The sequence below is a fragment of the Mercenaria mercenaria genome, chromosome 11 (genome assembly GCF_021730395.1).
Source record: "Mercenaria mercenaria strain notata chromosome 11, MADL_Memer_1, whole genome shotgun sequence".
Classification (NCBI taxonomy): domain Eukaryota; kingdom Metazoa; phylum Mollusca; class Bivalvia; order Venerida; family Veneridae; genus Mercenaria; species Mercenaria mercenaria.
This window is the reverse complement of record NC_069371.1, coordinates 58,175,486-58,319,664: the sequence shown is the minus strand read 5'-3', so window position 1 is coordinate 58,319,664 and position 144,179 is coordinate 58,175,486. Positions and strand designations below refer to the sequence as shown.

Genomic DNA, 144,179 nt, shown 5'->3' with positions numbered 1-144,179 from the left:
TCTCATGACCTATATAAAATACAAACGTAAGATTAACTTAACATATTAGACTATGAAAGCAGAGACATATATGTACTTCTTTGATTATCATATTGTTATTATCTCTCTAGTACCTTTTCATCATATTACAATTTGCTTTAAGAGACCACCAAATGGTCTCTAAACACATCTTGTCTCTTAAAACAACATTACTTTTTCTCTTAAACAAAACGAAGGGAATGAACAAGTTAATATCTTAATAGAAGCTAATCAAATATGTGTGTGTTGTCAGGTTTAACGTCTTTTTCAACCATTTATCAGTCATATAGTAGACGGTGTCTACTTGTAGCAGTGACCACAATGCCCAACTTCACAGTGCTGCCACACTGGAGACACGTGTCATGATACCCCACCCAGTCACATCATACTAACACCGTGCTGGCCAGTCCTAGCACTATCCTCTTAATTCTTAGCGCCAAGCGAGGAAGCTACTATTAGTACCATTTTGAACGTCTTTGGTATGACGCGGCCGGGGATCAACCAGCGACCTTCCAAACTCGAAGCGGGTGCTCTACCCCTAGGCTACCGGGGCGGTGCTAATCGAATATGTACGACTCAAGAATTAAGACATTGGGTAAATACAAATTAAAATACAATAAATAAAATTACAGTTGGACAAACGATTACCTGTTCTTCTTTCCGAAATGAAATATATCACTTAAGTCTGTACATTTAATAGCAAATATCATTGAAATATAGTTATATGACAAAAATGGGCATCAAAGAATTGTATTAAAAAATCAGTTTGTACTTTTTGATGCTGTGTAAAATAAATATATACGAACATAGTTGTACATAATTACATACAAGACAACAGAATTTTTCGGGTATTCTTCTGTTAACGTTATATGTACATTATAAATTAAGAGATTCGCAATCCACTTTAAAATACTGTAAACCTCGCTAATGCTTTCGGATATGAATTTTATTACATTATCGTTTCATTGTACAAATTGTAAATTGTAAAGTCGATAATTCCGATCGAATGGACAAAATGATGGAAATAACTGAACCACTGAAAAAGGATAAGAAACTAGACATTTATTTGAAATTAGATTACAATTTTACTAATTAAAGTTTTGCAAGTTTTCCTGTTGATAAATTTCCACTTTTTCGCATGTTAATTATCTACTGGTATTTTTCATCATGTACATTGATTTTCGAAACTTACTTACTTTCTTACTTATCTTTTTATCTACTATCGTCAAATACTTAAAAAATAATAAGTTTCCAAACGTGGTTTATCGTAGAATAACCCGAGTTTTGAGTTCTTATGCGTAAAAATATCTCACGAAGGCCGTAGGCCTGAGTGATATATTGTTTCGCATAAGAACGAAAAACTCGGGTTATTCTACGATAAATCACACTTGGGAACTTATTATTTCGATTCTAACACGACATACTAGTTAGTCTAGTATCGACAGTGTAAGAAAAAATGGTAACTACTTTTTACGACCGTGCTATGCGCCTGGATCAGATGACGTCATTGCACGCGAGTGGTTTATTGCAGAAGAACCCGAGATAGATTTTGCTCTACATTTATGTAGGTTATTTGCTGGTCGTGTTAGAATCTAAAATATCTAACTAGGTGGACGGATAGCACACTGGCTTTCCAATTCTGAGGTCGGGGGTTCGATCCCCAGCAGCTACTCGGGAATTTTCAGAAACGCTTTTCAGTGTTTCAGTGTTTCCCACCCAGTGTACTGGTCAGGAACCCAGGCAATCCTTGCGTGTATCAGTGCTATACACTGGGCACGTTAAAGAACCAGGCTGTCTATTCGTAACGAGCTAGGCTAAGTTAGCCGGACAAGCCTGTATCTGATTTCTGATATCTCTGTCGTGGGGGCTTTGTCTCACTCTGTCCCTCTGGTCAGATCGCGCTGTGTCTGGTCAGATCGTCTGTACTAGTAGAGGATGAATTATGCGCTTTTTGTGGCTGCATTTGAACTATGTAAAGCACTTATGAACGTGAATTTGATCATGAAAAGGGCGCTATATAAATCTGGTATAATAATAATAATAACTGTTTTGTCCGAACTAATTCTTGATTATTCGTTTTGTTCTTAAACCCCATGGTCGTATTTTCCTAAAACAGCTTGAATAAATAAAAGCTCCGTTCTGATCTGATCTGTTTTATTCTGTTCTGTTCTGTTCTGGAAGCAAGAAGATGTTCAGTTAGAATAATTATTTTTACATCAAATTGAAGAGGAGAAATTGATGTATAGGTGTAATGTCATATGTGCTAAAATATTCACAAATGTAAAGAAATATTTGAAATTAACCATTGAAAATAATTTTCCTATATAATCTATTGCTCAAAGTTTATTCAATCGGGAAACCAGTATTGATTATCGGGTTACTTTCAAGGGAAACAACCTACTATGATATGCCAGCTGAAATATAATAAAAGCTGGGGATGACAAAATCGCGAAAACACGGTGCGAAAAATATCGCGTTTTCGCGCTATCAATATCGTGTTTTCGAAGGCGAAAACAAGAAAACACGATGCGAAAACGCGATATTTTTCGCATCGTCTTTTCGCTATCACATCGAGTTTTTGCGTCAATGCATCGTGTTTTCGCGATTTCGTCCACGATGGCTCTAACGGAACACCGTAAACATTGTGCTCAACTACTCTCCATTCAAATGAAACAAGGTAAACATCGTCACCATCAAGTAGATATGCTCGGCTGGAGTACAGGCTGGAGTCTCGTGTCTGATATCTGTTCTATCAAGCATTTTAAGGGGACATGTGGCATACAAAGAGGATTCTTGCTTCATGATGTTGCTATATACGACTCTTGAAAGAAAAAGAATTAGGTCATCATCCCGTCCATTCTACAGATAGAGGAGCAACTTGGACAGTAAAAATGTGCCCACAGCTGATGTTCTCAAATATAATCAGATTTGTTTCTATTTAGTTGTTTCATGACTTTGGAGTATACAAATTAAATATTTTAGTTAACTATCGACTTTCGTTATTTCATTGATTTTGCAAAGATAGCTGTAAATCAGCGACAGATACGCTACACTGCGAATTTTCATTAAAAAATATTTCAATATAACACATAAGAATATCTGTGGCCGTTATTTACCTGTTCAGACTAACTTCTTTTTATAGGTTCCAGAACATGCATTACGCTCCCGAGTATTTGAAAGGAATAGATGTTGTAACGTATATCTGTTGCCCACTGAATTGCCGACACAAATGGTACGCGGTCAATATATAAATGACTGACACATATTGAAAAAGGCTATGTTTTGTTCAAGACGTATATCATTAACTAATCATTTGAGCATAACAGTTTAGTAATTGTCCCGATATTTAAATTTCAGTGTCATTCAGTTTAATTTAATCCTAGATCGCCGACATAGATTTTTGATCACATGTGCATGTGTTAAACGTCTGACTTCGAAAATTATTATCTCTAGTGGACATTTCAGTGCGATTTTAGACAGTATAAAACATGCCTCCTTCCGATGATTTTGAAAGCAAAATAGCGATACTACCAAAAAGTATAAAAAGTTGAACTGTGCCGACTTGTTTAAATTGGAGTTGCTCCTCTATCTGTACAATGGACGATGCAGTATCTACCAATATTGCATACTTTATACCATTTGTGTCAAACAAATTGCATGATATACCCACAATCAAGAAAGCATTAAGAAAGGTCCAAATGCTGCACTGTCTCTTGATATTTTACACACTTTCGAAAAATTTAATTTTATATGAGGAAAATCCATTTGGGAAATATTCAGCAGCAACTATGAAGTCTTCCAGTGGGATATATCTTGCGGCCTACTGCTGACTGACTTTGACCAGGGACACAAATAGTTAGATGTTTACTTTATATTATTCCTGCTCTGACATAGATTTCTATAACTTTGAAAATTTTAAAGCAATGAATAGTTTTAGCTTTGATATGAATTTCATTCTAGAGATTGATATACTTATATGTATATTATTAGAAGACATTGTGATTCTAGAGAGCCATATATTGTAGTCATGATATATTAATTATTAGAAGATATGTTGGGGCAATTGCAACTGGCTGAGGCAATTGCAACTGGCAATTTTCAATTTTCAAAATGGGTTGAGCTATGAAAATAAATAATATCATATGACTGATTATTCGATTTTATTGTTAATTTGGAAAGTGAATTACAAAAGATTGCTTAAAATGTGTGTCAATTTTCAAATACAGTGAAGTAGTAATTTTAAATACATTGTACCTAGAAAACTGATAATAGCGTTCGAGACTACTTCTAGCCCTTTGATTACGTGGCCAGGACTTGGCAAATTTTCATTGGCCAAATCGTTGTATTCGTGCGCGATAGTTAAAGAAATCGGAGGCTGCTAATATCGGACAAAACTTTTAAAATACAAAATTATCGCCACAATGTAAAGAAAAAAGTACTTAGTTAAAATTTGTACGCATAGTATTAAATACTGGTTAAAAACTTAGAACTATGTTTTAACAGTAAGCACATCCGGCTACTGTGTTGTAAGGTAACGTAAAGTACGATTGCCGGCTACGATGGACGTCTTTAAAAGATTTCGCGTTATTTTTCTTGCTTTTATGATTTTGACAGCTGTCTTATCTTTTGCAGAAGATGCAGAACAAGCTGAAGAGGATGAAAGTAAGTTTTTTTGAAGTTTGTAGATCGCTTTAAATTGTTAAAAACGGATTTTACAAGACGGTGGTTACTTACAAACATGCCAGATGAATTTGTCCTACTGTTAATATACAGTTTATACTAATTTATTTTAGCTCGATTGTGATGAAAGCTTAAACAGTATTGGTGTCATATAAGAAGTCATGGTCGTGACTAGTTCTGGCTACCATAACTTAACAATCTTTATTCTCTGATGGTCACGTCCTTTAAGCACTGGCACCAGAGCACCAAGCTGTGCTTTAAATTATGCCAAAATAAGTTTTCAACAAAAATAATCCAAAAACAAACTCAAAAATGCAGATTTATTGATATGCCCCATTCATACTTTGTCTATATTTACACATAGACAACGTATGAATGGGGCATATCAATCGAATCAGACAAAGTATGAATGGGGCTTATCAATAAATCTGCGTTTTTGAGTTTGTTTTGGGATTATTTTTGTTTAAAACTTATTTTGGCATAATTTAAAGCACAGCTTGGTGTAGTTCAATAACATTAAACTTGCACAGGGCGCCTTTTAATATTTGGACGTTCAACATGTCCCTGTGTCAAGTTTAATCGAATGTCAGCCATTTGCATAGCACAGATTATGACTTTATTTTATTGAAGTGTAATGTAGGAAAACTCTCAAACACGTGAAACATTGGTTTACCGTAACTAAAACTGCACCACCAATCACTTCCCCGGCGCATTTCACAGAAACTTCTAGCGTAATTTATTGAAATATCACGAACAATACAACACCGAATAAATATATAGAATCAATTATACATGCTTAGACGAAAACAAATACGTTTAGCCTACGACACTTGTAAAAATCTGCGGCCATTATTTAACGCATGGGTACCGCCGAACGCATGTGGACTAGCCTTTTAAACTGCTTTGATAGGACTTTACAACTAATTTAAGTAACTTTTAATAAAATTACAACCAATAAATGCTGATTACACCCATCGACTATAAACATATGCATACTACATAGACAATACGTTAGTAACGGGCCGCATTTTTTTTCAAATCCGACCGTGAGAATATTTTTTCGTCTAAAATTAATCTTTATAATAAAGAAGATTTGACAGTTCGTGTTGTGTTGTGAAAGTAAATGGATGTAAATTTCATTTTCAAAGTGCGGACTGATCTTCAATAACTTCAGTAAGACAGTATGCTCAATGGATGTGTAAATTAGGTTTCTTTGTCCGTTGTTGGTATTTAGCTATCGCTTTCAAGTCACTTCTACCGTGAACTTTTAAAACCTTCCGCAAGAACTTTTGCGGAAAGCTCTACTGGGAAATTCATACTTTCGATAAAACGTCGGACTATATGAAATGTCAAAATCGTAAAATATTGAAGTCCGACGTTTATTTATAGAACTAAGCTTGGTGCTCTGGTGCCAGTGCCTTTAAGTTAAGGTTAGAGCACAGGAGTCTGAAATTCTATCAATAAGACCATAGAAGTCTATCTTTACAAAAAATACCCCCTATATATATAAAATAAACACCAGGAATGAAACGTCAAAAACCCAGGGTCTCCTGAAAATACGCACGGAACACAGGGTGATCGCAATTTAGCGAGCGTAGTTAAGAAATAACACTAAAATACACCTACCACACTCGACAGCATTCAAATCTATACACTTTACAAGAGTAATCAGACATTTTCTGAGGTTTTCTGAGATTTTCAGCTGTCGCCGAAGCCATTCGCTGACGTCACAACAACAACAACAATTACAGCGCCAGGATAAAATTAGAAAGTAGCAATTCCCATACTGTCTTACCTTCAAATTACATAACAGACATTTTCATATTGCTCTATTCATATAAAAAAGTCATTGTACACCAAGTATCAAATTTTACTACTGAAATTTAGATATTCCGCTGCATCGTAAAATGGATTATTCCAAGAGTAACCTCCCTTTACGGGTTTTCCCAATCAAATTTTGTAAATAATCTTTTTATTGCAAAAGGAATCTAGGGGATATTATAGACAGATGTAAACATATAAATATTCTAATACTTATTTACTCGATGTACAAATTTTAAAGGATAAAATAAGTATTTTATCTTTATCTCGGCGCTGTAATTGTTGTTGTTGTTGTGACGTCAGCGAATGGCTTCGGCGACAGCTGAAAATCTCAGAAAACCTCAGAAAATGTCTGATTACTCTTGTAAAGTGTATCAGATTTGAATGCTGTCGAGTGTGGTAGGTGTATTTTAGTATTATTTCTTAAATACGCTCGCTAAATTGCGATCACCCTGTGTTCCGTGCGTATTTTCAGGGGACCCTGGGTTTTTGACGTTTCATTCCTGGTGTTTATTATATATATAGGGGGTATTTTTTGTAAAGATAGACTTCTATGATCTTATTGATAGAATTTCAGACTCCTGTGGTTAGAGCTTATGTTATAATGTTGCTTTCTTGCCGACTTTAAGTAAAACTTATCTTATCTTTAGTTCTGGCTTCCAAAACTCTAAATGCCGCTTTATATTTTGTTTTTTCATAGTTGCGGCTTTAGAGTTTTGGACCAGGCCTACTATGAAACCATACCAAAATAAAAAGTTGTCCAACTTTTCATCGCAAACGTAGTCAACTGAAATTAGGGATTTTTCTAGACCTCTAAAAAGGGCAGGGTGCTGCTAAAAGGGGGCAGGGTGGCCCGGTGCATTTTGCGCATTGCGTACCTTTGTCTACGAAAATCATAATCTACGAATGGAGGATGAATCACAGTACACAGTTATTGGTTTTATCGCTTGCGCATATTGGCGTGTAATAGTAAACGTTAATCGTGTACAGTACATAAATAGGTTTAAATCTCCAGAAAATTCGTAATTTTGGATATCATTTGATAATTTTTACACAAATCAATGAGGAGATGAATCCCTTTTTGATGCATGTAAGTTTTATTTGAATTTATGGCCAATTCGTGAAATAATCAGCATTTTAACCTATAGCATGTAAAGCATCGGCAGCGTTGAAAATTTCATCGGAAATTGCTTCAATTATTTTGGTCTTTCGAGTGTTTGACGCGCTAGCAAGACATTTCGACCCCAAGACATTTCAACCGCATGAGACAATTCTACCCCAAGACATTTCAACCCCATGAGACAATTCTACCCCAAGACATTTCAACTCTAACTTCTAAGAATGCCATCATTACTATAATTAAGCTGATTAAAAAGGGTAATTTAAATGAATAAAACAATTAAAAGAAGTTGATTTATTTAAAGAGCCCTACTAACATTAATCGCATTATGGTAATTACTGTTAATGATGATGGGATTTATTTCACGATGTTTGGAAATTATGAAAACAAAATTATATTGTTCTTTCATCTTTTTAAGGGTGATTCAGGCATGTTTGCAACTCTTTAATCTATAATATTTGAGCAATTTCAAAATGTAATAACGCTTAATTACCATGTAAAATGTGAAAATAAGGTTATTTTTGTGAAAACAGATTTTTACCTCACCTGTCACAAAGTGACAAGGTGAGCTTTTGTGATCGCGCGGTGTCCGTCGTCCGTCGTCCGTCTGTGGGTCCGTGCGTCCGTAAACTTTTGCTTGTGACCACTCTAGAGGTCACATTTTTCATGGGATCTTTATGAAAGTTGGTCAGAATGTTCATCTTGATGATATCTAGGTCAAGTTCGAAACTGGGTCACGTGCCATCAAAAACTAGGTCAGTAGGTCTAAAAATAGAAAAACCTTGTGACCTCTCTAGAGGCCATATATTTCACAAGATCTTCATGAAAATTGGTCAGAATGTTCACCTTGATGATATCTAGGTCAAGTTCGAAACTGGGTCACGTGGGGTCAAAAACTAGGTCAGTAGGTCTAAAAATAGAAAAACCCTGTGACCTCTCTAGAGGCCATATTTTTCATGAGATCTTCATGAATATTGGTCAGAATGTTTATCTTGATGATATCTAGGTCAAGTTCGAAACTGGGTCACGTAGGGTCAAAAACTAGGTCATTAGGTCTAAAAATAGAAAAACCTTGTGACCTCTCTAGAGGCCATATTTCTCAATGCATCTTCATGAAAATTAGTCAGAATGTTCATCTTGATGATATCTAGGTCAAGTTCGAAACTGGGTCACGTGGGGTTAAAAACTAGGTCAGTAGATCTAAAAATAGAAAAACCTTGTGACCTCTCTAGAGGCCATATTTTTCATGAGATCTTCATGAATATTGGTCAGAATGTTCATCTTGATGATATCTAGGTCAGATTCGAAACTGGGTCACGTAGGGTAAAAAACTAGGTCATTAGGTCTAAAAATAGAAAAACCTTGTGACCTCTCTAGAGGCCATATTTCTCAATGCATCTTCATGAAAATTGGTCAGAATGTTCATCTTGATGATATCTAGGTCAAGTTCGAAACTGGGTCACGTGGGGTTAAAAACTAGGTCAGTAGATCTAAAAATAGAAAAACCTTGTGACCTCTCTAGAGGCCATATTTTTCATGAGATCTTCATGAATATTGGTCAGAATGTTCACCTTGATGATATCTAGGTCAAGTTCGAAAACTGGGTCATGTGGGGTCAAAAACTAGGTCAGTAGATCTAAAAATAGAAAACCTTGTGACCTCTCTAGTGGCCATATTTCTCAATGGATCTTCATGAAAATTGGTCAGAATGTTCACCTTGATGATATCTAGGTCAAGTTCGAAACTGGGTCATGTGCGGTCAAAAACTAGGTCAGTAGGTCTAAAAATAGGAAAACCTTGTGACCTCTCTAGAGGCGATATTTTTCAATGGATCTTCATGAAAATTGGCCCAGAATGTTTACCTTGAAGATACTAGGTCAAGTTTGAAACTGGGTCACGTGGGGTTAAAAACTAGGTCAGTAGATCTAAAAATAGAAAAACCTTGTGACCTCTAGAGGCCATATTTTTCATGAGATCTTCATGAATATTAGTCAGAATGTTCATCTTGATGATATCTAAGTCAGATTCGAAACTGGGTCACGTGGGGTCAAAAACTAGGTCAGTAGGTCTAAAAATAGAAAAAACCTTGTGACCTCTCTAGAGGCCATATTTCTCAATGGATCTTCATGAAAATTGGTGAGAATGTTCAGCTTGATGATATCTAGGTCAGGTTCGTAACTGGGTCATGTGCGGTCAAAAACTAGGTCAGTAGGTCGAAAAATAGAAAAACCTTGTGACCTCTCTAGAGGCCATATTTTTCACGAGATCTTCATGAAAATTGGTGAGAATGTTCACCTTGATGATATCTAGGTCAAGTTTAAAAGTGGGTCAGGTGCCTTCAAAAACTAGGTCATTAGGTCAAATAATAGAAAAACCTTGTGACCTCTCTAGTGGCCATATTTTTCAATGGATCTTCATGAAAATTGGTCAGAATTTTTTATCTTGATGATATCTAGGTCACATGTGCTCAAAAACTAGGTCACTATGTCAAATAATAGAAATAACGATGTCATACTCAGTTGAACACTAGGTCATGTGGAGATAGGTGAGCGATTCAGGACCATCATGGTCCTCTTGTTTAAGAAAAGGAGCCATATTTGTCTAAATTTCTTTATTTTCTAAAATTCTATTTTTACTTTCTTAAAGACTATATTAGTACATGATGCATTCATATGAAAAATGAGTGATTTTTATCTCACAATAACAAAATAATCATCATTTATAAATTATTCTTTTATTATTAGTAAATACTGAGATATACATTGTTAAAACAGTATGAAATTCTTATGGTTTTAAGTAATACTAGTCTTGTGTTTTAAGTCGGTACTTTAACCATTTCATTCTAATATAACAGGATTTTCTACCGGATTAATGGTACAGTTTCCTGTTTAGCTTTTCAAATCACTCTGCGTCCGTGGTCCGTCGTCTTTCCGTCCGTCCTTCCGTCCGTTAACAATTTCTCGTTATCGCATCTCCTCAGAAACTACTGGGGGGATTTTGACCAAACTTTGTCAGAATGATGTATTTATACCCTAGTTGTGTCCGCCTGAAAATCAGACTGGTTCAACAATTTTGAGTGAGTTATGGCCCTTTATTATTTTTGAAATTACGTAGATTTATATAGGGAAAAACTTTGAAAATCTTCTTGTTCAAAACCACAGGGCCTAGGGCTTTGATATTTGGTATGAAGCATAATCTAGCATGTCTAGTGGTCCTCTACCTAGATTGTTCAAATTATTTCCCTGGGGTCAAATATGGCACCACCCTGAGGGTCACACGGTTTACATAGACTTATATAGGGAAAAACTTTGAAAATCTTCTTGTCCAAACTAGAAAGCCTAGGGCTTTGATATTTGTAAGTTAGCATCATCTAGTGGTTTTCTACCGAGTTTGTTCAAATTATCCCCCTAGGGTCAAATATGGGCCCCGCCCCAGGGGTCACATTGTTTATATAGACTTATATAGGGGAAAACTTTGAAAAACCTCTTGTCCAAAACCAAAGGGCCTGGGCTTTGAGTTTTGTTTTGACATCATCTAGTGGTCCTCCACTAAGATTATTGAAATTATCCCCCTAGGGTCAAATATAGCCCCGCCCTGGGGGTCACATGGTTTACATAGACTTGTATAGGGAAAAACTTTGAAAATCTTCTAGTTCAAACCACAAAGCCTAGGGCTTTGATATTTGTAATGTAGCATCATCAAGTGGTTCCCTACCAAGTTTGTTAAAATTATTCCCCTAGGGTCAAATATGGCCCCGCCCGGGGGTCACATTGTTCATATAGACTTATTTAGGGAAAAACTTCTTTTTGTCGATAACCTACAACATTCAAATTTGGACCACATGTATAGTTTTGAAAAGCAAGATGAACCCTTTATATGAGTTGACCTTGATCTTGACCTAGTGACCTACTTCCACATTTCTGTAGCTACAGCCTTCAAATTTGGACTGCATGCATAGGTTTGTGTCCCGAAACAAACTTTGACCTTGACATTGATCTAGTGACCTACTTTCACATTTTTGAAGGTACAGGCTTCAAATTTGGACCACGTGCGTAGATTTGTGTTCTGAAATGAAATTTGACCTTGATTTTGACCTAGTGACCTACTTTCACATTTCTGTAGCTACAGCCTTCAAATTTGGACTGCATGCATAGGTTTGTGTCCCGAAACAAACTTTGACCTTGACATTGACCTAGTGACCTACTTTCACATTTTTGAAGGTACAGGCTTCAAATTTGGACCACATGCATAGTTTTGTGTTCCGAAATGAAATTTGACCTTGATTTTGACGTAGTGACCTCCTTTCACATTTTTCAAGCTACAGCCTTCAAATTTGGACTGCATGCATAGTTTTTTGTACCGAAATGAACTTTGATCTTGAGATTGACCTAGTGACCTACTTTCACATTTCTGAAGCTACAGGCTTCAAATTTTGACCACATGCATATTTTTGTGTTCTGAATTGAAATTTGACATTGATTTTTACCTAGTACCTACTTTCACATTTCTCAAGCTACAGCCTCCAAATTTGAAGCACATGCATAGTTTTGTGTAACAAAATGAACTTTTACTTTGAAATTGATCTAGTGACCTACTTTAACATTTTTCAAGCTACAGCTTTCAAATTTGAAACACATGCATGGACCACATGCACAGTGTTCTGTACCGAAATGAAATTTGACCCTGATTTTGACCTTGAGCTAGTCTTGAAATTTGGAACATTCAAAAATGGCTCAATGGTGGGCGCCAAGATCACTCTGTGATCTCTTGTTTTTATTAGCCTTGAATTTCAATTATGCTGCCGTCTTGACCTTGCCCTTCACCTATTTGTTCTCTGTTGTCTGTTTGTATGTGTAAATGTATATGTTGTTAGACCCAGTCATGGACCCCTTTGGAAATAAGTCATTTTTACTTTCCAAGCAAAATGTCTAGTCACTACTTACAGCCTACAGAATTAGTTTAGATTTAAAATAAAAATTAACTAAAATTAGACTGGTATGGTAAAAGGTACATTTTATAGTCTTAACTTTTTGGTGATATTTATTTATTTTAGACTAGAGGTTCTGTGATATTTCTGTGATATGTGCTATGTATTTTTTTTTTTTTTATCTGTGTCTGTAATGATGTATGATGGATTTTTTGCTGAATAAATCTATCTATCTATCTATAAAGAAAATAATGGGATTTATGTATCAGCCGGGTTTATTACGTAAATAATTTATGAACAGATCGTTCTGATTATCAATCTTAAAATAACCTTCATATAACATATTTTCATACTTGGTGTTTATTTATTTTTTCAAATCATCTTAAAGCCTATTTTAGTACACAGCTATGTTAAAAAAAAAAATAATGATTTTTGAATCATGTGCCAATTTCACTGATTTTATTTACGAAAATAACTTTAATAAAGTCACATCTTTAATACCTCTTTATTTATTTTTTTTTCATTTATTTATTTATTTTTTTATTAGCTCACCTGTCACATAGTGACAAGGTGAGCTTTTGTGATCACCCGTCGTCCGTCGTCAGTCTGTGTGTCCGTCCATCCGTGCGTCCGCCAACAATTTCTTGTCTGCACGATAGTGTTTTCATTTATGATTTTATTTTAACCAAACTTGCACACAACTTGTATCACCATAAGATCTTGGTCCCTTTCTTGAACTGGCCAGATCCAAATATGGGTTCCAGAGTTATGGCCCCTGAAAGGGCCAAAATTAGTTATTTTGACCTTGTCTGCACAAAAGCAGCTTCATTTATGATTTTATTTTAACCAAACTTGCACAAAACTTATATCACCATAAGATCTTGGTCCCTTTCTTAAACTGGCCAGATCCAAATATGGGTTCCAGAGTTATGGCCCCTGAAAGGGCCAAAATTAGTTATTTTGACCTTGTCTGCACAATAGCAGCTTTATTTATGATTTGATTTTTACCAAACTTGCACACAACTTGTATCACCATAAGATCTTGGTTCCTTACTTGAACTGGCCAGATTCCTTAATGGGTTCCAGAGTTATGGCCCCTGAAAGGGCCAGAATTAGCTATTTTGAACTTGTCTGCACAATAGCAGCTTCATTTATGATTTTATTTTAACCAAATTTGCACACAACTTGTATCTCCATAAGAGCTTGGTTCCTTTCTTGAACTGGCCAGATTCCTTTATCGGTTCCTGAGTTATGGCCCCTGAAAGGGCCAAAATTAGCTATTTTGACCTTGTCTGCACAATAGCAGCTTCATTTATGATTTGATTTTAACCAAACTTGCACACAACTTGTATCACCACAAGATCTTGGTTCCATTCTTGAACTGGCCAGATTCCATTATGGGTTCCAGAGTTATGGCCCCTGATAGGGCCAGAATTAGCTATTTTGACCTTGTCTGCACAATAGCAGCTTTATTTATGATTTGAATTTAATCAAACTTGCACGAAACTTGTGTCACCATAAGATCTTGGTTCCTTTTTTGAACCGGCCAGATCCCATAATGGGTTCAAGAGTAATGGCCCCTGAAAGAGCCAAAATTAGCTATTTTGACCTTGTCTGCACAATAGCAGCTTCATTTATGATTTGATTTTAACCAGACTTGCACACAACTTATATCACCATAAGGTCTCGATTCCTTTTATACGCCCGAAGGGATGTATTATGTTATCGCCTCGGTGTCCATCTGTCTCTGTCTGTTGGTTAGCAATTTCCCTTCCGCTCTGTAACTCTTGAAGCCCTTGAAGGATTTCAAAGAAACCTGACACAAATGTTCACCTTATTGAAACGACATGCAGAGAGCATGTTTCAGATCCTTTTTATCCTTAAGTGCAATGATAACAGGTGAGCGATATAGGGCCATTTTGGCCCTCTTTTCTTTTTTTGGTGAACGATATATGCATCTCATTTTGATGGGATTCAACCAAATATAAAATTATAATGTCATTCATAGAAGTTTAAGATGTCACCATCTTCATTATATTGATATTTTTAAAATCATAATCATAAAAACGTGATACATAATTATGCAGAGAGATGCAGGTTACGCAGCCTTGTTTACATGTATTATTGTTGTAAATACCTCATATTGCATGTTTTGTACATGTTTGAGAGAATAAAAGAGATGTTCTGTTCTGTTCTGTTCTGCATTTCAATTAATGGGAATAAGAATTACTTCTTTTGGGGTAATTTTAGTAAACTACATAGAAAAATAATTTATATCATATAAAAATAACAATTCATGTTTCTTTGAAATAATATTGTTTCTCTCAATAGATCCCTTTAAATGCTACTACAGACAACATATCACTTTTGATTGGATTATCACACCTTGATTAATTGTTTGTTGATATACAGCACATGTATAATTATTTGCAGTGCGCATTGCAATTAACAATCAATTAAGCGGTTGTGGTAACATCGGATATTTATAAACATTTGTCAACATTACATTTAATTTAGGCGAAAATGTAAAGAAAACAATAGGAAATTAAACAACATATTGCTTATTTTCGCATTTATTGTTGTTTTTGTAAGCGATTTTGATGCACACATCTAAAGTATTTGCTTTACAGAATATGATTTTCGTTTTTTTCAAACTGCTCTTTTCTTTTCTATGAACGACATTCCTTCCAGTTGTAAAATATCAAACACGAAATCCCCGTTAAGTACTGCGAAATATAAGAATGTGAGTAATGTTCTGGGGGAAAAAGTTATTATCATATTTCATATCTTAAGGAAAATGTGGCTGCCATATTACTTTTTTCTATATTAAATATTTAAGCAAGTACACGTGATTTAAAGTATGGTTTTAACAAGCGATTTCTGTAGAGTGTATTTTACTTTTTTCTATATTAGAAATTTTTAGCAAATACAAGTGATTTAAAGTATGACTTTAAAAGTATGATTTTAACAGCTTCAAGCAATTTATATAGATCTACATATTCATATTTTTAAAATATGCTAAATGGAAGAAATATAAAATGAAAACATACAACTATTTCTGAGGGGTCGAATTGTCCAAGAAAATTAAATTTTGGGGTTGAAATGTCTTGGGGTCGAAACGTCCAAGATTCTTTGACGCAAGTGGGGATATTGCCCATATGAAAAAATTATCTCAATATTTCTTAGGATCGCGTCAAATTAGTTGGACTAAATTATGGTGTAACCCCATTTGGTTACCTATAACCAGTGTCGAACCGCAACATCCCAACACTGACTCTCGAGAGAAATGAATGACCTTAACCACTAGACCACCGCACCACTCCTACTGATGATAGACATTATGAGGTCAGATACTTGAACAGGTCTGAGAGACATTCTTTCGATCTTTACATTGTATCTCATTCAGCAGACATCATGTCTTTTGATTTAAAGACTTTAATTAGCTTAAAAATAAATAAATGAAATAGGTAATAACTAAAGCTCTTGTATACATAATATTGTCTAGTTTCTTGAATCATTGGGACACCAGAATCAGTGTATTTGGTTTAACTTTGCACCTAGCTTGAACAGGGAGTTGTATAAAACCATCAATGTTTTGCATTGGTGTAAACTTATTAACAGTAACTCGCTCAAACTTTGCAGAATATGTCTAAAACAAGAAAGTGGCAATGGTTAAAATGAACCATATGCAAATTTTAATTAATTTCATGTTACTTTTTAGGAAGTGACTAGGGGTCCAGACAATCCGCATTTAGACATGGAGTCCAGTGTAGCAATGACCACAGTAAAAATAACTCCTGCAAACACTTGCATGGTTCGACTCTAACTCTTTCCTAGTGGCCCAAAAGACAACCAACTTAGTTTATTGTCGTGTCAAATCTAATAACAAAATATGTGCCCTTTTCAGGGGTTTCATTAATATTTTTTAAGCAGAAGCTTCCGAGTTGGCGTCCCATGACAGATTATTTGATATATCCACGCCAAGGTATTAGGCCAAGGTGACTGATTCGAGTAGGACTCCATGGAGGTAGTACTGGGTGGGAATAGGATGTTTCCTCTGATTCGAGTAGGATTCCACGGAGGTAGTACTGGGTGGGAATAGGATGTTTCCTCTGATTCGAGTAGGACTCCACGGAGGTAGTATTGGGTGGGAATAGGATGTTTCCTCTGATTCGAGTAGGACTCCACGGAGGTAGTACTAGGTGGGAATAGGATGTTTCCTCTGATTCGAGTAGGACTCCACGGAGGTAGTACTGGATGGGAATAGGATGTTTCCTCTGATTCGAGTAGGACTCCACAGAGGTAGTACTGGGTGGGAATAGGATGTTTCCTCTGATTCGAGTAGGACTCCACAGAGGTAGTACTGGGTGGGAATAGGATGTTTCCTCTAACTCCATAATTGTGCATTTTCAGTGTTGCAGCGTTTTTTCAGGTTGGTCATGGGAGGGGAAACACAATATTTTATTTTAGGCCTTAGGGACTAGGAATACACTTATTCTGGTATCTACATTTTAAAAAAAAAATTATTTTACAGTTGGTGGCAACCATGTTACTTACTTAATATCAATTTTCAGATGACACGAAAGCTGGGGAAGATAATGAGGTACGAGAGGAGGAGGGTGTGTTATATTTGACTGATGACAACTTTGACAAAGTAACAGAGAAATATGATGCTATTCTTGTGGAGTTCTATGCACCATGGTATGACAAGGGTTTGGAAAATTATATATAAAAATAGTTTGTTATTCAACTTTCAGCTTACCAGACTCATGCAGTGAGGGTCTTTGTTAATTCACTTAATGGATAAAGGTTAGTTAATACTGTTTCCAGCTCCCAAATACTTTCTGTACCCCTGTCTCTATGGGATGAGTTATGGGATCATCTGCAGCAGGCAAGTGGCATCCATAAAAATTGACCACTTGCAAACTTGAGTGGTTCTTATCCAGTTTTCACTAAACAAGGTCAGAATATTTTATTATGGGGAAAAATTATTATAAAAAATTGAAATTAATATGTGGTTGTTTAGGCACCATATGATAAAGTTTAAATTGATAAAATGTATACATGTGCAATTCACCCTATGAACATTTGATCTTTGTGACATTATCATGACTATAAATCGTCCCCTTAATGCCAAAAGGTACCATGAGCATATGAATAAAGAAGGCACTTGGTACCTTTTTGCATTAAGGGGGCGAAATGATAATTTCATTTAGACAGAAATATTGTATAAAAACTATGCGTAATTATGATTCCAGCACTTATGCTCTGTACATTTATTGCCTGGTCAACATTTTTTGCCATTGTGTGAATAGGGCTCGACTTAGTTTCACTGGGCATAATGTGCCATGAATAATAACCTGGTCAGTCTTGAAACAATTGAAAATGGCTTTGTACAAAAATTGTCCCAGTTTCATATTACAGGAATAGCAAACAGTTTAACTAGTTTTGAAATTTGATTTGTTCTCAACAAGCACATACATGATGCTACTAAGGCTTAGATTATTTTCAAACCACTGAACTATAAAGAGTGTGAAAGGAGGGACTGTTGAAATGACCTTCAAAGACTGTTTGAACATTAACAAATACCGTATTTGTAGTATTGATGCACTAATTTGTATTGTTGGTACCCTTCATAAATGACAACATGCCAGAATGACAAACTAGTGTGCCAGTGCAACAAATACCTTACTTGTTGTATCAGCGCACCGTTTTGTTGTTCTCAATTGTGTTGGCGCCCTTCAGACGGTCCAGTACACCAGAACGGCAAATAAACATGTTAATATGACATATAAAATATCAGACATTTTGGTGCACTACTATGACTTCTGGCATAGTGGCGCCTTTTAAATGCACCAACACACCAAAACAACAAATTAGCTGGCAGATACCACAAATGAGGTATTTGTAGTATTCATACACTAGTTTGTCATTCTTGCTTGTTGCATCTCTTCAAACATGCCAGCATGCCAGAATGAAATGGCAGAAATCAGCCACTGTATATAACTCTTAATTTGGCAGTTATGCCCCTTTTAGGAATTGGAAATTATATCTCCAAAAGTAATGTAGCTGAAACTTCGCACAGATGCTTTGTGCAGTTAAACAAGATTAAAGCATCAAGACCCATAACTCTTACATGAATTTGGACAATACAGTTCAACTTACATTAAGAGACCACCTAAGGGAAAGGCAAAATTGGTATCTTAACACAAATGATCTCTTATACAACATATTTTGTTCTTAAGCAACACAAAAAAGGAACTGAAAAATGGTCTTTGAATGTAAGTGGTCTCTTAATAGATGTGGTCTGTTGAGCAATTCTAAGACAGAAAATTTATTTTATTGACAAGCCTTCAAATAGTAGTTTCCTCACAATGAGTCACAGTGGAACTCTGATGGGTATATTCTGATTTTTAGCTCATCTGATTTTTTGAAAAAAAATGATGAGTTATTGTCATCACTTGAGCGGTTGTCGGCGTCGGCGTCGGCGTCGGCGTCTGCGTCGGCGTTGCCTGGTTAAGTTTTATGTTTAGGTCAGCTTTTCTCCTAAACTATCAAAGCTATTGCTTTGAAACTTGGAATACTTGTTCACCATCATAAGCTGACCCTGTATAGCAAGAAACATAACTCCATCTTGCTTTTTGCAAGATTTATGGCCCCTTTTGTACTTAGAAAATATCAGATTTCTTGGTTAAGTTTTATGTTTAGGTCAACTTTTCTCCTAAACTATCAAAGCTATTGCTTTGAAACTTGGAATACTTGTTCACCATCATAAGCAGACCCTGTACATCAAGAAACATAACTCCATCTTGCTTTTTGCAAGATTTATTGCCCCTTTTGGGCTTAGAAAATCAGTTTTCTTGGTTAAGTTTTATGTTTAGGTCAGCTTTTATCCTAAACTATCAAAGCTATTGCTTTAAAACTTGCAACACTTGTTCACCATCATAAGTTGACCCTGTATAGCAAGAAACATAACTCTGTCCTGCTTTTTGCAAGATTTATGGCCCCTTTTGGACTTAGAAAATATCAGATTTCTTGGTTAAGTTTTATGTTTAGGTCAACTTTTCTCTTAAACTATCAAAGCTATTGCTTTGAAACTTGCAACACTTGTTCACCATCATAAGCTGACCCTGTACAGCAAGCAACATAACTCCATCCTGCTTTTTGCAATAATTATTGCCCCTTTTGGGCTTAGAAAATCATTTTCTTGGTTGAGTATTATGTTTAAGTCAACTTTTCTCATAAACTATCAAAGCTATTGCTTTAAAACTTGCAACAGTTTTTCACCATCATAAGTGGACACTGTACATCAAGAAACATAACTCTATCCTGCTTTTTGCAAGAATGATGGCCCTTTTTAGACTTAGAAAATCATGGGTAGGACAATATTTCTATTACACAAAAAAAATCAGATGAGCGTCAGCACCCGCAAGGCGGTGCTCTTGTTGTTAAATTCATTTTGTGTTGAAAATCAATAATTAGTCTTAGAGACTCGTGATATATTAAATACTGAGTTTTCCCACTCTCATTGTAAATTGTGTTTCTTTTGTGGTTGGCTGTCCTTAGGACATAAGTGTATCTTCTTTTCTTCTAGGTGTGGTCATTGTAAAAGCCTGGCACCTGAATATTCAAAGGCTGCCTATAAACTGAAAGAGTCAGAGGTACCTGTTCCTCTTGGTAAGGTTGATGCCACTGTTAACTCGGACTTAGCTGCAAGGTATTACAGTATATAAGAATATTTAATTAAAATGGTACCATGTTTTGATATTGTTTTTTGCCCTGTCCTTCTGTCCGTCCGTCACACTTCATTTCCATTCAATAATCGGAGAACCATTTGACCTAGAACCTTCAAATTTCATAGGGTGGCAGGGCTTATGGAGTTGACGACCCTTGGGGGTCACTCCATCATATGTCAATGTCACAGGGGCCTGAACAAAGAAAACACTTTCCAATCAATAACTTTAGAACCAATTGACCCAGAATGTTGAAACTTTATGGGATGATTGGACATGCAGAGTAGATGACCCCTACTGATTTTGGGGTCACTCGATCAAAGGTCAAGCTCACAGGGGACTGAACATGGAAAACCATTTCCGATTCTTAACTTTAGAACCACTAGGCCCAGAATGTTGAAACTTAGTGGGATGATTGGACAGGCCAAGTAGATGATCCCTATTGCAGCCAACCATCAATGTCTCTTTGACTTTTGCTCTTGTCCTGTATTGACTTCTTGCCTATACGACTATGCATTGGGGGAGACATGCACTTTTCTACAAAAGCATCTTCTAGTTTCTTTTGAATGGCGAAAAAAAAGGAATAATATTCAATGTTCCCAGAAATGATAATGTTATGAATTTAAGTTTTTAACTATTGATTTTCTTTACCTATCACTGTTTTTTTTCCAGGGCAATTTGGTAACTAAAGCCTGCTTTGACCTTTAGTGGGCAAACTTCTTTAGATGACAGTAGATGACCACAATTTTTTCGGGGGTGGGGGTAGTCACAAGTCAGGGTCATAGTGAATCTTGGGACTGCTTTTGGGATAGGCCATCAGTGGGGGCCATATGTGTTTTACAAACAGCCATAATTTGATTGAGATTTAATTTCTTACATTGATGCAATTAAACATTGGTGAAAAAAGTCTTCCCAGAATATTTATTATACAAATAATTTTACAATAAGAGTATCCTATTTCCAGAAGAATTTTGTCAACGTGTACATGTGTGAAGTGTGTTGTAAGCATGTATATGTGTTGAATCTGTAATTTATTTTCTTAACTGCTACACAGCAATCCTGAATGAAAAATTCTAGGTAAAAGAGGTCTTTCATATTTCTTTTCACTATCATGTTGTAGATTTGGTGTGTCTGGATATCCTACTTTAAAATTTAAGAAAGATGGAACTTGGATAGAGTATGATGGTCCCAGAGATGCTGAAGGTATGTTTTATTTGTTGATGCAGGTTTCCTTTTGTTCACCATTTAGTGTCCCGTCAGTATCTTGGTCTCATATTTCATAGGATGATCACCTGTTGCCAGTAGACAAGTCCTGCTGTTTTTAAATATCAATATATCATAGGTCACTGTGAGATAATACTATGTGTTTGATAAATGTTCTGTTTTTATGTATTCTTGTTGTATTACTTTTGAATTCTTTAATAATAAATGCCAGCAGACTTCTTTATGAAATCTGTCAGAAGTAACAGAATACTAAGTAAACTTTGTTATTTACTTGTTTTACACAGTGTCTTGAGAGCTTAAATAGCTTGCATTTTGTACAGGAATTGTGACCTGGGTGAGTGAGAAGGCTGATCCTAACTACAAACCACCACCAGAGACTGTTGTGACAGTAACCAAAGATAATTTTGACGAATTTATCAATAGTGCAGAACTTGTACTTCTTGAATTTTATGCACCATGGTAAGTTTACAAATAAATTGAGAAAATGTAATGGGGGTTAGATGGAACTTACCTGATTTGTTTTATACACACTGCTGTGAGACTTAGAAATCCTGTATGTATTTGCAAATGAAAATGTCTACAAGAATTTATAGTACAATGCACACCTGATATATTGTGGTCAAAGGGAGCCAGAGGATCTTGAGATGCTTTACATAAACCCCACCCACAATTTCACAATGGGAATATATATTTTACTTCACAGTATGTAAAAAAACATTAATAAAACTTACTTATTTTTGTAGCAATTTAACAAAGAGAGATCAACATGTTCGAATAAGATATAATAGTTCTATGGATTAATCTGCTGTTGCGTATAGAGCCAAGAAATTTTACACAGGAATATTAGCAATTTACTGTCAGTTAGGAGTATTAGGAGTATTAGATAATTGTCACCTGCTTAAAAAAAGTAATTTTCACAATTGCTGACTAGCGAGATACAAATATATGTATTACTCTGTAACTTATTAAGGTTGAGAATACAGAGATAAAGTGATACCTGGCAGAATTTGTTTTCTGTTCAGATTTAGGGGTTATTGTCCCCAAATCGCAAATGATACACATTTTAAAAGGCACTACTGAGCGATGATGAAACCTAGAAATTGTGTATAATGCGGACAGATGTAAATAACTTTGTTCTCAGATTTAAGGGGAAAAAAGGAAGCAGAGCGCCATTAAGTTATATTAAAAAAAATGTGTAACATCCATTCAAGATTTATCAAGTGAGCAGTGTACTTGTAATTACAGTTGTAGAATTTTCCTTCTGAATCTTAACATAAAATAATTTTGTCACCCAAACTTCTCAGTTGAATAGTAGGTTCTTGCCAAAAATAATAGAAGACAGTTACCTAATGTGAGAGCAAAGTATAGAGTTTAGTTACCCTGAAAATAAATCCATTTGTAAAATATTGTTAAAATTACATTATCAAGATAAATGCTCTTCAAATTATATATATATGTTTCCTCAAAAGGTGTGGCCATTGCAAAAGACTTGCACCGGAATATGAAAAGGCAGCTCAACGTTTGATACTTCATGAACCCCCAATACCCCTGGGAAAGGTTGATGCTACCGTGGAAAAAGAGCTGGTGCAGCAGTTTGGAGTGACTGGATACCCGACTTTAAAAATGTTCCGAAATGGCAAACCATCTGACTACACAGGGGGCAGAGATGCTTTTGGTGAGCATAGATACTTAATCTTTTTAATCAAATAATGCTATACCATGGAATAAAACATTCAGGTGGTTTAAAGAAATATTGATTCAGTGTACAGTCAAATTTGTGCTGTAGACCATCTGGATCAAAATATCAGTTGGTTCATTACCTATAAAAATTTATTTTAACTTACAGATGAAGGTACCTTCTAACTTACAATGATTATCAGTTTTATGGAGCAAGCATTGCTTAACAAATCTGAAGCAAAAATTCAGTGATGCAAAATAGAAAAATTGAAGTCTGTCATCCAGCATCAAAATTTTGCTTAAACATGGTCACCAAACAGCTTATAACAGCCTTGCATGTACCTCTCTAAAGTGTTCAAATGATACTGTCTGAGCCCATTTTGGGACTGCAAGAGCTAAAAATAGAAAAAGCTTTAGACAACTTCTAACTTACCATTTAGTGGATCACCAAACTCTGTCTGTAGCATCCTTGTATGGAACCACTCTCAAGTTTGTTCAAATGGTACAGCTTGACCCTGTTTTAGGGCCCGAGCTAAAAATAAACAGTTTCTTTTCATAAACCACCTTGTGGGTATTCACCACACTTGGTCTATGGCATCCTTCTATGGCATTCTCTGAATTTTGTTCTAATGATTTGGCTTTACCCCTTTTAGGGCTTGCCAGAGCTAAAAATAGAACAAACCCTTGAACAACTTCTTTGCAAGAACCTTTTGATGGAATTTCACCAAACTTGGTCTGTAGCCACCAAGTTTGGACCTTTCTCTATGTTTTTTAAATGTTTCCATTTGGCCTCACTTTGGGGCCCTCGGAGCTAAAAATAAGTAAGTTATTCTTATAAACCAATTGATGGAACTTCATCCAGTTTGGTCAGTAGCAGTCTAATACGGACCCCTGTCAGATGTGACTACTGGTATGCACCTTTTAGAAAAAGCCTTTAATAAATGAATTCTTCTCATGAGCCTCTACATGGATTTTCACAAAACGTTGTTCGTAGCACCCTTGTATGGAGTTCTCTTGAGTTTGTTCAGATGCTTTTCTAGGCCTCTTTTTAAGGACTATCTAACTAAAAATAGAAAAACCTATAAATGACATTCTTATGAACTGCTTGATGGTTCATTACAAAACTTGGCATGTGGCATCCTTGCATGGACTTCTCTCAAATTTTGTAAATGTTGTTCAGCTTGACCTCTTAGGAATGGCCAGAGCTAAAACAGAAAATCCTTTTAAAAACTTCCGCTTGATGTTCACCAAACTTGGTCAGAAGCAAAGTCAAAAGGTCAAGTCCTCAGTTGAGCAACTTGGATGATTTACGGAATTTTTTATTTGATCCAAAGTCATAGTTGGCTATTTCCATTGGGCTACATATTCTCCTTGTGAAATTTAGACATTCCACAGCAGATATGAAAAGCTGTGAGAGTCATATGAGCTACAGTAGCAGGCCAGTATTAAATATTAATGGTAATGGCATGGAAGTTGCAGATTGTGTTAATAGATCCTTTATCTTACTCTGAAAATCAGTTTGATATTTTATGAATATATCAAGGTAGAATTATTGTACTTCATGTTTTCAGGTATTGTTGATCACATGCACAAATATTCCGGTGAGGCATCCAAGCTTCTACCTGAACTGAGAGATGTGAAGAATTTGATAAGCAAGGAATCAGCAACCATTATTGGGTTCTTTGACAACCTTGAAGATGAGAAATTAAGAGCATATATGAATGTTGGTAAGGAAACAGATGCAATTTATGTATTGCTGTAAAGTTCAGTCATAAACTAGATGATTAAAATGTTTATTTGCAGATAAACAACACTATCTTCCTCTATGCTCTGACACAAAAACTGCATGGGTGAAAGTTTTGCGTTTCATTCTGAAGTTCCAGTTTTTGAATGCTGCATGAGGTCATTTTTGAAGAACGTGTATATTCTTTGTAGGTGGGGGGTGATAGTGATGTCATATTTATTCTTCACATGGAATTTTACAATGCTACATGCCTTAAAAAAGAAGTTTTAAATTGTTTATTTAGAAAAAAAGAAGCATAAAACGTTTTTAAATGTCGAATTAGGAAAAGATGATGCAAACAAATGGGAGATGGGAATGGGTATATAAGAAGTAATTTCCTTTGGAAATGAATGTGGCAAATGGTTGAAGAAATCATAAATTAGAGAAAAACTATCATTGATAAGCGTCAAATCCTTTGAGAAAAGGCAAATAAAACAGCACTCTGTGACAAAAAAAAATGATGTCCCCAAAGACCTATCAGGGATCTGCCCTGTACCCACCAGGGACCATAGCAGTTTGCAGGATCACTAGCTGAAGTTCAGGGCTTTTCCATTTTTAGCTCAACTATTTCGAAGAAACGGTAGAGCTGTTGGACTCGCCTGTGCATCAGCATCTGCTGTGTGTCCTGATTTGGTTAAGTTTTAAAAAAAAAAAAAAAAAAAAAAAAACAACTCATTTTCATAATAAGCACACTGCTAACATCTGTCAGTCAGATTTCATGACAGGCTCCAGATAGAAGACTGCTTATTCATGAGGTAGTAGCCTCAAAGAGTTTTTATCATTTAGATTAATTATTGCTTTTATCTCCGTTTCATTGTTCTTATTGAATTTACTACATATTATTTACAGCCAACGACAGAAGAGAGGACCTCACATTTGGTCACACCCTGTTGCCAGAGGCCCGAGATATCTACAAGGTGAACCCTGGCAGTGTCGTCGTCTTCAAACCTGAAAAATTTTATACTAAATTTGAACAGAAATATAGCATACTGAAAGTGGTAAGTTACTTTCCTAATACAAATGTACAGCATGCTACAGAAGTTTGTTCACAAGTATGAAGTTACAAAACTTTCGAAAAACATGAATTATTGTATTAGTAATTTTTATTTCAAAATAATGTCACATTTATTTTCTATTTGTGACTCTTCCAATATTGATCACTCTGAGAAGAAGTTATGAATTTAAATTACAGATTTGTTAAATAATAGTGTAAATGTCTTTGACTGAATGCATTGAAAACATTTATCGAAGATGTTAATTCATGTTACTTTCTGTGTAAATACATGAATGTAACAAAAGTTTAATTTTGTAATGGCAAACAATGTTCATATTTTAATAGTTGTGTCATATCAAGCTTCATTGTAGTGACTAAGAATAAGTCTTACTTTATTTGATCTTCTGTGTATAGATTATTGATTATTTATTGACCTTCTATTGAAATTTTGCAAGATGGAGTGGAGCAAAGTGAAAGTAATAACTTAATTCATTAGGAGATCAATAAATGATCTAAAACCTATTAATACAGTTACAAATAAAACTGTAGTTAACCATTAGCATTGTCCATATTTGCCTACTAAATGAATGGTTTTAACAGGTACTGTGTAATCTGACAGTAATATATGTATCAGCATATCAAATTGTCTGTTTGTGGAACAGATGTTTATACTAGTTAAACTATTATTAACATTAAGGGCATATTAGAATCAAAATGATATACAGCATTAGTGTTTCCCCACACCTGGAATATTTTCTGGTCTGGTCCTGATTTAAGGCTTTTGACTGCCAGAATTTTCCTGTATAACTACATGCGTCTTCAGGCTTCTAAATATGTAACTGAATTGCCTGTTATTATGACTTTTAATTAAAATCACATGTGAGTCATTTTCAAAATTGTCTAAAACTTATTCACATACAGTTTACTATTCTGTACAAATGAAATCCACAAGAGTCCTTTTAAGAGGCTGACATATAGAGAGTTTAGCTGCTTTGAAAAAGTAGGAAAAACACTATGTTGTATAGAGGCCACACTTACTTCATTTCAGTTTCTTAATTCTGAAGATTTAAAACTTTTAGCCTCTATATTTGAATTAATTTACATCCCAGAAGCTCACTTGGGCTATGACGTATTACCTCTTGGTAGTTTTTTTTTTAAATTAAATTAATGGAAACTTGCTTTTGCTACATACTGTTTCTTAAATTACCTTTTCATAGAAATGTTTCACAATAAATGCAAGAAAATGTTTCATTTCATGACCTTATCACTAAAATAGGCTGACAAGTCTGAGGAAGAAATTGCTGCATTTGTCAAAGAAAACGAGTTGCCACTGGTCGGAGAATACACTCAGTCTACCTCCAAGTTTTATGATGAGTACCAGAAAGATATCCTGTGTGTTGCATTTTACACAGTAGACTGGAGTTTTGACCATAGAGACGGTAGGTGTTGCATTCTTTATGGCCATGAAGGGAGGCATAGTGATCATACCATCCATTTGTTTGTCTCTCTGTCCGAAACACTGTGTCATGGTTTTAGATTTTAAAGTATTTGAGGGATTTTGAACTTTTCACAATGTTATGAGGTCTGGCTTGTGTAAGGTCAGTGCCATCAAGGTGACAGGCTAAAATCCTAAACACAAACACACAAAATGTGCACTCCAGTTTAAGGCACTCATCTCATACCATTTACTTAAACATTTAAAGGAAGGCTTATGGGAGGTTGTTGTTCTACCCAAATGTCAGCTTTTGCCTAATGGGGCAACAGATGAGCTTTCAGAGTTAATTTGTTATTACCCCATCATTTTGGTTCGAATTTGTTATTGGCTAAACTGGATTAGTTACTGTGGAGTCATTAATATTCTTGGGGGACTAATTTTCGTGGTTGAGTTAATCCCAACAAAAAAGTAAAATTCTGTTCATTTTATATTCAAAAATTGAAATCCCCACAAAATTGCCGTTTTGGCCAAAACCACAAAATTTCATGCCCACGAAATTAAATGATTTTACAGTATTCTAAAACTTGTTGCCCAATGATTTTTACTTCGATTGGGTATCCATGCACTTCAGTAGTGGAATCTTATTAATATTTTATGCTTTCATCACGAATGAAATTGTAGGACAATGAAATGAACAAAAGAAAGGATACTCAGTCACTATGTGTATTCAGCTGAACTGTTTACATGTGTTGTACATGGTTTTTTAGCAGCTACGGATACATATGTCTTGCCCATTCACTTAAAAGTTTTAACTGACATAGTCGCCAGAGTGCTAAAACTCTTGTCAGCATTCTTATTTACTGCAAATAATACATCAAACAAGTCGACATAATGTCTTTCAAAATACTTTTCACATCCTGTTCCCCAACTGAAACTGACTTACTTCTATGAAAGAAGTTTATAGTAATAACCGTTTCTTGATTTAAATGTTTGAGAAATTTTATTATACCCTGTTGTGTCACCTTATAGAGCATACAGATATATTATTTTAGCTCATTATTGATACAGGTCAATAAATTTTGGTATTTTCGGACTACATGATGGGAGGGTCACCTTGGGTCTCCCTCCACCGTCAAAGGCTGGAAAGTCACCGTATGACCTAGAATTGTGTGGGTGTGTTGTTAAACACAACAAAAACAAACATGTAAACAGATTGACGTTTTTTATAAGTTATGGCCCTTCTTTTATTCCTAACAACACAAAATTACAATAAATAATACAGAATTCTGTCTAGCTGGGCATAATTAGATGTCCCCAAGAGATCCAAAGACATGGTCAGCCGTTATGAAAGAAAATCTTATGCCTGCACTATTATTAAATATTTCATTTTATTGGGTATGAAGTTGTCTGCTAGGCACGCTGATTAATGATATCATTGAAGATAAAATCACTATGCATCTGGAAATTTGTCTTGCAAGGTTCTTGCACTAATAGAATATGTTGTTGGAAAATTTATGCCCATCAACTGGAGGCAGACAGTCATTGCACTGTATATTAACTAGTTTGATAGTTGGTTCAACTGGCTGCCTGAGACACTTTATGTCTCTGCTGTTACTGTAACAATTCAAGGTATTCCAGTGAAACTTCACACAAATGTTCAGCATGATCCTTTGAGGGGCTTCCATGGCCAAGTGGTTAAGTTCAAGGACTTAGAATCATTTGCCCTTCACTGATGTGAGTTCTAAACTTTGCTTTGATGTAGAATTCTTTCTGTGAGAAAGTCATAGAGCTGGCTTATGGGCAGTCAGTGGTCCATCTGTGTCTGAAACAATGCCTGGAGGGGGTCTGTCCTCTACCATTAAGGCTGGAAATGTCACTGACCTAAACAATAAAAGCATGATTTTTAGATGAGGATGTAGGGTTGTACTTGCAAGGTCATGGCTGCCTTGCCCCAAATGTAAACATAATTCTAACCCAACAGCAAGGGCGCTCCACTTTGGGGGTATTTGTGAAATATTTTTTTCAAAAACAGTAACATCTCTCATTTAAGAAACATATTAGATTTGTGTTGATTTAGATTGTTAACCTAAGCATAGATAGCCTTCGGTTTATTAAACTTGGATGTTTTGTATATTCAGCCACCCAGTTGTGGAGAAAGAAGGTAGCAAATATTGCCAAGGACTATAAGGACATAAAGTTTGCTATAGCTAATGAAGAGGATTACATTAATACAATGATGAAGGAGGTTGGTCTGGAGGATTCTCCTGAGGAATTTAACTTGGGATGTGTGAAGAACGGTAAAAAATACAGGTATTTACAATCTGTTAGATATGTTGTAGACACAGGTACATGTAGTTATAGGAGAATTGTTAGAAGCATTAAAGGGAGTCATGTATTGGTTTTATAGTATTTATCCGTCTGTATCATAGGGGTCACAATAGCTGGATGGTTAAGGTTGCTGGCCTGGAATCACTTGATCCAAACTTAACTATTCAAAGAATAAATTGATAATGACTTGGCAATGCTAGTTTAAGGTAGTATGTCAGTTTATAGGTAATTTCTTGACATTAACGTCTATAATTTTGAATTTTCCTGTACTATTTGTTGATGGAAATGTTGAATTTGCTTTGGAAAGAGAAAGCAGAAATGTGTTTGGATATACCATATATAGACTGATGAGTTATCTGGTGAATTATTGGATAAAGCTCTGAATTCATTATTGGGATAAAATTTATAATTATTAGAAAAAATAATTTTGTTACAAATCTTAAGTATTTTTTACAGTGGTTCTTTGAAATCTGGTTTTCTAAAGTAGTAGTTGAAAATCAGTTTATCTAATGTAATCCTGGGTCATAGCAAGTCTTATTTACAGGTCAAAACGTCGTGTAAACCTGAATTCAGATATAGAGATCTTGAATAGAAATTCTTTATTTTAGTTGTATTTAACGTTATTTTTACCATAAAATACCATATTTGGTATAATTAATGACCATATAAGGTAAGATTAAGAACATCACAGCATACATAAATGTGCAGTTTTGTTAAGTTGATGCTATTCAAATGGATGTATCTCTGTTAATCATAGGCCAGCATCATTATGTTCTCACCATTAGTAATACCTCACCAAATTCTGTCTAAATGGGTAAGTTTCAAAATACTGTTAAACCCCCTTTGATCTATCATAATATCTATATATACATATATATGCAAATATACATTACTGACATTTTTGATGGTGCTACTTCAGGATGGAACCCATGGATGAATTTGATGAAGATGAAATTCGAGAATTCCTGAACAAGCTGAAGAAAGGTAATACTATGCTTTCAGGTGTTTGCTTCACAGAGTAAATCTGATTCTACTGTATTTTGTAGAGATGTTTCAAAGTCCCAGAAAGTCAAAATTTGAAACACATAGAAAGCAAAACTGAATGGAAAAGGTTTTCAGACTTTCCATGTAACTAATCTAATTTTAATTAGATGTAACCTATATGATTAGCGTCTCAGTATTATATATTTACTAGTTAATGCCGGAATGATGACTGTCGTGTAACTACTGAAAATTTCATCACAATATCCGATCATTAAAGGTGGTCAATCACATTTAAACAACATTTAATGACATTTTTTACTTTTTGTATATTCTGGTAGAGAAATATTTAAGGAACAAAAAGACCGATTACATAGAGTTAGATTCCTATTTGAAATGTATGTTTTATTATTTTTATAAAATTTTGTAATTACTCCCCTTTAATATGAAAGTATATAAAAAGCTGGGTATTTCTTTTTATTTCGATACAATGTCTAGTTTTACATTTGCATTTGATAGACATATCAACTGTTGAACAATCTGAACCAAAATGCAAGTTTAAAAGCTGTGTGTAGCTTCTGAAATTATTTATTTCCAATCTATCTTGGTTGCGCAACCAAGATAGGCAAAGGGAGGTAATAATAATTTTTCAAACTTGCGTTTCTAATGAATTCCATCTAAATACATAATTTTTAATGCAAATATTTTACAAATATATTACAATATGTCTAATATTTATACATTTCCTTAGGCAAAGTATGTTTATCAAATTTATATTTATGATAAGATAACTCTATCTTGGTTGGGGAACCAGGATAGGAAAATGAAATTTTAAAAATACATCCAGTGAAAATCTAATTTGTATTAAGTGTTAAGTGAACATAAATGAGTGTAAATGATCAGATGCTAAAGTTTCGAACAAATCCGTTACATGGCCAAAATATGATTATCCACCTTTAAGGGGACAAAAAAGTCACCGCTAACTCCAAACCTTTACAAAACACTGAATCAGTATTGCACTTGATCAAGTATTTTTGAACAAACAAAACAAAGTCTGTGATACATATATTATAAAAGATGAGGAAAAACCCTGAAGAAACTTCAGACTGTATATTGGTCATTTTATCTGTAACAGTCTTGATGATATGAATGTTATCTTTGTAGGTAAACTGACACCACAGATCAAGTCTCAGTCAGTTCCAAAGAAGAACACTGGACCAGTCAAAGTTGTCGTTGGTAAGACATTCGACCAGATTGTTCTCGATAAAAAGAAAGACGTTTTGATTGAGTTTTATGCCCCATGGTGCGGACATTGTAAAAGTCTAGAGCCAATTTATAAAGAGCTTGGAAAAACATTGAAGAAGGAGAAAAATCTTGTGATAGCAAAATTAGATGCTACTGCAAATGACGTTCCTGAAATTTTTAAAGTGGAAGGATTTCCAACAATTTATTTTGCACCAGCAAACAATAAGAAAAATCCTTTGAAGTTTGATGGTGACAGGACTGTAGAAGGATTTACCAAATACTTGAAAGAAAAAGCAGCCGTGTCATTTGGCAAGAATCTCAAAGAGGAGTTATAACATAACGCTTACCATTTAGACATCTGTTACCTTGTTTATATAATCATCCTTAAATAACCAAATATCCACTGGAGTTAGTTGTTATTATTGTTAGGTGCTGCTTTAGTTGAGTTTGTTTGGAGAATTTTAGAATCAATCATGACCCATACAACCTCTCTACTTGACTGCAAGTGTGAGTATGAAAGGATGCTGAATTGAAAATATCAGCATTTTAATGGTTGTTTGTGTGTGTAAAAGCATTTAGTTTCAAAAATGTCATCTCTTCATTGGCAGTCATCAGCATTTTGTGATTTAAATATTCAGACATTATTCAGTACATTGTCTTGTATTACAAGTGATTTGGCAAATAGGTTGATGTGTCCTTTTTCATCGCATGTATTTTGTGTACATTGTAATTTACACATTGGTATTAAATGTTGTATTTGACATTCTAAGAGAAAGAAATTATTTTTATATTTTCATGTTGTTATAAGAAATTTTAATTATACCTGTGATTTATTGACTATCATGACTTCACTTTGACATCACATTGATGCATTAAAGTCAGATTGTGCCTTCATTTGTAACTTTGTTTGTGGCCATTATTCCCTTTTCTTTAAGTTGGTCTGGTAAAAGGACTAATTCCTAATGGCAAAATCATGTTTTTTTCCCAGTTGGAAATTACCCAGTTGAACTATGTAATTTCCAATTTAGAGCTAAACAGTTACGGGGCCAAAAATTGTCTTACCTTTTTATTAAACGCCCATTTTAGAAAAACTGGAAGGTATTATGTGATGGTACGTGTGCCTGTCTTTCCAATTTTGTGTTTAGAGCATAACTAAATAACTATTCCAGTCAGACTTGACATTTAAGTAGGTGGTGATAAAACACTATGCAGAGCACATTAACCAAGCCAGTAGGTCAAATGTAAAGACCTCAACACACACTCGAAAAAAATGTTGGTTTAAATTCCTGCTTTTCTGATCTAAAACTTTGGGCATTATATATTTCACTGCTTTATGCAGCTTGTGCACTCTTTGGAAAAATTAATTAGCGTAATGTAAATGAGGTTTGCTGTTTTCCTTTTCTTCATTTTTGACATTTCTAGCTCAAATTTCAGTGTAGTCATATTCTCCATTTTTCAGCCAGTGCATTATATTTTTCCAAGTTCTCTTAACTGCACTCACTCAAAGTTTGATTGAAAAAAAGCCCAGTTTTCACTTAGTCTAGAATTTTATACTAAAATTGTATTTAGTGCATGGTTACTGGTACATGACCTGCAGGGACATGCTCCTCAGATCTTGGATCTTGTTGATCTAAAAAAATGTTGTTTTTATGTGCATCTGAATACATGCACCTGTGAATGGCGTGGATATTGTTTGTAAGAGTGTTTGAAATAAGCCTTATAATTGTTATAATATGTATTCAGTTAAACTTACGAAGGTTAACTGGAGTTTACTGTATCTTAATTTTCTACTTAAATTTACACATATTTGTCGAGACGGAAGGGTATGTAATGAAGTTTGATCAGTGGTGATGGAGGAAGTTAACAGAGCAAGTACAGTAACTTGTTGTTACACCTGTGCAATGGAGTTAGGAATAATGTTGCAAAGACTTTGTTGTGCAGATTACTTCCAGTTCTACATTTAATGGGATTCCAGTGAACCATAGAGTACATGTTTGCAGATCAGTCCAAGTAATGCTTTAACAGTTAAGGGACCATGCTTCTCTGAATAATTAGTGTTGTGGGGGTGTTATAGCTCCAATTATTTTTGGCACTGTTGTACAGCAACAGTGTTTTTCTGTAAAAATGTACATTGCAGTGTCAAGCCAGCAACATTTAAACTTGAATTGTTCTACTTAAAGCTTCGGACAAGATAATTTACCAAGAAACCAGTCTAGTTTTAAAGGGAACATCGACCTTTATAAATGTATCATTGCTCCTTAGAGATGTTATTATCAGAATATGAGCCGTGCCATGGGAAAACCAACATAGTGGGTGTGCGACCAGCATGGATCCAGACCAGCCTGCGCATCCGCGCAGTCTGGTCAGGATCCATGCTGTTCGCTAACAGTTTCTCCAATTCCAATAGGCTTTAAAAGCGAACTGCATGGAGCCAGACCAGACTGCGCGGATGCGCAGGCTGGTCTGGATCCATGCTGGTCGCACACCCACTATGTTGGTTTTCCCATGGCACGGCTCATATGTATAAAGTGCTCTGCAGAGAGGTCATGAATAGAGGTTATACTGTATTAGTTTGTGCCATAAAGCCTGGTTGTACAGATTTGCTTGTGTGCAAATTTTATGGAGGTTTCCTATAAATCTGGACCAATACACATGTTTTGTTTCTATATTTGGATACTGTAACTTTGGTAATATTGACAATGGTTTTATTTCTGCTGATTTTAAATAATACCACTCACAACATTTGTTAATGTTAATCTGATTGTGTCCTAAAGTAAAAAAAAATATTTCGCAAATTCTTAATCTGGGAAAAAGGCTGCTAGCCATGAAATCACTAAATAAAGCTGGCACGAAAATTACTGAGACACTTTGTTCAAGTCCTGTTTAACAGCTGAATGTTTTATGAAATGTATGTTTTGTATTTGTTTATTAATAAGCAGTTTTCTGGTCTTTTTACTGTATGTATTTACATGATCCATGATAATGGTCAAAATAAAATATAAAATGTTTGGACTTGTTTTAATCATTTCTGTACGTACTGAACAGTTTACTAACTGTTTCTACGGCAACTCAAAAAGGAACTTAAGATGACAATTGTGAAGATTGAAAATTGTGAGTTGTGCATAGTTTCTTGCTTTGAGGTTTGTGATGGAGAACTACATTTACTTAAGTTTTATTATCTTATAGCAAGAGAGGTAATAACATATTCAATTAATCTGGTAATTTTTTTAATAGACTGAAGCATTTATATTAATCTTATGTAGTGAGCTCACCTGAGCACATAGTGCTCATATTCAGTTATTGTGATACCTTGTGCCTGTCTTCTGTTGAGGGTCGTCTTTGTCAACAATTTTAATGTAAACATCCTGGAGATCAGTTTTGATCAAAATGATCTTTGGTTAGAATGTAACCCTCAATAAAATCTCAAATTCAAAACTAGGTCTTCTTGTAAAAACTTTATCACTAGGTCAGGTAATAGGAAAGTTTTAAAACCAGAGGCTGTATTTTCTACCTGATCATAAAAGGTTATAAGAATTGTCTCTGTAAAATTTAGATGGAGTTTAAGGACGCATGCTGCAGTTTTGGGTTAAAAAAAATCCCAGTAATAGAATCTGTTTAAACTTTGGATATGAACACAGTGTCATGTTAAAAACAGAATTATGAAAGAAATTGAAGTTCACCATGCTTGTTCAGGAGTTATCTGCCCTTGAATATGCAAAATTTGAAGAAAATTCCAGTTTTAAGGGCAGATAACTCCTAAACAATCTCGGTGACCTATGATTGATTTTGCATTTTTCTGTGTCTAACATGAAACTGTGTTTATATACAGTTTGAACAAATTCTTTTATTGGGAAATTTATGCCCCATGTCTTATACAAGAAACTGCAGCAAGTGTCTTTAAAATAGGTTTTAACTTACTGGAGGTCAAAATCTAGGTAACTAGGTCCAATCAGAGAAATCTTGTTAACACTAAGTGATCGAATTTTCTACCAGACTTTCAGAATCACAGGTCAAGATTGAAACTGGGTCATCTTAATATGTCATAAACTAGGTCAAATCATAGAAAAACACTAAGGCCATGTTACCTAGGTCAGATGTAAAACTGTGTTATCTGAGGTAAGAAATAGGTCAAATCATAGAAAAACTCAAGTCTGTAGACAACATTTTCTATCTAGTACATTAGACTCCCTCTATGGACTAAAGAAAAAGTTCAGTTTATAGGTATTTTTGAATTAGTGGAGTTTTTATTTGTTGGAAGTCCTGTTTGAAAGAAATACACAGAAAATAAAACAATGTATATTGCCATTGCATTTTAGTCTTCAGTAAATAAATGTAGTTTTATTTCGATTCTTGACTGTGTTTGTGTAACAATTTATCATATAAACACATTATAAACATATTTTGAATGTTTTAACCATGATAATAAGACATAAATAATCTGTTGACCTGACATCACAAATGTTTGCGTTTGCATTCTAGACACATTTGATTATTTCTATAGTAACATACCTGTGAACAGAAAACAAAAATTTTTTGTATGCACATTCTGGAAAAAAACGGACCGTTTATAGAATTGTGTTGTCCGTCAGACAGTCAACATTTTCCATTCACAAAGTATAATGGCTATAGCTTTCCACCTTTACAAGAAACCCCCTAGTGTTTTTGGGGTCAATTCGGTCAAAGGTCACGGTCATGGACTATCGGAAGTATCGTCAACTTTGTAAATTTCATAACAGGCTAGTGAAAGTCGGTGGATGAAGTTGGTAAGACATAAAACAATACAATAACTGTTAACATAAGCGATTAGTAACTTGCGACTATGGATAAAAAACATAAACAAATATAACAAATGCATTATGTAAAAGAGCTGTTACAGGAAATAAAATCATTTTCTTCAGTACATAATTACTGGTAGAGTCACTCTGCCTAATTCGATACTGAATCACTGTGACAATTATATAGGTCATATGGCGACTTCCCAGCTTTAATGGTGGGGGAAGACCCCAGGTGGCCTTACGTGCATTATTTCATCACAAGCGGGCACCTGGGTAGAACCACCGACCTTCCGTAAGCCAGATGGATGGCTTCCTTGCATGAAGAATTCAACGCACGAGTGAGGCTCGAACCCACATCGATGATGGGCAAGTAACCACTCAAACACGGAGGCCCCTCAATATATAATTAATTAAGTCAACTCGAAGCTTAATATGAAATTATCAGCAGACGGCTAGACACTTAATTAATTTGAAATAATGCACAATGTATAGATTTTTAAGCAGAATGCAAGAAGACGGTGTCGTTCTAATCGGTCAGATCGCTTCTATAATACGTAGTTATTTTATTATTTTTCTGCTGCGACACAACACTGAAAATGATAATAATTAGGTGCATGGTTGTGTGGGTGGTGGTGGTGGTGGTGGTGGTGTGTGTGTGTGTTAGTGTGGTGGTGGTGGTGGGGGGGGGGGGGGGGGGGCACTAACGTACGCTTAGCAAAATGTACTTATATAGCTTATAAGTTGAACTTTTATATCAGAATATTAAGAATAAAAAAGGAAGTAAGAAGTTATATAGACGTGTTTATTGCGTGGTAATTAATACATTCTGCGTTTCTTGACATTTTTGCTTAGGCTGTATTAATGTGCAGGCCAGTAGCGCTAACTAAAGTTTTATTTCTTTATTTTAGGTATATTTATCAAGTGTTTTTTTAATCATAACATTAAAATAATAATAATAATAATAATCACAATCATCATCATAATCATAATCATAACACGAGTAGCCTTAATCCCTCATTCGGCATATGAGCTATTTCAAAGGCTCATCCATCCCTAAGATACAACGTCTGAAATTTACTGTCAAATATTAGACTTACGTGCATGCCCAAAATGTTTCTATTAATTACACGACCAACTAGTCGGCGCGAATTGGAAATAGGAAGAAAAACTTTCCAGGAAATGTGTGCAGTTTTCTGAAAATATTTCAGAAATTATAATATTTTCGACATATATTATTTGTTTCCTGGAAGTATGTTCGTTAGTGCTTGAAACTACCACGAGATACTTGGTAGCTATCACGATAATATTCTAAACTGTCCAGAAAAGTTGTGCATTTTTCTGAAAACATTATCGCACTCAATATCCCTTTTATTTCCAGGAAACTAGGCAATTGATATAAACTTTTCAGAAAAGTACGAAATATCAAGACAATTTCTGAAAGTATGGTGGCATATTTCTGCCACGAGATAGCTAGGTAGCTATCACGATAATTTGTAAACTTTCCACGAAATGTGTGCATTTTTCTGAAAACATTTCACCACTAAATGATATTTTCTAGAGATTTTTATTAATTTCATGAAAATGTTTTAACGCAAAATTTCGCGTTTATGCTTGGAACTGCCCCGAGATCTTTGGTAACTATCACGATAATTTTTTAAACTTTCCAGTAAAGTTGTGCATTTTTCAGAAAACATTATCGCAATAAATTATTTTTTCTCGATATGCCTTTTATTTCAAAGAAACTTTAGGCTGTAAGTTCGAAATATCAAGATATGTCTAAAAGTATCGAGAAATATAATCTATCTAATAAATGGCAGTTGTGAGCACGTACACAAAAAGTTTCGAGAAAAGAATACCAGAATGTAAATTATCGCAATAATATTTCCAGGAAACCTTCCACTCTTGAGGTAATCTTTTCAAAAAACTTTGCTTTTTTGAAGTATCGCGATAGCTACCAAGCTATATCTCGTGGCACCATGGATGGATGGGATGTTAGTCAAAACGTCCCCTTGTCAAAACACCCCCATCTTGGTCAAAACGTCCCCCTTTTCTGGTCAAAACACCCCCCTTCCAAAAATTACCAGATCAAAACACCCCCCCCCCCCCTAAAAATTATATATGTTAATACATATTATTAAGTTAATTTGGTAAAAATTATTACATTATAAAGTTCATTATATTGTTCTACATGCGTAGATTTTTATTAGAATATTGTAAACCATTAGTTTTAGAATGTTTAGAATGTTATATGTTGTGAAATTATGTGATGTTTATATACATGTGTAAAAGTGATGTTTCTTTTTTTTATTAATAAAATTAAATGAAATTATAATTTTATGTTATAAATGAAGTTGTTACAACAGCGGGAGGACAAATGGATAATGGATCAAAAAAGATGTATGTAAACAGGTATCAAAAAGTATAATTGCACAACAATTAAATAAGGTGAAAAAAAAGTTATAACTATTAAAATGAATGAAGGTGTCCAGTCTATTAATCCTAATCTGCAAACAATCGTTTGCAGTGACTGATGTTTTAAAAACTTTGACTTTGATTGAAAAACTTGTCTTTAATCTAAAATTTTGCATCAAATAAAGTAATTAGATAAACTGAAATTTGCAAGCATTTGGAATAACTGTAAAATCATCCTTTAATCTTTACTGCTTTAACATCAGTCGCAACATTCACATTCCGAATAAAGAATGCTATTCATTTATATTAATTGAATGTATATAGACAATCAAGCAATCTTAGTATCCTAGTGTATGTATAAGTTGTCTGATCATTTTTAATTTTTCAACGGTAATATGTTTAAAAAATCAGTCTCGAATCATAATATTTTTATTATAAGTGAAAATAATACATAGAAAAAAGAACCTTTTGACGCTTTGTGTCGCTTATTGTCGCTTTTTAGTGAGACCGTGTGTCTCTGTGAATAGTGTGTTGGATTGTTATTTGTTTAGATATCAGTGCTTTTATAAGATAATGTAATTATGGAGTATCCTTGCATTAAGTGTAGGAACGAAGTCAGACCGCGTCAACATGCCACTGCCTGCGACTCGTGTGGCAACTGGCAACACAGAACCTGTGACGGGTCTATGACAAAACATCGACCCGACAATTGATCGATGCGACAAAAGATCGACATGTTGCAAAGTGTCGTGTCGGCGTTTTGCTACATTTATGGTCAAAAATAATTTTGATCATACGATTATTACACGATCATGATTTTGATCATACGATTATCATTCATAAGCAGGTAAGTTATATTCCTGTTATTATTATTGATTTCTTGAATTACTAGACTTCAGTAAATATCTTTTGTGGAATACTTAATTATCATATTCCAAATTGTCTAACTACTTTTTTGGCAAATATGTAATTTTCTGCCAAAATCTGATTAACTACCTTTTACCATTTAATAGTATCTTTATTTTATAAAATGTTGAAAATCTGATCAGAAAGAAATAAACAATTTACAGATCATAATCACATTATGAAAAGCAAACAAATACAAATATACAAGTAATCAATGCATTGTTAAGTTAATCCAATCAGAGGAGATAATGAACAGATTACAATAGGTGTTAATTCAATCAAGAGATTCTGTATATTAAATGGATTCATAATTTTAACATGTCCAAAACATTGTGGAATTATACTTATTTTACTTGGGTATTGATTACATTTTACTCGGACTTTATCATAGACTCCCTGTGTAAAATCTCAAACTTTAAACTAAAATTAAGGTATTACATCAATATAATATTTCAATGAAACTTCAAAGTTTTGTTGTTTGTAGTGTCATCTGGGGCATGTGCACTGAAATTTTTTTATTTGATTTCTAAAATAGTTTGATATTTATTTTTAAAGCCACTATATCTTCATTGTAAATATACTTAGTTATACCCAAGTGGAAACTGGCAGGTACTCGAAAATGCAGCTCTCTGATTGGTCAATTATAACCCCTAATGTACTGTGATGTCATTATAAAGTTATGAATTAGTTAAAACAAATGAGAAATAAATGATAAATATTTATTTGCAAGTACCAGAATTAAAAAGAAATAATGATATAATGAAGAAATATTGGCCGTTCCATGAGGAAACCTGTATTAGTGAGAAAAAATCAAAATTAAGATAAAAAAAATACAACATTGAATTTCTTTTATCTTTCAAATCTTAAAATTTGAAGTAATATTTATCTGCGCTATTTCAAGAGTTAGCCTACAATGCTAGTAAGTCACCGAAGACATTTTGTGACATGAAGTTAAGAACAAATTATACGTATCAAGATTTTTTTTCAGAAAGTTATTTATAGTTTGTGTAAAAAGGTATTAACATTCTTTTCAGTCATATCATTTACTTACTATAATTTTTTCAGTTACTTATGCACAATTTGTCATTTCTATCTCCTATAAATGTTTCTTATGTCTTTTACAGGTACCGCGCAGGGGTAGGCATATGTCTGAGAGTTCCTTGCTAAAAAAAAGACGAACACCATTTACAAACCAAGGCTCACCACAAAAGTTCAGGATGAGGAATAATTTTGATAAAAACATTAACTAGTATAAAAGTGAATTTGACTTCTTGATATTGTGTAGCTGGAACACTGTGAATTAATATTGTAATATGATATTGTGAATTTGACTTCTTGGTGTAGAACAGTGAATGAAATAGTGTGATATGTTATTTTTACTTAGTAAATATGCAGTTGTGACTGTTCTGATGTTTTATTAATGTTTTTTGTAAATAAAGTTATAATTCTTATCAGCAGGATTTCTGTTCATTCTACAAATATTTCTAGAAAAGATTTTCCCTTCACAAATGTTCACGTACACCTTATTACTGGTGATTAATGGGTTTATATTAAGCCCACAGCTCAATTAATGCACAACCATTTATAGTTGATAGGTGTTGATTGCATTATTTTAGGTGCTAATAAATCAATTTTGTGTATTTTTCATACATAATCCCTAAGTTTCATAATAAAATATATATGTATTAATTAAAAAGAATTAAGAATAATACAAAAAATATTGGTGGTGGTGGGGGTGGGGGGGGGGGGGGGGGGGGGGGGGGGGGGGGGGGGGGGGGGGGGGGGGGTGACTAGGGGACGTAGGGGACATTTTGACTTGATACCGATGGATGAATATGAAAGAAAACCTAATCCAGCTAATAAATAGCAGTTGTGGGCACAATGTATCGGGATAATAATGTAAATTATCCAATAATATTTCAAGGAAACCTAACTTCGCCTATATAGCTCACCATACATGACTAATGTATATTTTGATAGCTCCAAATTTTTATTTAAAAATAGCAACCAATGCTTTTTTTAGTGTTATTTTTAGAATTTATCTGGACTATTTATATGCAATATAAGATAATTGCATTTTAAAACCTAAGAACAGTTTATGGGAATATATATGGACTAAGATCTATTAAAATAAATGTAGAAATATTTCTTTTTCTCTCTAAAATGGATAAAATATTATAATCTCTTCCATAAAATACTTCGTTCACAAATAATTCTACATAAATTTAGGACCCGGAAGTTCAAGGCCGTAGTAATGGCCGCTCCCATGATTTTTATTGCGAATGTTTTGTTTACTTAGTAATTTCACGCTTCTTTGACTAAAATAATTGCTTATTCATGGATATTGTGAAATTTACACAGTCGTCTCTCTGAAAACTGTCTCTGATGATAAAAAACAATGTCTAGAGCACCGAACGACAATAATTTGACAACGTACAAACTGGTGGTTGTTGGAGATGGAGGTGTGGGGAAAAGTGCGCTTACAATACAATTCTTTCAGAAGATGTTTGTGGTAGATTATGATCCAACGATTGAGGATTCATACATACAACATACTGAAATAGACGGAGAATGGTGTATACTTGATGGTAATCTAAAATTCATGTACAGATAACTCGCCAATAGCGGGTCACTATCAACACTTTTAGCATGTGGTGAAGAATGTTTAGACTTTCATGATATCTAAACTTACTAACACTTAAAACTATTGCTCACATTCATTTAAATGTTTGATTTATTTGAATCTATCTTTTATGTCTGAAGTTATAATGAAATATTTAAACCTGTCCGATTCACCAATAGGGGGTCGCTTTTGCCAATAGAGGGTCACCTAGTTTATCATATTTTCTATCCATTTAAAACAGTCTTTTTTCTGACAAAACATGACTGTGGTATTGGAAATAAACATTTCAAGGCAGAATATAATGAGAATCAATATGTTTACATTTCAAACTGGAGATACTAGGTAAAAGGAATATAGTGCTAGTTTTCACAGTTGTATTCTAAGCATAATTAGCACCAACTATATCTAAAACAAAAAAAAGTATTGATGCACAGAACCTTATTCATTTATCTAAATTTGCCAGTTCAAACCATTATTACATCAAATCAACCATTGATTTGTATTTTTAAGCAGAATAAACAATCTTTTGATTATCCCTGATATGGGTGACCCTTTATTGACTAAATGGCCGCCTCTGCTTGATGGCACTTTTTTTCATCGAAGTCAATCTAAAATTCATAATCATATTATTCCTATGAAAGTGTGTGTTTCACTCTTGAAAATGGTACCAAATTTGTGTGGTTTTATCTAAGAAACTGTGAGGTATGCTCCAAAATATTCTACTTTGAAGAATTCAAGAGTGCTAAAATCCAAGTCAGGAAACTGGTTGCAAGAGTTATCTATTCATAGAACTCAAACTCATTAGATTAGATCCATCTTCTTTTGTGTAATAATTGGTAAGTGATAAGTTTATATTACTGGATACTTAAACATTGTATACTCTAATATGTATTAGAGAGATTCACATTTTATTTTCAAGTGACCCGCTATTGGCAGTGATTCTCTACTGGCGAGTTGACTGTAGTGTTTCTTTTTGCGGTTTTTGTTGGAACGGTCTATCCTACCGGTAACAGGATGCCTAGCCTGCGTTCTAGCTGTCTAGTTACTGGACGGCTAGCAAATCCCCAGAGAATTTTCTAGCTATCCGGTAAACAATTTCTTAATGAATAAGTAATGATTGAATATAAATTTACCTGTTATTAATACTTATAAATCTGTAAACAAAATTTGTGTGAAGAGATATACAAAAGTATATTTTTAATCATCTTGAATACACTACTGCATTTTCAGCCGATAAAACAAAAGGGACGGAGACAGTGACAGTCAGAAGTTATCACGCTGTCCCGAGATGTTCTATTATTTGGACTTAGTAGGTGGTCTAGTGGTTACAGGCTTGACCTTCAATCCAGAGGTCTGTGGTTTCGAATCCCGGTCCAGGCATTGGAAATTTCTGAGATGTTCTTGAGTGTCGCCCATGTGTGTATTGGTGCTATACACCAAGCACGTTAAAGAACCAGACTGTCTATTTGCAAAGACCTAGGTTAAGTTAGCTGGACAGGCCGGCCTGTATCTGAATTTGTTCTCTCTTTCCGTTCTAAGGGCTTTATCTCATTCTGTCCCTCTTGTCAGATCGCTCCGAGTCTGTACTAGTAGAGGATGAATTTCACACCCTGTGTGGCTGCGATTGCTATATGTGAAGTGCCTTTGAATGTGTTTATCATGAAAAGGGCGCTATATAGATTTGGTATAATAGTAATAATAATAATAATAATAATTAGTTGCTTAACAAAGAATGCAGTACACTTATTTCCCAAGTCAACGTCGCCTAGACATCTAAATCTAACGTCTCAGGGGTTCCACTAGACCTGAAAACCCAAGAGTCCCAGGACCCTTGGCCCAAATTTTGAAGGGTCCTTTTCCAAAATACAGGAGTCCTGTCCCAACATGTCCATATAATTGACTATATTTTTTTATTTAGTAATACGTAGATCTTTACCTAAGAAAACAATAAACTCAGGATCATGTTACAACATAATAAAAATGTCAGTTTCAGGTCATTTAGTCTATTAGATAGATGGTCTATCAGACCTTGTGGGTATGACATTGTATAGATGTTGGATTTAGGTCATCCAGATAAATCCAGTTATTGTAACAACTTATTAGCTATTTTAAAAGTGATTAACAGTGTCTTTTGGTATCATGCTGCACACATTTATAAGCATTTAAACCTTTTTTGAACAATCCAATTAGTCATCAAATTTAATATTAATATATATTATAATGTCATTACTTCTATTTAAACATTTCATGAGTTTTTACAGTGTTTTTTTTTGTCTTTCGCTTTCGTTTTTCAATGTCTTTCGGTATTTATATACACCGTAATAACAGGACAACATAAAAATTATAACTAACAAAACGGTCAGATTAACATATAATTCTATAGTTTTAAAATTTATATAGATAGAAAGAAATATGAAGAACAAAGTGATCCTTAAGTTAATAACCAGAAAATGGAGGCTGCTGCATGCACTTGTTATTGGAACTTTCATGTTTTGTTATCATTTTTGGAGTTATGGCCCATTTTTGCACTTCGAAAATTACAAGTACATCGGAACATTGTTGACTCAACTCCTATAGACTTGGTATTCATAATCAACAGAAAGTGGGCATGTGTATATTTCTGAGACTTTCATTTCCATTTATTATTTTTGTAGGTATGACCCTTTTGTGGACTTTGTGATATTACAACGACATCAGATTAAGAACATTTTGTACTCAAGCCCTCTATTTAGTTATTTATGAGACTTGGTATACATCATCAAAATAAAATGGACATGCACATGTTTTTTGGGTCTTTTATGACCGAGAATTCTTAAAACAGAACAAGAACAGAAGATAACTTTTATTTTAATATGACTAGCAATGCTTAAATCATCACAATGATATTAAAAATATGTTGATGTCACATCGACGAGATATTTAGCACCATGTATGCATCTAGAAAGAGCGCTTTCATATTTGAACTAAATAGCATGTTTAAAACAAAATGTCACATTGCACAACTCTCTTAAATTGATTTACACACATACTGAGTTGGTTATAAATTCACTTTGCATAATAATTTGCCATCATTTTCGCCCAAATTGAACTCTTCCACAAGACGTGTTACCATTTCTGGTCCTGGTGTGTCAAAGGAATGCGACGACCTACCATTTGGCGCCATGCATGCATGAAGAAACAGTTCTATCATAGTTGATCTAAATTTTTCAATAAAAGACATATTAGAATTGAAAGAATTTATAGCAAATCTGTGTTTTAATACTATTTATACACTTGGGCGTTTATACGTTGTTCAAAATAATTTCACTGAGGCTGTGCCCTCGTGAAACTATTAAGCCTAACATATAACCACCCATCATGTATAAATAACGTTAAAACACGGTTTAACTATAAATTATTTCTTAATTATTAAACACAGATTACAAACAATAGTACCATGATTGTGAACAAAATACAGATAGTATGTTTGCTGTTCAATTATTTTCTCCTCCTTTGGCTGTGGAATCTGCTGCAGAAAGTCTGGTACCTGAGAAGTAATGAGTAAGGTTACACTTATAGCATGCATATTTTATAAAAGATCTTAAAAATGTTCACCATAGAATAATTCCCATAATTCATTTCTTTTCTTTTTTTTGCATGTCTTCCTAAAATGATTCAATAATTCTTCATTTCAGTTCTCGATACAGCTGGTCAGGAAGAGTTCAGTGCTATGCGTGAGCAGTACATGCGTAAGGGAGATGGTTTTATGCTTGTATACTCTGTGACTGATCCAGCAAGCTTTGAAAACATGTCAAGCTTCCATACACAAATTCTAAGAGTTAAAGACAAGTAAGATATATGCCTTTATAATTTCCGTAACATCTCTGAAAGGCAAATAAAATACCTGTACCAGCTTCTGAACAAAGGCAGCTATTTCCCCTGGCTCAATGTCATTGGCTCCCTATTCCATTGGGCTGTTAAGATTTGTGTGTATGCAAGTTTGATAATGAGCCAAATCGCCCCAGGCACTTCAGAATTATGGCCCTTGAATTACCGAAAAATGGCCTTTTTACACTTGTCTGTGCTCTAAATTGAAGAGTTCTCATCCGATCTTCACCAAACATTAACAAAATGTGTTTACCAATAAGTTCTCGGCCAAATTCGATAACGAGCCAAATCGCCCCAGGCAGTTCAGAATTATGGCCCTTGAATTACCGAAAATCGCTCTGTATTCACTTGACCTCTCTCTAAGTCGAATATTTCTCATCCGATGTTCACCAAAATTGAACGAAATGTGTTTGCCAATTATTCCTCAGCCAAGTGCCATAACTAGCCAAATCAGCCCAGGCACTTCAGAATTAGGCCCTTGAATTACCGAAAATCGCTCTTTACACACTTGACACACTCTTAAGTCGAGTATTTCTCATTCGATGTTACCAAACTTTAACAAAACGTGTTTGCCGATAAGTCCTCGGCCAAGTTTGATAACTAGCCAAATCAGCTCAGGCAGTTCAGAATTATGGCCCTTGAATTAACGAAAATCGCCCTGTACACACTTGTCCGCACTCTTCAGTCGAACATTTCTCATTCGATCTTCACTACACTTGAACAAAATGTGTTTGCCAATAAGTCCTCGGCCAAGTTCAATAACTAGTCAGATCGGCCCAGGCACTTCAGAATTGTGTTTGCCAATAAGTCCTTGGCCAAGTTCAATAACTAGTCAGATCGGCCAAGGCACTTCAGAATTGTGGCCCTTGAATTACAGAAAATCTGGCTGTACACAGATGCCAGTGATACATGTATTGGTGCATGGTTGACTCAGATACATAACTATTCAGATGATTAGGCGGTTGAGGGAGACATGCGCTATTCTCAAAAGCAGCTCTAGTTTTACATGTATGAAGTTATGACATGTTTTCTGTTTCAGAGATGCTTACCCAATGTTGCTTGTAGCTAATAAAATAGATTTGGTCCGGCAAAGGAAGGTCTCGGAGGAACAGGGGAGAGCACTGGCTGCTCATTTAAGGGTAACTTTACTGCATTAGATTTCTTACATATATGTAATTACTAAATGATAAAGTTTAATTTTAATGTTATTTTTATCTTACCCGAGCACAAAATGCTCATGGTGAGCTACAGTGATCATTAACCGTCAGTCTGCATTAATAATTACTTCAAAAAACATCTCCTTTAAACCATTTGTTTGATTTTGATGAAACTTGGCAAGGATATTCCTTGGGTGATCCTCTTCCTAAGTCGTTCAAAAAGTTCAACTTGGTTGAAAAATGGCGACCATAATTGAAAATAGACAATCTTCAAACAACATCTTTACCTGAACTCAGCATGCTGGTCTGAATTTCATTGAAATATTCTTTGGGAGTCCCCCTACAAAGAGTGTTCACATCCTTTTAATTTGTCTGAAAACATGGCCACCAGGGGGCACATTTCTTTTCTCCTGTGTATTGGAACTTAAAAAATCTTCATGCCAGAAACTGCCGAATTAAAGTAAGTTAAAGTAATTTCACACAAATGAATCTTGGATGACTTTTTCCAACTGCTGGCCCAATTTTGAAATAATTTTGCAGTAAAGGTTTTGGTTGACTCTCTACCAAGGTGGTTCAAATTCTTGTGATTTGTCCAAAAAATGGCCACATGTGTCTCTATTATAGAGACACAGCTGATTTTTAACTTTCATTTTATAACTATAAAAACCAAATCATATTGTAAATCTCTTCATTTGCTGCACAGAACACTTTAAATTTTGAAGATATCTCTACTAGAAGTAAAGTTATGAATATTTTAGTTAGTGGGAACTTTACACAAATGTTCCTTTGACGACCCTTTATAAGTTTTCAAATTCTTGAGATTTGTCATAAAAGGGTAAGGCCACCAGAGGGTGTGGTACCTTTCTCCTTTTTAGCTCACCTCAGCCAAAGGCTCATGGTGAGCTTTTGTGACCGCTCAGTGTCCGTCGTGCGTCGTGTGTCCATCAACATTTTCTAAAAAAAATTTCTTCTTGAAAACCACTGGGCAGAATTACACCAAACCTAACAGAAATGATCCTTGGATGGCCCCCTTTCAAAATTGTTCAAAGAATTGAATTCCATGCAGAACTCTGGTTGCCATGGCAACTGAAAGGAAAAACTTTAAAAATCTTCTTGTCCAAAACCACAGGGCCTAGGGCTTTGATATCTGGTGTGTAGCATTATCTAGTGGTCCTCTACCAAAATTATTCAAATTATCACCCTAGGGTCAAATATGGCCCCACTCTGGGGGTCACATAGTTTATATAGACTTTTATAGGGAAAACTTTGAAAATCTTCTTGTCCAAAACCACAGGGCCTAGGGCTTTGATATTTGGTGTGTAGCATCATCTAGTGGTCCTCTACCAAAATTGTTCAAATTATCCCCTTAGGGTCAAATATAGCCCCCCCCCCCCTTGATATTTGGTTTGTAGCATTGTCTTATGGTCCTCAACCAAAATTGTTCAAATTGTACCCCTGGGGTGAAAAGAGGCCCTGGCCTGTCCTGGGGGTCCAAAGTTTTATATAGACTTATATAGGAAACAACTTTAAAAATCTTCTTGTCTGAAACCATATGACCTAGGCTTTTGATATTTGGTATGATGCATTGTCTAGTAGCCGTCTACCAAAATTGTTCAAATTATGCCCCTGGGGTTAAAAGAGCCCCGCCCTGGGGTCACTTAGCTATTATGTGAGTTATATAGGAAAAAATACTTAAAAATCATCTGATCCTATTTCCAAGACTGTTTAATTATAATTACCTGATGACCCCAAGTTATATGATGTCACTTGACTGTGACCTTGACCTACTGACCTACTTTCCTGTTTTTTAAGATACAGCCTTGAAATTTTGATGACATACACAGTTTTGCACACCAGTCGTAAAACTGAATTTCATTGACCATGAATTTGACCTACTGACTTTCTTAATATTTTATCATCAGTTTGTCATTTGAAACATGTGGCTCTTATTACTCAGGTGAGCGATCCAGGGTCATCATGACCCTCTTGTATGTATATTGTGGAAACTTCAGAAATATTGATCTCAGAAACTACCTTAGTCACAGTCTGGTTTTTCTCTCACCAAGATTTAAATTTTATTCGTAATAACATGGCCACCAGAGCTAAAAATTGAAGAAAAAAACATCCCCTAACCCATTTGTTTGATTTTGAAATAATTTCTTAGAAGTGTTCCATGTATTACTATGTGCAAAGAATGTTCATTTTGATAGTTAATAAAACAGGCTGCCAGAGCTAAAAATAGAAAAATTAACATAACTAATACACAAAAACCTCTTGTTCGATTTTAAAATAATGTTACAGACAGAGAATAGCTGTATTTGTCAAAACAGCAAAATTTGATACCAACAGAAGGAAATTATTTGTATCGCTAGCTAGAAGTTCTTATCTATCTCTTTTTTAAAAACTTTGATTTTAAGGTCTTTGATATCACTTAGTTGCTTTAAGTATTTAATCATTATTTCCCAGTAGTGTAGTACCTCTCCACCATTATGTCACTTGAATATGTCACTGATACATTACATGTATATTTTCAGCTACCATATATTGAAACAAGTGCTAAAGATCCGCCTGTCAATGTAGATTTGGCCTTCCATGATGTTGTTCGAGTGATAAGGTAACAGCTTCAGTTGAATACATTCACAGTATCACCTTCTCTCAGTTATTTTACTTAGTTACATAAAGGTCTTGAAATCTGCGAGTACTAGAAAATTCATAGTCAAAACAAGAAAATTCATAGTCAAAACAAGAAAATTCATTGTTCTAACAAGAAAATTTGTAGTCTTTAAATTGTCTTCCAAATAGGTCGAATTAATGCATTAAAGTTGTTATCATTGCCATAATGAAATTTAAATTTGTAAAAAAGTGTAATAAACTAACTCAGTGACATAAGTCTTTGTCAAGTTTTGGTTCCACGAATAACCGGATATGCTGTCTGACGGACTTTGATTTTAAACATTTCAAGTTTCTGTAAATATAGATAAAATTGTATGTATACTGAATATTAAACATCAGATAGTGATCTCCTCCATATCTTGTACTTGTTTACCTACTCTTATTCTACTCTGCATTTTTAGCTTATCTGATTTTTTGAAAAAAAAAAGATGAGTTATTGTCATCACTTGATCGGCGTCGGCGTTGCCTGGTTAAGTTTTATGTTTAGATCAGCTTTTCTCCTAAACAATCAAAGGTATTGCTTTGAACACTTGTTCACCATCAATAGCTGACCCTGTACAGCAAGAAGCATAACTCATTGCAAGAATTATGGCCCCTTTTGGACTTAGAAAATATCAGATGTCTTGGTTAAGTTTTATGTTTAGGTCAACTTCTCTCCTAAACTATCAAGGCTATCGCTTTGAAACTTGCAACAGTTGTTCACCATCATAAGCTGACCCTGAACATTAAGAAACATAACTCTGTCCTGCTTTTTGCAAGAATTATTGCCTCTTTTGGACTTAGAAAATCAGATTTCTTGGTTAAGTTTTATGTTTAGGTCAGCTTTTCTCATAAACTATCGAAGCTATTGCTTTAAAACTTGCAACATATGTTCACCATCATAAGCTGACCCTGTACAGCAAAGGAAGAAATAGATAACTCTGTCCTGCTTTTTGCAAGAATTATGGCCCCTTTTGGACTTAGAAAATAACAGATTTATTGGTTAAGTTTTATGTTAGGTAAACTTTTCTCCTTAACTATCAAAGCTATTGCTTTAAAACTTGCAACAGTTGTTCACCATCATAAGCTGACTCTGTACATCAAGAAACATAACTCCTGTTTTTTTGCAAGAATTATGGCCCTTTTTGGACTTAGAAAATCATGGGTAGGACAACTTTTCTATTATACAAAAAAATCAGATGAGCATCAGCACCCGCAAGGCGGTGCTCTTGTTGCTAAATGTTATATAAATGTTACATTGTTTTACCCTGTCTTACAGACAACAACCAAAAGAATTCAAGAAACAGCTCAAAACACACAAAGGAAAGCGGCGGAGATGTACAATACTATAAATGTTTGTTAAAATTTGACCCGTTATATAAATGGTAACTACCTTTTGTAAGTTTGTTATTGTGCATTTTCTTTACACTTTCCTGTCTGGGAAGAAAATCACCACCAAATTTTTATTTAGCTGTTATGCGCCCTTAGTTGTGTAAACACTTGTATTGTTGTTATTTTAGTTTTTGAGGGCTGATTCAGCAGGAGAGTTAAGTTTGTTAACAAGGAGGACACATGCTATTAACACACCTTTTACATTATGTGCTATTCCATGGCAAAGTGTCATGATTGTATACATTGTATGTTTACCAGAAGAAGTTTGTTTTAAATACGAAACACGTTGCAAACATGAGTTGTCTTCTTTCTTTACCTATATTATGGCAAAGTGTAAGGGTACATCAGCCTCATGACTGTAAGTACTCAGCTTCGTAGACTGTGTCAGAGGCCCTGGAAGCTGTCTAGGGAAGTTTGTGAGAATTTTGTCTATACCAGTAGTTGAATAAATTCGCCTTCACTAATTCTGTAGGGAGAGAATTCAGGACCTTTGGTTATGTTAATTGAACAGTGTAACATTACTTAGATACAGTTGAAGAACACTATTCAAGGAACAGTAGAATGAGTAAATGGTGGAGATATTGTCAGTAAATACTTCGTGTAATTTTGATGCAATTATATTTATTTAAGAACTATAAATTACACTTTATGTTTTCTCTTTTCAGAAGTGTTTCTTCCTTCCTGATAGAAAGAAATAGGTTATTTGAAGTCACCAATGTGCCATTGTCCATTAGAAAGCCCAGAAGAGTTTAGCATTTACTTAGATGAAATACTAATACTAGATGAAATTACTTGCATTTACATACAGTACAACCTGTGTAGATATAACACTGTATGAATGGCTAAAATATCTGTGTGGTACAGAGTTTGTTGCTTTAGAGAACTTTATTTATCAGGAGCATTTTCCTACCAGAATACATGTGTGTCTTTCTAGGGAGAGCCGTTAACACAAGTTTTGCTGTATTGTGTAGAGAAAAAGCATTTTTACTTTTGACTTTATTTAAGTAACTCAGGTTTTACATTTTCTATATGATTCTATTTGATGTGAGTTGAATGTGGATTTTGAAGATTTTATATACTAGATAGATAGATAGGTAAGCAGAACAGACATGTAATACAGCTTCTACTGTTGATTATGTATCATTTCCATACAAAAGTAAAAAAAAAAATCATTGACATAACAACTTGTAATGTTAGCATATAAAAATATGTGTGACATTGACTTTGTCATTTCCTTGTATCGATTTTGTCACTGAATTTAGAAGGTACACTCAACCCTGCATATAAGTACCACTCTTACAAAAACAGTTGTTTTTGTTGGGGGATGGTCTTTATTCAAGCCCCGTTAATGTTAAACTTGGGGAATACAATAAGAGGTATTTACAAGCTGTTCTATTACAAAGGTTGTCTGAAACACATGCTTTACTGTATTTAGATATTGTTTGTTTGAAAATGCTGTCTGTACACATAAACAGACTGAAAAACAAAACGTGTTGCATCATGGTGCTTTATTCAACATATTCTAAACATTTTACAGTAGCTCTTGAATGGTGTACCATTACAAACTGTATTCTCTAAAAGTGGATGAAACTTTAATTTTTAGCTCATCTGATTTTTTTGAAAAAAAAATGATTTATTGTCATCACTTGAGCGGTTTTCGGCGTCGGCGTTGCCTGGTTAAGTTTTATGTTTAGGTCAGCTTTTCTCCTAAACTATCAAAGCTATTGCTTTGAAACTTGGAATACTTGTTCACCATCATAAGCTGACCCTGTATAGCAAGAAACATAACTCCATCTTGCTTTTTGCAAGATTTATGGCCCCTTTTGTACTTAGAAAATATCAGATTTCTTGGTTAAGTTTTATGTTTAGGTCAACTTTTCTCCTAAACTATCAAAGCTATTGCTTTGAAACTTGGAATACTTGTTCACCATCATAAGCAGACCGTGTACATCAAGAAACATAACTCCATCCTGCTTTTTGCAAGATTTATGGCCCCTTTTGGACTTAGAAAATATCAGATTTCTTGGTTAAGTTTTATGTTTAGGTCAACTTTTTCTCTTAAACTATCAAAGCTATTGCTTTGAAACTTGCAACACTTGTTGACCATCCTAAGCTGACCCTGTACAGCAAGCAACATAACTCCATCCTGCTTTTTGCAATAATTATTGCCCCTTTTGGACTTAGAAAATCATTTTCTTGGTTGAGTATTATGTTTAAGTCAACTTTTCTCATAAACTATCGAAGCTATTGCTTTAAAACTTGCAACAGTTTTTCACCATCATAAGTGTACACTAAACACCAAGAAACATAACTCTATCCTGCTTTTTGCAAGAATGATGGCCCTTTTTAGACTTAGAAAATCATGGGTAGGACAATATTTCTATTACACAAAAAAAATCAGATGAGCGTCAGCACCCGCAAGGCGGTGCTCTTGTTTGTTGTGTTTTGGTTTGGAATTTAGAAGGTACTTCCATTTCCTGTAAATGAAATTGTAAACACATGATTCATTGACACGGTTGTACCAAAGATTTCTATCAGGAAAGAAATTTAGGTTTACATTATAGTTATGAAGTAGCAACTTAAGATGTTTAATGAAATTGCTAGATAAATGTTATAACTATATTGTTAGCTCGACTATTCATAGAATAGTAGAGCTATTGGACTCGCCCATGCGTCGGCGTCCGCGTCCCGATTTGGTTAAGGTTTTGAATATAAGCTGGTATCTCAGTAACCACTTGTGGGAATGGATTGAAACTTCAAACACTTATTCATTGTGATAAACTGACCTACGCTGCACAGGTTCCATAACTCTATTTTGCTTTTTTACAAAATTATGCCCCTTTTTCGTCTTAGAAATTTTTGGTTAAGGTTTTGTATGTGAGCTGGTATCTCAGTACTTACTAATGGGAATGGATTGAAACTTCACATACTTGTTCACTGTCATGATCTGACATGCACTAAGCAAGTCCCATAACTCTACTCTTTTTTTTTTTCAAAATTATGCCCCTTTTCCGACTTAGCAGTTTTTGGTTAAATTTTTGTATGTAATCTGATATCTCAGTATCCACTAATTGGAATGGATTGAAACTTCACACACTTCTTCACTATCATGATCTAACATGCACTGTGAAGGTCCCATAACTCTACTTTGCATTTTTACAAAATTATGCCCCTTTTTTGACTTAGCAGTTTTTGGTTAAGTTTTTGTATGTAAGCTGGTATCTCAGTATCCACAAATTGGAAAGGATTGAAACTTCACACACTTGTTCACTGTCATGATATGACATGCAGTACAGAGGTTCAATACCTCTACTTTGCATTTTACAAAATTATGCCCCTTTTTCAACTTTTGTATTAATTCAGTTGACAAGGCTGTTGAATAGTCGAGCGTTGCTGTCCTCTGACAGCTCTTTTTTTTATTATGATGTGCAACCTGAATGTATGTGTCCTTAAGAAATCTGAGATTGTTATTTTACTGTTATAGCATCAAGTGCCTGATATTTCATGAGTTGATTGCAAAACTGTTTGATCTCCATCTTTGTTTTACAATGAACTTTGTGTTAGTTGTGTTGTTTTTATGCAAGTGATGATAGGAGAGATTGTACCAGGGACCAAGATGATCTCCAGATAATTGTATATATGATTATAATATGTTTTAGTGTTCACAGTAGGATTTCCTGGCTCCAGAGTTAAATGCTTCTTACTCAAATTTCTGCATTTTTCAAGTGGAAGTTTTTTTGTTTGTTTTAATAAGAAAAGTCATAGTAACTGGTACTGAAAGAAGTTAAGTCAAAATTCTGTTTCTCCATGATCAGCAAAACATTAAAAAATAAATATATAAAAAATATGGTACAGTTTTCTGCATAATATAATTTGAAAACAAAAAAATTGAATACTTTCCACATTACCGCAGTACCACTTCATACATTAAATAACTTAGGGGAAATGTTATCATGGACAAGAGGTTTTACTCTGAAGACAGTTTAGTCTAGAATTCACATAGTAAGTAAGAAAAGAGGCATCTCAAGGAAGTTCTACTGGTATTGAAATTATAGTGAATGTCAAATTTTGGAAACAATCTCAGGGTGAAAATGAATATCGGTGACATATATTTAAAAACTTAAATCTACATTCTATGGGATTTTGATAAGTTTATTTAACATTTATTATTGTTGTTGGGAATTGCACTTGTTTTGTAGGTACTTGGTTCTTTTTCAGCACTTTGAATATTTTTCCCTACGGTGTGATTCTATATTTTGATTTACCTAGCACTTTTTGTGAAGCATAATTTTACTAGAAAGGTTGTTAAAAATCCAAGATGGCAGATGTTTTTATCTTTATGTTGATTTGTTTATACACAATATATAAAACAGATATAAACTTTATATATATTATGTTTTTTCATATATGTTCATATTTTATATATGTTTGTACTTTTTGGTTGTTACATTGTTCTGTACGTTATAAGGCTGTATAGTGTCTGATAGTCACATACACTTCCTCATTTATAAAATATAGTTGACAGTTGCTGCAAATATCTCATCTCTTGGTCCTGATTAGCTTAGTAGGAAGAACACAATACTAGGGACTAGGGATTGAGTTCGATCCCCCTACCCTTTCTTCCCAGGTGCATTCTATGCACACCATGACCATTTTACAGAAAACAATGTGTCTGAAGTCATTTTTCCTCTGCCTCCAAGGCATGCGAAAAAGATATTACTGGTTCAGAGTCCAGCAACATTTGGTAGGTTAACTGTCTGCCATTGCATAAAACAAATAATGACAAAAAAATGTGTTAAACAAAGTAAACATTTCATTTCTTGGTCATTATAAATGGAAATCAGCGAGTTTTATGCAGTGTTTTATGATAAAACACTGTGAAATATGTTGGAATGTAGTTATTTACAGTAAAATCTAGCAAATATCTGTCAACAATGTCTGGATTGTGTACATAGAGCTGCTGTTGATCAACAAGTGCATTATAACTTTGAATGAGTAAATGTTTTTCTTTTTTTTTTTCCTGATTTTATTTTATATATCCAAAACGTTTTTTTAACTGTTATTGGAATTAACATCCTTTTAGCTAGACTGTTAAAAGAACAGTGAGAGCTATTCTACTCGCCCATGCATTAGCGTCACACCTTCATTTAAGCCTTATCTCAATAACCATTGCATGTATTGAATTAAAACATCACAGAGGGCTTTCTAGTCATCAAAACCTACTGCAGTATTCAAGATAGATAACACTTGGTTGAATTTAAGTGCAAATTACAGCACTTTTTTTACTTACAATTTTTGGTTAAAGTTTTTCTTACTGATAGACTGGCGTAATCTGTATGACCCAGGGCTTTCTGTAGGTTCTGAAACTCAAGAGTCATTGACTCTTCAGCCAAAATTTTCAAGGATCAAAATCAGATTTTCAAGAGTCAAGATCAGCTTTTGAGGGGTCAAGCTACATGTATACTGTTATTAATGCAACTCCCACAGACTTTATCTAAAACAAGTACATTAGTCATAACAGATTTTCTTAAGCAATTCATATTTTAGTTGTCTTATTTTGCACATTGCCTAAAAGTGGGTGGGGTTTGGTGCTTTGCATGATTTTATTCTCGGCAAATTCTTCTAAATAAGAGCTGCTTCGGAAACAGTGATCATATTTTTCTTCAATGCAGACTTTTTATTGGCTTTTTATTCAGATTGTACTAGAAAAATCTTGTTAGAAATGATAAAAATGTCCGAAAATGGCGGTCGCGAAAACGAGTGACAAATACGGAAAACGAAAGTAAACATTTAAAATTCTTGAAAAAAATAACTGTTTTAAATTTCATTTTTTCATCATACCTCGTATAATTTCAGCTTATTTAAAGCATTTTATTTCTTTAGGCCCAAACAAAGCCTCGGCAATGATAATAAATTTGCTATAGACTGTGACTGCCGACCGGCTCATGTAATCGTATCAAGCACACAAAATAATTAACAAGTGGTACAAACACGATAATCTAAGGCTGCATTGTTTATCAGTTAACTTTTACACATTGATCAATTTACACCTTTGATAATGTCAAGGCATTATTGTACTAAATACAAACCGCGAGATGATCACGTGTCAGTCGGCAAGTGGCGTGACTAACATCTATCAGTAGCTAATTAACATACGACGCTCCGCCTTCTGCCATATTTCCGCTTGTGCCGGCGAACAATATTGAAATTCACTGGGGTTTTGATTGACAGGGAGGGGCAGAACTTTCGAACTTGAGACACATCAAAGTAAATTTCTGCGAGTCAAGCCAACGCACTTGGCATATTTTATGCGGGTCAAAACCCGGGACCTTGGGTCAGCCGAACGCCCTGATGACCCTTTTTTGTCTCAGAAGTTGTGGAATAGTCAAGCGTGCTGTCTTATGGGCAGCTCTTGTTGGTTAATTATAAGTGCTTTATACTTGTACACTATTAGCATAATTGTAGTTTTGTATTTGCCTGTCATGTATTGGAACCATTCTTTACAATAAAGCCAAAAGGACCACTTTTGTGGTGTCTGTTTTGAAAAGAAGCTGGTTTTTAAGTATTTTTAAAACAAAATTTCTTTGTAATATTTTCAGTAAAAGATGCAGAAACAAAACTCGTTATTTATATTTATGGAAATCATATTCTTGAGTCATTTGCTACTGTGTTTTGTTTATCACAGATACTTATTTTGTTATAAGTAAGTCATGTCAAGAGTCTGAATATTTGTATAACCCTTACCCTGCTAAATTTCTATAATGAACTTGTCCATCTTTCAATTTGGACAGTACCATTAACTGTTAAAAGGTGTGCTTACCAAAAATTTACTGACTGAATGGCAAACATTGCACATCATGATCAAGGATGTGCAGGCTGATCTTGGTCTGCACTGGTCAGATACTATTAGGCAGAATCATTTGTAGCCAGCTGGGTAAAGGTTAAAATTTTAAGATTCAAGATTTTGAATATTTATGATTTTACGATTTAAGATTTTAGATATTTATTTTCTTGAGTACAAGAAATAATCGAAGGTGTATTGATTTAGTTCTGTCTGTCTGTATGTTACAAAGGTTGTCCACGCAAGTAGATATAATAAATTGACTGCTTGAAATATAATGTTGTATGCTAAATATAATGAGTCAGTTGCAAGAAAAAATAAATGGATAGCTCAGAATAAATAAATATTTGTTCTAAACATACCAGTGTAAAGAAAGAAGTTTATTAGGTATTCTTAAGAAGCAGGAGAACTAACAAGAAGTTATATTTTGTATAAACACATCCTGTAATAGCATTTGTAAGCATGTGTAAATGCATGGGCATGCATGTGTGTGTGTGTGTATGTGTGTGTGTCTTAAACAGATTATTAATGTTGAATTGATAATTTCATATATTGTTTGTAAAAAGTGTTATATATATGTAACGCCCATGTATTGCTCACAAAGATATGTATTATGATACCTCAATAGTATTCACCAAAATGTATTGTGTATGCACACTTCTGTTTGTTGGGAACAATTGTTTTGCATGATGATGTAAATCTAGCTTTTGAAGGTTTTATGAGGTATTTTGTATGGTGTCAAATTCATTGAACCAATTTTAAACAACTGATACTTTCAACAGGTCCAACATTTTTAAAATTTACATGCAGTATACCATAGCCTGCCCAACAGAGACTTGTGTCGCAAGTTTGAACTGATGGATGAGGCAAATGTTATCATAATACTTACAGTGGTTTGACCTGCTCTTCTGATTCATAGGAAGTTGTCTAGTACTTGCAGAGAACAAGTTAGTACAGAAGCCATCACATTATTGAAATACCAGTGTAAAATTACCTCTGACATTAAACATCTAAACCATAGAGTGAATCATAAGTATAAGAATGTCAGCTGTTTCTCAGTAATTAGTGCTTTGTTATGCAACAGATGCTAGCCTTTTTACTATTGATCTGCTTTTTAAATGAAGAAACAGGGCTTGGGGAAAGAAAAGTAGAACAGTACTTGCTTTTTTAGGACATAAGACACCAAATTCTTGTATTTTGAATTTATGTAAAATTACTATAAGTCACCTTTTTATAAATTTGCCTATAGTTTGTATTGTAGTAAGTGTGGACATATTGTGTATAATACAGATTGTAGGGTTTTATTTCGTTCCTTAGAATTTTTTTCCTTAAGTTTACTCTGTGCTGATATTTTTCTTTATACCATTGCTTTATGTTTGTTAGGCCAGGTCAAGTTTTTCTTAACATTTTGTATTTGTGGTTTTAGACACATCTGGGAATTTGTACATTTTATGAATCATTGGTTTCATACCTTACAGGGATATCTTGATAAAGTGCTATTCTAAATTTAGCTATTTTTACAGTTTATTACATGTAAATAATTTTTACCAAGACTTACCAGATACGAGCAGAAAGGTGGTTTAAAGTCTTATTTGACCTGGTCTAAAGTTAGTTTCTTTTCGTTTTGTATTTGTTTTGTTTCTGTGGCAACTAGTTGCTAGTCAGCTGCTTAAGGGTAGTGCAATACTAGATATGGTTTTATATGTACAGAGAACATATGTAGAACAGAAGGGATTGTGGTCTTGTTTCATTATTAAGGGTGAAATTATTAACTTGCTCTGAATTTCTTCTTGACCCAAGATAAAGGACGGGAAGACTAAGTTAATCATATAGAAATTATTATGTATGGAGAAGAAGCCATCTTTTAATTAAAATTTATAGAATGTTGACTGCTTGGTATAGATTGGAAGCTGGATAACTTAGTCCAGCCTTGGTTTTAAATTAGTATAGAGATAAGATAAACTTTCCTGTTGTTTTTATGCTCCCGGCATCTACTGATGGGGGAGGCATATAGTGATTGTCCTGTCCGTTCGTCCGTCAGTGTGTCCGTTCATCCGTCCGTATGAGGTTAACCAAATGGGACCGTTTCGTCTAGCATCAATACCCCTAACTAGAATGACTTGATATTAATGCAGTTGTAACCTGTGACCATTCCTAATCTTCAGACATCACCTGACCTCAGTTTGACCTTGATCTTGAACTTGACCTCGTTTTGGACTTAGGTTGCTTTGTATCGACAAGGATGCCACCGGGGGAATCAAGCGTTTATTGAATGCAGCTCCTTGTTTTTTGTTGCATTCACAAACATCAAACATTTTCAGTAACAACACTCTTATAACATGTTTTAAAACATAACCACTGACTGGTAATATCCTTCAAGGTGTATACTCTGTATACAAACTTTTCACCCAACTCTTGGACAAAAGTAAAGTGTTTTTCAACAGAAATTACAGTTGTTTAGAGATTTATTCTTGCCTACCTTGCAGACAAAGACAACAGTATTCTTGCTAGGAAAAAAGACAAGCTTCACACCTGCATTTTGATGTCATAATCACATGTACAATTTTATAATTTACAGTATCTTTAAAAAAATGGCAAAGGTAGGCAAGAAAATAATCTTACATATGTCCTTGTGTTAGATAGGTGTTTTTCCCTCCCTTAGGACAGAGTGGGTCAGAAACCTCATTGGCACTCAGTTTTTTATTCACTGCTATGCCTTGGGTTCGGAAAGCCCTGTCCTACACAGGCTGACATACGAGTCTTATAATGACCCCACTGTTCCCCTGTTATTGAAGATGTATTTTAGGTGCTTCTTAGGCCATTAATTCTCTATATTGTAGCAGTGCTTACTATCAGTCTTCTCTGTCCGCTTGTTTTATCCCCTGTACTTTTCTACATCTTTGTTTGGTACAAACTCTTATTGAAGACTATCTGTTTGAATCAGACAGTCTGAAATGATCATTTCTGAAAAAAAGTTTAAAAAACATTCTGGAAACTTGTGAATTTCTTGTAGAGTCAACCATCAGCAGAAATAATTTTGGTCGTATTCTTACTGAAACATCACTATATGTTTCCATGGCCAAGAACAACTTATATAATTTCTGCAAAAGCAATTGTTGGTCTATTATTGAAGGCTGTATTGTATTCAGGTTATACCTGTAGATGTTTTGTATTCACAAGTTTATTTCCACAGCATATGTACTGTATTTACTCATTGGAGAGACTTGACTTTCTAAGTTATATGACAATCATTAGTTTGTATAATCTGCTCACATTGTTGTGTCCTCCAGATAGATAGATGTTACAGTTGTGACATTAAATTGTTTTTTTTTCATGTAACACACAGTATATTGGATGTTACATTAGGTGTTACAGTTGTGACAATGATTTGTTACTCACTGTTGTCATAATATCCAGATATTACACATGTTTAATGATATTGAAATAAATTGTTCATGTAAAGAATATAGGACATTTCTTAAATGTTACAGTATAGATGATAACTGGTGACATATTAGTCTTGATATCCAGATATGACACCAGGTATTACATATACAGCAACAGATGTATCAGACTGAGAGTATTTGAAATGCTGAATTATAAAAAACATTACAATTGGCAATGATATCGAATTTCAGAGGTCAGCATCACTGTGTGACAGTGATGGAATGTGTACAAACCCAATTATTTTTCATACTCTGACTTATTTATGAACTAAAGACCAATTATTGCTATACAACAGATACTGGTGGGTGTATTAAAAATGTGGGGTATCTATTGTAACCAATAGCCCCAAATAACCTTTATGTTTATTTTGCTTTCACTGCTGTAAGATATATATACATTTATAATACTCTTCCACAATCTTACCCTGATTTATATACTCCCTAATCTTCCCTGCTGCTTATATATCTTTAGTGTATCTGTATTTTTTTTATTAGCATTTAATTTTTTTGTGAACAAACTTGTATTTGATATTTTTTCCAACATTGTTATACCTGTTTTTTTTTTATTTTATATTTGAACTATGTTCTTGATGAACTTACTGTATCTGTGCTTGTTGTAGTGTTCTTCAGATTTTGCTATTTCCCCAGGAACAACAAGTATTTGTGTACTACTTTGGAGTCATGCCTTTCTGTTTGTCCCTCCATCCAACATATTGGTCATATTGGAGGTCAAAGGTCAAATAGCTGTATTTCTTGTCCAGTCAATATCTCTTAAACCACTACAAGATTTTTTTTTAAACCAGAATCAGTTTTTAAGCTGGTCAGTATGACATGCAGAGAGTGGTTGACCTGTAAGAAAGTATTGTCAGGGATATAGTTTAAGCCCATGTTTATTTGAAACATCTTTGAAATGTAGCTGTTATGTGTATGATGTAATTTGGTAGCTCATGCAACATGATTGGGGTCATATCAGGAATAGTGATTCCATGTTTGGTCGTGCTTTAAGGGAAGACTTTATTTCATGTATTTAGTACATTACTTGTTACAAACTACTTTTCATAAAAGGTAATGAGTACAGTCTCTCAGACTTGCGTTTGTGAACCATTAATGGTAGTTGGCAATTGTTCTCATCTACTAGTCTGGTAGTTTTGAAGCTCATACAAGCACTTGACTTCCATGATCAGCTGGGAAATGCAGGATGGTAATTGACAACTGGCATTAGGGATCAAAATGTCTTGTATCTTGAGCATGACTTTAAACATAAGTGAGAGCTATTCTACTCACCTTGGCACCAGCGTCGCCATCATCATCAGTGCCACATGGTTAAACTTTTGCATGTAAGCTCTTTTTTCAGTAACCATTGCATGCATTGGATTGAAACTTTACACAGCGCTTTCTGTTCATCAGCCCTATTGAAATACCCTGAAATCCTGAAAATAAGCCACGGCTTATTTTAAATTTTCGTAAGGATTTGGTGGCTTATTATCAAGACTGGCTTATTTTTGAGTCCGGCGAACTTTTGAGTACATAATATTCACTAACTGTTTAAAAACCGGTGTATTTTTTTGTTGAGTACCAAAATACTGAAGATATGGATGTCATATAGTTTGCTTTTTAAGCTCACCTGTCACGAAGTGACAAGGTGAGCTTTTGTGATCGCGCAGTGTCCGTCGTCCGTTCGTGCATCCCTCCGTGCGTAAACTTTTCCTTGTGACATCTCTAGAGGTCACATTTTTCATGGGATCTTTATGAAAATGGGTCAGAATGTTCATCTTGGTAAATTCTAGGTCAAGTTCGAAACTGGGTCACGTGCCTTCAAAAACTAAGTCAGTAGGTCTAAAAATAGAAAAACCTTGTGACCTCTCTAGAGGCCATATATTTCACAAGATCTTCATGAAAGTTGGTCAGAATGTTCACCTTGATGATATCTAGGTCAAGTTCGAAACTGGGTCACGTGCCATCAAGAACTAGGTCAGTAGGTCAAATAATAGAAAAACCTTGTGACCTCTCTAAAGGCCATATTTTTCATGGGATCTATATGAAAGTTGGTCTGAATGTTCATCTTGATGATATCTAGATCAGGTTCGAAACTGGGTCACGTGCGGTCAAAAACTAGGTCAGTAGGTCTAAAAATAGAAAAACCTTGTGACCTTTCTAGAGGCCATAGATTTCACAAGATCTTCATGAAAATTGATCAGAACGTTCACCTTGATGATATCTAGATTAAGTTCGAAACTGGGTCACGTGCCGTCAAAAACTAGGTCAGTAGGTCAAATAATAGAAAAACCTTGTGACCTCTCTAAAGGCCATATTTTTCATGGGATCTGTATGAAAGTTGGTCTGAATGTTCATCTTGATGATATCTAGGTCATTTTGGAAACTGGGTCACGTGCGGTCAAAAACTAGGTCAGTAGGTCTAAAAATAGAAAAACCTTGTGACCTCTCTAGAGGCCATATATTTCATGAAATCTTCATGAAAATTGGTCAGAATGTTCACCTTGATGATATCTAAGTCAAGTTCGAAAGTGGGTCAAGTGCCTTCAAAAACTAGGTCAGTAGGTCAAATAATAGAAAAACCTTGTGACCTCTCTAGAGGCCATATTTTCCATGGGATCTGTATGAAAGTTGGTCTGAATGTTCATCTTGATGATATCTAGGTCAAGTTTGAAAGTGGGTCACGTGCCGTCAAAAACAAGGTCAGTAGGTCAAATAATAGAAAAACCTTGTGACCTCTCTAAAGGCCATATTTTTCAATGGATCTTCATGAAAGTTGGTCTGAATGTTCATCTTGATTATATCTAGGTCAAGTTCGAAACAGGGTCATGTGCGATCAAAAACTATGTCAGTAGGTCTAAAAATAGAAAAACCTTGTGACCTCTCTAGAGGCCATACTTGTGAATGGATCTCCATAAAAATTGGTCAGAATGTTCATCTTGATGATATCTAGTTCAAGTTCGAAAGTGGGTCACGTGCCATTAAAAAGTAGGTCAGTAGGTCAAATAATGAAAAAACGTTGTGACCTCTCTAGAGGCCATATTTTTCATGGGATCTGTATGAAAGTTGGTCTGAATGTCTATCTTCATGATATCTAGGTCAAGTTTGAAACTGGGTCAACTGCGATCAAAAACTAGGTCAGTAGGTCTTGAAATAGAAAAACCTTGTGACCTCTCTAGAGGCCATACCCTTGAATGGATCTTCATGAAAATTGGTCAGAATGTTCACCTTGATGATATCTAGGTCAAGTTTGAAACTGGGTCACGTGCCTTAAAAAACTAGGTCAATAGGTCAAATAATAGAAAAACCTTGTGACCTCTCTAGAGACCATATTTTTCAATGGATCTTCATGAAAATTGGTCAGAATTTTTATCTTGATAATATCTAGGTCAAGTTCAAAACTGGGTCACATGAGCTCAAAAACTAGGTCACTATGTCAAATAATAGAAAAAACGACGTCATACTCAAAACTGGATCATGTGGGAAGAGGTGAGCAATTCAGGACCATCATGGTCCTCTTGTAGTAAAAACTTCGACGTCGATAAATACTTATACTTCTGACATACCAGTTTTGTTACAATTTATTTCAATTTCTTAATGAAAATAATCCGATGCTTACAGATAATTACCCATTAAAAGCTTTTGTCTGGCCTAACAAACAAATACACATCTGATTTAATCGGCCAACGGGTATGAATAACTTACACAATAGGTGATAAACACAGGTCTGTGTTATACAGACCTGTCAAGTTAATTTGTAGAATTACTGACGTGACAAGAAGTGTTTGAGTCAGGATTTTTTCGCTTTTAAAGTTTTGATTTGTCCAGGGTTTTAAATATCAGCATAACTTGCATTGTTTTAGGTGTTTTTATTCCAGAGTATGTTTTATTGTTATTACGTGTGGAAATAAATCTGCTACGTACACGTTGGTAACTTTTGCTATCTTATATGGTGTCCTAACAAAGTCATTGACACTATTACTGATACAAAAAATTAGACAGCTTATTTCTGAGTGCGGCTAATTTATGAGCCCTTTGTGCCTGTAGTGAAATGGTGGCTTATTTTCAAGACCGGCTTATTTTCAGAATCGGCTTATTTTCGGGATTTCAGGGTAACTATGTTAGATAACTTGTGCTTGAATTTAATACAAATTGCCATAGTAAAATTTTAATATCTAATTATATATTGTTATAAAATAATGGAGTTACACATGTCTTGCCAAGTTATGGCCCTTGTTAAATTAACAAGTTGTGGAATAGTCAAGCATGTTGTCAGATGGACACCTCTCGTTCCAAATTCGGTGATTTTTTCTCTTTGTTTAAAGTTGTATGAAAACCTTATTTTTTTTTTGTGTCATCCCGAATAATAACAATTGTTTTTGTTGCTCCTTAGATGATTATTTTCTTTCTGTGAATGTTAAATAACATCCAGTCTTATCTTGTTCTGTAAGGCTAGTTATTTATCTGATATTACAATGATAATATTGACATAACACTTGGCACACGATACTATTTTTATATAAAATTATAATAAAGGCATATTAAATTCTCAATTATCTTGTTTTAGTGTTTATCACAGTAGCATAAGAGGACACCTGAATTTTATTGTCTTGCCCACTTTTAGTGGAAGCGAGACAAAGCAGTCCAAGGTCCGACGGTGGCGACGACATTAACAAATGGGAATTACCGGTACTCAAAAACTATAACATATATTTCCTTTAACCTTAAAGGATGATTAAGACACCAATTTTACATGTTTATGGTGAGTGCTTGCCCGCTAGTGACCTCGACCTTGAAGAAATCAGCATTTCTAGATTCTTTTGACGCCTTTGAAAATCCACAAAAATGACAATTTCTCAAAAAACTGTTACATATATTGCTTTGAAACCTTCTAGGATGGTTCAACCCGCATGGAGAGTCGTGCCCACCTAGTGACCTTGACCTTGAAGAAATTAGCATTTTTAGCTCACCTGAGCAATGCTCAGGGTGAACTACGTCCGTTGTGCGTCTGTCCGTTGTCAACAATTGTGTTTAAAAGACACCACTGAATGGATTTTGATGAAACTTGGCATTGATGTTCCTTGAATGGTCCTCTGCCAAAGTTATGCAAACGGTTCCGCTTGGTTGCACACGGGCCGCCAGAGCTAAAAATAGAAAAATCTTCAAATGTCATCTAAACCGATTGTCCAATTTTGAAATAATTTTACACAAATGTTCCTTATGTCACCCTCTATCAAGATTGTTCAAATAATGTTGATTTGTCAAAAAACATGGCCGCCAGAGCTAAAAATCGAAACATCTTCAAATGACATCTCCTAAACTGATTGTCCGATTTTGAAATAATTTCACACAAATGGTCTTTATGTCAACCTCTACCAAGATTGTTCAAATTATATTGATTCGTCAAAACACATGGCCGTCAGAGGGCGTTGTCACTTTTCCCGATAAGTATATAGAGGGCGTTGTCACTTTTCCCGATATGTATATAGTGGAAACTTCAAAAATCTTCTTGTGTGAAACTGCTGGCCCGATTTCAGAATAATTTTACACAAATAGTCCTTATATCACCCTCTCCCAAGATTGTTCAAATTATTTTGATTCTTCAAAAAACATGGCTGCCAGAGGGCGTGGTCACTTTCCCTTTATGTATATAGTGGAAACTTTAAAAATCTTCTTGTGTTAAACTGCTAGCACGATTTAAAAATAATTTTACACAAACGTGACCCTCTACCAAGATTATTCAAATTATTTCGATTTGTCAAAAAACATGGCTGCCAGAGGGCGTGGTCACTTTTCCCTTTATGTATACCATACTTGTCCAAATCATTGCCCTAAGGTCAAAAGATGGCCACATTCCTGTGTCTGACATGTACTTACTATAGGCTTTTATATTAGAAACTTTGAAAATCTTCTTTTCTGAATCACTAATAGCTAGAGCCTTGATATTTGGCATGTGATATCAGATTTGTAATGCCTATAGTAATTTTTCAAATTATTGTCCTAGGTTCAAAAGTGTGTGTGACATGTATGTAATATAGGCTAACATAGAAGAAACCTAACTGTACTTATACAAGCACACTTGAAGCCTTGTACACAGGTGATCTTTTTGATGACCTCTTGTTATATTTTTAACGCCTTTGAAAATTTACAGAAATGACTCTCACAAACCCCTACATATATTAATTGCTTTGAAATCTTGTAGGATGGTTGTAGGATGGTCCAAAAAACTTACTTTACACCCCTATAGTGAGTTAGTGACCTTGACCTTGAAGAAATTTAGATTTAAAAAAATGACGCCTTTGAAAATGCACAAAAATTATAATATCTCAAAAACCGATACATATATTGCTTTGAAACCTTGTAGGACCATTTTACATCCCTACAGCGAGTCCTATTGACCTTGAAGAAATCAGCCTTTGAAAATTCACAAAAATGATAATTTTTTCAAAAGCTTGTTGCAGATATATTACAAATCACGGGCCAGATCATGCCGATGATATTTATATCTAGGCTTGGCATTGATAACTCCTGTAAGATTTTATGGAAATTTGCCTAATGGTGTAAGAGAAGACGCCAAAATAACAACAACAAAAAAATGTGACAAATAAAGGGTCATAACTCTGCTGAAAAACACCGAACCGGAACATGACCATGAAATGAGCAACTAGGCTTGGCAATGATCACTTTTGTAAAGTTTTGTGTAATTCCTCCAGGTGGTATCGGAGCAGTTGCTTGGACAAATAAAAATACAACATATCAAGGACCATTACTCCACTGAAAATCACTGAATCGGAACATGCCAACAATATGAACAATGAGGCTTGGCACTGATCAGTCCTTTAAAGTGGCATTATGCGCATCTTACTGCTTATATTTTTTGGTGAATGCTTTATAGAAGCAATTTTCGGTTGCTGTGCATCTAAATGTGTTAAATTAATGATTTTGCCACATAACTATTTGAAACTGATGCTTTAGACAAAAAAAAAATGAAAAAAAAAAAAGAAAAAAAAAGAAACTGCACTAAAAAAATATTAGTTATTTTCTGCAATCTTCTATGATCTCCCTTACCTATAAATATAGAGTTTTCTGACGTTGAAGGGAAGCAACTCCTGCATGCCGTTTTTTTTTTTAAAAAAGACTGCCCCAGTCAAAATAAGAAAAGTCATATTTGGAAACTTATTATTTCGTACTGGTTACAGGAAGAGTTTGGTATATTGGGTTAAAAGCTATAATTTCTTCCATGTTTTTTACACAAAAGATAATAGGTAAGGGTAGATTTCTCGGAAGCACAGAGCACCAAAACACAGCCTCAGAGCCACGCATTTGCAAAGAAGGCCCACAACAAAAAGAAGCCATAATGGAAAAATATTACAGCTGGATTTTTACTTGAAAATGCGCATATTTCCACTTTAAGGTTTGTTGGAATCTGCCCAATAATATAAGAAAAGTGGCTAAAACACAAAATTTGATGAGTAAAGGGCCATATAACTGCTAAAAATATCGATGGAAAAGCGACTATATGCAAATGGTTTGCACTGAATCTACTACCGTAAGTTGTAGAAATCTGCCAAATTAAGATGGTTGTGGCAAACATCATAGATTTGGTGAATAGGGTATATCCCGCTAAAATCACAACGGGATTACCGACTTCAAACTAGTTACTTTAATTATCGAGTGAAATAGTTTGTATAGGAGCGAAAATTGTGCAGCCGATACAGGACTCGAACCGCGACCTTCTGCTGTAAGTCAGATGCTCTACCAACTGAGCTAATCGGACAATCGGCAGCATAGATTAATCATATACATTATATACATACTGCTACATATTTATCAACATGACTGTCAAGATATCTTTTACCCTGTGAAGTGCCTACACCTTGATATGTATCTTGAACAATGAAATGGGTCCAATCAACAACACGTGAGTCCTTCTTAATAAAAGCTGCAACTCATATATTTGCATTGACTCTAATATGTGCTGTCACTTATAGCATTCATCTACCATGAAGGTATGACAAAGACGACTATCTATCCCTTAATTTCCAGGTCACTAGAACACTTAAACCAAACGCAATGCTTGATTAAAATGTAACAATTATAACAGAAGATCAAGAACCGCCCCCACCCCATCAAAAATTTCTATTTAATTAGAAATAAGCTTTGGCAATAGCAGAAATGCATTCTGATTGGTTCTATTTATAGAAGCGCCTTTTCTGATTGGTCAAAGTTCGAAAATAATATTTAACGTTGTTACAATAGTATAATGCGTGATACAAGGATCCAGCTTAATCCAGATTGATCAAAAAGTACACAAATCAAAATATTTACAAGTAATCCAATGATGTAAATGGAATCAAACACTAGCTGTGCTAAATTACATCGAAAATACAAATTATTCTAACAGAACTGCATGAGTGATAGGAGGGCACATGTTCACTGTATGGTAACTACAACAGTAGCCGTGTGTTTGGATTTGTCCAATATAGCTGCTCAAAGCAGAAAAACAACGTAACGTCATGTATACGTTTCATTACCAAATGAACATCCTCGTAGAAGGCTTAGTTCCATAATCTGCAGGAAATACGTTAAGCGAAAGGATAGTGTTTGCTATATAGGACTAACACACGACTGGTACACATTACCGCCTTTCAGTATGTACTAACAGGTTTACACCCCAGTGGTGGCTTTGCTATTGACAGTGTCAAGGCAACGCCCAGATGTTTCGTTGTTTCTTTCTTCTACGTTAAATATACGTTATCGTATGTCTATGTATTTTGAGTATAGCAATAATATTCACATCTATGCATACACTGCTGTAGGCTTTCGCGTTTTTCCCCTGTTGTTTCCCTTTTTATAATTTCTTTTCTCAAGCGTAGCAGTGAAATTTTTCAATAAAAACGAGAGTGGGAGAGGAATGGCAACGAAAAGCAATGGTTAGCACCATTTATCTTTGCAGGAAATTCAGACGCACAGCATTTATAAGTCGATAGACCGCAGTGCAAGAATACATCAAAATTCATTTAGTGAATCGGAAAAGAGTCTATTTTTGTAAACAAAAACAATCTAGAACTATAGCACATTTGTATTGAATGTCAGATCATCACATTGAACAACTAGTTTCAATAAGTTACCACTATAACATCTTACAAATAATCAATAAAGAATATGTGGAAGTCGACGAACAGATGCGTGCAATAGTCCTTCGTATGCTTCAAGTTGTCGATGTAAATCACCTTATGGAATAATGAAAATAGCAAATGTGTACAGGGGTTGCTTTTAAGTTAGTAGGTGAAAGGGCAAACAACGTTTGTTAATCTGGCCATTCTAAGTATTTACATTCCCTCTTCTGAATAGGCAATTGACAAATGTGATAACAATGAACATTTATTGAAAAAAAATAGATGGAACCCAGGGTTTTTAAAACTCGTTTTACCTACCTATCAGGATATTTAGTGTTTCATTTTGAAAATATTTCATGAAATAAATTCGTTATCAAAGTACACATTTTCTAGGTACAGTGTCAGATTCGAATCGTTATCCACATATCTCTTATTTTTAGCTAGATATTTAGTTTATGACCTTCAGTTTATTTCTTTCCTAGATTTTATACAATCCATACAAAAGGATACTCTATATCCAGAAATGAAGAGATAGAGTGTTGTACATTTAATGGTTTTAATCAGCTTTGATACCGATTTTTCGTGCAGGAATGGAATGTAGTTGCTATCCAAACGGCTGATATACTAAATCAAACGTTAACTGCTTTTCAATAACTTGTATCAAACCGTAACACTAATACATAGATTGACTTACGATGTATTTTTTCGCAAAAATACTATTTTTCAGTTGGAATGGACAGATGACAAGATATTGAAAATGTATCTTCTTCTTAATTGATTTTTGATGATAAACTGCAAGAGTTCTGATAACATCATTTAAAAGTTTCGTTTTCGCTTCTTATTTCCATAATCTGCACGTTTTTATCACGTTGTCATAAAACTGGATTTATCTGATCTTTTATATTAATAACTTAACCTTGATATGAAACTGAAACGGATAATCTTTATGTCAAACTATGTGCTTAACGATGAAGCATCAAACTCTAAAGAGTTTTTGACATTTTTTACTCGGGAGAGGCCATATTGGATAGATCCAAACACACGGCTGCCGGTGTAGTTACCATACAGTGTTGTTAATATAAGAAAATGAGACATAAATAAGGTTTGTCGTAACAATCCTCCGCACCGAAAGCGGCTCGAACACATCTTCAATCTAATACATGTATCAGAAATACTGACGAACAGACGTCTTGACTTTATTTACCGTTTCTGTAAAAGAGTTTGGAGCAAAAAACTGGGGCTTTCAAATTAACAATGTCGATTATTTAAAAAACTGAAAGTCATATATGTCAGAATTCATGCTTCTGCTATTACAGATTAAGAATGTTAATATGTTAAGTCTCTGATAAATGTTGTTCTTTTCCACCATATTTAAGGATTATTTCCATATGTTACATATATTAAGTAAATATTGAATCCGTTGACGTGTACAGAGGATTACTGACATTGTTGTTGGTCGATCTCTATTTCTTTTGATATTTCTTATTTACATGACGAAAGGAGTTTTCAAGACGTATTTGGAATTTATTGCTTGGTAAGACTCTTGATTTAGTATTTTGTAATTGTTTGCAGATCAGGCAAATATAAATATGTAAACTAGAAAAAAGGTGACAACTTTCATATATATTTCATATACTCTCATAGTAGTTACGAGGGTTGTTCAAAAATAACGTAAACTATTTCTCTAGCTTTCATATATACCCTAATAAAACAAAACAATAAATATACCATCATCGCAATCTTTCTGCTCACTGCACTGCAAATATGACGTGATTCTGATCATACAGTCAGGAGTTACGGCACTTACACGAACCCGGCGCACGGTGATCAGATATTAACTTCATCAAGATGCTTTCCGATTAGGTTTGCATTATTCGACATTTGTAAACTTTTATTGATTTTGATAACAACACCTAAGTCATATTGAGGTGTTTTGGGTCTTTTTTTTGGTTAGAATACTGAAAAATATGAACACTTATGCCGAGCATCTCAGACAGGGTGCTAAACGTGAGTACTTGGTCTTTATCAAAGGCGTCATACATTGAAGTTAACTCGGAATCATGGGTTTTTTTCTCCCTTCACCTCCGCTTTCTTTAAGCAAGTAATGGAAATTTGCGAATCGTTTCTACCACTTGAAAATCAAAACACAGATGACCGAGCATTGTTGTGGCGTCTGCTTCATTAGTTTATAAATTTCAGTTGCTTTTCGCCAAAATTTCTACATTCGGCATTAAATCTCCTGCATTAAGTGTACATTCGCATTGAATTTACACTATTAAACCTGTGTTAAGCCTAACCCTAATCTTTAGTCAGTATATAGTACGCTCAATACGTGCGTACATCCAATAGGGGAGATTTAATGTTGGCGGATTATGGTTATAACACACTAAATAGTTGTTGTTCTTTATTCTATATAAAATTTACCTATTTCCAATGACCGCAGCACACATCAGGACCATTTAAATTCGTTGTAACTTACTATTTCTTGAAGATATTGTCAGTGCTAACTAAAATCAAAAGAAATGGGGGGGGGGGGGGGGGCATGTTTGTAATGAAAGAAATTTCAGTCAAACACACAAACTGCAAAATCAGCTAAAAAATGAGACCCCAAATTATCTGGTGTGTATGATCTTTTCCATAAAAATTTGTCATGGTTTATTCATGATCAAAATGCTATCTTCATGTCAAGCATAGATCTGTCATGTGATTTTACCAAAAAAATTGCAAAGAAAATAAGGAAAATAAATCTACACAGCGATAAAACTAGACTATTTGTATCCGCCATATGCCTACCATTTTTTTCGCGCCATTTTTCTATTTAGTGTCTGTAGCCTATAGAAAAACTTTTTCTCTGACAGTGTGCCATTTCATTTGAATGTACAAGAAACCCAATGCATGAAGAAATCAAGGTTTTAAGCTTGATATCAACTGTTTCCAAGTTTTTACAGGATATTCAGTACCATAAGACAAAGCGTCAGATTTGTCAAAATAGCTGTCGCGACATAATGTTGAAGCAGTTACACAAATTCAGCTTGTTTTTCCTGTTTCAAGACATTCTACTCTGATCTGCATGCAAATTACACATTTATAACTGTTATTAATCTTCACTTTTACCTCTGATGGACAAAATAGCAACAGTATACCTATAAATATGTATTTTTGAAAAAATACACCCAAACAGTGAACATGTGATATTTTCGGTTTAATCCTCATTTTCAACAAATGCATTAATTTGTCATTTCTATCAAATTCTAATACAAACTAGCCATTTCCACCATTCATTATGAGCCAGATTTCATTTTTACCAATGTCATCTCTAATATCAGTTGTTTTCTAACAGTTTATGCTATAGATGTTATTGCAGCTTAGGAGAACGAAAACTTGTATTATCTCATAGACAAAGACGTTTTTATGACAGCTTTAAAACAACTTTTAAAAGACATCTTTATTTTGTAGGTAAAACGACATTCTAGCACAAAAATGATGTTCTTGTTACTTTTCGAGAGTGTTTTAACAGTAGAGAAAACGTGTGTTAATAGAGAGATTCTCGCGCTCACGTGCTGTTAAAATACCTTTTATTTATTATATACCTATATAAATTCTGTAAAAATTCGGCTTGTATTTCACAATTAAATATGAACAGACAGACAAAAAATCCGTATTGTACCTTTTAATTTCCGTATTGTACGCTGCAAACTACTTATATTAATATGCATGACCTGACAGGTCTATAAACAGCGCACATAAAAACTTCACTCAGTTCCATTTAATATCGATAAACATTGAAGACTAGATTTCGTTCAATAACAAAACAAAAAACAAAAAGGTAGTGGTATATAATAAAAGGGTCATTATAACAGTAGCTAGATCTGGGACTTTGTATTTTTGGCTCTCGTGGATTTTGCAAGGTCGGGTCACACTCGGCGCTTGCGCGCCTATTGAGATCCGATCTGGCAAAAAATCCACTCAGCCCAGATCGAGCTACTGTTATAATAACCCTATCATATGCGCGTTCCGTGGCAAAATTTAAACGTATTACGGCCTTAAAACAGAAAATTCAAATGGAAATGACGTCAACGTGAAATAACAACTCCGATATTCGCGCGCATTTCATGAAATTTAATGACGTTGCGGCAGAATGTATTCATTTATTAGTGATTTTTCGCGTTTTATGCTAGAATAGCGTTAGCGCATGTTCATTTCCTGTTATAACATCTTCAGAATCCCTCCTATTTATTGCACTGTCAACGTGCATCGACCGTACAATTATTTTTAAAAGTACATTTCGGTTTTGTTTTCAAGTTTTTGTAGGCCTATTTCCTTTAATCCTAAGACCGCCAGAGGGCCACTTTTGTGGCCCGGCTAATGCACTAAAATTGCCAGAGGGCCACTTTTGTGGCCAAAAACCTGCTTAGTTTAGGACCGATATGGAACGTTTAATTCAGTATCTTATTGCTAAAAAGAAGGTTTGATGAAATGTAAATAGTTGTTATTTTGTACACTTACTGACGTCATTTGCGCCGTGACGTCGTCTACGTGATGTTTCGCGCCGTAAATTTTCAATTACGTTGGTAATTGAATTTGTTTGTACAGTTTTATCTGATACTGTATTTCTATAAAAATTGCGTGGAAAGAAAATTTTCGGTACACTGGGCCCTCGTTTGTACTGTCTTGCATGAAATACATAATGGTTAACGTATGTAATTTGTAGGATATATATTGTACGAAACGAATTTATCCTTCGTTCTGAATGGGCTTTGTGCTAATGCAGACAGTTTACTGAGCTTCATCATTGAATCTAGACAATGAAGTTTGTATAAATATGGTATATTTTCTACCCTGCAATTGTATAGCACACGTGTGAACGTTTCAGTTTGCTCAGTCTAAAAGCATTTTTTCTTGTATGTTCGTTGTCTCGTTACTTTTGTCAGGAGACAATTCCACTTGTTTCAATCTTCGATTACTGTTTAACTCCCCTTTCGGAAATTATCAACAGACGCACAGTCAATGAAAGAGGAAGATTTTTGCAGGGAGATTGAAATAGTTAAAATATAAGATAAAGTAGAGGATAGTAAAATTTGGTTGATAACACACTTCGTTACAACTAATTGCATGTATGTTGGCATACTACCTGCTTGAAAGATTCAAGCTTGAGCAGAACAATACGACGAGAGCATTTAGAAAAAGGAAAGTTTATAATAATTGGAATGTATGTGGGAAGACGTTACACACGTGAACATTTCTAACACCATAAGTTAACTTTTCCAAAATGAAGAACATATGGATTGAAGTGTTTCCACCGGAACAGATGAGAATAACCGAAAACATTTGCCAGATCGTTATGTCTAGCCTGTAGTTTATTTCATGTTCATTTTCGTAATGAATTTGATGAGAAAAATTGTGACAGAGACGAAGAAGTAACACATTGATATTATGTTGAATCATTCTGTTATGGATTGTAACCAGTACCCCGATTATCTGCGCATAGGGTTTGTGACAATATTGGGAGGAAGAGTGGGGGAGGGGGGGGGGGGGGGGGGGGGGGCAGTACACAGCAAAATAGGTAACAACATAACGAAACATCGGTTAATTACGACTTCTCATTCCCCGAATTCGCCCATCTTTAACACTTGATTAGCGAATTTGGTAACATCGAAAAACTCGTGAAATAAGGAATGACAATTTTAGCAAATAAGTAATGAGTTCTAACGTACAGTTTCTGTTTGAATTCCGTCGACCATTACATTAAAATTAAATTAAAATCATGATTATAAGAGTATAAATGAGGGGAAAATAAACTTTGTAATGTAGGCAAACACAATGTTTTAACGACTTTTAAAACCACATAATAACAAAGTATTTCCAATACACACACGCACTCACATTTACTCGTTGTGTATCAAAAATATTCAAAATTTTGATAAAATTGGTTGTGAGTTTATGCAATGATTAAAAACCAACACTTATATAGAGCAGATGGTTAAAAAATGCAAATTGTCTAATGAGTTTTTGAACGCTTGTGATAATATACTGTCTATATTAGTATGCGGCACATTTCATTCGTACACATGCCCAGGCTTCGGCACACAGGCGCTATTCAAATGTTTATTGGTGGACAAAACTAATAATAAATCAGAACTGAAAGGATTCATTTCCGTTGTACATGGGACTGATCAATAAGCCAGCCAGAGGACTTCGTGGTTTGGAAATATGTTTACCCGCACGTATGATTTTTTCACCCCTGTGACTGTACTTTATGTCTTTAATGGTACGTATATTAACCATAGATCTCGGACATCATTTTCTCCATCTGTCGCATATCAGAATTTACGAAGATGTATTGAACAGCTCCAGCGTTTATTACTCTCAGTGGACACGTAGCTCTACCTGTGGCTGGAAAATACGGATAGATTGTTGAGAAAAATAAAATACGGATACACTGCTAGGTAAAATAAGATAAATATTATTATACTGGGCATTACTTTGATTCTAACATTTGAAAGGAATAAATACAACATGTAACATTTATTAAATTAAGTAGGCTAATTTAATCTTATGGTATTCTGACTGTAAATCATGAAATGCATCGAAGATGTAAATAACCATTTTAATCTGAGTAAAGACAGCACCACATTTTTCCAACAAAGTAGGAACTGCTATTCAATTTAGATCCCGGCTTTAATTGTGGTAAAGTTAATGATTTTTAATAAAATTTACTAAAATAGACTGAATGTTTTGTACTTTGAGACGTAAAAGAAAAACACATGTATTATATCAAGGCTACGATATGCAAAAAAAGAGGAAAAAAATAAAATAAAGAAAACACGAAATCAACAGATGGGCTATAGTTTGACCGCAAGATATAAAAAAAATGTAAAAACTGAAACACAGCTGAGCCATCTTGCTGTCCCGAGATATAAAAAATATTAAAAATGCTATCTTGTGACCAGCAGATATAAAAGAGAGAGAGAAAAAAACAACAGATTAGCTGTCTTCTGGCCAGGATATATAAACAGAAAAAAATCTTTCTTGAGTCCGTGAGATATATAACAAAGAAAATAACAAGACAAATTACTAGATATAGAAAAAAGGGCCGGCTTTTGAGACTTTGTAGTAAGGAAGGAATTGCATGAGGTTTCTTTAAAATAAGAAAAGTTTGCTCATTCTATACGTTCTTGCATCAAATGAAATTTTGCCTGCAGAAAGCTCATATAATTGCCACTTCTGGGTTATACATTGACCAGTTTAATAATGATGGCTGTTAACCCGCATCCAAAAAAAAAAAAAAAAAAAAAAAAAAAAGGAAAAATAAATTGCTCTTAATTATAGCTACAAAAGCGATTTGCATGCAATTTTGTTTCTTTAAAATGATTTGCGGTTTGAAAACTCGCAGTAATTTAGAAGGAGGCCAGTAGTACTTTAAACATAATCAGCATAGAGCAGGCGAATATCAAGTGCATCATTTTCAAAAATAAGAATTGCACACGTACGGCTCTTTTCTTTTAACAAGCAGCAAACACCTTTTTTTCATTTTTAGAAACATTAACCTATACCCGCAATAGTCAAATGGATAATCCCCAGTTGGCAATAATATATCATCCCTACAGCCAAAGTTTTACAAATTCACTAAGATACAGATCGGACACTGTTTTCATATATTTAGTCACGTAGCACAGCGTTGTGACGCATGGACAATTGTGTTAGTATAATTAACTCCCTGAGGCCGATATCATAATATACATGCTGCGGCGAGATAAGAATTGCCACCTGACGTCGGAGAACATTATCTGATCTTATCGTAATCACACTCGTGCAGTCAATTGAAATCATGCATGAAAATATTATTAACATTAGTGTAAATTAAACTACACTTATAAAATCTTCCAAGTTTGAACAAATATTTATATATATCCACGTTCGTCCGTAACTTATATCCAAATAGAATAATAATTCCGCTTCGAAACACTCACCATTTTTACACTGCGTTTAATAAATATTTGAACATTTCCGATTTTATTACTTTTTTTCACATGAAAACACTTTAAATTCCAATAAATAGAAATACATTATTAACACAGAGTATTTACATCAGCATTACTCAAAAATAACACCCATTTTTGAGCGAATATCGATGGTTTATTTTGATGTATAATTAATTTCTAAACATGTACACAAACGTTGTGTGACACACACTGAGACAGTTAAGTTGTAATATTTACACCCATCTTTGTAGAATTATTACATTTACAAAAAGCGTTTATTTACACACATTTTTATGTATAAAACTTGTTTTGCTGTGTTATTTTTATCCACTTGAATTTAATGCGCTGTAAGTGTACGAATATTTCAGCTTTCTAAAACTTAACATTTTCCGACCATTCATTTCTCTGATAATGAAATTTCATCGTCGGAATCATCATCCGATGGAACTGATACGTCAAAAGCAGCATGATAATGAAAGTAAGAAAAAAGAAAAATCTCTGGCTGCCGACATTATTTTAATCTTTTCAAATACAGTATGAACGAAACACAGCGGAGTTCGTCTTTTTTATTTCCTTTACCGCATATTTACAAACATTTATTTTAACAAGGAAACTAATTATTAGCATAATTAATAATTATAACATCTACGAAATAATAGCCGGTATGCAAAATGATTTTGCTTTTATCAGGATATCAAAAATTAGCAAGTACGTGATGCAATCAGCATGATCTCGGTGCCGCGACTATACTCGTCAATCGCCGTCCTGGGGAGTCCTGATTAAGCGCGTATAGTCGGATATCGTCGCTACAGGAGTAGAAATTATAGCGCCTTTAGTCGCATTTCGGCCCCAAGGAGTTAAGTATGAATTAAAAACCAAGTTTCATACGGTTTGAATAAAGAAATTCAAACTAAATATATTGAGCAAATCTTGTTCTTTTTATATTTGTATTAAATCAGTAACTTCTGTTTTTGTGTGTTTTTGTTCTTTTATATCTAACTCTGGCCTAAATATAGCTCGATTTCAAAATAATTTCACAGCATTATCCCACAAATCAAGGATTCCTCGCTTACAGGGCAAGTGCTCTAACGACTTAGCTAATCGGCTGCCTAGAAATAATTTCCACCTTTAAGTAATAAAGTCCTGAACCGTTTCATAATGAGCAATGGGTGACCATCAAATTCCTGTCAGATAATTCTGTTTTGTTCAAAATTAATTTCACTGTATGACTTCATGGAAAACACTTTGAAAATCTTCTCTTCAAAAACCACTAGCCCTGTTTTAAAACAAAGTTCAAAGCAATGTTGATTGTGGTCATCTACTAAATTCCTTCATGCTATGTCGATTTGTTCCAGGGGGAGGAGCTTGTTTTACCGAAAACCCTGAAATTTAAACTAATTTCACAGCAATATTCCTTAAGTAACTCTCTGCCATATTCCTTTAAATAATTTTGGTTTGTTAACAAACATGGCCGCCAGTTTTCCATGCATGGCTTATATATGGAAAATTTTGAACATTCTCTCATCGGAAATCGCTAGCTGGATTTCAAAATAAACTGACAGTAATATTTGTTAGGTGATCCTCTACCTTCAAGCTCCATCCCACATTACCCCACTCCAATTCCACAGATATAAAAGACCTCTAGTTTTCTGTGCTTACCCCAGTTTTACCAATGTCTTAACTTGTAGTTTATTTTGTTTCTTGATACTGACTCTTAGTATCACATAACCTCCAACCCCCTTCCCTATTGCCCACATTATTCCCATCCTATCCCCAGATTACAAAATACCCTTCTTTGCATCCTCAAAATCATTCTTCGTTTCTTGTTACTTAGTACCCTGTGTCATCATTCACTCCTGTATGTTAGTGGAAACATAAAAGAAGCCATGTAATAATAAGTTTTAGTATACCTGAGCATAAAGTGTTCATGGTGAGCTTTTAGGATCGTTGAATGTCGTCCGTTCCACGAACGACCTCCATATTTTCTTTGAATTTTTATAATGGACATTTTCTTCTAAACCGCTACGTCAATTTCAGCCAGACTTCACATGAAAGTTTATTGGGTGGCCCTCTTCCAGACGTCTTTAATCTGGATCATTCATGTAGAATTATGATTCTTCCCTGCATGACATTGTGGAAAATCTTCACCGCTCACATCGATAGCACGTATGTGAAACAATTTAACATTCCCTAAGTGACTTTTTACCAAGTTCGTTCAAATTATTCTGTTCCGTCACAAAAAACATGACCGTCAGGGGCCCAAACTTGGTTTTTCTATATTGCTTTATATAAAACTTCTTGTCTTAAAGATAAAAGGTAAGTGTAGATTTACCGGAAGCACAGAGCACCCCAAAGACAGCCATAGAGCCATGCATTGCAAAGTAGGCCCAAAACAAAAAGAAGCTGTAACGGAAAAACATTGTAGACGGGTTGCTTAAAAATCCAGCAACAAGTACATTTTTATTATATGGAAAATACAAAACCACAAATAGTCCGATTGAATATAATTTAACATCAATGTTTCTTGGGTAACCCTTCACCACCTATTTTTCACTGTTGGTTTCTGGTGTTTATTCATATTGTGCCTTAGCATCACGTCATCATCCCACCTCCACATCACGTCATCATCCCCCTCCACATCACGTCATCATCCCATCTCCACATCACGTCATCATCCCACCTCTACATCACGTCATCATCCTACCTCTACATCACGTCATCATCCCACCTCTACATCACGTCATCATCCTACCTCGACATCACGTCATCATCCCACCTCCACATCCTACCTCCACATCACGTCATCATCCCATCTCCATATTCCACCTCCACATCACGTCATCATCTCATCTCCACATCCCACCTCCACATCACGTTATCATCCCACCTCCACATCACGTCATCACCCACTTCCACATAACGTCATCATCCCACCTCCACATCACGTCATCATCCCACCTCCACATCACGTCATCATCTCATATCCACATCCAACCTCCACACAACGTCATCCCAACTCCACATTCCACCTCCACATTACGTCATTCTCCCACAGCCACATCACGTCATCATCCCACCTCCACATCACGTCATCATCCCACCTCCACATCCCACCTCCTCATCACGTCATCATCTCATCTCCACATCCCATCTCCACATCACGTCATCATCCCACCTCCACATTACGTCATCCTCCCACCTCCACATCACGTCATCATCCCACCTCCACATCACGTCATCATCCCACCTGCACATCCTCCCTCCACATCACGTCATCATCCCACCTTCACATCCCACCTGCACATCCCCACATTAAAAATAATTATTTTTCTCTTTCTTGGTACTGTATTTTAGTATTTTGTCTCATGAATCCCACGCCACCAACCCACAACCACAAAACACAAAATGTTATTACCCACCTATATCTACTTAATAGAAACTTAAAAGCTGCTGTCAGAAAGCAATGGGTTTATTTCAAAATAATTGCACAGCTGTTTTACTCGCGCGGCTCTCTACAAAACTGATCAAGCCTGCTGTGAAAGTCATGTGAACGATCTAGGGCCATCATGGCCCCTTTGGCTTTATTAAATAAAGACATTGTTATCATTATTGTTACCATTATTGATATTTTTAAATTTAACCAAATTCAGTCTGATGCATCTTGAGCTATCAAAAAAGGCTTGGACAGTGTATCGACACTCCTTGTAATTAGAACTAATCGTTATTATATGGTATTTGTAAAAGAAACGACATAGAATTAAACAGACAATTATTAAATGTTCTGCTTCTTTCCAACTGTTATCGAGTAACATTAAAGCACGGAAACATTTACATATTACAGAAAAATCTTCCACAGTCCGCCCCGCCAGCACACCCCGCCACAGTCCGCCCCGCCAGTCCGCAATAGGCTTTGTAAATGAAGTGTACCGATTTTTTACTATATCTTTTATTAGTCATCTACTAGTTGATTTTCGGGATCTATAGGATTGCGTTTTTTTCATCCGTCCGTTCGACCGGTATTCATCCGTCGTCCACACTTACCCTTCTCAACCATTTAAGGATTTATTATTACGTGGTACAAATGTTCTCCAAAATAGGACAACGTGTCATGTGCAAAACCCAAACCCCTAGCTCAAAGGTCAAGGCCACAATTGGAGGTCAAATTTCAACAGGGTTTTTTTTCTGTTCTGTCTGTAACTCAACTATCCGTCAAGAAATTTTGGCATTATTTATCATATTGTTTTCAAAAAACAAGACAATGCGACATGCACTTGACTTTAACGTCAAGGCCACACTGACATGAAATGTTAACATAGTATTTATAGGGTTTGATTCGTGTCCTATTCCTAACTCAGTCATCCATTAAGGGATTATATCAATACTCGGCACAAATATTTCCCCAGCTCAATGGTCGAGGTAACACTTAGAGGTCAAATGTCAGTACTTTCTTTTCTGTCTGGTCCATAACTCGACCATCAATCAAGAAAATTTAATATTACTCAGCACAAATGTTCCCTCATAGTGAGGTTATTTTTCACGCCCCAGCTCTAAGGTAAAGGTCGCACTTGGATGTCAAAGTCACAGTGTTTGTTTTCCTGTCCAGTCTGTAACTGTACCATTCATCAAGATATTTTAATATTACTTGTCACAAATATTCCTCATAATGAGGCAATGTTGTCTTGCACCACTTTCAGACCCATAACTTAAAGTTAAGGCCATATTCGGAGTCAAAAGTTAGAATGGTATTAACAGGGTCTGTTTCATATCCTGTCCATAGCTCAACCATCCATTGAGAAATTGTAAAATTACTTAGCACAAACATTTCCAAGATTAAGACAATGTACCATGCGCACCAAACAAGTGTTCAAAGGTCAAGGTCGCATTTGGAAGACTAGTGTCAATGTATTTTTCTTGTCTTTAATATTACTTAGTACAAATGTTCCCCAATACTCATACTCCATTCCTAGACCCCTAACACAAGGTCAAGGAAAATATGTCATTCACTTGTTTACATTGTCATGTAAAGATGAAAATATGAAAGGGGTTAAAATGAGTGTTTGTGCGCAATAAACCAGTTTAAACGCCCCAAATATGGGTTTGCGTGTGGCGAATCTTAGAAAACATAAACGTGTTGCCTTGTTTACGACTTTTTCAATGCTGAAATACTAAACTACAGTTTTTTTAAATCAAGATAAGCCTTTCATTGCAGCTCAAATTTGCATTGTTATCAAATAATTACGTATTCAGTTCTGAAAAACGAGGTAACTGTAGACGCTTTTGTGAAACTTCTTTTATGGAAAGCATGCAATGACTGCATGAATACTCCAGTATCATCTGCACCAACAGTTATGTTGTTTATTATTACTCATGAATACTCCAGTATCATCTGGATCAGCAGGGTGATATTGTCTTTTATTACACGTGCATCAACAGATGGTATTGATCGCATAACTTCATTGTTCTTTGAGATTCCCGTGTTCCTCTTAAATAGTTTATTATTGCCATTTCTCTTAAATAGTTTAATATTGTCACATTTTATTCAAAACTTCCAAAGTGGAAAAAAGTATTGATATTTAAAAAGTGGCAATTTAGTTTCCAAGCAAACATAATCAAATAACATAATGACTTAAATTTACAATCAAATAACATGTATTAATTAAAGTTAGAAATAGTCACACTTTACGTTGCTAATGAATTTTGTCGCTCAAATAACGTTCGAACGAGAGCTTGTACGTGTACGTGTATGTGTAAGATTCACTCCTTTTTCCATTCAGTGTCTGAGTAGTCAAAATTCAGAACATTACATACTGTTTACAAATATATTCGTACAGGCATCTGTACATGTAAATACAAACCGACGCGTTTTAGACTATAGCCAGCCATTCGATTATAGTTATCACTTAAGTAATTTTAGTAGACGCTTATTGTACAAGGATTTACTAAATATACGCGTACACGTACCCGTATGAACTCGCAAACTCTTACTCGAAAATATGGAAATGACATTAAAAACTTAAACATAGTTGCCTATAATACATACCTTCGAGCTTTTGATGCATGTTCTAGGTAAAATAATTTGTCATAATGTCAGAGAACCTTTATATTAAAAAAAATATTTGAAAACTTGTAACGTGAACACAAGTTTGATTTGAATTTTATAAGAAATAATAGAAGGGAAAAAGTTTGTAAATTCGTTCAGAAAGATGCCTCAATTAAACTCTAATTACCCCACCCATCTTAAATCGATATTGTATTTGTGATAAGTTACATATTATCATAAACAAAAATTACAACAGTTATCACACATTCACGTCGTGAGAGTTACATAAAGCCATGCGTTAAACATACCTCTACGCCTTTTGTCTTTTTAAAGACATTTCTTGTTCTATACTAAGCAAAACGTGATTATCGTTCATGAAGCTTATATTCGGAATACTTTTTATTTAGATATATAAAGATTTGGTTGTCGTTGTCGGAAAAGAGCATCAAATATCCGTTTAAGTTGTTACAGTCACAAGATAAATACATGCCAGATTTCGACCCATATAAAATTATATCCAGGTCTCATCTACTGTTAGGAGCTGTGAGATTCTTTGATAATCTTGAGAACTTTTCCAGCCTTTCTTTAGCACAATTGACCCTAATGGCAATTCGCTCCTCGGTTAATATGTTAGGCATCCATCGGGCACAAACCTTTCTTTAACTTGCTTGGTTAGAATCTCATGAGTTCTCCCCAGCTGACATGCCCAGAAAAGATGCTCTCTACGGCGTGTACCTGGCGTGGTCATCAATAAGACGACTTACAGCAGCAATGTTCTTGTCGTCACTACTATTTTGGGCCTGCAAGGATGACCAATTTAAGGTTGCCTGGTCATTTTGAAATTTACGTACCCACCTGTAAGTTGTTTTCTTTGATACTTTGGACGTCCCATATGAAGAATTCAGTTCACTGAGTATCTGCCTTGCAATAAGGTACTTTAATGTATGCTCTAGTTTCAGATTCTTGTTCGCTTTTCATAGCTACATGTATTTTGCTTTGTGTGTATGACTACACCTGATACAAAACTAAATATCTCCGAAACGGTAGGATAGTTTTCAATAAATCTTTGCAGGATATGAATGTGTCATTCATGTATCATCCATGTAAAACAAGAGTTTCTTGCATTTTAAACTTTTATGGAAGCGCGCGATTGACATTACAGTGTAACCTCTGTAGAGCAACACCCTTGGGGAGATACAAATATTGACTGATCTGTAGAGGTTGTTGTTCTGGAGAGGTAAATTTGATAGTATATTTCAGCTTAGGGAAATTGTGATGATGTTGTTATAGAGAGGCTTTTGCTTAAGAGAGGGTCGCTTTGGAGAGGTCGTATTGTATTTTTAGAATGACCCTCGTATTATTTACAAAATCGGATCCAGTGAGCCGATCTCTTTTGTGATACTTGAAGCGTGACCATTGTCACCTTTGAAGTTATATACATACTTGAAGCGTGATAATTGTCATCTTTGAAGACCTATATATACTTGAAGCGTGACCATAGTCTCCTTTGTAATTCTGTACATACTTGAAGCTTAATTATTGTCACCTTTGAAGTCCTAAACATACTTGAAGCGTGACCATTTTCACCTTTGAAGTCCTATACATGCTTGAAGCGTGACCATTGTCACCTTTGAAGTCCTATACATACTTGAAGCGTGACCATTTTCACCTTTGAAGTTCTATACATACTTGAAGCGTAACCATTGTCACTTTTGAAGTCCTATACATACTTGAAGCGTGACCATTGTCGCCTTTGAAGTCCTATACATACTTGAAGCGTGACCATTGTCGCCTTTTAAGTCCTATACATACTTGAAGCGTGACCATTGTCATCTTTGAAGTTCTATACATACTTGAAACGTGACCATTTTCACCTTTGAATTCCTATACATACTTGAACCTGACCATTGTCACCTTTGAAGTCCTGTACATACTTGAAGCACGATCATTGTCTCCTTTTTTGAAATCCTATACATACTTGAAGCGTTACCTTTGTCATCTCTGCACGTGTGACTTGTGTTTTAATAAACGTCATAAAATTTTATAGGGCGCACTTACAAAAATTAAATGTTATTACAACTTCAAGTCGAAAACAAACTCGTGAACAACCATTTTATCTGAATTTCCCGACTTTCATGAAAGCAAGAGTCTATTCATTAAAATCAGTATTATCAAAAGAAGGCGTTTCTAAAAATCATTTATTGAAAGGCTTTATAGTGACAATACCAAACATCAACCTGTAATTTCGTTATGGAAGAGCTGGACAGGCGGTGGCCCTTTGATTCCACGTTTGACATCACTGCGTGAACGTTTTAAATTACGTTAATATCCCTTAACTAAGTGTTTTACAACGAAAAATATTAAACTTTTTATGAGCCTTTGCATCGCGTTGACAACAGACAGTCGCTGTCAAAAGGTGACCATAAACCAGTTAATGCAAAAAAAACCCCTAAAATTCTCGAAAAGGTTTTGAATTCTGTATTCTTTAACTCAACGGGTACTATTGCACAAATTCCTACACCACCAGGAAAACCAGTCACTGGAAAGTTTTATAGAAACAAATGCGAAAATAAAGCCAGAAAATAATGCGTCCAAGAACTGGTCTTCGCGGTCTCCAGTTGATCCATGACAATGCTGCGGCTCACAAAAGTGATATCATTAGAGACAAAAAAGTGATAAAAATCAGTCATCCATTTTATTCCCCAGATCTAAGTCCTTTAGACATTTTACTCTTTCCAAGACTAGAAGAGATGCTAGCTAGGCGCAAATATTTATCGAATTAAGCACTTGGGAGAGGTATTTTCAGTCATTAAACTATGCAGCGTTCACATTTTCGATTGACTGCCGAAGTGTTTGGAACTCAATGGCAATAAACTAAGTTTGAAGTCTGTACACAGACTGTGTACCATATTCCAGCACATGTTGTCATTTTTGACGGATTGTCGAAGACAATTCCGTCCAGTGGAACCACAATAATACGTATACGAATTTCGGCTTAATCGATTTTTTGATAACCACCATAGATTTCACACTCCGCCGAAAGAAAATAGTTCTCAAATGGCAGCACATAGAAAAACTGAATTACCACGCTTCACTGTGCGCTTTCATTGAATGCAGAGCAGGCGATATGCCCGTTGACCAATAAACTAAGCACGCTTTATATACGAGACAATGTTCTTATCGTTGGATGACGGATTTTTCATTGAAGAATTTGCATCAATGGAATTCACAAATAAATTAGCTGTACTAAAAATACAGAATTTAGGGGAAGTAAAAACTCGGATATTTGTTATTTTCAATCACCACACAAAAGTGAAATAGAATAATAGAACTTTGATAGATGCTTTTGATAATCAAAAGAAGTAAAAGACTTTTCCAATGATTTATGATATTTGGAAATTTATTGAAACATGAATTTATCATATTGCCGAATAGAATATTTCTTAGCTCTCGGTAAATCTGTAAAAGTTATTACTATTTTAGAGCAAAAACAAAATATTTCATGCTCAAATGATTTGGCTATAACAGTCTACTTTAATTTGCAACACGGTAACCAGTGATATGTGTATTCCTTAAAAGTCTGATCGTCCCTGCTATAATTAGTGACCTTAAAAAAATGTTTCAGTTCTGTTCCCTATCTTATTATTGTTTAATGTATATTTGCCAAACAGTTATTACAAAATGTATGATTGTTTTGTAATTGTGTGTATGTGTCTACATGCACATATGTGCAGTCTGATCATGAAAAGTCTGATCATGAAAGTCTGAATTGTTAATATTTAGTCATTAAATTCACAATGAACATAGAAATGTGGGAAGGAAATGGTTACACTGTTGTAACCGAAAAAGACATTTACATGTTTAACAGTTACTACAGAAAAGGGACATTGCTGATCTCGGACCTGACAATACATTTCAAGACAATCCGTCCTCCAGTATTTACAATGCTTTGATTTTAGAATGGCCCTCGTAATATCGTAAGTTACAAGAATGAAATAATTGCCAAATATGGATTAATCCTTAAGTATAGGTAATCATAAAATAAAGAGGTAAATACATGGGATACATGGGACAGCGGTGACTTTCAGCGACAATAGCTATAGAAGTAGATGATAAATCTTGGTTAAAGATCGTTTTGCCAGGGCAATTGTCATTCAAAGGCAAGGCTCGCCCATTTATTATTCTATACGTCTTAACACATTGATATTAACATCGTTTTTTTTTGTATAGGAGGCGTTGATCGAATGACCTTGTCTTTAATAGGGAAAATATATTTTTAGCAGGAAATATTAACATGTGATGAGAAAGTATTACGTGTATGTCTGTCCACATAGGATTTTTCATACCCATTGAATATAATTGATAAAATGGTCGACCGAGCCATGCATTTTTACATTTCATTCAACTCGCTTACTAAATTAAATAGGAATAGACACTCATGTAATTTCCTCTATGTATTTTTATTTATGAAACCCGCTATAAAGTATGAATTTTATAAAAAGAATAACATAGAAATGTGTGACTTATCGTTAAAATCCTTCGTGTTTGTTTTTGCGGTGCGAGTTAGACACACTTTTTAACAGTACCTTAGTTAGGTATCTGTACTATATATCAATCTATCATTTATATTGTAAAACTGCCTTCATGGTCAAGGCACTGACCTCCAGATTTTGGCTAAAAATGATTATTCTTTCAAACTGAAGTTTGGACATATTATGAACATTAGAATATAAGTTTTCGTTTCAAAACTACCAAAAAATGCTTTTGAAAATAAGCCGGCCACACTTCACTACAGGCAAAAAGAGCTCATAAATTAGCCGACGTCAACATTTTTTTTGTATCAGAAATAGTATCGAGCTGACACAGTGGTCTGATAAAACTTACTTTCAAGTCAGGTAAAACATTCTATTAGCAAACTTATACAGGTTTATCCATTGTTAACAAGTTGCTGATATATCACAAATACAGATAAATATGGTAACCCGTTATGAATGATATAAACAGTTTGTATAAGAAAATACATTGACACAAGAGTACCATTCAATGCATAAGAAAATACATTGACACAGAGTACCATTTAATGTACAAGAAAATACATTGACACAAGAGTACCATTCAATGTATAAGAAAATACATTGACACAGAGTACCATTCAATGCTAGTTAGAGAATTTCATAAAGTTTATGCAGGCTGTATTTGTAAATATACAAATATTAGTATATCATATAGGCAAGTGTCTCGCCAGTGGTATAATTACATATACATTTCTTGACATACATTAGAAATAGCTAAAGTTTTTAAGGATGCATGATTGAATTCTTGTCTACACATTACTTCTTAAATCAAGTAAAATTGAAAACGGTGGTGGGGGTTGGGGTGTGTGTGTCGGGGGGGGGGGGGGGGGGGGTACTTTATAAACGACATAATATCCCATTTAATGATTCTTGGATTTCAAGTCTTACAGGTTACAAAGACTGTTGATATAATAACCTAAACTACTTTCTTCAATGTAAAAACGCATTTAAAAGTTAAAAAATCTACGGTTGAGATTTTAAAAATATTTTACTGTTTCAATGACACACAAATATGCTTCAAAATGGAAAAAAGAAAGTGTTCAATTTTCCTCTAAGAGCTATATTTAGAAAAGAAAACTGTAAAAACCTGTGAATTCTGATATTTTTAAGCTTTTTTTTATTTTGAGAGGTATATAAAGTGTTATATTTATTTTTAGTATAAGAAAATACATTGACACAAGAAGACCCTTCTATGTAAGTGCTACTTAGAGAATTAGAGAATTTCATAAAGTTTATGCAGGCTGTATTTGTAAAATTTAATATGCAAACATTGGCATATCATATAGGCAAGTGTCTCGTCAGTGGTATAATTACACACACTAGTACATTCCTGACATACGTTGAAAACAACAAAAGTTATTAAGGCTAAATGATCGATTTTTTTGTTAGTTAGCTTATTAATATATTTATCAGTTTGAAAAATGTCAGACCCAGTACTTTTCTACTTAAATGTATATCTAAAATTACCGACCCCTACCCCAATGTTCAATTTACATCAGATTAAGGCAAAGTCTGCCAAAAATAAGGGCCAAGTTTTGTTTTCGAAACAATTACAATTCGAAAGGTTAACTGTTATATTATTTGCCATATTTTGATGATTTACTATTTGATCTCGGAAGAGGAGAGACTGTCTTATGTTCGCATTAACTGTAATGAAAACTACAGCATGAAAATAATTGGATGGCGTTATAAAATTTTTTCGAGATACTATGTTAAATGCATATAATAACATACTTTGAAATGTGTTTCTCTGCAGATGGAAATCAAACTTCAGTTATTGGTCTATCTTGGATGCATTGTTGTCATCCACGGACACGATGATTTCAATGGAAAACAGCTTGGTGTGCAGATCGGGAAAGCATTAAAAAAAGGCGAGAGAGATGTGAAACAAATGGAAAATAACGACAAACAAAAACAAAAAGACGGTAAGGCTTTATGGCAATAATTGCTGGAAGATGTCAAAACTGTTTTTCTCACATAACAGATCTTGAAAGGAGATTTTTGAAATATGAAATTAAAGTAAAATACAGGTTATTATTATATATCACAAATATGTTAACATCAATATCAACCCAAAATATCATACGGGTTTCCCAGATGGTTGAACTTAGACATCATCACATGCGTTCACAATATACATGTATATATATATATATATATATATATATATATATATATAAGAAAGAAGCCACATACTAGGGGCGTTCAATATGTAATGTTACTCCGTACGTAGTTTCGTAACCGCTTGTTATTTTTAGATACGGTTTTCTGCACATTATAGAGCAATTTATTGGCAACACAATGTTATATAAATTATAAAAATTGGTAGATTCAAAGTAAAAATATAATCATTTGAGTGAGGTGTACTCGGGTATACTAGACAATTTTATCTCCAAAATATTGAGATTGTAATAAGAAATTCCTTGATTCTACAATTCAACAACTAGAACTATAATTCAGTTTTCAGTTTAAACAGATAAAACAAATCATGGTCTTAACAAAAACATATAAAAACTAAAATAAAAAAATTTATAACAGTTTTAAATTGAGTGTGTATATTTTTACTCAAAAAATGATAAGGTGAGTACAATAAGCCTCTGCAATTTTGTCAGGTGCGATAATCATCGTTTAAAAATTATTGTATTTTAAGTTGATACTAGTATCTTAATTCTCGATTGCGAAAAAAGTTCTTACAACTTAATTAATCGCTGTCAACACCCATTCCAGATGGAATCAATCTCGAGTTTAGATTTTTTAGTTGTGTTGTAAAATTAAAAATGCAATAGATAGTTTAAAACAAATGCAAACGCATCACAAACTGCTGTACCTCATTGAAAAATGATAGAATTTTGTGATTTTACAAGTTATTCTATATTTCTGAGATTCTGGATGCCCATGACAAACCTAAATTATAATTATGGTCCAGTATACCTGAGTACACCTTACTAAAATGATTATTTATTTACTTTGAACCTACCGATTTTTATAATTTATATTGCATTGTTTTCAATAAATTGCTCTTTAATGTGCCGAAAACCGCATCTAAAAATACCCAGCGGTTACGGAACTACATATGGAGTAACATTACATATTGAACGCCCCTCGTATATGTACGATGATGTGTGATTGAATATAATAGCAAATTCTGGCTTACAATACATGAAATTCTGATTTGCACGCTAAACCCAGATTCATTCTGTAGTAGTTTCAAGTTGTAATATTAAGTGTTTAAAGTTTATATTATCATTGTTTCATTATTTCAGTATATAAATGACGGGGTAAAGACGCATTTTGGAACTAATGTGTCCATATATCTATGTGCTTTCACAACATCCTGTGAAATATTCAGAGCAATGATTCAGCAACAGTTTAAGCCTAAGATATTAACAATTCAAGTAATACTGATGACTTTATATTGTATTTAAATATATGAGATTTTGTTGACTTTTAACATTCATCAATGTGTGTTTTGTAGCGTTTTCTGATATTCCAGATCTAAATCAGACCTGTCGACTGTTCACAAAGGACTTCCTTGATCTCCATTGCAGTCAAAGACAATCCCATTCATACAATACATTATTTTATAGTGCTCTATAGAACTCTGAGTGGGGTTGTTATCTTTTTTTTAAAAAATGGATAAGTTCATATTTATCATCAAAACAATTTTATGTAGGGTACAATCTGCGTGAAGTCAGCATACATTTCGGACTCAAATGTTTTTATGTGTTGACGGACAGTATCAAACTACAGAATATCTAAGCAAGCATAAATAACAGCAACACAGGTAAAAGCCTGTACATTTCCATCCATGTGTAATATATGGAGAATACATTTTCGTTATTGAAATTATTGAAATCGACCATAGGAAAAATATCTTGAAACCTAACCCCAGGAGATCTTTTGAATATCGGAATCTTGCGAAACAGAGTCGAAATTCATAAATAATCTTTTACAGTTTTGGAGAAAGATACAACAGTACTTATGTCCTTATAGATTACAAGATAGTTTTACATTGTTATATTCAGGCACGGACAAAACGAACAAGAAAACAGCAACAGACCTATTGGCATTGTTTTCTGCACCAGAAGAAGACACCAGAAAACTTGCAAAGGAAGCCAGTATCCAGCTGGCGGCTTTAAAGGAGCTCCTTTCAACGTAATAGGATTTAATACAATTAGATATGTAATGACTAGATTCATTCTACCAATTTTTCAAATCAAAACTATAGGGAATTATGTACAGTAACTACTGTCATATCTATTTATTCTTAAATTTTAACGTTTTTTTCCCTAATTATACTTATTTTAGTTCTATCATTAAGGATACTTAAACTGTTAGAATAGATCTACTTTATGTAACTTTTGTACTGTATGAAGTCCTTATGTAAGCGTGTTTTGTCTACCGTGACTCCATGATTCCGAAAGATCAGAAAATGGAACAGAATTGCGGGAGTCAAAATTTCGATTTGATTGTACAACCTGGTATTCTAAACTTTGGAGATAACCATCAACTTGGTTCTCTAATTCAACATCCACAGATAAACTGATTTAAACTGCAACATAGCTTGGCTACATTGAATAGATTCTAAAAAATCTACATTGCATTTTCAGTGAGAACCTAGACACGTACCGTTTAAAAGCAAATAAAAAGTACCTACGCCTTTGGAAGAAGAAGTTTCACGAATACTGTCCAGGAATTTACACTGTATGTGAACATTCAACACGTACTAATAAGATATAATAAGTAACATAATAAACAGTTTACATGTACATTCAATGTTGCAAAATATAAGAAAATAATACTAGTATATTTAAACTTACTCTTATGAAATGTAATTATTTCTCAATCATTTCTCCTGCATATCTTGCAGGGAGAAAACAGCAGTCCTGGTACTTTGTTTGTACTTTCCTTGATCTTTAGATCTAGGAATTGCAAAATTGCAAGAAGAAACGTTTTGATGACGATCACATGCACTTACATTACCCTTAGTTGGAAAGAAACGCAGGGAGTTTTGGTATCTAAAGCAAACAAAGCGTAAATATGGATTACAGTTTTCTTCGCATCACCGAAAGATAGGGTTTAACTTAGAAATGACAGTCTGAATAAAAATTTAAACAGTCCATAACAATATGAAATTTTGATAAAATGTTTCATCAAATATCTTTAGGGTACGGCATGTGATCCCAAAGCCTACTACAGAACTGCAGACGGCACTTGCAATAATCTACAGAATCCCACATGGGGCGCGATTTTGTGTCCGCAAAGTAGAGAAATTCCACCCATGTACTCCGACGGTAGGTTGAAAAGGTCTATGTATTTGCAAGTCTGAAATGGACAATGTATTTGCAAGTCTGAAATGGACCCTGTATTTGCAAGTCTGAAATGGACAATGTGTTTGCAAGTCTGAAATAGACCCCTGTATTTGCAAGTCTGAAATGGACCCTGTATTTCGCAATTGATGATTCATTGACGGTTGCTTTTAGGTCGTCAATCGTTAAAATTGCCTACTGATCGTTTAAATCCTTTATATTTACTGAGCATTAGATACATGTCAGGTATTCTCCGCGTATTTTCATTTTTCATAACCTGGTTCATAACCATTTATATAATGCTTTTCACAAGCACTTACAGAACATAACAGTTCGTCAAAACATTGTAATGAAATTTGTAAGTACAAATTACGATTATATTTCTTTTGTCCATTTTAGTTGCAAAGGATAGATTTCAAATGAACTCATCCAATTAATTTCAAAGTTTCAAAAATCATTTTGTTAAAATTACCAAACGCAAAGAAAAAATACAAAGCGATCAAAATGGCAAGTGAAACAAGCAATTCAAATGCAAAAAAAAAAAAATAAAAAAAAAAAAAAAATATATATATATAGGCATCTTTTAAATAGTTTCCCTAAAGTCAAGTAAAAACAACATATCAAAAAATCATACAGGTCTGACAAGGATCTAATTCATTTAACACATTTTTTGTTTCATAAGTATATTCATTACAGCTACATGAATGTAATTAAAGTGAAAATGTAGTGTAGTGGGCGTCCTTTGAAGAGGTTCAAAATAAACTTTGTATTGATTTATTTCAAGTGTCTTTCTATCTTCAGAAACAGAGTACACACTTTTCTCCGCATTCAACATTTATTATTACAAACCTAAAGTAAATGTTTTTGCAGGTATTGATGCACCCCGAGATCGCGACCGGTTAGGTCTTCCCCTCCCAAGTGCTCGAGTGGTCAGCAATGAACTGCACAAAGTCGAGGGAAAATCACCAAGGAACGATAAGCTCACGATGATGGTCATGCAATGGGGTCAATTCATCGACCACGAATTTGTAGCTACACCAATCCTTAAAGGTATAGTAATTATGTGTTACCATGCCCAAAAATGTCCCGCTACCTATTTTCCGGTTACTAAGGAAAATGCATGTAGCAGCTTTCGCCACAGTTTTCGTCACCGAAACGGAAGTACGGCAGTTTTCAAGTCTATAAAATGAAAATTTTAAACGCAGTCTGGTTTCGGGGTGGTATATGACCTATGCATTGAAAAAGAACACGCATTTCACTATGAAGAGATTATTATCAGGTTGGGCATTATTTATTATATTATCTGAATGAATTGATAGAACAAAAAGTGCGTTTTTTCCTATACGTTTAAAGCTATTCAGAAAATGTTTAAATGTTTTGAAGATAAGTAAATGTTAAATATGAAATTTTACATGTAATAGTAAACAGTGGAGTTGATACACTGACAAAAAACTAGATATATATACGAGTATGGCACTTGGTATGCCGAGAAGGTAGTCTAGATAATGAGACCTCGGGTAGACCGATTTTACATTCTGATATTTCCTCGGAGGGGGATATCGACCAGTCAAAAAATATAACGATATTCAAATATTGATTAAAATTATTGGACTAGCCGAAAAGGTCATTTAGTTTTCGGACAAAAAATCTGAAGGAAAAAAGGTCAGTTCGTAAAAGAAATGATACTAAAGAAATAAAAATTAATCTGCTGCTAAATCATATCATAATAATGCATACAGCCTACTTTGCCTGTCTTGGAAAATATGTTATAACCTCGCTGTGATACCCTTTCTTATAGATTCTTGAAATATATTCCAATGTGCTTCACACGATATTTTTCTGACTGTAGTTTCTTTTCAATCTAGGTGAGGAAGGAGCTAATATAGAATGTTGCGGCGAAGGAAACGAAAATAGGTCAGTTTCCTTAAATGTGATTTTCTCGTGTATTATATAGTTAACACTCGTGGCTACAACGTACTACTACACCATACTGCCCGGGTCTTCATATTATTTTCACAGACATGTTTTATCATAATTTATTCATAATAGGTTATGTCTCTAAATAAATGTAAAATTCAGAGCCGTTCTACAAATCAGCGTTTTCAGGGGAAGCATACCCCCGAGTACTAATTATGGCCTCGACGAATGTGCCTGAATATAAACTGAAGAATTGGTAATGCCCTTGTGTTGTATTTACATATGCATTTCTTGCGTATGAACAAGTAGACATATGCATAGAAGACGAGGACATACCAGTACATTGATTTATCTTTACAAGGCTTTTTACGTATTGATCCATGTAAACTAGTCATGCTTTTTAGGTCACAATAAAGCTAAATTAAGTTTCACCTATATCATTTCTATTATAAAATACTGACCTTTTGTCAAAAACTTAACCAACATAGCCCTAGACCCAATTTCAGATGACGAATAAATCCTTAACATCATTTTTGTTAAAGAGTTATGATAAATACACTTAATAAAACTGAGAGATAGTAGTTCATGTATCTTCTAACAGTAGAATTTTCTAGGTATATTTGTGTATCTATAAACTGAATCTAAATCACACTGACTGTGACCTGGACCAGTACACATACATACTAAAAATATTTGAGCTTGACTCACATAAATACCGTCTACCCTCCCATTTTTCTACATAATGTCAACATGTGATATAAATTCAATATGAATTTAAACAGAAACTAGCCTCAATTTAGACCTCTGTTGCCATGCCAAGTGAAAAATTAGTGTTCAAATACCTGGCAGCCATTACTAGACCAGATGGCTCCCACGCTGGTTCCTTTAGTTTAGTTAGGCCTTTACGGTTCAGTTTGTGCAAATGAAATAGAAATGTTTTATAAATGCATCACTTCAGACTCGTTTATCTACTGTTTCCATTTCTATTACGTATCGACAGCAGATACCGGGATTTGGAAATTTCTGTTAACCCATAACAATGCTTTCCAGAACAACATACGCACCAAAATGATGACCCATACCTATTTATTGAATTTGTGAACTGATCTCGGAAATTAATATCAACTTAATAATCGATTTTTTTTAACAGGACACAATGCTTTCCAATCCGTATACCAAATGACGACCCTTTCTTCAATAAAACATGTATGGGATTTGTACGTTCTGCACCCGTGCCAAATCACAATTGCGAACCAGGTAGAATGATTTTAGTGATATTTTGGTGGTTTATTTCTTTAATTACTTTATCTATTATAGTCTCTGTTGGCATGACTTGATTTGCATAATTTAGACGTGCATTTCCTGCACGCACTGCACGCAATTACAATCAGTTTACATGATCTAACAACATAATTTAAGTTCAGCAGAGCGTAAAGTCCGTCGTCCACTCTTCCGTCCGTAAACATTTTCTACAGCTTATATCTAAAATCACTTGGTGAATGTTAATAAAACTTGACATATATGATTTTTATATGGTTATCTATTAAAACTGTTTGAGAAATCTATTCCATGTAGAACCTGTTTCCATTGTAAAAAAGGAAAATTAAACAAAAAATGTCCAAAATAATATTACAGAAATTTACTTCGGGTGACCTCTACTAAGAATGCTCACATTGTGTTGACTGTATGCTTTAGTACAAATGTTCCTTGGGTGGCATTGTAATAAGATTGTTCAAATAAAGCATGACGGCCAGAGGGCGTGGTCAATTAGTCAGTTGATGAAGCTTTTAAAATTTTCTTGCCAGAAACTGTTTTTCCGGTGCTTAACTCAGCAGACACAATCCGCTGTCTATCCGTTGTCTGTCGTTCTTTTTGATGGGATCAGCAGGTGCTTTAAACAACTTCTTCTCTGACACGTTTTCGAGGATTTGAAACTTGGCGTGGATGTTCATTTGTTGATCATCTTCTAAACTGATTCACAGAAAACCATTTCATGCCAAACTCTTGTTGTCATGGCAACGGAAAGGGAAACAATGTTAGAAACCAAACAAAAGACTTCCATAAAATTCTCCTGGGTAACTCACTACCAAGATTGTTCAGACTAATAGAATTCGTCAAAAATATATGACTGCTTCAGGGCGTGGTTACTTTTCCCTATATTCATACGCTTAGAAGCTAAAAAAAAGTTCTTGTCAGAAGCTGATGGCCTGATTTAAAAATAATTCCAAATGAACATGCCCGCCAAAAGAGCGTAGTTACTTTCAAATGTATGTATCTTGAGGAAATTCAAAATGTCTTCTTGTGAGAAACTATTTGACCGATTTTATTTTTCTAAAAAATGTGTAAACAAATGGTCCTTGGTTGACTCTTTACATTTTTTTAATATTTCAATTTCTCAACAACAAAAAATTGAAATAAAAAATATAAACCGTGGACCTTCTGTAAGCCAGTTGTAGTCATTCTTCACATGCAGGAATTCTACAGCCTAAGCTTTGCGCCCTCAGTGGTGAGGGACATAACCACATACTAAGGGATGCCCCTTGCAACAACACGGGACTATTGATCATAGTAAATGACAAGTCAGATATGTATTTAAATACAACGACATCAAAATTAATATGAATGTGTATACATAACCTTTAGACATTTTGTACATTCTCCAGCAAAACAAATTGAATGTTCCTTAGCAGAATTTCCTTAACTACATTTTTTAATAATATTAGCATTCTGGTATTTTATGATTACCATTTGAGACGGGCACCACCACGCCTTCGACTGTCCCTTTCGTATGTATGTATGACTATATTTCTTCAATTGTTTCTTTATCTATTAATCTTTATTAAGGTTTCCGAGAACAGATGAACCAAGTGACTTCATTTATAGATGGCTCTGGAATATATGGCTCTAAAGTTAACAGCACCAACGCATTGCGTACAATGAAAAACGGTAAATGCTTATTTCTAAGTATTCTTATTAAATGGTAAATAAAATGGCTTTCCAGATATAGTGTTAATGCAGTGTGTGTGTGTGTGCGTGCGTGTGTACGTGCGTACGTGTGTGCGTGTGTGTGTATCCTACTACTGCTGTGCGTAATGCGAGGAAGCTGCTATAGTCGACTATAGTACCATTTATTACGTCTTTGGAATGGCGCGTTGTTAAGGTCACTGACTTTGAATCACAGCCCCTCACCGATGTGGAGTCAATAAAATCTGTAAGAAGATCCTTTAGAAAGATAGACTGCAACCAAGCAAAATGATAGCAGACTCGGTTTGATTAAGTCTGTTCATGAGAGGTAGTGGAAAGTGGAACACCCCTCACGCCCCTAGCACCAGCTTAAGCGGAACTATATTACCCATGCACATGGAGTGGACTCCATGATCTCAAAGAACCAGAAAATATAACAACACTGAACAAGCCTCGCAAATTCTTTATGTGGGGAATCCATCCAGATGAAATAATACACTTTGGTCTTCTTCCATCATCAAATGCTGGAAAGTCGCCATATGACCCATAATTGTGTCGATGTGACGTTAAACCCAACAGAAACAAAACAAAATAAAAAACTGGTATGACTAGGCCAGGGAGCGAACCCACGATCTTCTACACTCGAAGTGGGTGCTCTACCTTTAGACTACGGAGGCAGTTTGCTTTAATGAAATAGAAGACCCGAAGTGTCTCTTTTGGACACTATATTAGGCAAGGTCGGACATCTAGGTAGAAACAGCGTAAACATTCCCGTAAACCGTATCATGTCAATAAAACATCATGCACAAATGTCAACGGAAGGATTTTCCGTCTATGAATATCAAATGACATCATATCAGTAAAATCAATTTTGGCCGACTTCATATTTGTATAGGTAAGTACAAAATAGTTTAAGCCAACATAAGCTTTTACCGGTCTTCAGATTAATTTCAATTTGATTTTTGTTTTACTTTTATCAATTCGTATGGAGAACAAACGTCGTTGGCAGAGCATTTAAACATACAACATACACAAGCTATCAAACAAATTTATTATTCTAACACGATCTGATTCATTTTCCTATTAAACAAAGTAGGCAGAAAACAGTGAATTATTATACAACAAATCACTGTTCTGACGTCACAATTATTACGTCATGGCGTCAAACGGCATAGCGGCGCGCTGGAAAAGAAACCGATTGAAAACGGGCAAATATTTAATGCATGTCATCAAGGATGTACTTAAAAATCCTTTGTAACGTGTTAGAATCGAAATAATATATCTCATTTAGTGATTGGCTCTTGAATAAATCATTGTTTGTCGTTCAGATGCGTATAATTCCTTCGCATCTGAACTCCAAACAATGATTTATTCAACGGCAAATCACTGGATGAGATATATTATTTCTTAATTGTCAATCATACATTGACAGAAGTTATGTTACACATGAAAATAATTCTTGACCGGCAAACACTTGCCCAGTATGCTATAATCACCTTATAATCTGATTAGGATTGCAACACCTCTTAATACGATTAACATTGTTGACACTCGAAAACAGCACCTGTTACACATCAGATTACAGTAGCAGATTTCATATACATACGCTTTTAAAACACACAAAGTTCAGGTTAAAAGAGAAAATTTAGTTCAAATGAATGCGATAAATGATACTTGTCTGGTCACATATTTCCAACAACTGAACCATGTATAATTACATGTTCTTAAATGCACTTAGTTCATGTATACTTATAAAAATAGAATCTGTAAAAGGATCCTTTGGAAGCAAAGAATGCAACCAAGAAGAATAATAGCAGACTCGGTTTGATTGAGTCTGTTCATGAGTCTGTTATAAAGTCACAAGATATATTGTTAACTTCTTGTTGAAAAAGCTAATTTAACCAAAATCATGGTTAATGAAATGAATCTATGAGAATAAATTAAGGTAGCATATATATTATATCATGAATACCTATTGATATTTTTCATGTAGAGCAGAACTATCACATTTTCCTTAACCTATTTCCTTGTGAAAAGGTAAGGTTATAACAGTTATCAGAATTCATAAATAAAATAGAAAAAGTGGAAACTCCACAGGTCTCTCAACACGACAAAAACGAAAATGCTGCAGGCTCGGTTTGATTGAGCCTGTTCATGGACGGTAGTGGAAATGCAAGCCACCGTCCACGCCCTCTAGCCCCGGGTTGAAGACCATTTCAATATTAAGACCATTTGAGAAAGGTCCGACAGGCGCACTTGATATATAGGTGTCACTGTACTTGTACACGTTTGTCAATGTCTTCATGTTTTCTTGAAACTTACAGTGTCGTTAATCTTGTAAATTTGGATTGTCTCTGAATTAGCACAACCTACTACTAGGTTATTGTTGGCAACATTGTAAGCGATGGCTTTAATATTTTCCATCCCGTATCCAAGCAAAATTGGCATCAAATGTTTACCGTCATAATTCAGTTCGTATATCCCGCATGGATTCTTTGTGCATATAAATAAGTTGTTGTTAATATCAACCTCAACGCCAAGGTAGCTTTCAATATTCCGATCAAAGGAACGAGACACGATTTTCCCCATTTTGACAGAAAATATTCCTCCGTTTTGGTCAAGTATATAAATTAGACCATCAGATGCTTTCAATGCTATGCTTTTGGGGGATGGTATGGCATGACCTAGATCAAGTCGGAAGCTTACTATCCCATCTATGGTCAAAATTCGAATTTCTGTCTTGTATCTGTAAAGACACAACAGGTATATGTGCGACTCGTAGCTTGAAATTGCCTTACACACACAACCTGTTTTAAAACGTTTCTTGATCGAAAGGAATTGACCAACACTGACTACAAGCAGCCTGTCGTATGCTAATCCTGATATTACGGCAAGAATTGAATTTGAAACCACTGTAATATCATGAGGTGGCTCATCCAAGGCTAATACCGATGATTTCCCCCATCCAACGCGAAACATTTTTATTGCCATATTACTGTAGTCGGACACAACAATTCGTCCATCTGGCATGCAAGTAATACTATTAATCTCACATACCCTTTCATCATCGGGGAGTCGTATGATTTGTTCGTCAGTTAGGAGCAACTGAGACTTTGGACGATGAGCATATGTTTGATTGTTATATAGAGATTCTTCAGAATCGCTGGTTCTGCTCTTTGCAGACGACTGTCTTCCATCAGGATGTATAATTTTTATAATGGTTGCTTCTTTAGTCATTAAAGGAACTGTTTGCAATTCTTGCTCATCGATTTTAACGTCAAATTTATCATTCACATTGGCTGCATGAACTTTATAAATTCCATCGGTTTCTTTAACTTCATTTCCAGCAGATTTTGTAGATATTTCCGAGCGATCAGTTTTGTACTTCCGGTTAATTTCTTCTGTTTGCTTTATCCATTGTTTCAGTCGTTGTGCTTCGGTTTTCGGTTCATAGTTTCTCACCATATATGTTGAAATTGGTTCCGCTGACATTTTCTTTAATAGAAATGACTTCTTATATGGAAATGAAGTATTTTCTCGCCTTAATCTGATTTTGCGCTTGTTTGTATCATATTGTTTCCTTAATTTCTTTTTATCGTTTGATACAGCTTTAGTTGATTTAACGGCATTTTTTCCTGTTGCTGTACGATTGGTGCAACCTTGATTTACTAATGTACGAGACTGCATTTCCTTGAATTCATTACATTCGTTTTTGTATTCGACTGATTCAAGCATTTTTCTGTTTTGCCACTGTTCCAGTTTGCGACTTTCCAACACATTCATGCTTTTTGGCCTTAGAGCTGTTTCTTGGTTAGAGTTTTCTAGTCGTTCGGGCGGTGCGGACTGTAGCCGCAACACTCTTATCCCATCAAGAATGTCGTCGTCGTCGTCATTTAGATAATATTCTGTGACAAGACCGTACGTTTTCACGCGATCCTTGAATGGTTTTCGAAATACACTAGAAGTTACTGGTTTGCCCAAAAAAAAAACATTCTTTTTAATTGGTTGGGTTTTGTCCGTAGAGATTAAGACATCATTTGTAAGATTTTCAGACGTTTCATATTTGTTATGTTTGAGGTCGTTGTCATGTCCCTCGTCGTATTGAATTGTTTCAACTTCCTGAATTTCTAAATGGTGATTGTTCATTTTGTCTTCTTGGCTCTGTTCTTTTTCATGCTCTCCGTAGGCATGTAATATGACTTCGCCGATTACTGTTTTGTTTGGAAAGATATCTTTATTTTCTGTTTCATCTGGACTGGAAATATAATCACCATTGGCAGTGTTTAGATATTTTCCAGTGGATATCTCTTTCCTGTTGACATCTTTTCCCGTTGTTTCTCGGGTTGATCGAGTTTCAACATTTGTATTTGTCTGTGTCTGTTTAATGTTTTTAATGTCTTCTTGTGGAAGCGTGCTTTGTATTTCAGCAAGTTCTTGCAATTTTGCTTTTGCTTTCATAAACGTTTTTTTGTTCTTTTGTAACGCAACAAATGTAAATACTTCGCTGCCACTTTCCTTTGCATTCCGAATTTCTGAAAGTGCAATAGAAATGTTCTCATCTAATTCATTACATTTTGCTTGCATTCTTTTCAAGTTTGTTTCTTTATTTCTATCGGCTACGTTTGTTTCCTTCCCTTCCTTTTCCGTCTTTTCACTGTTCACACGTTGACTATTTTGTTGCGTAGAGTCAAGATACATTTCACATTTCTTTGCTATTGTAGTATTCTTTTCTTTGAGGTCTTTAAAAGCCTTTTCTGCTTTTTCTGTCTCATCACGAGCAAATATTCCATGCGCTACTTCATCAATTGGTTGAATAATACATCGATCATGGTTCTCATAAAGACACTTTTCACAACAAAGATCGTTATGCATGTTACAAAAGTTCTCAATAGCGTGTTCTGGGTGTTCGCCACATCTCTGCAATTTCACTCTTTCCACATCTAAGGAGATTTTTATAACTCTGGCAGTGCCACCTCTTGCTGAAAACTTCTGCCTTTTCTCCTTAGTCTTTTGGATTAATAGTTGTTTCCCCTCGTCTGGTACTGATTCATTTTCGCCTGAAGTATAATTTTCCTTTCTCCTTGATTTTAGATGTGAGGGTTTCTTTCGAAAATTATCGCTACTTTTGCGATCATGAGTTTTAAATTTATGATAACCTGTGCTTAACAGCATGTCATCAGGCACTTCTTTCATTTCATTTTTTTCACTAAGACATGTCATTTGGTCTTTAGTGTCATCACTCCAAAAACTGTGTCTTATATTTATTCTCGCATTATATGCACATATCTGTCCATGTGCCTTTGCACATGGTAAGCATAAATAGTTTTTGCATTGTGTGCAATAATTCTCTCCATCCTGGAATAGTCCTTTGTTGCAACAGGGAGCACAAAATCTATCGTCGGTATACATTCTACAAATTAAGTAAAAGGCTCAAGTCAGTTGCATTAAAGCTGGCACACCTTCCATTTCCACACTTTATATGTACATTTATATGATTTATACTTTTATAGTTCGTTTTGTTAAAATTTAATAAAACTGTGTCCTTTTACACTTTAAATCTTTAACTTTAACGACTTCAACGGTATTAGTTATTTTCCCGTAAATAAACGTTGAACGAAATAATGATCATTATAATTAACCTAATCTAGCGTTAAAAGCGAACAATTAATTAAGCAAACCATGTAAATAAATTCGTTTACATTGTTTAAAAAGTTGTCTTTTCATTACTAAAATATGAAAAGCAGTATTGATTGCAACTGTAACCGATACATAACAGGTTAAAAGTTGATAATAACGATAAGCGGGCGTAGTTTTCACATTTTGGTTCGGTGGTATGTGGTACTATGTACACATTGATATCTTGCGCTTTGAAATTATTGGCGAATAACAAATGTGATAAATCATGAAGTAATAGCTGTACTAAAAAGGTTAAATTGAAGAGATATGTTAAAATATAAGAAAATATCACTCACGGCACTAAATTATATTCATTAAAAGAGTATGTCTTAAGTTAAACGTGAAATCCAAAGTCCCTATCTTGAAGTCGATATTGAATGAGTTTGCTATAAAGAATGTCTAAATTTCTTCTACTTTATAAATTGAAAATGATCTAAACAGTGTTAACTCATGATTCTGTGACTATACAAGAAATACTGCTTATTATCAGTGGCAATAAAAAACTTTTGAAATTACTTTAGAGCTTTTTAGTTTGCAAAAGTTGAAATAAATATTGAAGCTTACCCTTTAATTTGAAATACACAATTCACTTTTAATTAACCGTTTCATTTGTAGGAATATGTTAGCCTTATTTGCACGTGTCGTTTGTGAATCACATTCGAATTCTTTTATTTAGTTCAGATACTACCCTAGAATAAAAGTTTGCTTAACAGTACAGGTGTGCATTTTGCAAGTACTCGTCGCAAAATATATATCATTGTCCTCTGTGCCTCACCTTCACAGAAGTTTATTTTGAACGGGTTGTTAGATCGTCGGACTGACTTTAAAATGTATGCAAAATACCTTAAACGTGATTTATTAGCACAATAGGTAAAGATCCTAGTAAAATCAATTCGAATCTATAGCTAAAGTATACCATTAAACATATTCTTTCTTTATTAATTTCAGTTTGAATAGTATTCGTTTTTTGTTTCTAAAATATCTTAGTTTACGAGATTTTTTCATTCATTTTTATTTTCTTTATATTTCATTTAATACTTATTCAATGCGTATCGATCAATTTCATACTACAATCGGTAATTCTAATGTCTACAGTTCATTTTGGCTTGCTATAACTGTCTGTAAATCGTGTCCAGTGTCATGATCAGAGACTGTTAGGCAGATTATAATTAAAACACACGCTTCAGTTTGATCTGCAGCAATATCTATTGAGTGGTACTTCTTTTCAATGGGTAAAAATGGAATTTCCGCGTAGCCGCTATGAACAAAACAATTACGTAAACTATTTGTTAAAACATCACAGACGGAAGTGAACCATGAATTTTTACATGTCTTTTGCATATTTGATCAATTTTACTTGCATACTTGCAGTCTGGGCATTTAAACGCTTCGAACAGATGACGCAGTTTTAACGATATTTGGAACTACATTTACCCTCATGTGTAGTCACGAAACCTATCGGGTATGGTAGGCTTTTACGCAAACATAATAACTACCACCTATAAAGTATCTGACCAGTCTTGACACTGGCAATAAGTAAATTGCTTTTGCAAGACTGCGACAAACCAAAGACCATTCATACCTGCTTCGTAGCAGAGTTAGAAGAGTTCAGCTCATGTACTTTACTCCGCTGTAGACGCTGAGGTGACAATACTGGTCGACAAGATGAGACTTGGCATAAAATCCAATCTGATATATACCCGAAAATACCTATGATTGTTCTTGCCGTAGCGGTTGCCCTACGGAACCTCCAACAAGATGGGTTGCTTGAATACGTGCATTCTGTTGTGGGATAGTCACCTTAGTCCTTATTGTGGTCTGTACACTTCCGAGCGGCTCGCTGCACGTGAATGTACATGTTTTGGGTTCTGATTGCTGACGTTTACCCGGATACGTTCATGCATGACATCTTATCCGCTTTTTGATGGTATTTATTTATTTATTTGGGTTTTACGGCGCACCAACACAGTATAGGTTATATGGCGCCAAACAGGACTAAAAATTTTGGTTTCAGTTTTCGGAAACAAGCATGACAAAAACGGGAAATTATCAAAATGCCATTTTATACTTTTGAAATATACAGGTTTGCTTAAGACATTCAATGACGGCAGTGGAACAGATAGTAAACTACTACCAAAGAATTCCAATGACAAGTGCACACTTGAAAAGCCAGAAGATCGCTGTAACCTAGCAGGTATTTGGTTTACTGTTTGTTTCATGTTTTCCTTAATGAGGTTTTCTTTAATTTCGTTTTAAATATAGGACTTTACCATTGACAGCTTGCATAATTCTTAAGAACTTCAATATGGCAAAAGGGCTATTTTAATTTTCAAAATATCTCGATTAAGTTTGAATTTATCTTCAAAACGATATGATAGGGTATTTTTTAATTGTTAATTACACCAGCTTGTGACATCAAAAAAATTAAATTTCAATACATTTTAGATTTATTTGTTGATGAATTGATATCAAACCTTAAGGATATCTTTATTTGAATGGAAAACTTGTAAAAACAGAATTTTAAATGAGAAATATAAATGTTTGATCATAAAATGTACAATGTACAAGGAGACACAACATGGGTAAACCTATCGTTTGATCCACGAAAACTGTAATAGGAGTTTTCGTGAATTTTACCTTTATTTTACAAGAGATTCAGATTTAAGTTATATGTCATTATTAGGGTCTTCATGAGATGTAGTATAAAATATTCCAATTACATCTTATGAAGATACTAATATTGACATACATGTATAACTTAAATCTGAATCTTGTGTAAAATAAAACTAAAATTCACGAAACAATTGACAATGGATGCTTCATTATAACAATTGGTAATGCAGCTAAAGCATTAACCGTTGAAACAACCGACAATGCATGCTTCTTTAAACAATTGGTAATGCAGCTAAAGCATAAATCGTTAAAACAATCGACAATGCATGCTTCATTATAACAACTGGTAATGCGCTAAGGCAATAACCGTTAAAACAATCGACAATGCATGCTTCATTATAACAACTGGTAATGCGCTAAGGCATTAACCGTTAAAACAATCGACAGTGCATGCTTCATTATAACAACTGGTAATGCGCTAAGGCATTAACCGTTAAAACAATCGACAGTGCATGCTTCATTATAACCAATGGTAATGCAGCTAAGGCATTAACCGTTAAAACAATCGACAATGCATGCTTCATTGAAACAATTGGTTATGCGCTAAGGCATTAACCGTTAAAACAATCGACAATGCATGCTTCATTGTAACAATTGGTAATGCAGCTAAGGCATTAACCGTTGAAACAATCGACAATGCATGCTTCATTATAACAATTGGTAACACAGCTAAGACATTAACCGTTAAAAGAATCGACAATGCATGCTTCATTATAGCAACTGGTAACTCAGCTAATGCGTTAACCGTTAAAACAATCGACAATGCATGCTTCATTGTAACAATTGGTAATGCAGCTAAGGCATTAACCGTTAAAACAATCGACAATGCATGCTTCATTATAACAATTGGTAATTCAGCTAAGACATTAACCGTTAAAAGAATCGACAATGCATGCTTCATTATAGCAACTGGTAACTCAGCTAATGCGTTAACCGTTAAAACAATCGACAATGCATGCTTCATTGTAACAATTGGTAATGCAGCTAAGGCATTAACCGTTAAAACAATCGACAATGCATGCTTCATTGTAACAACTGGAAATGCAGCCAAGGCATTAACCGTTAAAACAATCGACAATGCATGCTTCATTAAACAATTGATAATGCACTAAGGCATAAACCGTTGAAACAATTAACAATGCATGCGTCATTAAACAATTGGTAATGCGCTAAGAACAATCGACAATGCATGCTTCTTTGTAACAATTGGTAATGCGCTAAGACATTAACCGTTGAAACAATCGACAATGCATGCTTCATTAAACAATTGGTAATGCGCTAAGGCATTAACCGTTAAAACAATCGACAATGCATGCTTCATTATAACAATTGGTAATGCCGCTAAGGCATTAACCGTTAAAACAATTGACAATGCATGCTTCATTATAACAACTGGCAATGCAGCTAAAGCATTAACCGTTGAAACAATCGACAATGCATGCTTCATTATAACAATTGGTAATGCTCTAAGGCATTAACCGTTGAAACAATCGACAATGCATGCTTCATTATAACAATTGGTAATGCGCTAAGGCATTAACCGTTAAAACAATCGACAATGCATGCTTCATTATAACAATTGGTAATGCAGCTAAGGCATTAACCGTTAAAACAATCGACAATGCATGCTTCATTATAACAATTGGTAATGCGCTAAGGCATTAACCGTTGAAACAATCGACAATGCATGCTTCATTATAACAATTGGTAATGCGCTAAGGCATTAACCGTTAAAACAATCGACAATGCATGCTTCATTATAACAATTGGTAATGCAGCTAAAGCATTAACCGTTAAAACAATCGACAATGCATGCTTCATTATAACAATTGGTAATGCAGCTAAGGCATGAACCGTTGAAACAATTGACAATGCATGCTTCGTTAAACAATTGGTAATGCAGCTAAAGCATCATACAAAAATGCAAGTTGTTTCTAAACTAAACCAGAATCAATGTTATGTCGTTTTTCTACGGATTTATCAAATAAGTATGGTTACGAAAAAAAAACAACAAAAAAAAAAAAAACAACAAGAAAATATTCTTAAAAAATATATATTCGGTTTGGGGTGGGATTTATTGTCTCGAATATTCCTGTACAATGTTAAATCAATACTGCATTTCTGACACTTTTCGGTAAATAAACCAGCAAATAGACGGCATTTTATGATTCAGTCAAATCAAAAGCTTGCATTTATTTCTATCAGTTTAATTAAGCACAAGTACATTGCAGGGTTTACGGAAATAGCCGACCTCACAACGACCGTCAATTCTAACACGATCTGCAGCAATTGCTATATAAACATATAGCGAAATCGCCTATACATGAATCTACGATAAAATATGGTTGGCTGTTACATCTCACCCCTATGATTGTGGCATAAGAGATTCTATTTCAGTTCCATTACATACAAACTATTTCAGGGCCAAACGGTTGAAAACAACATTTCAAAAACATAAATATAATAAAAAGTCATACTGACTTATGTGTAGGACCGTAAAACACGTTAAAATATAGGAACAGATTTATTATTTCTTAACTACACTACACATTAATAGTTGCGCGAATTTGGATTCCCTAGACTGTAAAAGTAGTAATTATTCTAGTAAAATGCCAATATTACGTGTATAAATGCCCCCTGTCTACAGTTAAATAGGTCAAAAGTTGGCTTAGACAGCTACGCCGAAAATGATACATGGCATCCAAGTCGCGGTAAACGAATTTTGCCTTTACCAGACGAGTTAGCAATGAATTATTTAATCTTGAAAGCTGCAAATTATACTACTTACGATTGAAAGTTGCATATTTAATTTATAGTAATTATCAATTATCTTAAATAAATGTTTTAACTCCCGTTTCTATGCCTATATAATTATTCAATAACAAGAACACATTTTAATACCTATATCAATTATGTGTGGTCCTAACTTTCTGAACAGTAGTCTGGGTCATCTAAACTGTTTCAATACGAATTTGTAATCAGCGCTCCTTTTAATTCAGATTCAAAAACCAACAAACAACAATAAAAATCTAAATATCTAAAATCTAGAATGTAATAGAGCTATGCTTTAGACGGTAATGTCCACAGAACATTGTAATAAAGTATATCCGGTACTATTATTAAAGAGAGTCATTCCACACAATGGTGACGCAATTTGTATCGTCAGATGTCCTGAAACAAATAATATTTCTGTTGTTAAAACACTGATGTGTCATGTTTTTGTCAGGAGATGTACGTGTTAATGTGGTACCAAGTCTTGGTTGGAGTCACACGTGCTTTATGCGAGAACACAACAGAATTGCACGAAAGCTTGCAAAAGTGAATCCGCACTGGGATGACGAGATGTTGTTTCAGCAAACCCGGCGTATAATGGCTGCAATTATACAGGTGAGAAATGGCTGAGACATTCATCCAGCCAACAGTATTACCCAGAACATGGTTGAAATGACACTATCTATAAACAGTCTAATAGCATAAAGATTGCATAACGTACCATTAGAGTTGATGCAGTTGAAACAAACGGCAGAGTTTTCTTTCTGTCCTTCCATCGAACCAGAAAACATCTAAAACCATTATATTGATTTATCATACAATTCCTTAAATTATTTACTTTATTCTTCTCATTGCTGATTTATTTGTTTATCGCTTGTTAGTCACTCAGCAAGGCCTCTCATTTATGCCTGTGTAGTCATCATATATGTTCAAGCAACACTGATATTCTTATATTGCATCAATGGTTAAGGTGTGTGTGAGTGTGTGTGTTCGGGTTTAACGTCTTTTTCAACAGTTTTCATATAAACGACGGTGTCTACTTGCAGCAGTGAGCACAATGCCCAACTTTATAGTGCTGCCTCACTGGAATATCACGCCGTAGACACTTGGCATGATACCCAATCCAGTCATATTATACTGACACCGGGCTGACCAGTCCTAGCACTATCCTCTTAATGCTGAGCGCCAAGCGAGGAAGCTACTAGTACCATTTTTATGTCTTTGGTATGACGCGGCCGATGATCAAACCCACGACCTTCCGCACTCGAAGCGGACGCTCTACCACTAGGCTACCGAGGCGGTCTTAGATGCCTAATAGTAATGTTTACAAAATGGCATTTGCTTGGTATATTCTTAAAGGGGACCGTGTTTCGCACTGTTTTGCAAAACAACTTTTACCGTGCCGTTTTTAATAAATTTTGTATAACTTATGATATCTCCTCAAGCTCAAGTAGAGACAAATTTCAAAGTGATGACCACTGTCCAAAACGTTTGAAGAGAACTCATTTTACCATTAATTTTAATAAAAGAAACATCAAACTATTGGTAAACTATTATAAAACACAAAATAAAAATGTCAATATCATTTTTTCTAGGGTGTCTCAAATAAACGGATTCAATGAGACAGAATTCTAACTTCAACATTGAAAAAATAAGGGCGAATCCTGTGTTTCTGTTTTGAATTTTGCTTACTTCATTCAAAAATAACCTTGGGGCAGACGTAAAACCTACCTAAATTTCTTCCACGATATGTAATCTAAAGAGTGAAAGCAAAATAGAGAACTTTTACCGCATGTAACTCAATATATTTAAAGATGTGCAACTCTACTCCTTCTGTTTAAGTAGTAAGTTCACTTTGAACAGCAAGAAATCGCTTATCAAATTAATGTTTTTCCATTTTTGTACAATAAATCAATTATAAGTCTTGAAAGAAGTAAAAACTTACTAGAAAAAAGGAAAATAAGGGGAAAAAAATTGGTCCCAGTAGGGCTTGAACCTACGCCCCCCTGAGAATTGCAGTAAAAGTAGGTGTATGGTAGGAATTGAATACTCTTCAAAAAGTGGGTACTCTATTACGCTTCTAATACCTTAACATTTTAAATGTACTGTTTGATGTAAATCCTGTAAAAATTAAAGGCTTCGATAGGAGTAAAGCAGGAATACGAAAGAGTATACATTTTAGATATATTTAGTTTTCATCTTCTCTTATTTTCTGTATAAAAATATGTTATTTTTTATCCGTTGGTATAATACACTGGAACAAGTGATTTGTTGTCTCAGTCAAGTCAATGTGATATTTTTACATTATCAACACTGTCCCACTAAACACAGCATCATCTATTTTATAATATACGTAAACATAAAGAATATTTATGCGCATGATATTATACAAATCAATTTACTCAGTAGTGTAGTTTTTCAAACAGAAATAAAATTAGACTAGTTCCAACCAAAAAAGACTTCCAAATAACTAGTATCATCGACAATTGTTTGTTTTCACTAAAGATAGCTTAATTAAAATAAAACAAACACACTAATACAGATAGAAACAAGAGCTGTCACAATTGGTGACAAATGCCCCCGAAGTAGGCCCAAGAATGCCACAGTTGTATGCGCAAAAAAAATCACATATCATTTTGTGACCTTGACCTAAGAGGTATGGTAAGTTATTTCAAAATCCCTTTATGAATGGAAGATTTACAGCCCGGGCAAGAATTTACCGGGCGCACGGACGGACAGTGCGATTTTAATATGCCCACCTTCGGGGCCATAAAAATAAAACGTTCAATTGTAAGTATATGAAAAAAATGCATTGCAAAAATGGAACTATAGTAACTTCAAATATTCATTTTACATGTTTATTTGTAATTAAACAAAACTGCATTGGTACGGTGGTATGTTCATGACACTTATTTTTATGTCCCCTAAGGTGGACATATTAAAGCCGCACTGTGCGTGCGTCCGTGTCAACTCTTGTCCGGGATGTAACTCTACCATCCATAAAGGGATTTTAAAATAACTTGGCATAAATGTTTGCCATAATGAGAAGATGTGCCATTCGCAATACCCAGATCCCTAGCTCCAAGGATAATGTCACACAATAAAAGTCAAAGGTTAACAGGGCCTGTTTCTTGTCCGGTCCATAACTCTGCCGTCGATGAAATGAAGATTTGTAAATTATTCGACACAAACCATATTGAAAAGGTGTGTTGTGCTTATGACCCGGGTCTTTCAGGTATACGTCTAGATCAATGTTCCAAAATTATTCATACCTAAACTATTCTGGCATATTTTGCGCAGACAACTGTAGCATTCTTGGGCATGCTTCGGGGGCATTTGTCACTAATAGTGACAGCTCTTGTTTAGATTAGATCATTCCGAGATCTTTTATTGATTTAGTCCTCTTTATAAAAGATCAGAGATGACTAAGGGTGTGATTATTATTTTTATCTCATCGTCCTAGCTACCAAAATGACTATGTAAAATATCTAAAGAATTACCTTAGCTTAGAGTTTGTTTTAAGGCTTTTCCTCTACTATTATAGGGGAAAGCTGGTCTTCACTGTACGGATGATATAAAGCATATAATATTATACGTGTAAAACAGCAATTTCTTCGTTTATACAGCAGTAGTTTCGAAGGAAATATTTCAAACAGAAATATTTCTGCCTGAACACTACATATTTTATTTCAAAGGTATTAGAAAAAGTGTATGAATTTTTGCAACAGTGTTTATCAGGCTTGCAACTGCACAAGAAAAATAACTTTGTCTTCCGCAAAGTAAAGCAATAAACAATTATGGTTTTACATCGTGAAAAAGTTAATGAACACATTTGTATTACGATTATTTGATATTAATCACTTCTCCGCATATCTACTCCAGGAGAAGTGAACTATTATTTACTAGTACCTGTCGTTTTGTACTTGATAACTTCTTATCTGATTTTATTGAAGTTTGACACATTTCTTCATCAAAAATATTGTGGAGCGTTGTGCACAGAATTTGGTATCCGATTTTCAACGTCAAGGTCGGGAGGGTCAAAAACGGAAAAACAATATTACACTTTCTTTTCCGGGTCATAACTGTGTTATCCTTAACTTAACTTAACCTCTTAAATCTTCCGCCGTTTTGTATCCTGGAATACACTTGAACCTCCGTAGATGCAAGTTTACGCCAGACCGCCTGTTTCTAGACTTGTTTGCTAGTTTTAGGGGTGTATGATCATGATTTTAACCTTTTTATCATTCCATTACTAAAACAACTGTCTGATAAAGCCTATCTGAGAAAAGCAGCCTTTTTCAGGTCAGTGACCTGAGAACACTTTACACTGTGTAAACCTATGATAAAGTCCAAGGACATCAGATGTGTCTGTCTTGTATTTAAAAATCTATACGCCCTTATACTGCGCTTAAATATGTCTTTAAAATCCCAAATATTATAAAATAAAAGCGGAAAAACAAAAGGCTAACCTTGTGTTTTGTATCCGACATCTCTGTTCTGCTGAACATGAATGAATAATTTTAATTTGCTGCCACTTGAAGTTTTATCCGAAGTTCAGTTGCAAGACGGATACCCATTCTCACCAAGCAAACGTTAGACGTGACTTAAATATACATACCATAACGCCGCTTGGCAGATAAAATAGGCATTACCGTTTCCTCGATGATCTTATTCAATAACATTCCATTCCAGATGCAATATTCCTTAATGTAAGTGTAGAAAGCTAAAATCCTGAACAAACGTTTTACAGGAGTGATTTTCCGTTTCTACGAGCGTTTCCGTTATAACAACTGCATACGCCATACATTAGTGGCATAGTCTGACGTTCCTAATAAGAGCGCGTTTATAAAAATAATTGCGTAGATATGTCTTTTAGCAGTTATTCTCAAAAACAAGATGGCGTCGTTTTGAAAAAAAAATTAAAAAAAGTCCGGTAAAACAGCAAAATGTATTCTATACTACTACGTTTTGCCCTTTATTTCGCATGAAGGTAGGATAATTTTAAGTTGATAATAATGGCATGATGAATAGAATAACAGGTAACTGTCTTTTAAGAAAGGGGTTTCTCAGACGAGGCTAGATATGGTCCTAGAAATATTTTCTATGAAGCCGCTCCAGTTTGTCTGCTTGAGAAAATCCCCAAAGTTCAGAACAATATGACATTATAGACGTTACATATGCATCAAACAGATTATTACTGATATACAGAGGAATCTGCATGTCTCAAGTAATGCTTCTTAGCGAAAACATCGATTTAAGAGCTTTATCTGCTAATGCCTTTATTCCTTTGCGAAATGAACCACTACTACTAAGTACAAAGCCAAGATAGTCGAAGCTGTCAACAATGTCAATGTTCTGTCCGTTATATGTCCATGACAGGTTTCTTGATAACGGACCGCCCTTTTCAAATACCATAATTTCTGTCTTCTCGACGTTAACTGGTAAACCCTATTTTTTACAATACGCCTCTAATTTGTTTAAGTTAGCTTGTAGTCCTTCTGACGTTTCGCTCAGCAATACACTGTCGTCCGCGAAAAAGATTAAATAAATTAATAATTGGTCTAATGTAATGCCACAATCGATATTTTCATGTAAGCATATTTCAAGGTCATTCACGAAGTGGCAAAATTGTAGTGGCGAAGTTAGCTCCCCTTGAAATAGACCGAGGTCAATTTTAAAGAAGTCCGATAGATTATTTACGTGCTTTACACTTTACACACGATCTGACATCGCTATACATAGACCTTAACAATTAAAGCATTTTCCCATTAAATCTTACCTTTATCAGTTTGCACCAGAGGCCATTTCTGTATGTCGTGTCGAAACACTTTTGGCAGTCAAGAATTTTTATTTTGTGAAGTATACTTCTTTATGAGGGCTGATAAAAGAAATGCCTAACTTGCTTTACTTGTGAGAATTTCCATTGAAATATAAAACTGAGGTATACCAATAACAAAGTATCATATTTTCAGTATAATAATTATGAAGTATCATCTATTCTTCAGATTATAAACTATAAAGAATACTTAACTGCCATACTTAACGAAGAGACAATGAAGAAGTACAATCTCAACTTGAACACAAAGTCGTATTCATGTAAAAAATGTTACAAGCCGAAATTGAACCCGACAATTTTCAACGCCTTTGCTGTTGCAGCATTCAGGTATATATATATTTGTTATTCTGTAGTTAAATGACACAATGTTGTTATTTATCTATTTTGAATACCCTACATTTTTATACATGCATAGGAACTCCAAGGTAAAGAATATATAAAACAATCAGAATTATAATAAACTAAAAAGCAAATATGCTATAAAGGAACGTGGAAATATGTTGTTAGATATAGGTTGATACTGTGAGGAAGGTCACTGACAGACAATTCTAAGTTCTATTTTCCATAAAATTTCTAAAAGACCTGGATATGCGACATTTGAATAACATTGCAAATTGTGTTTACAAATCGCAGCATTCTATAGCTGCAGTTACTAAGCCACTTTGATTTATTTTGGTCAGGTTTGGACACTCACAGATCGCCGACTACCAGGCTTCGATGAGTAAACAGTACAAGTTTGTTGATAAGAAACCTATCGAATCAACATATCATCGTCCACATATGATAGAGTATGATCATGGAAGTGGACTGGATGGAATCGCTCGGTGGCTTGCAGCCGATTTTAGCCCTCTTGCTGATGGGTAAACACATTTATTATATCTTATATTTTATATTTTGGAGTTACCTGAAAAGAGGGCGGTAAAGTTAAAAAAGTCATATCTGCTGCAAGATTTCTGAAACAATTTTTGAAACAATACACTTTAATTCGATGATATACTATGAATATACTGAAAGCAAATTCCTCCATTCCATCTTTATCATATCAAAAATCTGTTTAATTTAGATTTTCTCGAAGTGTTTAATGTAGTAGTTTGTATCCAGAAAAATGCAAATTGTTTGCTTTATTTTTAGAATCTCACAGCATAAGTCTTTAGTACTGAAAATTAACTTATTTGACTTTTTCAGTAATTGAAAATAGAGATATAGGATCAATCAGAAATGCCTCATTACAGCTTAAAATTCAAAGTCTCGAACAATATTTTCAGGTATTTACGGGAATGAAATTTTAGTTTGGATGTCGCAAAATAATTTCATACTTGTCTTGTAGACTTCAACATGATCTTTGTAAATGGCGCCCATGACCCTAAGGTTGCATTTATTGATCGCGGCCGATGAGGCCGCGATCATATTGAATAGGTAAAGTATATGCGTGCTGGGGAAAATATTTCATGATGGACCTGTGAATTCTTTACTTATGGGTGAAACAGGTCTCATAAGCGTAAATACGACTAGCTTCTACTGATTATAAAACATACCGTAAGATTTGTTGTGAATTAACTGTTGTTGTACTTTTAGTAGTTCAACCGCCACCCTTTTCAAAGAGCAACATTTAAAAAACACGTTTTTTTCATCCTCAAGTAATATTTAAGTAGACTCGCACAGTTTAATCAATCTAGACGCATAATCTAACTCTATACATAGAGCGCCTACTTCACCCGATTTACATTCGGAACATTTTCACGCGTTTCGGGCTTTATCGTATGTTTAATCGTATGTATGTCCCAAAAGGCATACAGACACTAAATAGAAAAATTGCGCGAAAAAAATGGTAGTCGCATAATGGCGGACACAAATAATCCTCAGTATTTTTGCTCTGTAGAGCTATTTCCCTTATTTTCTTTGCAATTTATTTGCTAAAATCACATGACAGATCTATGCTTGACATGTAGGTAGCATTTTCGTAATGAAATAACAACATGACACAATTTTTCATGGAAACTTAAATCATACACCACCAGTATAATTTGGGGTCTCATTTTCTAGCTGATTTTGCAGTTTTTGTGTTTGACTGAAATTATTTTTCTTGCATCAAACATGACCCCCACTTTTCTTTTGCTTTCTAGTTAGCACTGACAATATTCTTCAAGAAAAGGTAAGTTACAGAAATTTAAAATGGGTCCTGATGTGTGCTGCGGTCATTGGAAATGGGTCAATTTCATATAGAATAAAGAACAACAACTATTTAGTGTGTTATAACCTATAAGATGACATTGGTAAAAAATGAAATCTGGCCAGATGATGGTGGGAATGGGCTAGTTTGATTAGAATTTGATAGAAAATGACAAATTAATTGAATTTTGTTGAAAATGAGGATAAAACCCAAAAATATCACATTTTGACTGTTTTAGGTGTATTTTTTTTCAAAAACTGCATATTTATAGGCTACTGATTGCTATTTTCTGGCCATCAGAGGTAAAAGTGAACATATATAACAGTTTAATTGTGTAATTTGCATGCATATCAGAGTAGAAAATGTCAAAACAGGGCAAAACAAGGCTGAATTTAGGGTAACTGCTTCAAAATTATGTCACGACAGCTATTTTTGACAAAATCTGATGCTTTGTCTTATGGTACTGAAAATGCTGTAAAAACTTGGAAACTGGTGATATCAAGCTAAAACCTTGTATTTCTTCATGCATTTGGGTTTCTTGTACATTTCAAATGAAACTGGCACACTGTCAGAGAAAAAAGTTTTTCTTATAGGCATACAGACACTAAATAGAAAAATTGCGCGAAAAAAATGGTAGTCGCATAATGGCGGACACAAATAGTCCTCAGTTTTTTTTTTTGCTCTGTAGAGCTATTTCCCTTATTTTCTTTGCAATGTTTTTGCTAAAATCACATGACAGATCTATGCTTGACATGTAGGCAGCATTTTCATAATGAAATAACAACATGACACAATTTTTCATGGAAACTTAAATCATACACCACCAGTATAATCTGGGGTCTCATTTTTTAGCTGATTTTGCAGTTTGTGTGTTTGACTGAAATTATTTTTCTTGCATCAAACATGACCCCCACTTTTCTTTTGCTTTCTAGTTAGCACTGACAATATTCTTCAAGAAAAGGTAAGTTACAGAAATTTAAAATGGGTCCTGATGTGTGCTGCGGTCATTGGAAATGGGTCAATTTCATATAGAATAAAGAACAACAACTATTTAGTGTGTTATAACCAAAATGCAAAAAAAATGAAGCGACCCGTATCTGAATTAACTGGTAAACACGCATTCATTCGACGCCGCCAGGCGGCGTCGTCGAGTATATGGGATACACTTTTATTTTGGACCATGTAAAGATGGTAATGAATAGTTTCGAAACGATAAACAGAACACAGTGAATAGTGTGTTAAAGGACCCACGATATTGCACAATAGATTTTAGTGAATAAACAAAAAATGGCATAAAGAAAACATCAAAAATGTATGTAATGCATACTATTATGTGATATAAGACAATGTTATTTGTCATTCCTCTCCTAATTTGTAGAGCAGAAAATATTTTTTTATTTAAACATTCGTCAAATTGATGATCCGATTTATTGATAAGAGAGGTTACTCTAAGTAAATTTCCCGAAAGAGCAATGTTTTCCAAATATCCAATGAATTACAATACCAGATCACGTGAAACTTTATAAGTGAATAGAAAACACTCATTACATTGTAGCACATTCTCTTATCAGCCCCTGTGTCTATTTTTAGAATGACCAGGATTCGGACAAACATTGAGAGAGATGTGTGTTGTTTATATAAACTCAATGGATGGTGTGATGATTTTATGATGTTATACATATTTTGTTCTGTATAAGAAATGTAAATGCATTTCAGACATGTCCTAGACTTTGGTAGACTGAATTACAGAAAGTATTTACTTTAACTGATGTTATTATTAGTTAACATGCATCTCACTCGAATTAGCTCCTGTTAGTTAGATTATCTTATTAATGTTGAAATTTACATTGACTTAGAGCTATGACATTAGTAATAATTAAGAAACAATATTTCAGGAAAACTTGATGATAAAATCAAATCACACATTGTTCTGTATTATGATTGGTGAAAGTAAACAAAAAATTACACCGATTGGAAAATAAAGCACCTTAGATTGAAATCTATATCAATCAAAAAGAAAACACAATTATGGAAGTTACATAATGTGATCTGTCAGTATAAAACAATTTTCCCTTTTTTGAGAACCAGAGTGGGGAGATCATGAACAACTTTCTTAATTTGTGAGAAAGTTTATTGTTTAAACTAAAACGTTATTAGTATTTGAACCAACTCAGTGGGACCAATGCAAATGTTGCGAGTTCGATCTCAGTGACAATTTGACTAGAAAGAGTAACTCTGAAATAACTCGTTCTCGACCCCAATTTTGTGGGGAAGTTGTATGACAGTTTATATTGGTTCACACATGATACATAACTTAAATACGGCTAAAATGATAATAATGTTGTGTCAAACAATAAAGAAATAAACAAGAAGAATCTGTCAGAACAAAAGTGTTCCAAATTTAAATACGTAACAAAAATGAAATAATATATTTAATACTATCATCTAAGATAATAATCTGTGTAAAAATCGATCAATTCAAAATTAATTCATCAAAGTCCTTCTTTCTCTAGTGGTTGTTACAAAATACAATCCATTTATATCATTAACATTTAATATCTAATAACATTGTGGAAAATAATAGTTGAAAGTTTGTCCTGCAGCTTCACTCTGTACATGCATTAAGTAGCTTAAAATATATACAACCAATTATATTTTTAAGTTATACTAGCGTACATACTGAATCATGCAGATGTTCATATTTTAACTACCTCTTTTCACTAAATGTTAAGACATTTCATGAGCATTTTTTTCTACAAAAAATATTGGCAAAAAGTTTCATAATCATGTAGATCTATACATGATCATTACTTCATTACATATATCATTCACGTTTATTGAACAAATATATGAACAAGTCAAATGGTTTATCGCGGCCAGAAATTTGTACAAACCGGACAGAAGTTGCGAAATTGTCATTTGTGCAGGAAAGAAGCGTTTACCATAATGTCCAGTACTGGACAGGTATAGTGACCATGCACGGACACAGCCAATTTTCTCAGAGGGGGTCCGATCCCCTGCCCCCCCCCCCCCCCCCACCCTGGAAATTTTGAAATTTAGCACTTCATTTTTTGCATTCTGGGACAGTTTTATGGACTAACCTGTTAAATTTGGGAAAAATGATAAAATCAAGCTTTCTTGAAGGTAAAATTCTTAGTTTCTTTTAGATAAATAATATGAATTATGTCGGGGTCGTATGTAGCAGCAGCCGCATATACTTTACATGCGGTCCTAATGTTGCCTTTTTCGAAAAACATTTTATTTCCTTCTTGTCTTCTTTCCTTTTTTAAAGATTTTCCAGAGGGGGTCCGGCGCCCCGGTCCCCCCCCCCCCCCCCCCCCCCACTCTGGATCCGCGCATGGTGACATATCAGGCTTTCTGTTTGTGCAGGTAAACTTGTGTTTGGTTAAATTTCAACAGAGCACAATTGTCTGAACAGTGTACAAACTCATTACTGTTTTTTCAGGCAAGGGTGGAAAAAAAGTGGTAGAAAATGAAAGCAGTAACATTTTTATTAAAAACAAATAAACAATGAGACAAACATTTCCAACATCTTTGGACGGTTCAAAAATCCCATGTTAAACATACGATAAAGCCCGAAACGCGTGAAAATGTTCCGAATGTAAATCGGGTGAAGTAAGCGCTCTATGTATGCGTCTGGATTGATTAAACTGGGCGAGTCTACTTACTTATTACTTGAGGATGAAAAAACGTGTTTTTTAAATGTTGCTCTTAAATAAGGGTGGCGGTTGAACTACTAAAAGTACAACAACACTTAATTCTCAACAAATCGTACGGTATGTTTTATAATCAGTAGAAGCTAGTCGTATTTACGCTTATGAGACCTGTTTCACCCACAAGTAAAGAATTCACAGGTCCATCATGAAATATTTTCCCCAGCGCACATATACTCGATCAATAAATTGCGCCAAACATTCAAACCATCTCAGTAAATATGCATTTTAGTACTTTAAATACATTTTCTTTTGCATCACTGGCCAGGTGAGATTAGAATGTGCAATGCAATCCTTACCGTACAGTAATTAACTCTATGTGCTATAGAATTCTACCGTCCGAAAATCGCTGGGCCATGAATGTTTGTTACTATTAATAGGGATGACCGCATTGAATGTAGTTCTGAAAATGTGCACAATTCTGATATAATTAACTTCAGCATTTCCTCATTTCCTAACAAACTGCATTTATGTAAAACTTCATACACATGCACCTGCATATAAGAACTTTCCACAGGTGCTGACCTTAGTTGGTGAAATAATTAATTTAATTTTGTATGTAAAGGGATCACCAACTCGCAATGTCAAGGTCATTGCAGGTAGAGGATTTGTGTTGCATGGTAATAATTCTTTATCATGTTTATTCTTGACTGTGTCTAACAGTTTATAAAATATATTGTGTTGCTAATGTTAATAATTTGTAACCAGCCGTCTAATACAATAATGATTAGGTAATTTCTCATAGTGCAGTAAATGTACTTCAGACACAACACTTGGCGGCGTTTTTGATGATTGCATCAATGAATTTCCTTGTACATTTTGTTGTGAACAGAGCATCTTTTCTATAGGATTGGAGCCGTGTACCGCTTAATGAAATTTTATTCGCTAAAATCTTCTACTTTATAATTACATTTAGAAAGTATGTAATTAGTATTGCTATTACCAAAACGCTTATTCAGCATAAACTTCGTAAATTGTTTGCTAACTGTTATCGCTGTAATGGTAATTCAGAATTAGTGTTTAAATTGGAAGTAATCAGAAGACTCAAGTCATTTACTTGGAAAGGTGTTTTTAATCTCTAGACAGACAAAACAAAACTGGTTTTAGACTTCATAATCGCAAAAAGATATAGGATACTAAGGGGAGTTACATTTATCATCCTCCAAGACTGACAGGCTAGGGTTTGACCCTTTGTACCCAAAGGTTAAACTTATTTAGTATTCACTGTATCACAAAATTAATTCAAATTATCTGCCTCTAAATTAATTTTGTGTCATTATATGTGCAGTGACAGAGAGCTTTACCCATTTAACCATACATAAAGGTCCAAGCATTAAAACAAATGACTTAAAACATGTCTATGGCATGGTTTCCTTAAAGAAAGAGATGCTCTTAAACAATCTCATTTTATCTGTTAAAAGATTTTAAAATTCCTTTCACCAAAAAATTGCTATATTTTCTAAATAAAAGATATAAACCTTTGATTTAGAGAATGAAACACATACCGCCTTAATAAAATCTACAAAACCATTGATCTCTAGAAACAACACCATGCCTATGCTTTTTTCAGAGTAAGGCACTGATATTTCAACCAATCTGGACGTTAAACGCAACATAGACTTGAAACTTACAAAATGTTAATGTGAATCAACTTTGACAGTCATAGAATACAATAAAATAAATATGAATCATCTTTGACAAGTCACAGAATGCAAAGAAAGTAAAAGTCATTAGAATGTATGAGATGAGAGTTCTTTGGATTTCTATCAAATATTTAATCAAAAGCATGTTTCACGTTACCTAATTGAGTTTAACGCGGTCGCTGGATTGTGGAAATTCTTCTACTGAAATATTGTGGGGCTAAATATTTAATCTGATTTACATTACCTTACACTTGCGTTGTTACTTAGATGAAAAATTAGTATAAAAAAACAGCAGAGAATTCGAGAATTGGTCTACAGCCTTGAGGAACGCATATTAAAAGCATTATTTCATATAATCAGAAAACATTATTTCATATAATCAGATTTCACTATATGTATCTCTAAACTAATGCATTTTGAAACTTCGTAATAAAAAAAAATATAAATTGAAAAACTAAAACAAAATTAGTTATAAACCATTTGTGACAGCAAACTGTTATTAAACAGTTTTCACTGTGTCCAGTAAAAATGCATACTGTTTTAGAGAAAATATTGAGCGGCAGTTTCTTCGTGTTTCATTTTGGAATAAGATGCCTTTGCCATACTCCGGGGAAAACGAGAGGCTTTGGTTTAATATCCGTGTAACATGTTGTGACTATTTTGCTAAATAAAGACATTTTCTCATTAAAGCGCTGACAGTTATGTCGAGATATTGTTAAACTCGAAGCGATACCCTCTGACACCCATCAATTTTAATTTGAAAGTTCTCATTGGAATGTTTTTGCTACAGGCTGATAGATTTGTCTCACAGTTTGAAGTTAACGAATGAGGTTTGGAATTAGTATAGAATGTAAGAAGAAATTTCGTTGTCATATTGTTCGCTGTAGTGAATTTAACTGATTACATTTAGAAAACTGAATGGTATCTTTGTGTAAGACTAGACTTATTAGTAATTTGCCGAACATGATTGCAGAGAAAGTGTTTATGCTAGAAACGCTCTGTATATGATTTCTGACCAGCATAAATGAGAAAAGTCAGTGGATTTACCGTTTTCCGCGCTTGGTACGAGTATAATGTCTTACATGCTCACTGAACTCGCAGTTTTCCGCGCTTGGTATAATGCCTGAAATGCTCACTGAATTCGTAGTTTTACTTAAATTATGTCGATGAGACTAACAGTTTTAAAAAAGAAGACAAACAACAAAAAGAAGCAAAAACGCACCATAGATTTGGAAAAAATTCTACATTGTACAATGAATACGGTATTAATGAATATCAGTTTTATTCGTGTCAGTGTCACTGTTTTTTTACACTAAATATAAACGATTAGTGTATGAGTGTGTTGATGTTTTGTTTGTTACAATATCAAATAGAGATTTATTTTTTTGACAGCCTATTTGAAGATGGTACTAGAAATAAGCTGTTTATGGACAAGCAGGGCAACAGCCTTGACCTTCCGGCGTTAAACATACAACGCGGCCGGGACCATGGAATCCCAGGGTACAACCACTGGAGGATCCATTGTCATCTTGGTAAGAGCTTTATGCTAGGCGAATAAGATATAATCATATCAGCTAAGTTTATATCAATTTCTTTATGTAAATTCTGGAATAAGTTCTACATCAATATATATCAATTGCTATTTGCGCCTCGTTCCTGATGGTAAACATCGCAACGAGGAAACGAGAGAACAGATACCAAACATAAAGGCTGAGCGGGATTTACAGTAACCGTTTTCGGTATAAAGCGACAAGGAAACGAACAACAGCTCCTGCAGTCGAAGCAAGCGCTCTACTGCTAGGTTACCGAGGCGACATTTGTTTAATTGTTTAAAGTAACATTTACCTTATAATCATTAAGTCTTCAGGTTGAGCAGACTTCCATTGATCTAAATGAAAACATAACAACACATTTATAAATTTCATTTTCGCCTTAAAATCGTAGCCTGGCTATCAGGTTTAATGGTTGTACACTAAGTACTTTAAACTAAATGTTTTTATCTTTTACTCAGTCTCTCAGATGACATTTTGGTGTATATAGTGTGCGAAAAATACAATACAGTTGTCCATTCTATTTTGAGACTCTATAGTTCTCACTCAGATTTATTAACGTTTCGGCCTTAAGGCCTTTATCAAAATGACGAATTCCGAGAATTACTCTACATCATGGCGTCTCATAATATAACAACATTTGAAATACAAAACCGGAACTGACGTAACATTATTAAACGTCAACGTCAAATCCCGCTACAAATCTGTCGTCAAGGATTCTAACGGAAGCAGAGCTGTCGCTCCTTTCAAAAGGCTTATCATTTGTACCAACCAGACATAGAGTAGATATGACAAAAATTCACAGTGACTTGGCTGAATGGGAAAGGAGAATGCGTTTAAAGGAATGTTTCCATGACAAGGAAGACACGTATAGTTTAGATCTCGATGAAGAACCGTGGTGTGAGAAGAAAAAAAAGTGACTTTACACCAGAACCAGGAAGAGATAAGTATTTAGATGCTTACATAGAAGAAGTAAAAATTGCGATTGTCAATGGCATTCATGACAAATGCACATCGAACATGTCCAAGTCAGAAAGGAAAGCGATGAAAGCACTCCTAAATGACAACAATATAATTATAAGACCGGCGGACAAAGGGTCAGGTATTGTAATAGTGAATGCGGAAGATTATATAAAAAATTTAGAAAAGGAAGTAAAGGACAATGCTTCTTATTTGGAAACTGATGGCGGAGCACAATATAGAGTGGAAAAAGAAGTAAAGAAGATTACCAACAAGATGTGTAGAGATGGTCTTATTTCCAAGAAGTTGAAAGATTATTTAATATAGGCCCCATGTGGTTCTGGGACGATCTATGTATGAAAATAATTGGAACCACTGCCTTACCCTTTCATGGTCGTAAGAGGCGACTAATAGGGTCTTAACACTTGGTTTTGCTGTAACTCTGTGATTCCAGCAGGTATGCAAATTTTGATTCCATACCTCGTGTTTTTATTACGATGTAAATGAGATGTGAAACCAAAATTTGTAGTCCTGTTTGGCGCCATATAACCTATACTGTGTTGGTGCGCCGTAAACCCAAATAAATAAATAAATAAATATTTAATACAGAAACATCCAGTTACTGGCAAATTGAAGGGAAATCCCAAAATTCACAAGCGTGAGAATCCATACAGAACGATTGTTAGTGGAATTGAAACTGCAACAGAGCGCATGGCAGAAGTAGCGGAGAAGGACCTTAATGAATATGTTGAAAATAGTCCCAGCTACTTAAAAGATACCACAGATTTCTTAAACAAACTGAAAGTGATTCCCCTACCTATCCCAGAAGGAGTGATTTTGTTTTGTTTTGACGTAGTCAAGTTGTACCCATCTATACCTAGGCGAGAAGGTTTAACAGCTTGTGAAGAAGCTCTCCAATGCAGAACTAACCAAAATGTCACAACAGAAGCGGTTATGAAAATAGTAAATACGGTACTAACGAACAATGTTTTTTCATTCAATAATAGCGAAGGAAGGAGTGGCGATAGGGTCAAAGCTAGGTCGTAATTTTGCTTGTTGCTACATGCGCAAATGGGACGAGAAGTTGATGGAGAATGAAAAAGTATCAATGTTTTACAAGCGTTACATTGATGACGGATTTGGACTGTGGCAACATGGACTAGAAGAGTTGTTAAAATTCAGAGATTTTGCGAATCAGATACACCCGAACATAAAAGTGGAATTAAGGTGGCATACAACAAGTATAGAATTTCTGGACACGACTGTCAGAATTGAAAGAAATAATGAAATTACAACAGTCTTATATTCGAAACCGACGGACAAACACTTATATTTAAACTGGAAATCAGACCACCCTCAAAACGTAAAAAAGGCAATTCCGTATGGATTAGGAGTAAGATTGAAAAGGATTTGCTCGACGGAAGCAGACTACGCCAAACACAGACAGGAACTAAGAGGCCAGCTAAGGAGAAGGGGATACAGTGGAAAGTTTATTGAAAATCAACTGAATAGAGTAGACAGGATAGACAGGGCTAAATTATTAACACCACAGAAACTCAAAAAAGAGAAAATGAAGAGGGTACCTGTAGTAGTGACTTACTCCAGACATCTCCCGAATTTACGTAATATTGTACGTAAACATATGAACACGTTACACAAATCAGAACGAATGAAACATATATTCAGTGACACCCTAATTGCGGCTTACCGCAGGGACACGAATATTTCTGACCTTTTGGTACATGGAAAGACAAACAAGGTTATGAAGCAATACCAAACGGGCGATTTGAAACCAGGATGTAACGGAAAGTGCGTGGTATGTGAAATGATAGACAAAGGGAGGCACAATAATGACAAGACTATAGCGGCACGGATAGAGCGAACTCAAACCTGCCAGGCATGGAACCTGGTATATGGGATAAACTGTAACCAGTGTGATAAAATTGTGTATATTGGTGAAACGTCAAGATCGCTGAAGGAGAGATTGCCAGAACATGAAGCGGACATACGGCTGAAACGTACGAAATCAGTGGCAGAACATTTCAATATGCCTGGTCATAGCATAGGTGATGTCGGTGTGTCGGTGTTAGAACACATGAAGGAAAACAGTAGATACTACCGACAGATCAAGGAGCTTGAGTGGATCCACGAGTTGCAGACAGAGGCGCCAAATGGACTTAACACGAAAGCGAAACTTGGGGTTCTTTGGAGAGAATATAAATAAACTCAATCAAATTGATGTTTAAGTAACATTTAATTTTCCGGAGGTATTGGTTTTAAGTAAGCGTTTTTATATTAATTTTGGATATTTGTCGTTGCGACCCTTTAATATGTTCTTAATATGTATTTCTTTCATATATATTATGTCCTTTTTTCTGCCTTTAACGCATTTTTGTGAGTTTCAAATATATACTTGTCATCAGTACAAATATTTCAGAAACCAGGTCAAAATGGAGATAAAGCAGGCCCACACAAACTACCTAGAGTATGTCCTAGAAGCACACTCAGGTGATCCAAATAACCCCAAACCAGGTCAAAACTTCTCCCGTAAAAAGCTCTTCTCAACCATTAAAAATGCTAAACAGGACACTCAAGGCATTGCCCCACTATCGGAAAATGATAACCTTATCACAGATAGCAGGGGCCAGGCAAATGTTCTCAACCGCCAATTCCAGTCCGTCTTCACTCCAATGAATCCCTTAAAACTAAGTCAGCTATGCCTAATGAAAACCAAATACCTGTTTAGCAGTGCCCCAAAGCCTCAGTACCCCAAAATGCCTGAAATTTTCATCAGTGTAAATGGTGTCCAAAAGCTTTTGTCCACATTACAGAGTGACAAAGCTTGCGGTCCCGATAACTTAAAACCGGTAGTCCTGAAAAACTTCAGTGTACAAATTGCCCCCCTGGTCACCAAACTTTTCCAAAAATCTCTAGAAACAGGCACTATCCCTTCCGACTGGTCCAAGGCGAATGTCACTCCTCTCTTTAAGAAAGGTGATAAAAGCAACCCTGCTAACTATAGACCCATTTCCCTGACATGTGTTCTTTGCAAAGTTATGGAGCACATTGTCGCATCAAACATCACTAAACATTTCCAGGTCAACAACATACTTATCACCTTCAACTTGGCTTCAGGTCAAAACGGTCATGCGAAACTCAACTATTAGGACTTGTCGAGGACCTACCCAGGAATTTAATTCAAGGTCACCAAACAGACTTAATACTCCTCGACTTCTCAAAGGCGTTTGATAAGGTTAATCACCTAAAGTTACTATATAAGCTGCACCAACATGGCATCCAGGACTGTACACTACAGCGGGTCAAATCATTTCTCATCGGTCGCCGTCAGTCCGTCTTAGTCAATGGTGATAAGTCGGATGAGGTCCCGGTCACATCTGGTGTCCCACAGGGCTCTGTCCTCGGCCCTCTCCTCTTTCTGCTATACATAAACGACCTGCCTGAAAATATTGTTTCACAGGTCCGGTTATTTGCTGATGATACTGCTGTTTATATCACAGTCAACAATGTTACACAACAACATACTCTGCAAGAGGACTTAACCAGGTTACAAAAATGGGAACACACATGGGACATGGAATTCAACCCATCCAAATGTAAAGTGATTAATATTTCCAAGTCTAAACACCCTTACAAATCCACTTACACACTACATGGGCAGACACTAGCAACTGTGAGTGATGCAAAATACCTTGGTGTTAGCATCACTTCAGATCTAAACTGGAACAAACACATAAACCAGGTCACTTCAACAGCTGGTCAAACACTTAACTTCATTAAGCGCAATATTCCCTCCAAACAGCAAAATATTAGGGAATTTGCCTACAAAACCCTTGTTAGACCACAACTAGAGTACTGCAGCTCAGTGTGGAGTCCACATACACAGCTCAACATACATAAAATCGAGATGGTCCAACGCAGGGCCGCTCGATGGGTCACCAGTGACTATTCAAACTACAGCAGTGTCACACACATGTTAAAGCAATTGGGGTGGCGTTCCCTTGCAAACAGAAGGAATGATGCCAGGCTACTGATGTTTTACAAGATTGTCCATGGACTGGTTGCAGTGCCAATGCAATGCCATCTTATATTTTACCTCCTACCCGGCTCACTAGACACATGCATTCCCTATCTTTCCGGCAAATTCAAACACCCTGTAATTATTACAAGTTCTCTTTCTACCCGGCTACCATCATTCTCTGGAATTCTTTGCCGGCTGACATTGCTCAGGCACCTACCCTGGACCAGTTTAGGCAAGGGGTAACCAAACTGGGCCAGGACTTCTGAGTGACCAGGCTCTTTTTAATCCTTTTACTGTACATTTCGCCTTTTTATTAGCACTATCAGCTTTGTCTCAAATTCTCACAAATACTTTATGTATTACTTTATTTCTCCTGTACATTCCTGCTTTTAAACTCTTATGCACTGACGCGCACCTGCATAAAATACTCGCAAGGGTGTCATGCAGTATTTATAGATAGATATTTTACTGGTTCCGATACTAATATAGATTTTTTTTTTTACTTTTTTTTGTAATTACTTCCCTTTATACGTAAAATTTGCCTATTTTCTATAGTTTCTATTTCGTTTGATGATAAACTATTCGTTTTTAAATTTATTTTTATTCATTTTAGTAAAGATCTAATGGTTGAATGCAAAATTTTATGAGGATCTTTGTTTGTTTTAGCTTTTTGTTTGTCATATATCTATGGTATATAAACTTTCATTGTCCTACCAACGAATTGATAAGGATATAATTTTAATTTGTCTGCCATAATAGCATTGGGACTTCACTAGCTTAAAGCCGTAATTTAAATAATAAAACTCCATTTCGTAGACGTAAAGTCCATTTCGCACTCTATCCCTACCGCTAGCTTGATGTGTTTCTGCACATTAAGTCTTTTATTTTTAATCATATCTTCATTAGGCCAGAAGACAGTCCTTGTGTATCATAAATGTGTATCGCTTTTTAGCGGGATTTGACGTTGACGTTTAATAATGTTACGTCAGTTCCGGTTTTGTATTTCAAATGTTGTTATATTATGAGACGCCATGATGTAGAGTAATTCTCGGAATTCGTCATTTTGATAAAGGCCTTAAGGCCGAAACGTTAATAAAACTGAGTGAGAACTATAGAGTCTTTAAACATTTGGTACCCCTTAGGGTAAATACTGCATTCTATTTTGTTAAAGGATCTTCTTGCAGATTTTATTCTTTCAAACAAATGGACACAGGGTTAAGTGACATTCTACGGGTAGAAGACAATAGTTACTGGTTCGGCAGTGTTTCACAATACTTCCATGTGTCCATTTGGTTTATGAGTTATTTCTGGGTAAACAACATACATTTTATCTAATGAATTAACAGTTCCTTGCGTATTTAATTATTACTTACATGTATAAATGTCCAACCCAACACTCCATTGACATGTAACGATACGTTTATGTGGAACACGGTACACCTTCGGTTTGGTAAATAGTAATAGTCTGATGATGTCTATCCGACCGTCCGTCCATCTGTCTACGTGTCTTCTGCGACATTTACCCAAGTATATTCGTTCCATGTAATGTTAGATTAACTTTATAAAATCTATTTATTCTGATGACATGTTACCTGAATGAGTATGTATCATTGACAAGTAATGATCTAATGTTTTCCGTCGGGACATCTTTTCGTACATTTAAAAGAGCATAATTTTTCAATCTGTCATAATAGTAATAACCTAATGATATGTTCATAACGTATTCTAGAGAAAGACTTCAAAAAGATTATTTAGTACATTTTTCATCTTCCCAACATTATTTGTCACAGTGTTGTTCATGTTATGTTCATTTACAGAAAAAAATTGTTTAAACTAAACTATATTCGAAAATGGGGATTATTAAAATTGTTAAAGTTACATCCTTTCATTGATCGCGGCTGCGATCATATTGAATAGGACAAGTATATGCGCGCTGGGGAAAATATTTCATGATGGACCTGTGAATTCTTTACTTGTGGGTGAAACAGGTCTCATAAGCGTAAATACGACTAGCTTCTACTGATTATAAAACATACCGTATGATTTGTTGTGAATTAACTGTTGTTGTACTTTTAGTAGTTCAACCGCCACCCTTGTTTAAGAGCAACATTTAAAAAACACGTTTTTTTTTCATCCTCAAGTAATAAGTAAGTAGACTCGCCCAGTTTAATCAATCTAGACGCATAATCTAACTCTATACATAGAGCGGTTACTTCACCCGATTTACATTCGGAACATTTTCACGCGTTTCGGGCTTTATCGTATGTTTAACATGGGATTTTTGAACCGTCCAAAGATGTTGGAAATGTTTGTCTCATTGTTTATTTTTTTTAAATAAAAATGTTACTGCTTTCATTGTCTACCACTTTTTTTCCACCCTTTGCCTGAAAAAACAGTAATGAGTTTGTACACTGTTCAGACAATTGTGCTCTGTTGAAATTTAACCAAACACAAGTTTACCTGCATAAACAGAAAGCATGATATGTCACCATGCGCAAATCCAGAGGGCCAGGGGGGGGGGGGGGGGGGGGGGGGGGGGTCCGGACCCCCTCTGGAAAATCTTTAAAAAAGGAAAGAAGACAAGAAGGAAAGAAAATGTTTTTCGAAAAAGGCAACATTAGGACTGCATGTAAAGTATATGCGGCTGCTGCTACATACGACCCCGACATAATTCATATTATTTATCTAAAAGAAACTAAGAATTTTACTTTCAAGAAAGCTTGATTTTATCATTTTCCCAAATTTAACAGGTTAGTCCATAAAACTGTCCCAGAATGCAAAAAATGAAGTGCTAAATTTCAAAATTTCCAGGGTGGGGGGGGGGGGGGAGCAGGGGATCGGACCCCCTCTGAGAAAATTGGCTGTGTCCGTGCATGGTCACTATACCTGTCCAGTACTGGACATTATGGTAAACGCTTCTTTCCTGCACAAATGACAATTTCGCAACTTCTGTCCGGTTTGTACAAATTTCTAACCGCGATAAACCATTTGACTTGTTGTATTTGTTGTTTTAGACAAGGCTAACATGACAAAGGACGGAGAATTTATATTACCTGACCACAACGATAATGAAACACACAAGTTAGAGCATACTTACAGGTAAGAGTACACTACACTGTGATAAACACAGTTTACAGTTAAAGAAACATTTCTAAAAATGTTTACAGTAATATTACTGTAAAATGGCAAAGAATATCTGTTATATAAGCAAGAGCATTCAGACAAAATTGGAATATCTTCATATAGGTATCGCTCTTCTTGAAGAAACACTTACTTTTCACTCACTGAACCGTCACAATTCGCACGTAATTCGCTGATTAGCACGTTTCACCCTTTGCACGTACTATTCGTGAGCCGCGGACATTACACAGTGGAAAATCATATCGGACAGATCCTTCACGTCGTTTTGTTCAATTCCATAAAAAATTGTTTGGATACTTAACGTCATGAAATGCCACGGCTACCCGAAAGAGACAGAGGACGCGCAGTTGACTTGTTAATGCAAGGTTTCTCACAGTCACGGGTCGCTAGGCAACTTGGTGCTGCTCAGTCAACCGTCAGCCGACTTCGGCAACGTTTACGTGCGACGGGGCACGTCCTCTACGAGGTCTGTTCACTAACCGCCCCGGTTAAGGTGAAAAGTGCTAATCAGCGAATCACGTGCGAAATGGTGACGGTTAAGTGAGATCGATATGTTGTTACAATTTGTGTACACAATATTAGTCAATGGGCAAATTTTAATTTGTTTGTTATTGATAGTTAAAAATTATGCAAAATTAAAACCTATGCGTTTCTATTTCCTTTCAGTATACTTTAAAAACACTTTTTTGTCATTGTATTGTAAAAAGTATATTATAGGAAAAAGTAGTCCAGTATGGTATATAGCGTCATATTTAGGACTGGTACGGTATATAGTGTCATATTTAGGTCTGGAATGGTATATAGTGTCATATTTAGGTCTTGAATGGTATATAGCGTCATATTTAGGTCTGGTAAGCTATATAGCGTCATATTTAAGTCTGGTACGGTGCATAGCGTCATATGTAGGTCTGGTACAGTATATAGCGTTATATTTAGGTCTGGAATGGTATATAGCGTCATATTTATGTCTGGTACGCTATATAGCATCAGATTTAGGTCTGGTATGGTATATAGTGTCATATTTAGGCCTGGAACGGTATATAGCGTCATATTTAGGACTGGTACGGTATATAGAGTCATATTTAGGTCTGGGACAGTATAGCATCATATTTAGGTCTGGTACGGTATGTAACATCATATTTAGGTCTGGTACGGTATATAGCGTCATATTTAGATCAGGTGCGGTATATAGCCTCACTTTGGTTGTTTTCACATACATTAAAAGCTTAGTATAAGGTATGTCTGTATAATATAAAAACTGGCAAACTATCTTGCAAAGACATAACATCCTGAGTCACTTTAAATATTTGATGAACTGCTAAAAGCAACTAATACCTACATGCACGTTTTCAGACATGTTGATGATATAGATCTTTTTGCGGGTGCAATGACCGAGACTTTACTACCTGACAGCTCAGTTGGACCAACGTTTGCTTGTTTGATAGGTAAACAATTCAGAAATCTCAAGAAAGGCGACAGATATTGGCACGAAACACCGGACAAGATCATCAGATTCACAAAAGGTACACGATTTTGCCAAACGTCGTGTTGTTGTATTGACAATTAAACGCCGAAAAGAATGCAATTGTAGAGAGTTTGCTACGTTTTATTGGTACCTACATCATTGAGCGATTCGGCTCCTTGCATTACTGGAAATATCAATATTAATATCATCTCTAGTTGAACTGTCACAATGAGTTTCTTCTTTTTCTAACATATCATCACCTCTCTGATTTTCCTCCACAAGAGCTTAGCATCACCTCTCTAATCTTCCTCTACAAAAACATAGCATCACCAATCTAATCTTCTACAATAACACATCGCCACCTCTCTGATCCTCCTCTAAAACATAGCATAACCTCTCTAATCTTCCTCAACAATAACATAACATCACCAATCTAATCTTCTACCATTTTACATCACCATCTCTCTGATCCTCCTCTACAAAAACATAGCACATAGCATCACCAATCTAATCTTCTACAATAACAAATCGCCACATCTCTCTCTCTCTCTCTCTCTCTCTCTCTCTCTCTCTCTCTCTCTCCCCCCCCCCCTCTGATCTTCTTCTACCATAACACATCACCACCCCTCTGATCTTCCTCTACAATAACACATCACCGCCTCTTTGATCCTCCTCTACAATAACACATCACCGCTTCTCTGATCTTCCTCTACAGTAACACATCACCGCCTCTCTGATCCTCCTCTACAAAAAACATAGCATCACCAATCTAATCTTCTACCATAACACATCACCACCTCTCTAATCTTCCTCTACAATAACACATCACCGCCTCTTTGATCCTCCTCTATAATAACACATCACCACCTCTCTGATCTTTCTCTACAATAACACATCACCACCTCTCTGATCTTTCTCTACAATAACATAACATCACCAATCTTATCTTCCTCTACAATAACACATCACCACCTCTCTAATCTTCCTCTACAATAACACATCACCGCCTCTTTGATCCTCCTCTACAAAAAACATAGCATCACCAATCTAATCTTCTTCTACCATAACACATCACCACCTCTCTAATCTTCCTCTACAATAACACATCACCGCCTCTCTGATCCTCCTCTACAATAACATAGCATCACCAATCTGATCTTCCTCTACAATAACACATCACCACCTCTCTGATCTTCCTCTACAATAACATAGCATCACCAATCTTATCTTCCTCTACAATAACACATCACCACCTCTCTAATCTTCCTCTACAATAACACATCACCGCCTCTCTGATCCTCCTCTACAATAACATCTCACCACCTCTCTGATCTTCCTCTACAATAACACATCACCACCTCTCTGATCTTTCTCTACAAAACATAGCATCACCAATCTAATCTTCTTCTACCATAACACATCACCACCTCTCTAATCTTCCTCTACAATAACACATCACCGCCTCTTTGATCCTCCTCTACAAAAAACATAGCATCACCAATCTAATCTTCTTCTACCATAACACATCACCACCTCTCTAATCTTCCTCTACAATAACACATCACCGCCTCTCTGATCCTCCTCTATAATAACACATCACCACCTCTCTGATCCTCCTCTACAAAAAACATAGCATCACCTCTCTAATCTTCTTCTACCATAACACATCACCACCTCTCTAATCTTCCTCTACAATAACACATCACCGCCTCTTTGATCCTCCTCTACAAAAAACATAGCATCACCAATCTAATCTTCTTCTATGATAACACATCACCACCTCTCTAATCTTCCTCTACAATAACACATCACCGCCTCTCTGATCCTCCTCTATAATAACACATCACCACCTCTCTGATCCTCCTTTACAAAAAACATAGCATCACCAATCTAATCTTCTTCTACCATAACACATCACCAACTCTCTGATATTCCTCTACAATAACACATCACCAACCCTCTGATCTTCCTCTATAATAAAACATCACCAACTCTCTGATCTTCCTCTATAATAACACATCACCAACTCTCTGATCTTCCTCTATAATAACACCTTAACACCTCTCTGATCTTCCTCTACAGCAACACATCATCACTTCTCTGATCTTCCTCTATAATAACACATCATCACCTCTCTGATCTTCCTCTGCAATAACATAGCATCACCAATCTAATCTTCCTCTATAATAACACATCATCACCTCTCTAATCTTCCTCTACAATAACACATCATCACATTCCTAATCTTCCTCTACAAAACAACACATCATTACTTCTCTCTCTGATTTTCCTCTACACAGCTATAATAACATATCATGACCTTTCTGATCTTCATCTACAATAGTTGCACTTACTAGACCTCAATGCACATGTTTCAAACTACCGTCAAATTTCTCAACTAATCTATTACACATAGGGCCGTACGGTGTTGTAGACACCTGTTTTACCTGTTTTAGAGACAATATTTCAGTCATGAGCACTTATACAAACTCTGACTGACAATTTTAAATGTCTTGACTGGAGTGCAGGTATGATTTGATGGTTTACAATGGCATCATGTACTTTACATTCGATGGGAAGACAAGGAACACATAATGAGTTACTTATTTTTTAAAAAAGAAATATATATAATTGTTTGTTCACAATTACGGTAAAATTAAATAGTTTTGTCCTCGTTGATTTATTTAAAGTTGTGTGTTTTATATAAAGCAAAATTATAACAAAGGTACAAGAACTGTCCGAGCAGACAGCGTGGTCGACTATTCTAATGCTTGGTAGAAAAATAGTGTACATCTGAGGAAGCAAGAGCTGGAGTAATTTATACCTACACAATACTGTTTTGTTTTAGTAATAGTAATTCATAAATGACGATATGAAGAATAAAAAGAAATAGCTGGGAGGGGTAGGAGTCGTTGTAACCAAAATCAAATAAACATATTTGAGGACGGTGGATTTCTGGAGTTATAGACAATGTGTCGTACGATGACGACGATCATTTCGAACAACTATTTCAAGTTTGACTCTCGTTCATAAACTTAAGAAATAGAATAAAACCGTCTTAGTTTCATTCCGATAACGAGGCAAATAAAGCGCATGTCGCTGTATAAATATGCATATTTTTTATATTTAGATCAGCTGGCAGAGCTCCGAAAGGTGACCTTGGCAAGGGTTATGTGTGATAATTTTGAGATAGACAAGATACAACCAAATGTGTTCCGAGTACCAGGACCGTAAGTATAAAAATGACAGAACAATCTTGGGTTTGTGCCATGCATTATTGGCGTTACTACTACGACCGTGTTATATTCTTAGACTAAAAGTCGACGTACACAAATTTCAAACACTGCGTTCATACATTAAAAACAATCACTACGTTCATGGGCATATTTTTAAGTGTAGATTTATACTCTTCCAAACTGTATATCAAGTAAAGTTTTTACTCTATTATAATTAGTATTCAGTATAGCTTTATACTTTTACAACTATGCAGTACAGGTTTTATACTCTTTTATGCTGTGTATTCAGTATAGTTATATAGTTGTTCATACTGTGTGTCCAGTATAGTCTTTATACTATTTTATACTTTGTATCCAGTATAGTTTTATCCCCCACCCTGAGTACATGTATTAAATAGAGTTTTATACTTTTTCATACTGTGTATTCAGTTTAGTTTATGCTCTATTATACTGTCTGAAAATTTACAGCTATTTTTCTGATACACGGATTTAGATTTTTACAGTTTGATCCATCTTTTACGTAATATAGTATTTTCGTGATTTCTCTTCAAATATATATGACAAAGCATTTTAGATTATACATCAGTTTAAAGAACATCGATTGTTTTTAATTTTCAAAATCTCTTGCCGATTTTGAATTTATCATAAACGCGATTTTTGTGGTGTTTTTCCCTTTGTTTTCCTCGGTCATATTGACATCAGACAATTAAAAAAATGTTTGGCATTATATTTGATAGATTGTTATAAGACTTTCAATATATCCTGGTCAGATAAAAAGCAAAGTTTCCAGGCAAAGTATATATATATTTAAAACAACATTTTTCAAACTTGTGATTTCGCAAGATATTTACAATGGAAAAATATATTTTTGGCCATAAAAATTACATATTTTAAACATTGTAAAATGTTAAAAGGATCCTACTATTACCTTTATGAAGGATGTTAAGTTTATATAAGACCTTGTAAAACACAGCAGCCACAGTCCGCGAAAAACTCTATTACGGATTTGGTGGATCCAACATTACACGTAGATGGATAAAAGAGAATCTGAAAAAAACGTTTTATGCCTAAATCACTTTAACATTTTAGAAATATATTCCTTACTTTCTCAGTTTTGATGTTGTTTTGAGAAAACTCATCGTTTTGTCTATGTGACTTATAAGAAGGTCATCTTGGAAATTAGATAACTTTAAATGGGCTGTCTGTCTGTCTGTCTGTCTTCCTGCCTGACTGTTTGTCTGTCATGTCTGTCATCTATCTGCCTGTATGTCTTCCTGCCTGTCTGTCTTTGTTTGTCTATCCTCTGCTTCCATGCCAGTCTTCCTGCCTGCCTGTTTCTTAGTTTTATTTTGACGTTCAGCTCGGGGCGACCTCCTTCACCTGGTATAACATGTATATCGTTTTCCTTTTCACATGCAGCGGAAACGAAAGGGTGGACTGTACCCAACTGCCTGCAATCGATTTAGACAAATGGAAATCGTGTACAAAATTGTTACCAGACGGCAGGCCTAACTTCAAGAGGAACTGTGCGAAGAAAAGAAATGTTTGAACTGATATTCAATATTAAATATATGAACAGTAAAATGCTATAATAAAGTAAATAAAACATAAAAATGTGCATTTTTGAGACAATTGTGTAATGTACTGTACCTCACAATAATGTTTATTGAGACAAAATACAAGTACTCTCTGAATTCCGACTTAATTATATTGATAAACATGTAAAGAAAACTAAATTACACTTTGTCAGGAATAAAAAGAGATACTTAAGAGGTGTTGAATGTTATATAGAGGCACGGCATGTCATTCAGGTTATATAAAGATCATATTATTTACCTCCAACCATCATTGTTATCTTCCTGTTTCACATGTCCCTTGGGAAATATCATATGACTGTTTAAACCTGAAGTCTGTTGCTACGTCATTATGATAACACAAAGTAAACATATATTCAAAGATTTGTGAATTGCAATATCATCAAACTGCATTTTTATCAGCATCTCTTATAAAAAAACCTTGTTCAGCCGCCTTGGTGTTTAACACATAAAGACCCGATGCTAACAGAAAAAAAACATGAAAATGAATTCGTTCGGTTGTAAAAAATGCCACCCTTGTAAACTCACATAATTGTTAACGACTTGATACATCAAATGACCACCTCTGAAGCAATGAAGCAATGAGAGCACAACGCCCTTTCTTATTGACATAATATTATCAAAGCACTCGTCTGAATGTCACAAATATAATTAAGGGGCAACCCTGGGCAGTTGTCAAGATTGCAGACTTGAATTACTTTGTCTCTCATTCTGTAGATTCAAAGGCCCCGCTTTTGGAATAGAATTCTTTCATGTTGGGAAACACTCCAGCTGGCTTACTGAAGGCCGTTGATTCTAACCAGGTAAAAACCCTTGTCTGATAGAGATTACGAAGGGATACCTGGGGTCTTCTTCAGCCAGCAAAAGCTGGAAATTCGCTAAATTTTGTTGGTGTGATGCTTAACCTTAACAAAAAGAAACAAAAGAAACAAATATCACGTGTGGATTTTCTGACTTAATTGAACATTAACAAGATTCTAACTCGGACAAATATTCTACAGTAGAACCTCCGTGTGTAGCTGTCGCAGAACGTGTCTAAAGATGCGAAAATACGAGATATGTGCAACGAACTGTGCTGTTACTCCAAGAGAAACAAAAATCGTAAGCTAATCACCTTTCTGTCCAATTTTATTATCACTATTTTTGTAAATGATTCATGAAATGACTTTAATAAAATTTGTTCACATCAAATATCAAATAGTCCTTTGGCCGGTAAAACAGTTCGCTGACTTAAATGTACTAACACAGTGTTTATGTTGACGAGCTGAGCGGTATGATGTATTGCTCATTTATCGGACTCTGACAACATTACTATTTATTGGCATTAATGAAAGATAACAGAATGACTCCATGAATCACTAAAGGAATTCAATGTGGCTACCTAATGTGTGTTTGCGGACTAGCTAGGTCAACATTAATATTACTTGTATATATTCTGAAAGAAGAGTAAGAGCGTAAGACGTAGAGGCATTAAAGAGAACCAGTGTAAACCCATTAACACCATTTACCCTCATAATTCAAAAGTTGCCTGAACTTACAGCAGATATAAACACAAAACACAAGTTTAAGGGGACATAACCTTCGTACAACTACCGAACTCTTCACATAACAAGGTACCAATAAGTACTAAGATAAAAGTAGAGCCACTACTTCGGAGCAACCTTCAGAAAAGAAGGAAATGGGTTCACAGCGTTTTAGACACCAGTCTGTTAGTATTTGTTCAAATTGTAACGAGTACGGTACATGATTTCAATGATAATCTTTTTACAACATTAATCTATCTCCCTTCTGTTGGAATATTTGAATACAAGGACATATTGAAATGTGCCAGAGATCGTATACCAGTTTCTGAGAAGAATGTAATCAAAGTAAGTTATGTGTGACGCACTATTAAATATATTAATTTACCAAGTTATCCTACAACATTAATGTTACAGGAAAAACTGTGGTTTCCAACAATTATTCAGTTATGTACCGGCGGTTATGGATTTACTAAAGAAGGATATTGTCATCCCTCGCATGCTGTTTTCATTATTGAACGTCTACATTGCACTAGTAAAAGTTTCTGTAACGGCAGTTTCGTGAGTTAAATTTCCAAACGCATCGGTCGATGTGCAAATGAGCTACGGTATATGTCATAAAATTTGGAACAACTTTTTCTGAACTTTTTTGGTATGGTGTTAGACACTTAATGAGACCTTCAAATAGAATATATATTTTATATCGCTGTGAATTTTCGCATACTCTCTGAACCCATGACTCTTCTTAGAAAACAAATTTTGTAAAACATGCGGGAACATACAGATTCATGGAGCATGTATATTTCTTTCTTACGAAAGATGCCTCCTTGCCATACGAAGTAATAATAAATCGCGAGTAAATGAATGTTGACAGTGTGAAAATCGCGGTTATTTTCAATTATGTGTCCTTGAGATCAGCTGCAGCGAATTGACATGATAAGTGCAAAGTTTGGATCGTTGCTTATATCTGTGAAACGTACTACACATAAACTACAATTATGACAGAAGCTATAAGTACTTACAGACGAACTTTAAACAATCTGACAGGTATTAATCAATATAGCAAAGAACAAGATACTGAGAATGAAGAATTTAATGTTACCTTCAGGTCGCGGTACCTTCAGGTCGCGGTATTAATAAATATCATGTAACCTACACATCCAAAGAGAAAACATAACGGATATTTGTATTGAATGTATGAAGTTCAGTTACAAAGAAAATCTGTAAGAAGATTCTTTAGAAACACAGAATGCAATCACGCAAAATAATAGCTGACTCGGTCTGATTTAGTAAGTTCATGAGAGGTAATGATAAATGCAACACCTCTCACGCCCCCAGCACCGGCTTAATCGAAACTCTATTACAAAGAAATTAAATGGACTCCATGACCCCAAAGGAGCAGAAAATATAACAGCACTGAATCCAAGTACGAGGAAACTTTTTACAGGAGCCACACGACACTTAAAGATTGCTGTTGTGACAGTTAATAAGATCTATAAAAAGATCGGATATATTCTCACCAAACAAACGTCAGACCTTGGTTAAATTTATAAAAAAAAAACAACAACAGATAACCGTTTCCTCAACGATGAGATTCAAATACAAATGTAGCATTTTTTCCAAATGCAATTGCAGATATACACATTTCATACCGGTCTCCTTCCTAATAAAATTTCGGCTCAATCAATTGCATAATAGATGCCTTAAGTAGTTGTTCTTAAAAGCAGGATGGCGTCGTTTTGAGAAAAAGTAAAAAATAAAAAAGAAGTCCGGTAAAATTCCACAATTATTATACCCACATGTTTTCCCTTTATTTTCCACAAAGGTAGATCAAGAAAACAAAGAGGAAATATCTGTGTAGAAATCAATGTAAAACGTTAATGCAACCAGAATATCTGAAGACCCGCCTGAGACCAGTAAAGTTGTTTACTGTCTCCCACTTAAAAATAATTCAAAGATTCCACAATCAAGCTGAATGGAATAGTCTACATTCCTTTTTATTAATATTTGTATGGCTAAAATATTTCTGTAGCATCTGTGTGCTAAGTTAGATACCAGCTTAATTTATTTGAACATTTCACCAATAGTTTTATATCATACTAAATACTTAAAATATACGGCTTTTTTATCTAACATTTTGAGGGATTAGGACATTTGTTCTTTAAGAAGTCGAAGCGGTCATAATTGATGTTTTATCTAGAATCACACCGTTTCGAAACAAGGTTTTAAAATG

General features: G+C 34.9%; 3 protein-coding genes across 5 annotated transcripts; all 3 read left to right on the top strand.

Annotated features, from left to right (window-relative positions):
- The first annotated feature begins 4,520 nt into the window (after positions 1-4,520).
- LOC123531297 (protein disulfide-isomerase A4-like) lies at positions 4,521-32,363 on the top strand. The gene is made up of 12 exons (XM_045312123.2): positions 4,521-4,680; positions 17,141-17,267; positions 20,161-20,283; positions 21,420-21,502; positions 21,844-21,982; positions 22,993-23,198; positions 24,772-24,927; positions 25,833-25,981; positions 27,254-27,416; positions 29,551-29,722; positions 30,660-30,724; positions 31,886-32,363. The coding sequence occupies exons 1-12, from the start codon at positions 4,578-4,580 to the stop codon at positions 32,299-32,301; spliced, it is 1,902 nt and encodes a 633-aa protein (XP_045168058.2). The 5' UTR covers positions 4,521-4,577; the 3' UTR covers positions 32,302-32,363.
- Positions 32,364-42,167: 9,804 nt separating this feature from the next.
- On the top strand, positions 42,168-66,584 carry LOC123532280 (ras-related protein M-Ras-like). Its single transcript, XM_045313686.2, has 6 exons — positions 42,168-42,647; positions 46,357-46,510; positions 47,589-47,688; positions 50,241-50,320; positions 51,638-51,743; positions 52,416-66,584. Exons 1-5 carry the CDS (start codon positions 42,458-42,460, stop codon positions 51,708-51,710), a joined length of 597 nt encoding a protein of 198 aa, XP_045169621.1. The 5' UTR covers positions 42,168-42,457; the 3' UTR covers positions 51,711-51,743; positions 52,416-66,584.
- Positions 66,585-72,548: 5,964 nt separating this feature from the next.
- On the top strand, positions 72,549-140,601 carry LOC123530689 (eosinophil peroxidase-like). Of its 3 annotated transcripts, XM_045311440.2 has the most exons (19): positions 77,473-77,596; positions 90,904-90,940; positions 91,503-91,671; positions 93,772-93,901; positions 94,357-94,450; positions 94,914-95,040; positions 95,926-96,105; positions 96,921-96,969; positions 98,123-98,229; positions 99,817-99,918; positions 107,696-107,806; positions 111,512-111,672; positions 117,063-117,220; positions 117,574-117,753; positions 125,833-125,972; positions 134,004-134,088; positions 135,484-135,653; positions 138,726-138,825; positions 140,251-140,601. In XM_045311440.2, the coding sequence occupies exons 3-19, from the start codon at positions 91,503-91,505 to the stop codon at positions 140,378-140,380; spliced, it is 2,193 nt and encodes a 730-aa protein (XP_045167375.2). In that variant the 5' UTR covers positions 77,473-77,596; positions 90,904-90,940; the 3' UTR covers positions 140,381-140,601. The 3 variants fall into 3 exon arrangements, with proteins under 3 accessions (XP_045167374.2, XP_045167373.2, XP_045167375.2); XM_045311439.2 differs by lacking the exons at positions 77,473-77,596; positions 90,904-90,940 and adding an exon at positions 72,549-72,684; XM_045311438.2 differs by lacking the exon at positions 90,904-90,940 and having other exon boundaries at positions 77,458-77,596.
- The last annotated feature ends 3,578 nt before the right edge of the window (positions 140,602-144,179 follow it).

Coding starts and splice junctions, on each gene's coding strand:
- LOC123531297 (XM_045312123.2), top strand. CDS start 4,578: ATGGACGTCTTTAAAAGATTTCGCGTTATTTTTCTTGCTTTTATGATT. Junction 23,199..24,771: donor AGGGGGCAGAGATGCTTTTG/GTGAGCATAGAT, acceptor TCATGTTTTCAG/GTATTGTTGATCACATGCAC. Junction 29,723..30,659: donor AAGAACGGTAAAAAATACAG/GTATTTACAATC, acceptor GTGCTACTTCAG/GATGGAACCCATGGATGAAT.
- LOC123532280 (XM_045313686.2), top strand. CDS start 42,458: ATGTCTAGAGCACCGAACGACAATAATTTGACAACGTACAAACTGGTG. Junction 42,648..46,356: donor AGAATGGTGTATACTTGATG/GTAATCTAAAAT, acceptor TCTTCATTTCAG/TTCTCGATACAGCTGGTCAG. Junction 46,511..47,588: donor ATTCTAAGAGTTAAAGACAA/GTAAGATATATG, acceptor TTTCTGTTTCAG/AGATGCTTACCCAATGTTGC.
- LOC123530689 (XM_045311439.2), top strand. CDS start 91,503: ATGGAAATCAAACTTCAGTTATTGGTCTATCTTGGATGCATTGTTGTC. Junction 96,970..98,122: donor GGCGAAGGAAACGAAAATAG/GTCAGTTTCCTT, acceptor TTTTTTTAACAG/GACACAATGCTTTCCAATCC. Junction 138,826..140,250: donor GTGTTCCGAGTACCAGGACC/GTAAGTATAAAA, acceptor TTTCACATGCAG/CGGAAACGAAAGGGTGGACT.